The sequence below is a fragment of the Callorhinchus milii genome, unplaced genomic scaffold (assembly GCF_018977255.1).
Source record: "Callorhinchus milii isolate IMCB2004 unplaced genomic scaffold, IMCB_Cmil_1.0 Scaffold9, whole genome shotgun sequence".
Lineage (NCBI taxonomy): Eukaryota > Metazoa > Chordata > Chondrichthyes > Chimaeriformes > Callorhinchidae > Callorhinchus > Callorhinchus milii.
The window spans coordinates 13,565,772-13,695,985 of NW_024704750.1; the positions used below are offsets into that span (position 1 = coordinate 13,565,772).

The following is a 130,214-nucleotide window of genomic DNA, read 5'->3' on the forward strand; positions in this document are numbered from 1 at the left end:
TTCAATCCATGACTGTTTGTGGGACAGTGCTGTGCGCAATTGGCCGCCACGTTTCATCCACAAATATACAGTCAATTCACTTTACAGCATATTCTGTGAAGTGCTTTGAGATGTCTAGAAGACCTGAAAAACGCTATATCAAATGCAAGGATTATTATTATTACTTGTGCAACTCCTGGACAAATATAAGAGAACAGTACTAATTTCTATCTTTAAACTTGTTATACATTTTGTAGTTAAATATGGCTTGCTAAAGCATCAGCTGCATTGGATGATGAAAGCTTATTTTGGAGTAGCATGTAGCTGAAGCAAGCATAAGGATACATTTTATAATAATAATAACTTTATTCATATTCTAAAAGAAAAGAGAATTAATTGCTAATTACTGAATACTGCATCACATTTTCTTATGTCGTACTAGGTTTCAGTCAGATAGAATCTTTAATTCATACAGCCAATAGGTCAGATTTCTATAGCAAAATTATTAATATTATAGTTAAATGTGTAGGTTTAAAAAGCATAATGAACAAATCTCTTGTGTTCATGATGAACTGATACAAGATTTTTACTTGATATTAATCTCTCAGGAGAGCAATGCTTAATGCATATTAAAAGAAAACATTATGGCACTTAATGATCTTATGATGCCTTATAGACTGTTTTTCAATTTTCTCCTATCCTGTTCTGAAAGTGCTGGCTTGCTCTCTAGAAAAAGCATGCTCCAAACATCCATGAAGCACAAATGCTGGGCGTTTTTTTTCCCACTCTGAGCAAGTTGTTAAGCATCCCTCACATGTCCCCTCCCTCTGTCGGGTCTCTAATTAGTTCAGGGAGTGTGTGTGCGCAGGCCGTCTGCTGTCGTACAAACAAGAAAGTTGTTCAGTGTGATTGTCCCTAGATTCCTGCCTAATAGTCAAAGCCTTATCAAGACTTAAGTATGGACTACAAAGCACAGGAACTCAGGGGAACATTCCTAAATTCCAAAGGGCTGCAAAGCTTGAATCTGCAATGTATTAAGTTGCATTTGTTTATTACAGTGAATTCTTTCAAGTGTTCAATTTATTTGCTTGCAGTAGTAAACACTTGCCTTAAACGTATGATTATTGCAATCACAATAACTCAAGGGCAGATTCTATGTTTGTAAAAGCTGTTTATTCTTCTTTAAAAAATTGTAATAATTGCCCGAGGTACTTCAGCCCTTCATTTTATAAACACATAAAAATGTTAAACAATCATAGACATTAGATGCTAGTAATAATCAGAGGAAAGGTGTTCATTATTGATGATGATAATGCATTACAGGGTAGAGATTATTCATAAATAATTTATGTTTCTAATAGCATAGGTTGTACACGGCAACTTGCTAAAGAAGTAAGACAAAGTTAACTAGGAACTCCTAGTTCTTGGAAGATATCTGAATAATTATATACAAACGTACGGTCTACGCTTTACACTGAAAAGTTTACAGTATGTCCTGTGAAGCACTTTGAGACATCCTCTAGACATGAAAGGCACTGTATCACATATGAGGATTACTTATTTATTATTTTACAGTTCCCAAGTATGACATTTTGAGAATCTCCAGAGTGTTATGTATATGCAATCGATCCTTATTAAGCTTGTTGGAAGATATATTTTCAACTGATGAATATTCGGTTAATGGAGATTTAACAACAACTTGCATTTATATAGCGCCCTTCATGTAGGGCAGCGTCTTGGAGCTCATTTACATTGAAACGCAGGTACATTTACTGGGAATATTTATAGTTTATTGCAAACTGCAATGGGAATATTAACTAGTTTACTTTTATTCTAAGCAGATGCATTCATGGGATTATTATAAAATGCTAATGTCGGCAGTCATCCAGGATGTACCCCTGAAATTGACTTGAGTGTGATGTGAATTGTAATCACAATATAACTGGATGAAGTAGGAACACATCCTCCAACCCTCTAAGGCCTCTTTATATGTGCTGAAGCTCCATCTACTCTGTTTTTCCCAATCTGTCAACATGTTCCTCCATGCTGCCCGATAGACTTTGTGCCAGGACACACCACCTCTCCCATGTTGCCTTTTCTTAACAACAAGGGCTCAAAGTGATAAAATTATCATTCATTATTACAGAATTATGGTTGCAAGGTTGATATTGGAGATGTGACCTCAGTGAATTAGACGGCTGACAGGCTGCAATTGTCTTGCTTCTTAGGGATCTCAGTTTCTATGGCTACTAAAAATGTTTATGAGGAGCAGTAAACTAATTTGTGCCATTAATTGATCTCGATAACAAACATCACTTGTTAAATACTTTCCACAGGGATGCAGGAATTCGAATTTGACATTCCCTCTAAGAAGTTTTTTGGGGGCCAAATCCTAGGCACATAAATAGTGGATTTTTTTTTGCATTTTTAGCAGAGTTTTGTGCAGCTACTTCTGCTTGCCAGTCACTTCTGAGCATTTTCTGTGTAGACTAGAAAAGTAAGGTCAGTTGTTCAATTGGAGGTCTCTCTTCAGTTCCCACTGCAATGAACGCACATGCCTATCATTCCTGTTTGATCATATTTCACAGATCATGTTCAGCGCTGCCTCTTTTAGTACTATTGTTAGCAGGAAGTTGAAGAATACTGCAGGCAAGAAAGAGTTTCCAGTCTTTGTCATATATTACTGGAAGCTATACTATATATATAGTACTATATTTGCTAAAATTGTACTGCAAAAATTACAAGGAATAAAGCCTTTTCTTTTGGAATACATTTTTAAAAAAGGTATTGCTGTCAAATCGATCACTTCAATGTATTTGGGACGCAGCGCTCTGGGGCGCTGCCCGGCATGGAGGGCGCTATATAAAGTTTTTGTTGTTATTTTCTTTTTGATAGTTATAATCATATCATTAAAAACCTCAGTGTTTCCCATGAACTTTGATTTATTCCCTTCCCCTTTGGTTACTGAAATTGGAATAACTAGTATATTATTATCATCATCATTATTATATCATAGGAAAGTTTTCAGGTAGATGTAGAGCTTTGTCCATCCAATCTCTCCATCCAACTGCCCAGAAAATTCCTTCAACACACCTTTCTCATCATCCAATAACCCTAAATCCTTTAACTTTCAGGAACTTGTCTAGTTCCTTTCAGAAAAACATTATAGTTTCATGTTCAACTACCTATACTAATGTTTTGTTCCATATCTCTATCACCACTCTCACACTTCCTATTTGGTTTTGTGGTCTTTATTTTGAAGCTATTTTCCAAACCTTTAATAATTTTAAACACCTCCAAGTTCCTCCACTCTGTCTTCTCCTTTCAAGAGACAGCAAACCAGCACACATAATGTCAGATTTGCTCACACAAGGCCAGGCACAATTTTAAAATAATCTAGTTCAACTTTTGCCTTTTTCCCCTTAAGCTATAAACACTAATATTTTGCTTCCCTTTAACTACCTGCAAAAACTGTACTGATGATTTTGGTGACCTTTCTACCAAAATTCCAAGCTCCCTCCTGTTTTGACATTTTAAGTACAGTTCCATTCAACACCATATATTTTATCTTTTCCTCAAATGTTACAACTTTGCATGTCTTGGCATTATTTTTAACATTTCTCTGCCTTTCATAGTGAAAAGATCTCACAAGGCTGTGGTCTAACATTTATTGTTGTAAACTATTGCTGTTTTTAGCATGACCAAATCATCTTTATATTATTTCCTCGATTTTGCAAACACAGATTTTAATGATTACAATTCTTTAGTAAAATGCAAAAAAGGGTATTTTTATTGGAACTGAAAGTTTGATTAATTTGATTCTCTTTCTTAAACCCTGAGATCTCTATTTACTTACACAATTCCCATCATGGTGTTTGATTGCCATGGCAACATTGTACACGTATTATAGGATGCAAACCTTTCGGCCTCAACACAAGTGGGCACTTAAAAAGTTTTGGGAACATTTATTTCTGGCTAAACGGAAATACAATTCCCAATAGACATTAGAATATGACACACAACCTGCAGACACAGAACCTGCTGTAATACATTTTTTTCAAATTGTATATTATCTCAATGCAGCACAATTTGCATCCTGTAAGAGTGCCTTGATATAAACAATATGGATCATAGGAATTGGAAATCAATAATTGTTGTGTAGATTCTTTTCATAGCAAATAGAAGGAATATGTCAATCATTGAACAGCTAATAACCGTCTAATACACATATCTCAGCTAAAGACCCAAAATATAGGTCTTTATTATGAATTAGAATGAAAGCATTCCATAATTTAAGGAGATGACAAATGGGAATATACTGAAATATTAATCATGCCAAACTGAGACTTAATTAACAGTATATATAAAGTAGTAAGCACTAATGAGCTACTTTAACTGTAACTAAATATATCAGTGTATTTTCATGATGTTCAGTAAAGGTGTTAGAGTAGTCCAGCCGAGAGGTGACAGACACGGACCAGGGTTTCAGCGGCTTTTGGGGAGAGGTATTGGTGAAGATGGGCGATGCGTCGGAGATGGAAGAAAGCGGTGCTGGTAAGGGACCGGATGAGGGGGAAGAAGGATAATTGGAGGTCAAACCTGACGCCTAGGTTGCGTACGGGTTATGAGAGTTTTAGGGGGAGGTCGGGTAGGTGGGGGAGGTGAGAGCTGTGAGATTTTAGACGTTGATGAGAGCCAAAGAGTATGGCTTCCGTCTTGCTGAAGGAAACTTGTGCTCATCCAGCCCCTGAGATCTGACAGGCAGGCTGACAGAACATCAGGGAACTGGGGGTTGCAAAGAGAGGTGGAAAAATAGAGTTGGATGTCGTCTGCATACATGTGGAAATGTATCCCATGTCTGCGGATGACATCCCCAAGAGAGAGCATGCAGATCAGATAGAGGAGGGGGCCAAGGATGGATCCTTGGGGTACCCTGCATGTTCATAACCCTTTCACATTTTGAAACAAATGTTAGAATAATTCGTAACTTATTAAAAAAAGCACCACAGCTCTGCACTTAAAGCAGTTTCTAGCTATTGTATTTAGGGATTATTACTGAGTTCTCACCTACAACATAAACATTTTAGTAATTTCAAATGTACAGCTTTGATACAACTGATGAAAATGAATCACTTACAGATATTAATTTTTCTGGAACTGCAGAGCCTGTAAATTGGGGTGTATTACCTCAGGACTGAGGTACTGCAATAGGAAAACTATACTGCACTTACACGGCTGGCTTACCTGGGCAATATTGCTCCATCACAGGTACTCCAAGATAGGAATCTTATTTCAATGTAACTTTCTGCAGATTTAGATGGGAAGAATGACTGTGATTGTTTATCACAAACTTTGTGCGAATCGTAAAACATGTAAAATAAACTGATCTTAAATGGACTTTCAAGATATTTCTAAATCTGAATTGTGTAGGCCATCAACCATTTTAACTTACAGTCGCATGTAAATTGCTTCCAAGCCTTGATATTGAGAATGCAACCCAATACATTTGTACTCAAAGAATACAGTACTGGATAGCTTCATGATTTAGACTGATCTGTACCAGACTAATATTTCTTGTCAGAGAATCAGGTTCTCAATGGGTACCACTGTAAATTCATGTTTGGATGTAATGTATTTGAATAGGTGACTCTGCCATGTTGCTTGGAGGTCTTTGGTCTAATGTATCACATTGCCATTTGGCTTCTGTCAGCAGTTTGCTATTCACTCTGTCAGTTGGGCTGATGATATACAGGCCTCAATCAAACCATTTCCATCTGCCTCAAGCCTTTTTGTCCAACCCATATGACTCTCATCGCTGGAGCATCAAGAAACTGTCCATTTTGGTTCTGAATGCTCTTGAGTGCCTACAGGAACTCTAGTGTAAGTTTGAAATTCGTCAGATTGTTCCCCACAAGGACCTTTGTTCATCTGCCTGAAGTTAATGAATCCCATTAAAATTGAAAAGGCTCAGCAAAAAAAGTTGAGCAGAGATGACAATCACAGTCTACCCATCTTGGGTGACTACCTTTACTTTAGTGTGGGAAAGCTTGCTCGACAGCAATATCAATGGCAACCGCATACTCTGGGGTCCCCGAGCCTTGATTCTTGCCAACCTGTGCCAAATACTTTCTGGAATTAGGTAAGCAGGATGCGACTTTTCAGGGAGAGAATGTGCATTCCATTTCCACAATCTATATCTGGGATTTCCACGTGTAGGTGGGTTGCATGGAAATCTCAGCTTGGTTTGGATATTCTCAGGCACGGTGATTGGTTTCTGCATGTGTCAGACAGCTGGCTGACCCCCTCAAAAATTGACCCTAATAGAATTTCTCTCACAGTCAAAAGTCTCATCTACTGCAACATCAGTCTATCCGCTTACGTGTACAGAGGAAGGTGACATCAAAATGTAACACACTGAACAGACCCAGCTCAGATCAGATCAACACTACCACTTCTCTTGATATAGAAACTTGCATCGCAAATGCCTCTAAAACTCTAGTTTTGCAATTGTTTCTTGTGGCAAATTTACACTAACCTAAGTTAAGTTTTGTATAGATCCATGCTAGGTTTTCTTACAGTGAGATTTTATTAACAAAACTGCAATTTGATTCTGCAACGTTGGTACTTTAAAGACTGAACGTGGTGCTCTTTTATTAAAATTAAGCTTGCATTTGGGGTGCATAAGTTTCACAAACAGCTTTAACTCTAATAGGCTAGTGTCCACTTTGTACAGATTTGACCTATATGTTACTACTAGAATCTCTTTGTTTCGTTTTTCTTTGGTCACTGAGTTCATGTACCGCAATCATTCTAGCTCGGCAGTCCATTAACGAGTGCTCTCAGCCAGACAAAAGGCCACCCAGGAACCCCTGTGTATGGTCACAGTGAAAGGCTTCCGCGGTGGCCTATTTAAATGCTTTAACAAGGTTAGCACAGCACAGTGAATGGAGGTCCCGATGTACACCATTGCTGGAGAAAAATAACTGCAGCCTTTAACAAAAACTCCCCTGGGGTGATGTTAAGCTGAAATTGTGTCCAAGGCAGACAGGAAATAATACTCTGATCATGTCATCAACAGGTGGCCCAGATGCTCCCCTGTAGATAAAAATCACAATGTGAAAGTTTACTGTTAATTCTTCTTTCTACAACTGGATAGAGCTGCAGAAGCCATTGGTTTCTCCCTTGTATTGGGTTAGACCCTTAATTACTTAATCAGTCTCTCTTGTTCATTAACCATTATCCCAGCAATATAGGATCCAATTTATAGCCATTATTAAGCGCTGAATAATTCTGATAGACTTTTTTTATTGAGAAATCCAAAAGGAAGGAACAAGGCCCATATCACAGAACGGTTCAGAGGTTGAAAACTATGTGAGAGAAAATGAAACAAATCGAGGAGGAGTACAATATTATGCAAGGACCTGGATTTCTGTAAAATTCGATTATAATCATCCACTTATGTTGTAACAGAATGGAATTCAAAGCATTATTTTACAAAATGCTATCTCGGAAAATTATCTATTTGCTAAATGTGATCTGAAGACTGGACTTTTAGTATTCTAAGCAATGAGACAAATGATTTTAGGTACCTTTTATTTTTCAATTAGGATTATATATTTAAATGTATATCTGGATTAGGATTTTTAGACAAGAGTACTTAGAATTAATTTGGTAAAGTGGAATGTTATGGTTGGTTTGGAATTAATCTTAGATTTTATGTGTTTGTAGATATTTGTCTAGTACTTGAAACTGATTGATATGCATGTTTGCCAGATATGTAGGCATTCACTTACAAAAAAAGTCATAACACTTTACAGTAAATCCTATGAAGCATTTTGAGACTTCTTCCCCACGTGAAAGGCACTTTATCAGTTGCAAAGATCATTATTATAATAATAATACCAGGCAACAGTATTATATTCAAAAAGTTAATGTACCCAGCCAAAATATTGAACTGCGTTTTGATTTTATTAAAAGGGAAGCAAATCTAATTTCCTTACCCTAAGGAAGATAATTTGAGGGAAATAATGCACGTTTTAATATTTTATCTTAAAAGTAATGTTGCTCTGCTATATTCTCTAATATATTCTCGTCCTGTGGTTCTAAGGAAGGTTCCTACTATTTGATTGATGGCTTGTTCTGTGGTGCACTCCTATCCACAGCTGGAGGTCAGGTCCTGGGATCCTCCTTCTGTCTGTGCTCAGCTATGCTACAGATTTCTTCAACCTCATGGTAAAGAGTAATATTCCATTCCAAGGATAAGTAAGAATATTCATTGGGTCAATAGTGTCATGATGTCTTTAGAGTGAGATAGTGGGAATGGATAAATATTATGGAATTTTTACTCGATTTACATTTAGGATTCAGTGAGTGTTTTCCATGAATTTCAGGGATACAATTAAGGTTTTGCACATTTAACAGAATGAAAATGCTTGATGGGCTGAATTGTCCTTCGTTATGTTCTTACTCCTGTTCCTCACATCCGCACCACAACTGGCACCGCCTTCCATCACCTCCGGAATATCGCCAGATTACGGCACTACCTCACCCCTCACACTGCTGAAACCCTGGTTCACGCCTTTGTCACCTCAAGGCTGGACTATGGGAACTCTCTCCTCGCCGGCCTTCCCGCCACCTCCCTCCACAAGCTGCAGGTCATTCAGAACTCTGCAGCTCGTGTACTGTCCCGCACCAGGCTTCGGGACCACATCACTCCCACCCTCGCTCGCCTCCACTGGCTCCCCATCCCCCAGAGGATTGATTTCAAGATCCTCATCCTCACCTACAAGGCCATTCACGGCCTTGCTCCCTCCTACCTCTCCAACCTACTATCCCCCTACCTACCTGCCCGTACCCTCCGTTCCTCTGGCTCCGGTCTGCTCCACGTCCCCCGCCCCAACCGCCCTACTATCGGTGGTCGGGCCTTCAGCCTCTCAGCCCCGAGGCTCTGGAACTCCATCCCCCAGTGCCTTCGCCTTGCTTCCTCCCTTTCCTCCTTCAAGGCCGGTCTCAAAACCTTTCTCTTTGACCGTGCCTTCAGCTCCCCTCTCGACTCTCTTCCTCCTCCTCGCTCCCTCCCTTCCCTCCCCTCACCCTGACCATTTCCCCCTCCTCTCTCCCTCCCTTCCCTCCCCTCACCCTGACCATTTCCCCCCTGCTCGGGTCATGACCCAACTGTGCAGCGCCTTGGGACGTCCTCCTGACGTGAAAGGCGCTCTATAAATGGAATCTTGTTGTTGTTGTTGTTGTTCTTGTTTCTATTTGGCATTGCAGTACAGCACTGGTATATAATGTAGTAAATTATTAGAGGACTTGCAGACAATTTATTGAAGGCTACCTTAAATCAAAAAATAGTGCGCTGTGTAATACATTGCAACATACAATTACAGATTGCTCATTCATTACTTCTTCAGAGTCCCTCTGACTTGCTCGCTCCCCTCTTTGACAGCATGTCTCAAACCTGCCTCTTTGATTGCGCTTTTGGTCATCTTTTCCCTTTCCACCCCGTTGATTTCCATCCCCAGGTTGGATGCCATTCCAGCATTGTGAAAGCATTTCGGGATATTCCTAATGTGAAAACCATTATATATGTGGAATGTATTATGCAAGTAACGAGAATAAAGTCACCAGATTTTCCAGTTCCTTCCCCTAAATAATTTTTGATTGGTGCTTCCTCTAAAACAACAACAAAAAGATTACATTTGTATAGCGCCTTTCACGTCGGGAGGACGTCCCAAGGAGGACGTCTACACCTTTGAACACATAAAGCTTGAATTTGTGTGATCAGATTCCTTTCCAAATTAGTTTTACAAGTTGTACCCACAATATAAATCATCCATTTTGCTACTGAGTGGAAACATTTCATAGACAAACCTACACAGATGTGACATGAGAAAGAAAAAAAGGTCACTTCAAATGGTCTGATTTTTGACTGCTCTGAGAGAAGTTGATTAACCTAAATAACCTAGAAAATACAATAATATCTCATCAGAAATCAGAATTGGATTAACTTTGAAATTACTTGCGAAGTATAATTCTCCTGTGGCAAAGAAAGGCTATCAGCAAAAAGAAAAATTGTAATCAAGATAAAATCAACTGTTTCTCTCACCTTCCTGTTAGAGGTGGCAGTGAGTTAAATTGAAGACTCTTCCTTCAAGTATTGATGATTATAGAACTGTTTGCTTCCCATGATGGTTGTTTCCTTAATTGAATTTTAAGGCATGTGAAGGCTTCTGCAGTGCTATTGTGTAATAGCTAAATCATAGAAAGTTTGCAGTGCTGGATGCTGGTAATCTGATGGTTGGGATGAAGGGTTAGGCCAAAAAATTCAAACTAAGCTTTCTACTTTAGATCCTCTATCCCTCTCTGATCCTAACCCCCAGCTCAGGTACAAACACCCTCATTGTCCAGTCCCTTGGGACGTCCTCCCAACATGAAAGTAGCTATATAAATACAATTCGTTGTTGTATGATGCTCCTGGTCATTTCCCGGATCTTCGATATTGTTTTTTGGGGGTTACAAGTTAGAAACACATGGTATATTTTTTCATCAAAATAATAATCCTTGCCTTTGATATAGCGCTTTTCACGTCTTCTAGACGTCTCAAAGCGCTTCACAGAATATGTTATAAAGTGAATTGACTATATATTTGTGGGCGAAACGTGGCAGCCAATTGTCCCACAAGCAGTCGTGGATTTATTATTGTTTTGCTTTTTGGAGGGATTATTATTAGGCGTGTGGAGTAAGGAAACTTGCCCAAGGATTCGCTCTGCCTGGAATTGAACCCAGGTGTCTCGCTTGCAAGGCGAGTGCTCTAACCCCTGAGCTACAGGACTTCACAATGTTTTACTTATAAGTTACTGCCAAAGAATATTTGTGTAAATGTGTGGGACATTAGTCACAAAACCTCACTAATAAAAAAACATCCTAAATGTTTTTTAGGATCATTTTTCAATCAATAACCTAGAAAATGATTGAAAAAGTTCAGTTAACAAAGATGACATTTAGTTATAGCTATCAGTGCCTCATGAGATTTACTTTGAAGTATAGTAACTGTGTATTTGTAGGCGAACACGGCAGCCAATTTGCTCAAAGCATGTCCCACAAACAGCCATGAAGTGAATGGGAGATTGTTGGCCAAGACACTGAGAGAAACTCCCTTCTCTTTTTCTAGTAGTGCCATGAGACCTTTAACACCTACCTAAACAAGCAAACATCCATGAAAAAAGTTGGATTTGGAAACTATAGCATTTCCATCTTTGAATAAAACCATACTATATATTCTGATGAAAGATGGCCAGAAAAACCAAAATAATCACAGAAACATTTACCCCTTAACAGATCTTTTGACACCATGATTTACTCCTTGTTTCTTGCCCTATATGATGGTACCCCCAAGTGGCTGTCTTCAGCTCTTTTTGACCAATGAAATGATAAGCATCAAGTCAGCAAATGGTCTCAAACTCTTGAGCTGAAAGAGAGAGTAATCAAATGTATATAACCATTCTTTTGCTGTACGTATAAACCTATGATAATGCCTACAAAGACAGATGTATTCATGAAGAATATTGAGCAGTGACACTACATAAGCTATATCCAAAGGGTGAATTGGTAAAGTAGGCTCAGTGTTATGAATAGATTGTTAGCCACATGTTAGGATTTTGAGCTCATAGTTTAGGTTGCCAGTTCAATGCAAAGCTTGGAGCACTGCAATGTCAGAGATGCCATCTTTTGGATGATGTATTTAAATCGAGGTTCGATTTGCCTGGTTAGGTGGACGTTAAGAAGCCCATTGGTACCATTCAAAAAGAGAAAGGAGTTTATCCTATTGTCATGTCCATCAATTCCCCGAGATAAAATTGGTCATTCACTTCATGGCTGTTTGTGGGACGTTGCTGCCGGCAAATTGGCTGCTGCATTCGCCTACAAATACGCAATCACTACACTATGCAGTAACTCCTGTGAAATGAGACATTGAGAGGGTTGAGACATTTCAACAATGTAATGAGATAGTATATCAAATGTGAGCACTATTATTATTTTTCTCAACTGATCCACTATTTATGCATATATCACAGCAATATCCATTGTAGCTGGTGGAAGAAAGAAGCCAATACAACTTATGTTACAACCACAGGAAGTAAAAGCTGCTGAATAATAAATATTCTTCATTACATTGTACATTATAGTGGCTTCCCTACATCAAAGAAAATCTGATATTTTTTGCATTATCTCTTTGGAATTCAATTTTTAAAATGGATCAAATAATCTTTTGAATGTATACATTGATAACTTAACCTGGTTTATTATAATTAAACATAATAGGAAAATGTGTGAGCCTGAGTTATACCGCAGACATTGAAAAACAACTCGTCTCGCTGCTTGTGGGTGTGAGCATCTGTCATATGTGCAATAGACAGGCCAATTCTATCTTCATTCCATTCTTTGCGGTAAGAAAGGCTTTCATAACGCAATCTTTCTGTGTAACTCGCGAATACTGAGTCTTTCAGACTCATGAAACAAGTGTTGCTGATATATCACTGATGAAATATTGTACACATATTTAACTCTGACAAATTTAGATATAAAACGTTCCTAATGTGTTATTTTAAATTTGTAATATTAAAAATATTAGGTTTTGTTTGTCCTTCATTTTGATGTAACTTATAAAGGATATTTTAATATGTAAAGAAGTGTATGTGCTTGAACTAGCTGAGGCTGAATATTGTGTGATACCTTTGTGCAGAGGGTTAGACGTTATTAATATCTCCATATTCAGAGGAGAACAAAGAGTCCCATCGAGAGATGGTGAGAGAGCATTGAAAACAGAGCACACTTATTACTGCATTCAAATATGTTAATTGATACGCAGAATATAGCAACTAGCTTTTCCCATAGCAACCTTTGCTTTGGAAGGGCAGCAGAATTGAATAGAGAACCTCGCTTAAAATATTTAAACATGAAATGCTATCTAAAGTGATTTTTTTTCCATCTCCATTACACGCAGAGGGGACAACTAACTGCATTATCCAGCACTATTTTGACAATTAATGATCTTGTGTGTGGGCTGAGAGAACTGTCCAATTTTGTTATGCTTTTGGAAGGAAAATTTGTCGCAGAAATGAATAAAATTAGATTATGTTAATGTTTCTATGTTTCGTTTAAAATTCTTTTTGATAACATAAATTATATTTACGGATTGCTTTTGATGTTCTTTTTCGATTCTATGCATTAATGTTTCAAAATGAATTGAATTGGTTTGCCTCTGAGTAGCAAAGAGCAATTCAAAGTGGTTCCAAAGGATAAACAAAATTCCAAAAAATTTTAAAAAAAGTTTCCAGTCAAGCAACAAAAAAGAATAAACATTACAAAATCATTGTATCCACTTTTAAAAAGAAAATTCTCAGTTTGATAATTATATCAGAGTGAAACTGAACGGAAACAGGCCTTTCAGCCCAACTAGTCTCTGTGAGTGTTTACACTCCACACAAATTCTCTTCCCTCCTATTCCCCTCACTTTTTACCCCTATATTCCCTTCTTTCTCATGTATGCATTAAACTACCTCTTGAATAAGCTTATTTCTCGTGAATAAGGTTAGTCATCTTGGGCATCAAATGCAAGGATTGATTTATTATCAGCTGAATAGAACATTAAATTAAGAGCTGATTCCAGTCACCACATTCCATTCTCCAAGAGACAACTTATCACAGTATCTCATCAGTGATACATCAGTAGCACTTGTTTCATGAGTCTGAAAAAACTCAATATTCACGAGTTACAGAGAAAGATTGCGTTATGAAAGTCAATTCTATCTTCATTCCATTCTTTGCGGATAAGAAAGCAGTTTAAAAATCACTGCTGCAGATAATTATTTTCTTTCAGAGTTTACTGCCACCAAATGGTTTACTGGGGTATTACGTCCTCTTAAAATTATACCGTTTTTCTCTCTGAGTTGTAAGTTCTTTTGTCCTCCTTTGCTGAAGGTGCTGACCTTCGCCGGGGCTCAGGTTAGCTGCGGTCCAATCCCTCAGCCAGGTAAAGCCAAACTTGAATTTGTCCTCACCCAATCCTAACATTGACACGTGCACTTTATGGCACAAATGCTAGGATTATAACAGTATTGATAACAATCTTTGCATTTAGTATAGAGCCTTACCACGTCAGAAGGATGTCTCCAAGCACTTCACAGAAACTAGTGTGAAATTAAGTGACTGTGTATATATCACCAAATGTGGCAGCACACTTGTGAGCAGCAGTGTCCCACAAATAGGCATGAAACAATTGACCAATTTTATTTGGGGTATTGTATTATTATTACAACAATAAACAACAAATTGCGTTTATATAGGCCTTTCGTGTCTGGAGGAGGTTATAATGCACTGTACAGTCAAGGGTCTCCATTATTGTTCATAATAAAAATAAAATATCATTGTATAGAGATTAGGACCCTAATAGGTTTCGCCCTCCTCGTCCTTAATAGCTGAGTAACATGATAACCCATGTCAGTGACCTAACTGCTGTTCCAGCTGTGATTAACTAACTCAGCACAGACCAGCAATCAAGTCTTCTGGACTATGTGGCTTGTTGTTTCAACAGGTGCATTATCCACTTGACCATTGCCAGAGCCTATGCACAGAATCTATATATTATCAGTCAGCTGTCATGTTTAAAGTTGCTATCATTGTGTCTCCCAAGTGAAATTACCTCAGTTCCTACAATATGCCACACTTGGTTTGGGTGAATGACAAATTGAGACTGACAGTTTAATAAGGTTGTCTGCTTCTGTTAACACAAAGGTTTGCGAATGAAAAAAAATCTTGTAAAGTCGCTGCTAGAAAAGTAACTGCTTTCAGAATAGGAACTATGAATTTCATGGACCATTTGATGTTTTGATTTGAGGCTGAAATCTGATGGGTTTTCAATGGTGAAATTTTCATAGCCGATCCACAACTGTTTGTGGGTCACTGTTATGTACAATTGAGAGCTGCATTTCATCCATAAAATATACAGTCAATTCACTTTACAGTATATTCTGTGAAGCGTTTTGAGATGTCTCTAAAACGTGATAAGGTGCTATATCAAATTGAAGAATTATTATTATTATAGGACTGAGTTGTGATGAGCTAGAGGGAAAATTCTGAAAATAAACCAAGATTTGTATTGCACACGATCATTAAAATGTTCCACAGGTGTTTTGCAAAATGTTTCATGTTGAACCACTTAAATCTGATTTCTCTCTAAAAAATCATTGGTTAATTCTTACTTATGAACAGCAGATCAGTTATCTATCTGTGATTTGTGAAGCAGCCTCGTAAAATGCTTCTCACATCCCAATGTGGGTAGTTTAAAGTGAATGAGTATAGTCCTCCAGTGGCAATTACTTCTGAAGTGTGTAGTATCACACTTATTGGTAATCCCACACCAACAGCCTGCACCATTTTTACCCAAAAAATAAAGTCCAATATTATATAAACGGATTCATGCAAATTAAGAATACTAGTGTATATGGATTCATGTTGTATCCAAAATCCTGAGATCACATTGTCGGTATTGTGTTTAATAGAACTTGCTCTTTAATTGCATGTTATGTCAAAGTCTCAAAGTGCTTCACTGTTAATTACTGTCCAGTGTAGTCACAGTAGATCCTATGACATTGTTCTAAAGAAGTAGATTTCTCCATGTCTTGGCTAACAATCCTCCAGATAAATGTAGAGTCCTGTAGCTCAGTAGTTAAAAAACACTACTTGCAAGCGAGACCTGGGTTAAATTCCCAGCAGGGCGAAATGTTGGGCAAGTTTCCTTACTCCACACGCCTGATACCTAGCAGAAAGTAGGAACCCAGTTGTTGGTCGATTGGCAGATCACTTTTTCAGGGATAATAATCGCTAAAAAAAAATTATTTGGTCACTCAATCCACCACTGTTTGTGGAACACTTCTGTGTGCAATTGGCTGCCACGTTTTGCCCACAAATATAGTCAATTCACTTTACAGTTTATTCTGTGAAGCGCTCGGAGACGTCTAGAAGACGTGAAAAGCACTATATCAAACGCAAGGAATATTATTATAAATTGGTTGTTCACCTCACAACTATTTGTAGTACCTTTCTGATCCAACAGCAAATACATGATCATTACAGTTGACAGAAAATACCTGTGAAGCATTCAAGACATCTTGCTGTTATAGATGCTATATCAATTAATGTCAGTAAGTCTCACACATGAGGTCAGTGACCAATTGGGAGGATTGATGGACAGAACTAGACAATTCCCTTTTCTTTTCTAAATGTCAGGGAAACTTTATCATCCACCTGAAGCAGTAGCCAGGGCTTGTATTTAACTTTTCACCTGAAGGTCAACACTGCTGACAAAACAGCACTCCCTGGTACTCCATCCACTGGAGTGTCAGCCTAGATGATGAGTTGAAGTCCCAATTTGGAGTTTGAACCCAGGGGCAAGAGTACTACTGTATCAACTGATCCAAGCTGATAACATTACTGCAAAGGCGGTGATCAAAAAAAGAGAGCAGACATAAATACATGGTAAAATGCCTGCATTCTGAGAATAGGCTCAACTGCTGGAGTACAATAGTTTCATAGCAATTTAATTTCATCTACCTACTAATAGTCATAATGAATGTTCTAGCATTTTGATGCTAGAATTGGGGACTTGAGCAGATTAAAGTACTTGGCTGTGCCCCATGGCTTAATCAGCTCTGTCCCCTATTCTAACACTTGAACATTCATTATTATTATATCAGCGATCAAATCACCTATTACAAGAGGGAAATTGTCCTGTCAGGGCCAAAAAGTTAAAGCACTGATTGCTGTCAACAACTGGAGTGAATAATTAGGATGAAAACCTGATCACAGGTGCTTTTGAGAAGCTAGTCCTCAGCACTGAGTGCTGTCTGAAATGCTGCCAAAGGCAAGGATTGAAAGAAAAACTCAGACTCGCGAGCTGCAGCAAAATCTCAGATGCTTAGTATTTCATATGATAGTGTTTGGCACTGACTGTGATTACTAACTCATGACTGTTGTAGAAAAAATATGCTGCTACTGGGGCAGTTAGTTATGTATAATACATTGCACTCATTGAGTTGAGCAGAACAAGGTCTTCTGTACAGAAAACCATCATAACATTATTTATAATTATCATCTTGGAAAGGAAGCCTCATTTTAATGTCTCTGTTTGGATGTTGCAAAAGGAGTAAACAAGACAGGTTTCAAAAATGTTTTTATAATGGTTCACATGTTTTCAAAAGAGCTTTTATATACAGTCCACATAATTTATGTAACAATGTTTGTTCAGGATTATAATCAGGTAACAAAAACAGAAAGTCTCCAGTTCAACATTTTCATGCAAAATATTGTCCATTTTTGTTCACATGATGTACATTTGAGGGAAAACAAGCGAGTTAATCAAGAACAGACTGCATATTTCTGAAATGAAGATGGCTTTTCAGGAGATAATCTCTTACATTGCAAAACACACTTCTTTATCCACAGTCACAACCCACACCTGAAAAAAAAATGGGAAGTGACCATTTGCAGCTCACATGATTAAACTGATTCTCAGTATTTGGCTGATAACATATGTGCTAGTTTTAGTCGCACAGAACCCTATAAAAATATAAAATTCAGCAATGAATAAAAAATTAATCAATTAACTGTGCTTGGGCCTATTTTGGCACAGTCTAGCCGAGGCTTGGTAGTAGGTTTGAATAGATCATACACAACACGCAAAGAAAAACACAAAACCAAAAAGGCCTCACACTAATTACTTTCTAAATTCACTTGCTGTATCTGAACAAGACTAGTCCATTTTATCAACAAAATTTGTTTCCTTGGTGTTTCACTTAACCAGGCAAACATCTGGTTATCAGCTTGGGCAAAACAAAGTTGCAGCTAAAAGCACAGATTTAATTTCACCATCTTTTAGATAAAGCAAAAACCAGATACGCACAGCAAATTCAGTCTACTTGGGCTGTTCAACTCTATTCCACATACATTATCACATTAACTGCTAAAACACAATGTGACTAGCCAAGCAGCAAATCATTTGTCCATTTAAAGGTAAAATAACTTTCTTAAGTCTTAATGTCTTGAAATGCTCTAGCTTCTTCCAGTTATTTCTACTTACAAAATTTGAAGCTCAGAGTTGAAAGAAAATGACATTAGAATCTATCTACACTAAGTCTATGCTTCTGAAGTACATCTCTCACGGTACAGTATTTTAACCACCTCTGCAACAAGCTAGATCATAGAATGAGAATAAATTGATTTTACAGTACTGGACATTGACGATGCCCACATGATAGTGGCTTGGGCGCACTGTAAGAGTGGTACAGAATACTGCATTGGTTGCTTCACAGTATAATCCTGCACTACATTAGCCTACATTTCATATGTCTGAATTAGGCAGCTTGAATCAGAGGTCACAATACTGAGACATTCTAAATCAATTGGGACAAAGATAAAACTGTTGGTAATCAGAGAGAGAAAAAAATGTTTTGGACAGCTGTACAATAATAAACAATAAAATTCAAATTTATGTAATCATTACTTTTTTACCCTTAAATCCATTATTTGATCCTTGCTAATTAAGACGAGGAATGGACAGGAAAATTAAAAGGCAACAAACTTAACATTCTATTTTTCAAAAGATTTCACTTTCAAGCACTTTGTTCTCACCAGGTAAGACTGAAGACTCAGTTAAATTACAGTGTCTGGAATTGATTGCATTTCATTAAATAGGAATTCAGATGCCATGACATCTTCAGCATTGTCCAGAAACAATACAAAGTTCATACAGAAAAAGAACTGGTGAGTAGCATGGAGAGCTATATATGTTTGATGGTGTATTTTCCTTTCTGTAGCTGGGAAATGTAAAGTTTGGATTTGCTGCCATCCATCCTCTTGAACCAAACTTCATCATTGTTGATGGTTGTTATTGCAGCACTAAAAAGTAAACAGACATCCATCTCAGGTTAACCAACCTTAGCTGTGGGAAAAAAANTCTTTACAAGTATAATGCAATCCCAAATGACAATGTGTTTACAGTTGATAACCCCAGAATATAGATTTTCTACCCAGACTGCACAGAACTTTGGAGATAGTAGCACCAATTGCAAAGACTAGGATGCTAATATAAAACTGTTCCAGCAGAGAAAGAACTATAAATATGCACACAGAACAGATATTTACCTGGTACTTTGTAAAATCCTTTGCATGCAAGAAATGCCTTTAAGTATTTGCAATCATATCTATTGTGAATATTGTTACTGAATTTGAATTTAATCTTTGCTTGTTTTGAATAGGCACAACAGCATTAAATGCTTCATAGTAATGGAAAGAAAAAGCTATTTTCACAGCTCCAAATGTGCAAAATAGCCAGTGAATGTAGCATTAACAGCCTTTAAATTTCCTGTTTTGCTCTTAAGTGCTCCGAGACACTATCCCAATTGAAGAGAGCTTTATAAATACAAGCAGTTGTTCTTATTGCCTGGAGAATGGTGGGGAGAAAACTGAAAAGAAACTTTTCTTCTTGGATCTTTCAAGTGATCAGCATAAAAATGCTACCAAGTAATACCAACATTGAACCAAGATGCTCAGTTTAAAATAAATTCAATGCACACATTACGTATGCACTGTGGAATTTTGTCTCCCTACTGTAATTTTTTTCCAGGTTGAATGCTGCTGGGTCCCACGATATTAACCAACAAACAACTTTATATTTACATATAGCGCCTTTCACTTCGGGAGGACGAGATAACCCAAACATTAAAATAAATTGAAAAGTTCCCTACACGTGTCTCTTATAAATCACAAAGCGGTCAATATATTAACACTTCAATATGGAAAAGTGAAAAAGATATAACTACCTTATAGGATATTCATCTTTCTTGTCAATACATATAGTTTGGCCACGGCTGTACCACTCTCCATCATACAATAATCTTCCATCTTCTGAGCTGGCACTGTGCAGCTGTTTTTCTGTCTTGGTGGATGCTAACGTTTAAAGGCAAAAACAGTAAATACAATCTGCTGGTCATAACAAAATGATATACAAATGTACATTAATGTTTGAAATTTATACCTACCATCTGGTTTTACTCTGTGTGGTCCAAGTGTAGCCATTGCCTGATGAAACAAAGATATTAATACCTTTATATGTTGCAAAGTATCAGTAGAAATAAAGCAGCTCATCAAATAGGAACCTGTACAAACTGTGCTGATGCAATGGTATATTCTTTCAAAAGAAACTGGAGTAACACTGGGGTGTGAGAACACCAGATAAATGTTGGGACACATGTATCCAATTAAATAAACTAGTTTCAAATCAAGTTGTTATGCCAATTCAGCAATTGTACTGAAGTCAGCTACTCCAGCAAGATGTTACGATTGTGCAATTCATCAATTTAAAAAAATAAGCAATTTAATTATTGGGTACAGCTTTTAGATACAATGCACCTTTCTCACAATGGATCATAATTTATCTCCAACAGAAACTTTGTGAGATTAGCATATTGGTGGGATATAAACGGTATCCCAGAATGTCATCACAAATCCCCTAATTATATAGAAAATTGTACGTATGAAAGGCGGTAACCTCAGTTAGAAAAGTATCAATGAGCCAAGATTTCCTTTTGGCGGAAGTTATTTGGATGTTGCAGTACAAAGCTATCTTGTAATGTATTGCACATTAACATTTTCAACCAGACAAAATTGAATTTCAATGAGTATTTTTATGGTCCAAGTAAAATAACTTGGATACTAAGATTATGATGGCATACCTATGGAAATATTATTATTATTCTATTTCAATTTCTCCACACAAGTGTTCTAAATATGTACTTAACACATTGTCTTTGAAATATGTTGTGATGAACAATACTACAGTATCGACAGCCTCTACTTTTAGAAAGCCATGCAGCAATCAATAGCTGCAATACAACTCCTAGAATTAGAATGAAGAGATCTGTTGTTTAAGGTATGGTTGGTTATCTTTCCTAAGGGTGAAGGATGAGTAAACATTAATTCTTACTACAAAAAAATGCTTATTAAGACACTACCTAAAGAAACTTACTTTTCTAATTGTTGTCCAGTCTTCAAGTATATCGAGGTCTTGTAACATGTAAACTACATAAGGACGTTTGCTTGTTAAGGAAGTCTTCACAATAAAAAAAAGATTACAAAGCTTTCAGTAGATTCTAACCATTTTTTCCCCCTAAAAGCTAAAGCTTCAACCTATCTCTTACAAACGGGTTGTCTTTTCGTTTCTGAAGGATACCACATAAAATGGCATTTGTTTAAAAACATTCAAAATAGAACACACTAATTTAGAATGTAGTGTGTTCAATGGCAAATCATGTAAATTCTCAATGACATGCACCAATTTCAACAGGACCATCTACAAAATCATCAATTTCTTGAGTAATTGAGAAAGTATATCTTTCTTCATCCATTTACTGCTTAGTTCATTGTGATATTGATGATCTAGAAACAAAAAGGATATCAGACACAACCACTGGCTTTTTCTTTTTGTCCGGACTAAATGGATCTTTCCTCTTGTTTTTTCTTGACTGCAATTCATCATTCCATAGCTCTGAAAAATACAGATGCATAAGTCAAAATATGTATTTACTTAATCATATCAAATACAGAATGTAATGATAATAATCCTTGGATTTGTTATCGGACCTTTCATACCAAGAGGATATCCCACAGCGCTTCACAGAATATACTGTAAAGTGCAGGTACTGTATATTTTGTGGGAGAACATGCCAATCAGGTTACTTAGAGCAACGTCCCACAGATAGCATTAACCGATTTTATCTGGGAGATTATTGGCCAGGACACTGGGAGAAACTATTTTTTCAAATAATGCAATCTAACGCCCACCTGAAAGCCAACAAACCTGATGTGATGTCAATACTGTGTCGGTCCTCTTCAAGTCGTCGGATTCTCTCCTCCAGTTCACTTTGTACCGTATCATACAGGAGCAACTTCTCACTCTAGTAATGAAAGGAAGAGTTATTTTCAGCAGTTATATGTTGAATATAAATGAAAAGCAACCAGTTAAATGTAACTCACCTCCCAGTGCTGGAATGCAGCCTGCACCTCACACTCATATTGGTTCTTCACAGTTTTCAAGCAGAGCTCTCTATAGATACCTGTAATCACAAAATCACCTGTTCAGATGAAGAATTAATGAGCTTCTAAAGTAACATTTATGATTTGATTCTAGTTAGAAAGTGCAACTCTTTAGTTATATTTTAGGATGTTAAAGGTGAGAGCATTATGCAGATTTATAAAACAAGAAAAATGGTAGATGTCCTGCCCTCCCCCACCCAAAAAAATACAAGCAAGAATTGTTAGGGATTATTAATGTTAAAAAGATGTCTAGTTTTGTGGAACTCAAGAAATTACTATTTCTTGCAGTTATCTTAGAAGTGATACTGTAAACGGATGATATTCTTAATTTTAGTAACCTATACAGTTATGTCTTAACAACTGACATATAACAGCATGCAGCTTACAGGTTTTCATCAATAGTTATTGAAGCTATGGAAAATACACATTGTTATAACAAGCTACCTGTATAGTTTCTGAAGACATAATTTAAAGGGTTATTTGTATTGAAAATTTAAAGTAAAGCTGACACATCTGAGCAGAATTGGAAAAAATACATTGCACAACTTTTAGAAAAACTCTACACAGAATTCTATTTTTCCCCAATGTTCACGTCTAAAGCTACCACACTGGGTGTGTGCTCATATGTGCCAACAGCCTTCTTTTTTGGAGTATACACTCAAATTCAAGGCCATCGTAGGACATAGAAGTGTCAGCAGTCTGATAGATGTAAGGAGTTTGCACTTATAACAGTCCAGCATGTCTGTAGTCGTAGATTTTCAATTTCTATATCAAAGCAGCAAAATAGACCATGAATTATACCAAAAACAAATAAGTAACTTTGACCTGGCATCAGATCATAAAGTAACATGTTTTTTAAAGCCCGCTTACAAAGCCTACATTTGTAGACTTAAGTCTTATTTTTACCTGCAACTTTTGTTCGGATTTGCATATTCTCCTGTAGTGCTGCTAAAGGCTCCAAATATTCAGGCGCTTTTCCTGCAATAACCTCCTCGAGTTTTGCTTCCACTTGACTTAGTCTTTCTCTGTATAGCCTATAAATATCATGGTCATTGCTTAAAGTCCATCAACAGATAGCCTTTCTAGTCAGTACAGAACATGTGTAAGAACAGACAGCAAAAGTGCCTCACATCAGATTGTACTAAAAGGTTTTGAAAGGAATAAAAAGCATAATTTAAAATTTAATTTTCTTCACAATGTACTTAACTATCCAAATTTTAATATCCTGCTGCAAAAGGCTCAATTAGCAAACTCATTTTATTATTCTTATTGCAGTTTTCTATATTATATTGAAAACTTTTGTGTAAATTTTAGATAAAATTGATTTACAGCACATGGAAATGAGTTAAGTGATTTTTTTTCCTGAAGCCTAATGCTTCAAACCTTTGCTGCAGCTTCCTTTTCAGGGAAATTACAGGAATGGAAGCCTACTTTGGCACATTACATTGTGCAGAATCTAACTTCCAATCAGTAATTAAAGCACCAATGCATAGCTTTCTTCAGACAGCATGCCACCATAAAAGGTGAACAATTAAGCGAATAAGTGGGGAATTTCACTGGCTTGTACCTAACACACGCACAAGCCTAATATGGTCACATTTAGAGAAGGGAGTCCCTCTCAGGGTTTGGCCCCAGATAAAATTGGTCACACACTTAATGGCCGTTTGTAGGCCATTGCTGTGCACAAAATTGATTGCTTTGTTTGCCCACAAAGAGAGTCAATGTGCTTTACACATCCTGTGAAGCATTTCGAGAATGTGATAATATGCTATATGAAATGCAAGGATCATTACTTATTAAATTAATAAAACCGTATAGCTCACTAAAGGTTACCAGCATAAAAACAGACTTACTGTTCTTTTAGATCTGTGAATTGTTTCTCCAGATTAGACATCTCATCTAGACATTCTGTTCTTCTTCTTTCACAGTCCTCATCATCCATCTCTGTAAAATAATCATGTTGCTTAATTAGAACCGGCTTTAGAAATATGTTCCACATGTTAGAATACACTAGAATACAGCACAGAACAGGCCATTTGGCCCAACTGGTCTATGCCGGTGTTTATGCTCCACACGAGTCTTCTCCTGCTCTTCCTCAACTAAGCCTTCAAAGCAACCTTCTATTCCTTTCTCCCTCAAGTACCTATATAGCTTTCCCTTAAATACATCTCTGCTATTTGCCTCAACAACTCCTTGTGGTAGCATGTTCCAATTCCCACTACTCTCTGTGTGAAGAAATTTCTTCTAACTTCCCCATTTGATCTAATTGTGACTTTTATATTGATGGCCCCCTATTTTGGTCTCCCCAAGTGGAAACATCTTCCCTATGTCTACCCTATCAAAACCTTTCACCTTTTAAAGACCAGGTCACCCCCTTACCCTCCTCTTTTCAAGAGTCCAAGTATGTTCAGCCTTTCCTGATATGATAGGTATAAACTCTCAGTTCTAGGATCATCCTTGTGATTTTCAGGAATTTTGTGACTTTTTCAGGGATAATAATCGCTAAAAAACAAAATTGATCACTCAGTCCACGACTGTTTGTGAAACACTGCTGTGTGCAATTTGGCTGCCACATTTCGCCCACAAATATACAGTCAATTCACTTTACAGTATATTCTGTGAAGCGCTTTGAGACATCTAGAAGAAGTAAAAAGCATTATGTCAAATGCAAGGATTATTATTATTATTTTCCAGGATGTATGTGATTTCCTTATTCCTTCTACCAAAATGTACCACCTCCCACTTTCCTACATTGAAATGCATTTGCCATTTAAATGCCCATTCAGCAAGTTTATTAATTTCTTGCTGTAATTTGTTGCAGTCCTCCTCTGTATTAACTACTCCCCCCAATTTGTTGTCGTCCGCAAATTTTGAAATTGTACTGCTGATTCCTGAGTCCAAATCATTAATGTATATTGCGAACAACAGTAGTCCCAATATTGATCCTTGTGGAACACCACTGCCCACCCTCTGCCAGTCTGAGCTTACTCTCTGTTTTCTGTTTTGTAGTCAGCTTGCTATCCATTCTGCCATTTTTCCCCCGACTCCACATGCTCTGACCTTATTCCTTACTACAAGCTTTCTTTTTAAAACAAAGACAAATTGCTTTAGCTGGTAAACCTACCCATGCCAATCATTAGAAAAAATTATATAAAATAAATTCACCGTTTATTTCATGTTCTAACTTTAATTTATCCAGACACAGAAATTTCCATGTGTAGGTGTCATGCATGAAAGTGTTTGGTCTGGCTACAGGATAGTGACGGGTTTCTACATTGTCAGACCCCTGGCTGGCCCAAAAAATTATCCACAATAGCTTTGCAATTTTACACGATATTCCAAAACAAGTCCACAAACTTGTGGAGAAAAAAAAGAAAACCATAAATATGTTCCAGATTCTTAGCTTACAATTTTTTAAAATGTCTTTTACCTGAAAGTACAATTAATATTTAGACTCTGGGATTGAGCAAGTACTGCGGTTATTAATTGAGCACAAATAATTGCTTTTGGCCAATAATTAATATAAACACAAACCATTGCAATAAAAGATTAAGCATTCAGTTTCATAAGACTGGTATCAATTGGGAGGAGTCGTCGAAAGAAAATGTATCCAAGCCAACAAGCAGCTTATTTAAGCAACTCAAATTGATTCACCATGACTATCAACAGTGATGGGTCTGAACTTCAACTAGTTCACCTATTGTACAGCTCAAAATTCTCTCTCTAGGTGCAAGTTTGGAAGCACAAATATCTACTAATTATACTATGTCACACTTCAAAAAGGTGTACAATACTACGAGAATCTCACAAGTCCGTCATTACTTTACTAAACTCCCAGTGATAATAATGCAAAAAACAGTCTGTCTTGTTACCAGGAATGGCACATTGGTACTGTAGTTCTTCATCCACTCATCGGTGGAAGAGGATGGACCACTCCATCCTCTTCCACCCCTCTCCTCTCACCTCAACCTTCAAGGTTCTCTCCTTGAAAGGTTCAGCCCCCGCACAGTCTTGTGCAGTGTTCCCCTCAGGGCTCTGTCCTCAGTCCCCTCCTCTTCAACCTCTACATGCTTGGTGACATCATCCACAGACATGGAGTCAACTTACCATGATGACACCCACCTCTATCTCTCTGCCTCCACCCTCTGTCAGAACATAAAGTCCTGGATAAGAGCCATCTGTTTACAGCTGAATATTAGCAAGACCAAGGCCCTTCTGATTGGCTCGCGCCAGCACCTTCACACCAGGTACTAGCAGCATCAGCATCCATGGATGCACACTCCACCTCACCAAGCCAGTCAGGAACCTGGATGTCTTGGTCGACCCTCAACTATCCTTTCTCCCCCATATCTGTGCCATGACCCGGTCTGCCTTCCCCCACCTCCACAACATTGCCCAACTCCGCCACTACCTCACCCCTCAGGTCGCTGAAACCCTCATTCATGCATTCATCACCTTAAGGCTTGACTACGGAAACTTCCTCATCGGCCTTCCGAACTCTTCCTTCAACAAGCTGCAGATCAACCAGAACTCTGCGACTCGTGTCCTCCCCCGTATCAGGCTCTGTGACCCCATCACCCTCACCCTCGCCCGGCTCCACTGGCTCTTATTCCCTCAGAGGACAGAATTCAAATTCCTCGTCTTCAATTTCAAGGCCCTCCACGTCTTTCCCTTCTACCTTTCTGACATGTTGACCCCCTAGCAATCTGTTTGCTCCCCTGTTCAGCAGGCTCTGGCCTACTCCATGTCTCCCGCCCAACCAACGGCGTCCGGGCTTTCAGCCTCTCTGCTCCCCCCTTTGGAACTTCATCCCACAGTCCCTGCGCCTCGCTCCCTCCCTTGCCTCCATCAAGCCACGTCTCAAGACCCTCCTTTTCGACCATACCTTCAGCCGCCCTCCTATCTCTTTGCCCTTCCTCATCCCAACCCTGCCCCCCAACCCCCCCCCCCTACGCTCGGATCCTGATCCCCGACTTTTCAGCGCCTTGAGACTCCTCCCGACGTGAAAGGCGCTTTACAAATGTAATTCTGATGATTGTGGCGAGACGGTTGCATCCTTGGGATTCTCATCGCAGGCCAGGATATTGTGTTTAAAAAAAGGCCACCTATCAGTAAGCTATTTATTGTATTGCTCGTTATTTTACAAACGCTTGTCACATCCATTCGTCGATGATTTTGTTATGTCAAACCAGTACTGTATCATCCGGTGCTATCAGCTTGCAAGGAGCCCAAAGCCTAAATGACAATAACATGAAACAAGTGAGCTTCAAAACACAAATCCTCGACAAACTAGATCTTGTGGGAATGGGAATTGAAGTTGGCGATTAAAGATGGAATGGGGGAGGGGGGTGGGGTGGGGAGGGGGGGAGGGGGGTGGGGAGGGGGGGATGGGAGGCTTTGATCTCGGATCACAAGTAGACGTGAATCAGTGGTCGGCTTCACGTTGCACTGCTGGACGCCCACCCCCTCCCCTCCCCTCCCCCGGCCCAGGCATTGCGTGGGCCCTGCCGAAACGTGTCCCTTATAGGTACAGGTGGCTCCGGCCGACCCGGGTCCTTGACCATTACGGTCGGGGTGGGTGGGTGGGTGGGGGCGACTGGGTGGGTGGTTGGGTGGGGGCGGGAGCTGCTGGGTGGGGGGGGGGGCAATGGAAGAGGGGCCTGTCCTGTAACCCGACCTGAACTGTCGCCATCCTCCGAGACCGAGGAGCTCTCCGTGTCCTCATCGTCCGAGCTGCTGCCGCCTTCATTTTCCGGGTAATCGACGTCCATGTCTTCGTGATGGTTGTTTTCTTTCTTTTCTCTGGAATGAACCGGCATCGTGATGCGGTTTTTTTTTATTAAAAAAATTTTAAAAAATAAATGCAAGGCCGGAGCTGGCGGCCGCCGCCGGGCCGGTTGACTTTTTCTTAAAGACACGGAGCCGCTGAACGTTTCAGAAACACCCGCGACACTCGCCGCCGACGAGCCCAACGGCGCAACAGCGGCCGGGGATTGGTCCGGAGGGTGATTGGCAGCTCGGCGGGCCTATGCCAGGCCGGGTGGGGCGGGGCTTGCCCTCCCAGCTCGCCGGGAAGGAGCGAAGGCGCTGGCGCGCCGGGCACTCTGGGAGCCGTAGTTCGGGCGCGATTCGAGACCGACGCTCTCGGCGGCGCGGAGCGAGGTTGAAAACTGCTGCTCCCGAGAGGCTGTGCGGCCGCCGTACATAAACAACAGGGGGCGGCGGCGGCAGGAAGGGGGGGGGGGAGGAACGGCAGCCTACTCAACTGACGGCCGAGCAATCGATGCAGCGCTGGGTTCACTGTCCTGTTTGCCACTTTGTCATTTGGCGGTTGATGGTAAGCCGTGAGCCGGCGATGTATCGGCGTGTCGCGGGCTGATCGCGCTGCTCGCTCGCTCGCTCGCTGTTGTGTAAATGCGCGCTTGGTTTATGATGGGCGGGCGGGCTGGAACGGCTCTGGTTTCCATTGGTCGCGCCGGTTGTTTGTCCTGCCGGAGTCCGCCATGTTGTCGGTTGACGGTTGATCGCCGGGCAGCGCTCGCTTCGGGGCTCTGCCTGGTTTTGAACGTTTCCTTCGCGACCCTTCCCCCCCCCCGAGCTTCCCGTTGTTATGAAGAGCACCGCCCTGCGCCGCCTCGTATTTATTTCTCGCTGATTGTGTTTTTTTTCCAGGAGGGAGGGAGGAAAGCAATCTTTATCTCTCTTATTTTGGCTTATTTTTTTTTGGGGGGAGAGGGTGGAGGGAGCGATCGAGCGGTCGGTCGGTCGCCTGAACCGGAGGAGCAGCGATGTTTTCCAAAAAACCTCACGGAGATGTGAAGAAGTCCACGCAGAAAGTCGTGGATCCCAAGAAGGATGTGCTGACGAGGTTAAAGCACCTGAGAGTTGTCATAGGTTAGTGCCCAGGACCGTGTGGGCTGCTCTGCTCCGCTCCGCTCGCCGGGAAGTCGGAGCCGCTGGTCCCACGAGTCGTTATCGCTGGTCTCCGGGAGCAGCGGCACCGAAAGACGGGGGCAGGATGTGGGCTCTTGGTGGTGTCGGCTGCTTGTTCTGCGGGTTAATGCATTTTTTAAAAAAAAACACACAGGGTGTCGACTGGTTTGCTGTTGCATCCGCTTGTGATCGTGGACCTCTTTGGCTGTGTGGCTGCTTATTACCGTTAGCGGAATGCTGTGAGTGTTGTGGGTGTGTGTGTGTGTGTGTGTGTGTCGGTGCAAACGGGGTACTCTGTTAGGGCCTGAGCTGATTGACGAGACACCTTTTCTCCTACGAATGATTTACTGTCGGACTTCTGGAAGAAATTGGACTTTTTTTTTGCTGATATGTGTGGGGGAGAGAGGGGCAGTGTGGGGGGGGGGGGGACGCGGAGCTTACCCCCGACTACATTGTTGAAGTGGCACGACATGATCTGTAACTTTGTGGCACCGCAACAGTCTCCTTGTCTCGAACGCAATATTTCCAAACGGAGCTGCGACCATGTTTTCGTTTTCAACTCTCTCGTTTAGATCCAAATCTGTTTTCCCGAAACAAGTTTGTCAAACCTGAGTCTGTGTTGTCAACTGTGCTGAGCTTCGATGTGAACCCGATAGGTTTGGAATGTACTATCCTGTCAACAATATTTTTCTAACTGCTCTGCAAGTTAGTATCAAATCTGTAATCCTGGTAATGTAGCGCATATTCCACTCAGCTTCCACCTTCTTAAAAATAGTAAATTGTTGAAGGTTTTGCTTCCTAATTGTTTCGCCATTATTAGTCTCGTTATTCTTTAGCAGCATTTCTGTTCATTCATAAAACCACACGAATATAAATATTCATCAGAGAACAGTTTCAATATTCAACAGTTTGCTTGTTTTCATGAGTTTGTTTATTTTCGGTATGATATTGACCGTGTTATATTTTGGATTGAACTTTGTTTTAAATACATGGCTTTGTTGATTTCCAATAAAGCTTCAGTCAAGAAATCAAATCCTGTGAATTAGATATAAGAAGACTGTTTTGGTTTGTGTTGCACAAACACCACTTCCCTCATAACTTCATGCAATGTTGCAGAAAATAGTGTGTTGGACAATATATATATATATAGATAGATGTCTTTGGAAAAGTGTACAATGTGATGTCTATGTACAATTGCAGAATTATTGGAGGAATACATGAGGAGAAATTCCCCGAGTCTAGAATTACTCTATTAATGTAGCATTCCCTCCATAGGCTGCAGATCATCCAGATCTCTGCAGTCCGTGTCTTCTCCCACACCAGGCACTGCGGCCCTATCACCCCATCCTCACCTGACTCCACTGGCTTCCCATCACACAGAGGAAACAGTTCAAGATCCTGGTCTTCACTTTCAAAGCCCTCCATGGCCTTGCTTCCCCCCTACCTCTGCAACCTTGTAGCTCCCTACCGACCTGCTCAGCAGGCTTCGAGCTGCTTCACGTCCCCTACCTTGCCCGACACACCATTGGCAGGCGGGCCTTCAACCACTTTGCCCCCATTCTCTGGAACTCAATCTCGCAGTCACTCGGCCTTGCCCCCTTCCTTGCCTCCTTCAAGTCCCGTCTCAAGACCCTCTTCGACCATGCCTTCGGACACCCTCCTCCCTCTCCGATCCTCACCCCCAGCTTGGGTCCAAAACAATGATTGTTCAGCACCTTGGGGTGTCCTCCCGACGCGAAAGGTGGAATACAAATGTACTTTTGTTATTGTTTTAGAGTCTAGAATTAGGCAAAAGCTTTAATTTTGAAGCATAGTGAACTTTTTTAAGAACTACCGGGGGTAAGGGGAAATATTTTCTGCTTACTGTTTCTAAAAATAACCTTGAACTTTTTTTAAAAAAAGGAGCTTATAGTGGATTTTGATGATTTGTTGCAATCTTTGAAAATACTGTAAGTCAAGCCATTGCCTCTGGTCTTTCCCACAGTCATTGATTTCCCACTCGGTCTTTTGCCATGAATGAATGTTGAGCTTTCATTCAATAACATGTTGTGAATGTTGAATATCATTCAGCTTTAATGTTATAATGAACATTTTGGATCTAGTTTGATAGAATAAACAATGGGATGCAACATTTTCTTTGTTTAAAATTGATTTGTATGAAAATATGAAGTTTTTCCACAATTTCCTGATTTTTATTTCAGGAATATGTGCTCTGAGCTCATACCATTTTTTAAAAATAAAAACATTTTTTAAAAAAATGCATTGCCATAAGCAAGAAAATTGTAACTTTTATGGTGTGCAAATAGGCGGAGTCTAATTGAAGAGATCAAGCATTTTGTTATTGTTGAATGGCTGTCTTAAAATCGAAGCACTTCCTGCCCCAAATTTTATTTTAATCTTGTTACAGTTTATACAAACACTTCCTGTCCGTACTAATGTGGAAAATTATATCTTTTCACTGGCATAAAGAATTCTTTGCAATCGTGCAGAGGTCGTATCCTGAAGCTCACTTTTTTTTAAATTAACATGCTATGGATTTTATGTTGCATATTAATCCTGTTTCCCCTCATTTAATTTTATTCTTATTCAGAGTATAATCTAGATATTTATCATCCCTTTATATTTTCTCCTCCTAAGTACTTTTATTGCTCCTGTTCAGATTTTTATGAAAAGCTAATCAAAATTTTCAAACCTGTTTACAGATATTGAATTAATAATTTTAAATTGTGCTTTATTCTAATAAACCTATGTCTACTGTCCATCCACGATGAAGCTCGAGAGGCATAACTTAAGGCTGTTTAGGTGGATAAAATATTTTTAAATGGTGTAAGCACAAGTTCAAACTGCTTGTTTGCTAACATTGTGTGCTGCATGATGTAGAAAATGCATTGATGCTAAAGGTGGCAAGAGTTCCGATTCTGGTTGCAGGCAGGAGTGTTGATCAGTGTCAAGGATAGTTCCTTTGGCACTAAGCTCTAGATGAGAGCAAGGAAGCTGGTGCTCATTGTTAAAGGGATGAGCTATGAAGAGCGTCAAGACCACCAGAGACATAAAGCCTTGAAAAGGTGTTTGAGATGATGAATACAATAAAGTAAACCTGGGAAAAAACCTTTTTGGGTTGTGAAGGGAAATTTAGGATAAAGTTTTAGGATACAGTATTTCTTTACAGAGGTAACTGACAGTAGGAATGAGTTTCCAGGAATTGTGGTTGAGAACAGTGAACTAATTTGATTCAAACGTATTTTTTTTGGAGGGAAATCATTTGGCTGTGATTTGATGTTGAATAATTAGTTTTAGGTTATTGCTTCATATCTATGTGGTAAAAATATAAATCACTGTAAATTAAGTTAGTTGTTCTTATAAATGTATTGTGATTTTAGTTTTACAGAAGCGTTTGCTACACTACTGGATGTTATTCCAGAAACCATCTGTATCTAATTTTCACTAAAGGAATTCTTCCAACAAGAGGACCTGGTTATTTAAATTCTGGCATAGCCAAATTTTTTAAAATCCTGCTGTTGATTACAGTAGCTTTTCTGCACCACAGATCACCAGATTATAATGTTCAGATTTACTTAAAAGAATCCAGTGAATATTAATTATTTATAATTCTGTAAATTGATATTCAATAAGAATTGATAGATTCATGTCTAAGCAAATCCTTTGTAGATGTTTGTTAATAAAAATAATATTTTTTTCAAATGAATACAGATTCAAAGGTTTAAATTATATTGGCCACTTTATCCTGAGAGGTTTGTGTTTTTTTCACTGGGAAATCAAGATGATCTAACATTTCTAATGGAAAAAGCTAAATGTGGCTCCTCCTCTAATTGACCCTTAATTCCAACATGATGTGCATCTCCAACAACTCTGTAAACAGTCTTGTACTAAGGCATCTCAGCCTTTTAGTGTTGTGTCTATTCCCAGACAAGCCCTGAAAATTAAACTGAGATACTGCTTAAAGTGCAGTCTGGTCCTGATACTGTAGATCTATCCAGAATTTCTTCCACATTTTGCCACTGGATCAAGTTTGTGGAATAGACATCCAGTGCAGAGGCAATTTTTGGCCCTGACATTTTATTTTAAAAAAACCTTTGGGGAGAAGGAAAATTGCCGCCATAACTGTGTCCTATTTTTGCTGTGGGATTTTAGTATAATTCTCATCTATATTTGGATGCAGACATTTTAATCGGATCAAGCTCCTAGTACTTTTAAAATGCATTAATTTTTCTGTTTTATAGTTTTGAGGGGTGAGGAAGAAAGTGCCTGGAAGTAACTTTCAATCTAGCCAGCAGTTTCAAGTAATTGGAAAATTTGTGAATGACTTGTGCAGTTTCTTAATTGGAGGGTGACGTTCATAGCATCTGTTTATTTGCTGTAACTAAACAAATGAAGAAAACTGAAATGGCTGTATTACCATTAGAATTATTCAAGCTTGGAAATCAGTAGAAGTAACTAGTATTTTTATTTTTAAAAAAAGTCAAACATGTTTTTCTGAAATTCAGATATTTAATAATAATGCTCTTTGGCAATTGTTCTCACAAATGAGACTTTAAGCTGCCACTGCCCAAATCTAGCTTGAAAACTGAATCGTAATCCTAATTTTTAAAAAAAATGTAGACATTCAGTATATCAGTGGGGTTTATCATCTGACCACTTTTTATTAAATTACAGGCTTGTAATTCACACCTTTTATCAATGGGAATAGAAACATACATTTATGTTCTTCCCCCAGCTGTATTGATCATCTCCATGAATCATTGCTTCATTTTGGAGGCAAGGATGTCAAAAAGCAGTAGATTTTCAAATAACTGCTGTTCTTCTTGGCTGATTATCAGCAGCCCATGCTTGAGCTTAATGTTTGGGTTTCTACTCTGAGATAAGTAAATAAAACGCATCACTTCTGTGCAGTGCTCCCATCTGGAAGCTTCAGAACTGACAAAAGCTCTCCCAACTGAGGAGGCCTTAACGGGGGGGCGTTGTTAGAAATGACAGTTATTCTTTAAATACAGCGTGACCAAAAAGTCATGAAGCTACCCTATTATCTAAAAAATATATATCATCATTTTTTTAAGACTTATTAGACATTGTAATAGTTTCATGACTTTTTGGTCACCCTGCAGATTCACAATTCATGTTTCTGTAATTTTTTTTTTCCATGTCCATCTTCATCTGTCAGCAGCAATTTTCCCTTCTGTGCCAAAGGTTTTTGCGCTATCCAGTTGCACTGCATATTTGGCTTTGGTGCAGGGCGATCTTTTAAACTGTGCCAATGTCAAACATGAAGTTTGATGTTACTGATTTCTCAGAAATTAGCAGTGGTAGAGAGACATCTGAAGAAGGTGTTCATTCTGCTAATCAATCACAGTATAAGAACTGGAGGCTTGTCCATTCTTAAGTATCGATTCATCGATCTCTGATAATGATGCAAGTATAACCATAGTTGCTGGTTGCATTGATTCAAAATACTTCAAAACACTGTAGCATGTTGTGCAATACAATTAAATTCAGGATTCAAATGTCTACTGCCTAGCCAACTTTGAAACACTAGTATTCAGCATGTTTTACCTTGTGACATTCTTTGGACACTGTCTGAAAATCTGCCAATTTGGGCTAAGCGTACAACAACATCAAATTACATTTGTATAATGCCTTTCACATTGGGAAGGTGTCCCAAGGTGCTGGACAGTCAAGGATTTGGACACATATATAAAGAAAATGTAATTAATCAAGTTACTGATCACCATTGGGATTAGTATGGTATTAATAATAGTAATAATTACATTTGATCTAATGCCTTTCATGTTGGGAGAACATCTCAAAGCATTTTACAGGATTAGCTGGTGTAGTAACTAGATTTTGTAGACGAATGCAATGGCCAATTCTTGCACAGTAATGTTCCACAAACCATTATGAAGTGAATGGCAAATTTATTCTGGGGGATTGTTGGTCAAGACAAGTAACACTTCTCTCTTTAAATAGTAATGGAATCTTTAACATTCACCTGAACAGGCAGACAAGACGCTGCTTTAACATCTCAGCTAAAGGACGGCACCTCCAACAATGCAGCACACCCCCAGCATTGCATTGGAGTGTCAGTCCAGACTAATTGAATTTAAAGACCCGACCCGACCTCGATCTTGAGGCTGAACCCACAAACTCTGACTCAGACTCAAGATTTCTACTAACCTTTCCACATAACATCCGTTAATCTAGTGCTGACATGTCTTAAGTGTTTTGGGAAGGGCGGAGGATAGATGGGAAAAGCAATGTGTTGCAACCCCTTGTAGAATTTCAAATGAACATACTTGGACTTGTTCTGTTTTCTTGTAGTGGACTTTTTATCTGTAAAATAGATTTAAACTTTGCTGATAAGGTAAAGTGGTATTTTAGTATGCTTGGTCATTTCCAATTGAAATAACTGAGAAGCAGATACTTTAAACTGTTCTAGCGTTATTGTGTGACCTCCAGGGATATATTGTAGTTCATTGAAGGAGGTGCCAGTTGCTGTCTGTTCTCATAACAGGATTAATAATAGAACTTCATGGACCCATAGGAAGCCAGATATGTTGGAACTTATGAATGATGGGCCTGGTACAGTACAACTCCCATAAGTCTTATCTTTACAATTGTATTATCGCCAAAGTTGTACATGCACCAGAGTCCCATTCAGTTTCCTAACAAAAAACAGATTTCTTTGCACTAGTTGTATTTTATAAATATGATAAACGGCTAAATCTTAACAGATTCTTGATTCTGAATACATTGCAAATCATCTCCTAACTCATAACATTGCTACAGCACTTTACAGCTACATGGAATCACAGGAAACAAAGTCGTGACCCGCATGGGCACTTACCGGCTGAAATTATTTATTTAATCCAAAAAAGGTATTTTTCAATACTGGTGACTGAGGTAAAAGTTGTGGTTAAACCTTCAGCAGTATTTAAAATGTATGACAGTGTTAATTAAAAGTACCCAATAAAGAGAATTTGGCATAGTTAGCCAGAGCCACGCCACGCTGAGCAACAATGTACTGCATTTGTGGGCAATTTTATATAATGTGCATCTCTCCTGGGAGGAACATTTCTCGAGTTCTTGTTTCAGTGCTGATGAGGACTGATTGTGCGCTCAGAGCTGATTGCTCCTTGCAGCACAGGATGTAAAAGTTTTTTTTAGTGTGTGTCCCTCCAAGGGATTTTTAAAATTTGTCTTAATTTTAATAAAATAATTATGCTCTCAGTTATGCATTTATACTTTCCAACCAATTATGCACATGTCTGAATGTGGTATTTGACTATTTACAACAAAGATCACTTTTTTTAACTAATATGGGAATACAAAATGTGTTCCCATTTTAGTTTTGTTTATTCAGCGGGCGATTGACGTAGTTACTGAAAAATGTAATCGCACGGCTGAGTCCAGCTTAGTTTACTTTAAAGTAAATTATTTGTATCTTTAGATTTTTTGATCTTGTAACAGTCTGTCCTTCTGTGTTTAACTTTTTTTCCTTGGCAGTTGTTGAAATTTTTTAAGAAAAACTTCTCCAAAAATGGCTCTCTTATTAAAATCAGCATTTTAAGCCGGCACATTATGCTTCTTTGGAGCCTAGATTTTAACTAAAAAGATTTATGGTACGGATAACTCACACCTTTCTTTCTTGGCACAGTGGACTTCTGTTTTTATTACTGTAAATGTGGGCTTTTACAGGATTGTGCCAACAGTTCGGGATAATTATTTTGCTGTGATGTCCATTCCCAAATCTTTCTTGGGACAGTGGTCTGGATACCAAATACAGCCCATTATATCTGAACTCATATCGTTGGGTGCACGTGTCTCCTGTTCTCTCTCCCCCCCCATTGGATACTATTTCACAATTGGATTGGATTGAACTTTATATGGGTTTGCTTAATTGGAAAAAGAGGACTGGAATACTATTTGTTCCTCTTATCTCTGGTCTACATATTTGCCTTCTTTTGAGACGATAGCTCACCCCTACATGGGTCACAATCCCACCCCAGATTAGATTGCCGATCTGCATCATACACTTGATGCTCTTGTTCTGCCTCCTATTTTTATGATTTTTGTTGTTGTTCCACATTAAGATATTTCAAAATAAATAATAGAGTAAAAAAAATCCTGTTTGAGAAACGTTTGATTTGAGCATGAAGAAAAGAAGAAAAATCTTTGTAGTACTGTGATTCTTTGATAGCCCAGAAGTTTTGGTCTTCCATATTATTTGATTGAAGTAACTTTATAAGGGTATTTTTTAAGATCTAACACTATGGCAGCATTTACTGTGTTGCAGTTAGAGGCATTTGAATGTTTTCTCCCCTTCCGAATGAGCAAGTTAAACAGAATCTGCACTACTGCTTTCTGTCAAATAACACTACACCACTTTGTTCGACATAAATTTAAAATGATGCCATCACAGATAACATGAAATCGAGAAAGTGTTTCAAGGACTGTGGGGTTTGGTGGGGTGGGGGTGTGTGCACCTATGTCACATTGTTGCACAAAGCTACTGTAAATGTCTAAAAGGTAAAATCCTGCAGATGCTGGAAATCTGAAATAAACACCAAAGTCATTGGGAACACTCAGAAGGTTTGACGAAAGGTCATCGACCTGAAATGTTAACACACTTTCCTCTTCCATAGATGCTGCCTGACCTGCTGAGTGTTCCCAGCGACTTCTGTCTTTATTGCTGTAAATGTGGGCTTTTACAGGATTATGCCAACAGTTTGGGATAATTATTTTGCTGTAATGTCCATTCTCATGTATTTCTTTATGAAAGTGCAAATTTTAGTACTAAAATTATTGATTTTAAAATTACATTCCCAAACAGCATCCATGGCAAAATCTTAATACTCATTTTTCTTTTTTATTTGTAGAAAATTCTGAAGCAAATGATTTGAAGCCATTCTTTGATCAAACATATTCGCACATATACTATGTTTTCTTTGAAAATTTTGTGGCAATTGAAGCCAGCCTAAAGCAAAAAGGTAAGCAAAATGTGTTTCAAAACTATGGAAATCTACGACTTGCCAAAAAAAGACCTTTTTTTTTAGGAGTACAAACTAGTTTCTCAGTTACTACTATTAAAGTCAGTATATATATTTTTAACAAATGAACTACCAGTCTTGATTTCAAAATCTATATTAACAATAAAAGCTTTGTGTGTATTTGCCTGGTTATTTTCTTACACAAGTTTTCAGTTTTTATATTTGCCTATCTTTTAGATTTAGTTATTCTCTTATTGTTACAGTAGTTCTTCTTTCCATTTTATGTTTATTTTGGCCACAACTTAATTTTTATTGAAAAGAACAGATTCATTTCTTTCTACCTTCCTCCTCTTCCTCTATCCTCCCAATTCTGCATTCTACCCGGGCCTTCATTGATCAGACGTACTAATAAAAATGATGTGAGCCTTCACCAATATGTCTGATTGAGGGAAAAGCTTTGGTTTAGCATTAAGGTGTTGAAATGCAATTTTACACTGGGCCAGATATATGGGTCTGTGAAAGTGCTTTCCAAGGAACATACAATTACTGATGTTTGAACTAGTGTTGTGCATGATAATCTACATGTACCATTTTGGTTAACCACATACAATGTTTGTGAGGTCAGAACATGGTGCCATAAGGAGAATGTTTTACATTGCATAGCTGACAGTACTAAAAATGTGTATTTGCTGGTGTGCTCATTTTAAAAAAAAAATAACATACTGGTATGTGCTGTTGCTGCAGGTCATAAGTCACAGAGGGAAGAATTGGATTCTATCCTTTTTATTTTTGAGGTAAGAAAGATGAAATGGAAAGTGAACTGTTAAGAAAAACATTTACTACAGGGCTGATGTTTTTTCTGCAACTGTTTTAATTGTAAAGTTTTATAATGTGCACCAACAATAAAGAAGTTCAATGAGTAACATAGAGATTCCAGCTCATATTTGACCTTTACAGTTGGAACATGTACTAAAATGTTAGCAATTAAGGTGACATTGCGTCATGTGGAGAAAGAAATTGGCATATTAATTTACTTAGTGATGCATAATGATGATCACTTCTTGAAGCAGTTTCAATATTTTTGTTCCTTATCTATCAATGTGCACATTGATTGAAAATGTACTCTATCATGGTAAAGGTATTGGTTTTGTTTGGAGATAAAAGACCTAATCTAGCTTAGATTTATACATTTAAGAAACAGCATATACTGTAATGGGAAGACAGTAGAGTGAGTTTTCTGGAGGGATCAGATCATATATTTCATTCAAACTTCTTTGTAGTCATTTGCTTCAATGCAGGGGTACAATTGAATTTAAGGTTTTCAGTATTTATGCTTTCCTGTCATTTTAGTTCAGTCCTAAATTTGAGCTATTTTCAAAAGCAACTTCTTTAATAAAACCTAATTAACCACACTTTCTTTTTAGAAATTATGGGCCAATGTTTTCACCTATTTTAGCCTGCATAACCATTTTGACTTGAACTTAATATGGCACAGAATTGTAAAATACTTGGTCTAAAATTGATTTTCCACATTTCCAGACAATCTTAAACTAAGAGAAAATAGTTTCAGACTTTTTTGAAGCCTGTTTCTCCTCTGTTGTTCATGCTCTCAAGAGGCACATCTTTCAAATAGAAATTCCTATATTTTACAGAAAATTCTGCAACACCTTCCGGAAAGAATTCAAAACAGGTGGCAGTTCCACAGCATAGGTAAGTTGAGTTTTTAAAAAAAAAAACATTTTTATCATTTTTGTTGGCTTACTGTTAAGATTTTGATATATACCAAAAAATGTCCTGAATTATGGAACTACAAATTCAAAAAATACTGAAGTGATTGCCTTTGTTTTTATGTATATTGTGGGACAACCGTTAGTTTCCTTGAGTAAACTTATTTCTAAAAGGCTATAACCTGTCTGTACACAATGGTTCAGTACTATGTTTCGATCTGAGGGTAATATTATCTATAAGTACTATATTACACATTATTAATTGTCAACATTGGTGTTCTTTGTCATTCTTGCTTGGGCAAAGCAGCTGTTGTAGTCTTTGCAGATAAGACTTTTCTGACGAAAGGAAGAGGAAAAGAAAATCACTCTGTCTAACATTACTAATGTTCATTATTGTGATTTTAACGATTTGTCCCTGTATAGATAATTTTCAACATTATCTGTTACTTCAGGAGTCTTAAGAGCTTGATTCGAAAATGTAAAATAGACACTGGCCAAATGAAAAATTCTGCGAGGTAACTGAGACAGATATTTACAAATGGTGGTCTCTCCTTTTCCTTTGGCTGTAAAATTATGCCATAGGATACAAAGACCACCCAAAGTAAAATGGAGTATGCCAAGGACTTGGTTACAGGTGTTTACCTAGTCCGACCGAGAACTCTGACATTTTACCCTTTTACTCTTTTGAATGTTGGTATTTTCGGTGCAAGAATATTGCTCTTAGCATGACTGGCTTTCTTTTGTTTTACAGGCTTGGTTTTAAAGAAACTGCTTCATATTGGAAACTCCTTAAAGGTTTTTGCATTTTATCAAACCTTTTATTAAAAATTGAATTAGAAACTCCTAAATCAAAGTGTGGCTTGGTTTGGTGTATTAATATTTTTATGCTAAATTCTGATACTAGCTTTTCCGATGCAGTAGTTATGATGGGCAAGTTCACTCTCTTTAAAGAAACAAACTCTCTTTAGGCAGTATGTTTTTTTTCAATGCATTACCTGTGATATTATCAGAGGAAGTTAATTGTTGTAAAAGCTGAAAACCTCAGTGACTTATCACGTTTTTTTTGCAATATTAAATTGTGATTCAACAGTTTTTCAAAAAAATTGAAATAACTTGAAATATTAGAAAAAGCAACACTTCAGATTCCAGCTGTTAATGAAATTGTACTTTTTACTTGATTTGAAATTGTAATTTCTGCTGTTCCAGATTCGACGTGAAGGTGTACGACTTTTTCTGCTGTGGATGCAAGCACTCCAACACAATTGTACTGAGGAACAGCTGCATATTTTCGCCTGTCTCATTCCTGGATTCCCACCATTGCAATCAGATCATGGACCTCGAACATTGGACAATTTGATTAACTCTCCGCTCTATCTTCAAGAAAGTAAGAATTTGCTGCTGTGGTTTTTCAATAAAATCTAACTTGTTTTTCCTCCTCTCTCTACAGTACTGACACAGTTGTAAGTATTCACTGGGTATAGAATGAATGTTTCCAAGTCTTAGTATGTAGCTGCTGAAATTACCTGATTAGAAACATAATAATAATAAAACTACTCATAACAGATAATATTTCTTGTATAAGTTTTAAAATTCCATGGGAAACGTCAGGTTTTTGTATAGCCAAAGTCTTGTATTGTGACTATGAAGCTAATATTTTTATATATTTAGACTGAAGGAACTAAGTATTATTGAAAAATAGGAATTGCTAATCTGGTGCCAGAAATATCCATTGTGCACTCATGGTCAAAATGTTTTTGTCGAAATGTTGCTATTACTGCCTTTCTGTTACTTTCAAATAATTGTTTGACCTTGTTTGTAACCGTTTAGTTAGAGAATTGTCTTTTTCACCATGTGCGCCATGATACAGGCAAGTGACCATTTAGTACAATCCATATATTATTGCCTTTTAACTTGGAGTCCTCTAGCTCAGTGATTACAGCACTCGTCTCGCAAACAAGAGGACCTGGGTTTGATTGCAGGGCAGGGCAAAACGTTGGGCAAGTTTCCTTACTCCACCCGCCTCTGTTTATCTAGCAATGAGTAGGAACCCGATTGGTAGATCGCTTTTCCAGGAGTAATAATCCCTTCAAAAAAAGTATTAATAATAATAAAATAAATAAATAATATTAATTTGGTCACTGATTCCACGAATGTTTGTGGGTCACTGCTGCGCGCAATTGGCTGCTGCGTTTCACCCACAATTCACTTTACAATATATTCTGTGAAGTGCTTTGAGATGTCCCAAAGACGTGATAATAATAATAATCCTTGCATTTGATATAGCGCTTCTTCACATCTTCAAGACATCTCAAAGCGTTTCACAGTGTATACTGTAAAGTGAGTTGACTGTATATTTGTGGGCGAAACACGGCAGCCAATTGCATACAGCAGTGTCCCACAAACAGTCGTGGATTGAAGTGACCAATTTTATTGCTTATTTTTCTTGAGAGATTATCATTAGGCGCGTGGAGTAAGAAAACTTGCCCAAGGTTTCGCCCTGCCGGGAATCGAACCCAGGTCTCTCGCTTGCAATGCGAGTGCTCTAACCACTGAGCTACAGGACTCCTACTAAGGTGCCATATCAAATGCAAGAATTATAAGAATTATTAAAATATGAGTTGATATGACAATGGCATTAACATTACTTCATTCTTCTTGTCCAGTGCTAAGAGATCTTATTATTATTATTATCTTTTACTGTAGCCCAGTGGGATGGGGGAGAATTCTTGCTCTAATATTTAAATGTTACTTTGAGTGAGGATGAAGAGTAATGTGTTTATGATTTCCCAATAAACTTAGTGGAATTAATCTTTGGAATTTGGCAACTTCTGCCTTGGTAGGGCATTCGTATTTGCGAACTGTGTTCTTTCACTTTCTCCTCTTGCTAATGAAGATACGTTGTGTAAATATCAGTCTTTAAAATAGATATTGTATCTTTAATGGCTTGGACAATGAGGTGAAATTGCGCAGTATTCCACTCCACAGGAGTCGACCTGATTTTTTAAAAGTATTTTTAAAGAGTTACTAAGTGAGCATCCCAGTGACCAAAAGCTTGCCAAAACCTTAACTCTCATGTGAGTGGAGATAGAGAAATAGCACGTGTTCATTAAATGAATAACTGAATAGCATCAGTGGAGAATACATTAAATTTATAGTTTGATGAACTTGCTGCTGCGAGGACAGTGGGCAGTAGGCTAACACTGTAAATGGGACTATTTAAGTTTATTTGGGTGAGAAATTGAGAGCATGATATGAATCCTTTTCCATGAACAGAATGTGTTCTATTCAAGTGTGTGTAATACTTATTTGACAAATGTTCAGTCTTGTACTTTTTTAAAATGAATATTTAAACTGACAGCTCAAGTCACTCCAGAAGAAATCACTCCCCTTGTACCTCCACAATCCGGAGACAAAGGACAAGATGATCTTACAAGCTACTTTCTTGATGCACTGCTAAAATACATGGTAATCCAGGTAGTCACTTTAGTGTACTAACCCTACTAAACATTGTTAATGGACCTAAAGTTGGTAATTATTCTAACTGTACTTAAATTTTACAAACCTGATGTAAGATTTATTTGAAAGTATTTCTGCTTCCAACCTTTTTATGCCCCAAACTATTGCTAATTGAAGGAGACAGGATCGGCAAATTATTCTGCCACTCTTTAACTGCCCACTAGAAACGCTATGAGAGTTGCCTAGTTTGTTTAGTTATTACCTTCATGTTTTTGTTCTTTCTGCTTGCTCCTTTCTCTTGCGTGCTCTTTATCTCTGCGCGCACCAGCTCTCCATTCTCTTGCTTTTCCTTCCCCGACTCAGTTTGTCCAACCAATTTTTGGAATCTCCACTTCTTTAGCAGATGGGGGAGTTTGACATATTCAATTGGAACCCTGTGGAGGGGAAAATAATGCATCTTTGCTTTGCGCTATTCATACATTCTTTAGCCAGTTGACCTGAACCCAGTAGCATTTGTGCGATTGACTGTTTAATACTCCAGATGGGAGAAGATTATATGAGCTTTGTTAAACCAAGTTCTATGTGTTTTTTTTATCCCGATGGCATAGTTACAGTGATTAATGAGATCAGCTTTTACTGTGGGTTGAGATGTTTCAAGGCTTTGATGCTGTATAATTACAAGGCTACTTAAGGACAGATATTTTAAAATTAAGATATATATTTCAGAGCTTTGATACTGTATAATTCAGACTGAATTTGTCCTTGCTATTTGAGGGCAGATATTTTCTGTGTAGTGTGCGTTTATAATTGCTATGAAAATCTGAAATTAAACAACTGCTGTATTTTATTACAGGCAAAGGGATTAGAATGGAAAGACAAAGAAAATCAGGAAAAGGGGTTTGCATTTTTGTTTGCAAACTTCAAGAAGTACTATCTGCCTCACATATTTCCAAATTTTTCAAACGAGACCAGCTTGTTTAACCCAATACTTGGTAAAGATGATATTTTTATTGCATATGCCTGAAAATCTGATTTTTTTAAAAAACAGAAAATTGTGTCTAATTGTTCAAATTGTCTTCCTCTGTTATAAGCCTCTCTGGTCCTGATCTGGCCTCCCCTTCCTGGGGTGTAGTTGGTTGTCCTCTGTTACCCTGCCCAAGTGGCCATGGTTTATCTGTTAGCCTAGGTAGTGAGTGTGGACAGGCCACTCGACTATACAGGGCAATGTAGCTAAGCCTGACCTACCCCCACCCAGCTGCCACATGTGTACACACAACCAGCAGATAAGAGTTTTATAGAGGGAGCTGTTTTTCCTCCCCAACTCTGAATAGGCTGGGGTCAATTTGGGCACCTCATGAAACGCTGTCCGGCGTGGAGGGCGCTATATAAATCCAAGTTATTGTTGTTGAAACCCCACTGAATCCAGTAAATTCAGCAAGAGCCACAGATCAAACCAGCCATCTCCCGGTCTGCAAAATGAAGCTCTGTTCACTACATTAATGGGGCTGCCCCTACCCATGATTCCTGTGCTTTTATATGGAATAGGAATACTGTGATCTGATTTTATTTGTATCAATGTTTGAAGTCTTTTTGTCTGATCATTTTTTTTTAAATCCCTGTTTCCCAAGATAGTGAAGCTTAATTCTGGTTTCCCGACTCCATTTTCTTCCATTTTCTGCTTGCATATTATGCTTGTGGTCACTGTCTCATTCGTTGAAGGAATTGAGCTTGTGGCAATTATGGGAGTCTCTGCAATCGAGATATTGTAATGCTGCTCATTTATTGGAACTTTTTTTTAAAATTGAATTTTAACTGTTTATTTCGGTTTGTAATTGAGATATTTAATATAAATATAAAGTGATATTTAATGCTTCATATTAAAATTTTTAGCTATCTAGGAACATCTGAACCCAGCACTGGAGAATCTGCCTCTTTAGATTTAAAACGTCTAATTTTTTTTTTAGCTCTTAAGCATGTGTTTTTCATTTTCAAATCCAATTAACATCAGCGTATTTTTGCGTACCTATTGAAGGCTAAATTTACAATGTAAGAACTGTTTGATACCTAATCATCTATTAAAGAGATACAGCAGAAGAGTTACAAGGAGTTCAATAGTATGTTACCCATAATTCTTTGGATTTTGTCCGTAAAGCATGGATGCAGTGGGGATATCTGGTCACACATCTCTTAAGTTTTGAAGTTCACATGTATGGCCTCTTGACCCACAATTGCTTAATAGTTTATTTGGGAGTCCACTGGAGGATCTGTGACCTCTGTCAATTCGTGGAATGTTTCTTATTTATTCCTTCCGGGTATTGAAAATAAAGTGCAAACTTTCTAAACTGATTTACTACAACAACAATAACAACAACTTGGATTTATATAGCGCCCTCCACGCCAGACGGCGTCTCAGAGTGCTTTACAGTTTAGGTTCCCGGGACCGAGCAGGGGGTGGGGTGGGAATGACCAAAGGCACGGTTGAAAAGAAAGGTCTTCAGCAGAGACCTGAAAATGGGAAGGGAGGGAGCGAGACGAAGGGAGTGAGGAAGGCAGTTCCAGAGCCTCAGAGCATAGTGGCTGAAGGCACGGCCACCGAGGGTGGAGCAGAGGACGGGGGACAAGGAGGAGGCCAGACCCGGAGGAACGAAGCCAATGGGTACTGTGCTGAGGAGGTCAGAGAGGTAGGGGGTGCAGAGGAGTGCAGAGACTTGAATACGAGGGTGAGAATCTTGAAATCGATTTATTACGGTGCGCTTTATATTTACAAATTCCTTGTTCACAGAGGTCCCACAGTTGAGACCAAAGCCATATTATATTATGACCAAGAAAGATCCAGAGACAAATGAAGCAACATATTGCACTAAGGATACATTTTTGTCTGCTCGTGTCTCTGTCATCCGATGGTTGGTGTCTTTCTGGTTTGAACTGAAATCTACCACAACACTTCAGATTCCTGGAGTTGAAGGTGAAAACATACCAAAGAACATTCAGGTAAAACGAAAAGTGGCATAATTTCATTACCAAACTAGTTTATAAAATAATTACTGCAGAGTTTATTTTAATAGTTAATTTTTAATGCAGCAGATTTTTTTCTTTTTTTTTCTCTCATCAGAGAGCAGCTGCTGGCTTGGCTGCCAGGGAAGAGAGTTCCCTCCGGGGAGACTCAGGGGATGGTGCTGTAGAACTGGAGCAATCTCATTCAAACACTAGCACCTTAACTGAACGAGAGCCTAGTTCATCCAGTCTATGTAGTGTTGATGAAGAACATCTAACTGATATGGAAATAGTGCGCAAAGTGTTGTATTCTTCAAGGGAGAATGTAAATTTTATTATTGAGGTTTTTCGACAGGTAATTCTAGTTCATTTTATTTTTAGTTTATGTAAGAATTTAATAAAATGCTGATTCCCAAATCTCTGTAGTTCAGGATAAGGCTTTCTGATATGGCAGCACCTGATTTAGCTCAACCTCGTTTTGTTTACGAACAGACTACATGAAAAATTTATAATATGTAAAACGGTCCTCTCTTGAGAACTAAGTTCTGATGAGAATGTAGGGTGGAGATTAAAGCCCATTAAAGTATTTAGAAAGTGAATATAGTTTCTCCTGGTATTTTAGCCAATAATCTCCAGGTTAATCAGTCAATGAACTCCGGCTGCTTGAAGGACTTGCTATGCACAAAATGGCACTGCTCTTGCCAGTTGCTCAAAGGTGCCTTGAGACATTTTCACCTATAAAGACTATAAAAATACATGTTCCTCCCAGTCTGTACTCGTTCTCCTTCCAGTTGTAACATCAATTTTATAGTATAAACTGATTAAATAGTTGTTAGCATTTTAAGTGAATCAAGTTTGGGTAATCTTCAGAACATGCCCACAAAAGCTGGAGTTGAGGAGATCTTGAGTGGAAGTCATCAGGAAAGGATACACTGTTTAGGATTCTGATTTTTCAAAATTACATTTATTTAGTGCCTTTCATATCGGTAGGATGTCCCAGCACCTTGGGACATCCTCCCGTTATGAAAGGCACTAAATAAATGTAATTTTGTTGTCGTTGATATGTCTGGGTGGGACAATTGGAACCATGTGTCAGCTTGGCTCAGTGGTATCACTTTCACCTCTGAGTCAGAAGGTAGTGCGTTCAATCCCCATGTGGGGATTTGGAATTGCATAGCCTAAGCTGACACTCCAATGCCGCGCTGTTAAGTTGGACATTAAAGATCCCATGGTACTATTAGAAAAGAAGATGGAGTTTTCTTCCACTGTCCTCCAAATAAAATTGGTTAATCACTCCATACCTGTTTGTGAGGCATTACTGTGTACAAAACTGCTGTGTTTTGCCCACAAAATAGTCAATCCACTTTACAGTATATCCTATGAAGCACTTTGAGACATTTCAACGATGTGGTAAGGTGCTATATCAAATGCAAGGATTATTATTAACTGTACCTTTCTGTTGCACAGGCTTTTCTGTTGCCCATCTGTGAAGCTGCAGCCATGAGAAAAGTTGTTAAAGTTTACCAGGAGTGGATTCAACAAGAGGACAAACCTGTATTTATGAAGGAACCTGAAGAAATGGGCTATTCTCCATCAACAAGTGTCATTCAGTTAAACAGTTCAGGGGAACATGGAATTTCTTACTCGGTTGATAAAAAAGAACAAGAGCAGGTATTGCTGATGTGTATAAATTCAGCAGCGCAAAAAAGCAACGATAAATGTCTCTTGTGCTTTGCTTTGTTTAATGACTAATCCTTGATTTATATTGAAGGGAGAAAATAAATTTCAATTCCCTTTTAACTGCCAATCCATTGTTTATCTGTTTTCAAAATAAGACAAAACTTTGGGGAATTAAAATTAGTTAAACAAAAAAAACTTTGGATTTGTTGTCAAAATCTATTAAAATAAATGTTTCTATTCCTGAAATCCATGTAAGCATTTCCGTTACATGTTCCGTGATTTTTATTTTTTCCCCTTACTCGATAGAAGCTACAAATTCTCTGTTGACCATAAGTAGAATTAAATGGACTTGTAGAGTTTCTGTTCAATATTCTTATACTGTAAAATAAAAGATGGATCAATATATTTTTGAACTACTGTAAGTGGAGAAATAATGTTGCAACCCACAAGGCTAAAAACTCCCTTGGGAGCCTTAAAAAGAGCAAACTGTCATTTAAGATGTTAATAATAATTATAAGAAAGATTAATTATTATAGAGTTTTACTTAATATCCCAGTGGCCAAGAGAAAAAATATCTTCTCAATAAATATTCCAGTCTTGTTTTCAGATATGTTTTGCACCAGTTAACCAGTTCAATAGACTGCAATGCCCTTTTCTCTGAATATTTCCAGTGTAATTGTACAGGACTCGGAATAGTAAAGGATGAAACAATACAGTACATCCATCTTTCATTACAGACTATAATACAGACAGCAGCATTAAATACAAATTAATATTTTGGAAGGAGTCACAATAATTCATGCTAGTAGAATGTTGTTGCAGAGCTCTGAAACTCATAGCCCATTCTAGCCCATTGTGAAAGATCAACATGCAGTAATTCATTGCTAGCATAAATCAATAATGAGCTTTTTTAACAGTCTATAAAACTAACTATTGTAATTCTTGTCCGTCATATTATAATTGTTGATTTACTACAGGTATTTGATATAAAGAATCCTGTAGCTAGGTTAGAGCACTCTCCTTGCAAGCGAGAGTCCTGGGTTTGATTCCCGGCAGGGCGAAACCTTGGGCAAGTTTCCTTACTCCACATGCCTGATAATAATCCCTCAAGAAAAAAAAACAATAAAACAATAAAAATTGGTCACTTCAATCCATGACGATTTGTGGGACACTGCGGTGCGCAATTGAATGCCGGTTTCGCTCACAAATATACAGTCAATTCACTTTACAGTATATTCTGTGAAGCGCTTTGCGACGTCTAGAGGACGTAAAAAGTGCTATATCAAATGCAAGGATTATTATTATTTGGTAACCAAAGAAAATGTTATCTGTGCAGTTAGCACTGATTGACGATTGAGAAATGGCTGTTTAAAATTGGGCATATGGTTTTGTTTTTCTAAAGAAAACACGTAACTTTAGTACTTTAAATTCATTTTTGGAAATGAGACCAGAGGAAAAACTATACCTTTGTATTTGATTAAATCACCAAAGTTGCTTTTCAAAATGTGCTGTAGATTTCTTTTCATAGAAATATAAAAGTGGACTTTTAAGACTTTTTTATTTTTAGGAGAAAGTGACAAAGTCACTAGGTCACGTGAGAAATCCCAGCTGGACGAGAAATTCTTCTTACCAGAATGCAATTAATAAAGCATCTGAAATGGAGGAAGAAGAGGGGAATGTTTTCGCAGGTACTCAGGCATCACTGCAGGTATGTTTTGAAAGTTTTTCAATCAGTTACACCTGAAGTTTTCTCTTTTGAAATTCTTTTAATTCTCATGATATATTTTGGCATATTTAATAGAAGCCAGATGGGTAATGCATCTGTGATTTTTATATTTCATGTTTCCTGTCATCTTTACAGGTTTTTATAACCAATTCGGCAAATATATTGCTGTTAGAGCCTGCCAATGAGATTATGCATCTTTTAGATGAACATGTGGATATGTGCAAGCGTGTTCTCAACATCTATCGATACATGGTTGTGCACACAACAATGAACAAGAAGACCTGGTATAGTGCATAGTTTAATGTACATTATCAACATGTGCAACAGTGTAGTTTAAATGTTTTTAAATGGTATGGCTGATTCCTACTGATAAAATCGATTGATGGAATGAAAATCTAATTTTTATTCACGGTTGAAAGGGACCTCAGTGAAATTAGATTCAGTTTTGTTGTTGTTTCCTTGCAATATATTTAGCTATCATCCCAAAGGGGTCAGACTTGTATCGGTAAATAGTTACGATGTTAATCTAATTGGTATTGCCAATATTATGATGTACTTGGGTTCTGGACACCATTGTCCGATCCAGCTGTTGAATTAGAGCCAGCACAGTTCTTCTCCCTTAAGACAACCAACTTGAGTGCCCCTTGAAAGAACTGATGCAGCTGAAGAGAGTGACATTTAGAAAATCAACAATTTGTGCCAAATTGTACACCTAATATTTAGAGAATTGAGAATATTTAAATAAGCCTGAAGTGTGAAATGTAGTAATCCAACCGATTTGCTATTTTTTCCTTGAAGGGAGCAGTTGTTATTGGTTTTGCTTCGAATCACCGAATCTGTTATGAAGAGACCTCCACAAGCAGCACCGTTGTCTCAAGCAAGAAAACTTGCTATGTTAGCAGGACGACTTGCTACGCCACTCTTTCGGGTAAAGGTTGTAGGAAGCCAGGAGAAAGTTTGGTGTTTGACCTTTGTCTGGGCTGAGATAAATGGTGGGAAATCAGTGGGAAATGTCATTAAGAAATGCAGAGTTTAGCTTTTCAATGTGAATCATTATCTGTTACTTCTGTAACACAGAGAAAATATACTTGCATAAAAGTATACATAATAAAATGTGTGCAAGAGAAATATTTAAGACATTTATTTCATAAACAGAGGCAAACAAAATGAATTATAATGACCCACATCTCAGAAATTGAAAATATAATTGTGCTAAATATTGTAGCCTAGAGTCGTCTGGATATTTTGGGTTTAATGTTATGTTCATGGCCTCACCCCACCCTATCCCTGCGACCTCCTAACCCCCTGCCAACCCGCTCGTTCCCTCCGCTCAGCCGGCTCTGGCCTGCTCCACATCACCCGATCCACCCGCCCCACCATTGGCCAGAGAGCCTTCAGCCACTCTGCCTCCAACCTCTGGAATTCCATCCGCCAGTCACTCCGCCTCGCCCCCTCCTTAGCCTCCTTCAAGTCACCTCAAGACCCTCTTCTTCGACCATGCCATTGGACACCCTCGTTTCTCCCACCCCCCCCCAACCCCAGCTTGGGTCTGAAATGCTGTACTCTGTCCAGCGCCTTGGGTTAATTTGCAGTTCTGTAGTTGTGTGTAATATACTTGCTCTGTTATGTGCTTTGTTTAGACTCTAATAGTAGCCTGGATAAAAGCAAACTTGGATGTGTACGTGTCTCGGGAGCTATGGGATGAGTTGCTGGCTGTGCTTTCATCACTGACGTGTTGGGAGGAGCTCATTAATGAATGGGCAATGACCATGGAGACCTTGACCAAAGTGCTGGCCAGAAATCTATATAATCTTGATTTACATGATCTTCCACTAGATAAACTGAGTGAACAAAAACAGAAGAAGCACAAAGGAAAAGGTACTGTTGAATTTAATTAGTGAATAATTATTTTTAATAAATTCTTGTTTTGCATTTGATCATTTTGTAATGCAACTATATTATTTATGTGACTTTTTTCATGTGGCAATTTGTGCAGCCTTCATCTTGTTCATTGGATGGTTATTTTTTTGCAAACTACTGCTCAACACTTTCTCATTTAACTACCATTTGGAGTCCAAGGGATAGTGAATACCCTTCAAGGAGATAAATCAATTGCAAGTAATAGAAAACAACTTCTGGAGGGTAAACTCTGGGGGGAAAAAATCCACAGTAATTGTGCTATTTAAAGAGATTAAATGTAACAAATGTGATTTGAATATATGAGTGATAGTTTGAGATCCTTTTTGATTTAATTAGCTAAGGTAGGGAATGAAGAAGACTGACCGTAACTTTAAAACTGTTCTATCATGTGATCGCTTAGCTATTTTGAAACCTTAACCCTTTTGGAAAATAAATGTTTGTCATTGACCGTCTTAAAAGCTTGATGCATAGATTGCATTTGTTTGAAATTTAGGTGGTATACATGGGTGTCAGAAATTAACCGTTGATAAATCGTTTTCACGTGGGTGGAGTCGTGATCAACCAGGACAAGCGCCAATGAGGCAGCGAAGCGCAACTACTGCAGGTTCTCCAGGAACAGAAAAGGCAAGAACCATTGTACGGCAGAAAACTGTAGGTAGGTAGAACAGAAATACTTAATCACAGGAATTCATCCAGATTTCTTTCATAAAGAGAAAGGAAGGCTAATCCTCCAATGAAATACAGTACTTCAAATAGCTCAACCTTGGCTTAAATCACCAATTCACTTAAATAGCCATGACATCAATATTCCGACTGTTTCTCATATTCATCACTCCACTTAACTAGTCACATTCGAGAAATTCTTGCAAGCACTTACAATGTAAAATTGATCGGATAACTCATCCTTTAAGATGGCATCTTGCATCGCAGAGGCCTCCCGCCTTATCCTGTGACTGGTGCAGGCATTCGATGCATCTGGTCATGCATGCCAACCTCCATCACAGAGGCCTCTGGTGTAATTGTAGGTCACTTTGGATAAATTGTCACTGGATCCCTTTCCCTTGGAGTGACAAGTTATGCATACTGTAAATATGCTTACATTTACTTTTTGCGTTACTACATGTGTATTTAATTTTTGAAATTCATCTGGCAGAGGACAGAACTTTCATTTGTCACGGTATCTTATCTCTGGGTGAGAATTACACGCTCCTTCCAGGTGGACTCTGAAAGAAATGATCCTCTTCTCAAATTACTATTAGGGTACATGCCTGGTCAGAGCGGTCTCACAAAATACACCCAACACTTGCATTAAACGCAAAAATAACCAACAATTTTTATATAATACTTAGATAATACTATATTAATATAACTTTAACAAGGGATAATATCTTATACTTTATAAGATATGTAATCACTGAGCCTCAACACTTGGACCACCAGGAGTAAACAAATAGAAGAGGTGTAAACTTGGGGTAATGTTACACTGAGATCCTGAGATTCAGAATTTTTATAATTAGTGATATTAAAGTCAAATGTTAGTTAAAACTCCAAAAACTCAACAGCTGTCATAACTCCACTCCCTCTCTTTTATACCTCAAATGTACCCATGTGACTTTTTACCCAATCAGTTCTCAGTACTTTGACAAACAACTCCTAATTGACTAAGAATTATCTCCTTCAATCAGTGAACCTTTGACAGTTCTGAAACATAAACTCCTTAACTCAACTATGTTCAGACTAAAAGACAGGACCATAAAACCTATTAACTCACAAAATCTAACAAAAAAGCCATAAACCGAAAGTACTTAACATTTTTACATTTTAAGAGAGATAAACAGGTTGACATCTCAGTCTTAACAAATTCAACAGGCTATCTGGCTCTGAACACCTGTGACCCCTCTCTATGAATCTAAATATTCACCCTATTTTGATTAACCCTTAACTACCTCACACATTGTTTCATATAGTTTTAAGCACTTATGGAAAATCATCTTTTAAGGTGTAGGTTTTTGCTGGTAGGCAGCGGGTAGATTTCTCTCCACAGCGGACCACATGACGTGGGTGCAGAGCGTGTATTTAAGATATTTTCTAAACACATTTGATTTACTTTATAGAATTATAGTAGTGTCTATAGTAGACATTTTTTACTGTGGGACAATTTTCACTTTAATTAGCAGTTATAAAACTTTTGAACTGCTGTGTGATTGTGTGTTTTTATATTTTATATTGCCATATATTGTGTTATTCACATATGTGTATATATGTTTGATGTAGAACTCCCTGACTCTTGTGATGTACCACTTGAAAAGATCACATTCCCTGATTGTCCCTCTGGCAATGAGAGAATTGGGAATATTACTGGATGCGGCGTGATGCCAGCGATCCCTGGTTTGTGAAACTCGTGTATTCTCAAAAATTCAGTCTCCCTATTATATATCGCCTTCTCAGAGCACCCATTGTTTCTCTTTCTAACCTGGTGTGGTTTCAAGTTTTTATCTGTTACTGCAGATATTGCACTCTCTGTTTTACTTTTGGTCTCTTAGCTGTCTTCTCCAGTTAAAAGAACTGAAACCTTTTTAATGAAAGTACACCATTCAAACAATGTTAACTAGAGTATATTCATATCAAAGTAATTATATTAGCTACAATCTAGGAATCATTGATATTTTGTTTGGTAGCATTCATGATCCTGACTATATAGGTGTGGTAATAAAGTGTAACCAAGTACAGTAGATTCTTTTGATGGATGCCAGAATACCAGAATCCAGTGTTTAATGCCACCCTGAGCAAATTTATTTTCTCTAATTTTAATATCTGTCATTTACTTGGTGCCTAAGTTTTTCCTATATTTTTGTAACCTCACTTTTTCATAAATGTAGCTCTTACTTTACTTCATTTCCCTCCCAATCCTTTTTGCTTTGTTTTATTTTTTTTGAAGCCATCAGACGCCGATCCATTGTTGAAAGTATTCGCCCATCGGCCTTTCTGTGCAATGTTAAAAGTGCACCTGTTCTACTCCATGCTTCCAATTCTTTCCTGCCTGATCTAGTCCTCGCTCTATTTTCTGATGATCTGCCAGGTAGTGCCAGCTCTGCTTACTTGCTGTGCTTATTTAGCATTTTTCTTGCTGCTTTCTTATCTATTCTAATTTATAACTTTGGGCAATAAATTTAAAACTTAAGTGTTCTGAAAATGCTTATGTCTTGTTTATGTTTGCGCAAATTTGCTAACCAATTTCTAAAATTAATGATAAAGGATAAAGGTGAAATCTGTATTCTGTAGGTTTCTCTGTAATTTAATAACTTGCAGGCAAACTCAGCAATTACCAGCAATATACAGCAAAATGAATTATTAAATGTAATCCTTTTTTNCTTTCTTTGGGGAATTTGGATGAGGGAGGAATGTTGACCAGGATACTGAAAAATGTCCTGCTCTTCAAAATAGAGTCTTGGGATCTTTAACCATCCTGAATCAACAGAACAGGCAAACAAGGCCCCTTGTTTTAACTTGTTGTATCCACCTGCTTTGTACCAAATGCTGAAATAGCTGCTTGGATAATTATTACATAGGAATAGTGTAATTGTCTTTAATTAGGTGAAAGAATCATACATTTTGGGGATCAAAAATAGAATACAGAGAAACACCCATGGTCCTTGTATAAATGGGAATTTAATTTGATCCCATTATTTATTCTGATATTAGCCACTTGACTAAAGAAGTGGCCTTGGGCTATTTATCAAAAGCAATTGATGCAAGTCTTTACTTGAATAGTAATGTAGTGCTCTCCCAATTATGCAAACCACTGTGGAGACATCAAGTTGAAAATAATGCCTGTAAACCCATAATAATTTTGGGGTTTGATAAATAAGGTTGAACTGGCTTGTTCAGAGGCAAATAATGGTAATGTTTATTCTGTTGGAAACCGTGTCTCCATAATACAACCATTAATTGTGGTTTATTTTCAAGATCTAGATGATGCCCAAATGTTGCCTCGGCCTACTCGAATAAGACATTATTCGCAGAGTGAAGAAAATGCATCTGAAATATTTAACTCTGTACGTGAAGAGCAACCAATGCCACGAAGCAGCAGCACATCAGATATAATGGAACCGATCATAGCTGAAAGAGCTAAAGGTGCAGTTCCTGTCATTGACGGTTCACCAAGTTTGCAAAGATCTACTGAGGTGTTCTCATTACCTAGGTCCACTGAAAGCCACTTTACAGATACACATAGAACAGAATCTTCTCTGGAAGTTGGAGATAGTATTTATGATCATCTGTGTCATCTTGTAGGTAATGTAGATCAGTTAGTATCCTATTATGAATACTCTGATGGCATAGTTGATGGCGATGAGGCAGACCTGTTGTCCTCTATACGGAAGTATTTTAATGAAACTGATCAAGGAAAGGACGTAAATCTTCCTTTCAATGAAAGTGTTGGTGAGTTAATAAGTGAGGTGGGTCGGGTTAGTACATATGATACTAGCAATCAGGAAATTAATTTGGAGGCAGGAACTAAGACACAAGTAAATGTACAGGAAACGTTGAGTGGTGTCCTAAATGCATCAAACTCTCTTCCGTGTCTACAAGAGGATCTGAGCGTTGGTGCAATTTCTGATGGAGAGAAACATTTACCAGAGACTGATGCACTACAGGATAAGTGCAAACAGCTTGAAAGTTCTGACCGAAAAAGTTCATCAGAGGGTCCAGGTAACAAATGGAGGGGAAAACGTCTTGCTCGCCATGTGCCAATCGAGGTAGACCGTGAAAAGTGGTAGCGTCAACAGGTCAGCACAGGGCAATGCAGACTTTCAACAAAGTAATAGTTAAAAGTCAAAAGAAACCAACAGCTAATGCCTCTTTAAGACAAACTACTTTGCTTACAGAACCCAGCAATAAGATAACTGACACTCATGGCATGCACTCAAATACGTTTTCTATCAGTGCCACAAATACTGACCCACTTAAAGCTTCAAGTGCACTGAAACTTTCAGCTAACCGCAAAATCACTGAGCGAGCAACGCAAGAGAGTCAGACTTTTAGCATAACGAATAGGAAAAAGAATAGCGGTATGCATGTTAGTTTTAGGCCATCTACTGAATCTGTACAGTTTCACAGCCCTTTGGACAGCAAGGAAGCTCATTGGAAGTTGAGACTTCGAAGACTTAGTGGTTTCAACAGTAATTCATCTCCACCAACAGACTCTGTGAAACCTGGTGTCTATAGGCCTCTGGATACCAGAGTTTCTCACAATGAAAGTAAAGACCGGAGGTCAACCCTAACTACTGCTGCAAGTGCCCCGATACTGAAGGGAAATGCAGATGGTAGTCAGGTGACTTGTCATGAGACACTAAGGTCCTGTAGCTCACAGGAGTCAGTGCAGCAACAGAACTCCCTAGGTGGTGTTTACAAGACTGTTGTACACGCTTTTTCAAAGTCGAAGCCAAATGTTTCCCCACAGAGACAAAGCAGAGTACCAGCAGAGGCTCCACTGAGGGATCTGTACAGTCATGTTTTGGGATATTTTGGAAGGAAAGTTGCAGGTGAGCACTAACAGTGTGCAGTGCACAAAGGAGCACCTGTTTGGCTTGATGCAACTGAAAAGCTTTAAGCAATCAAATAGCTTGGGGATGATCACTGCTTTTCCTCTATGGTTATGCATGCGCTTTGAACAGCTGATGTGTTTCCCTCCCTCCCAAGCAAACATTTTTTTCCCACAAAAATACTAATTTCTCCCCTTTTACATGCAGGTTTTCAGTTGTTAATCTTTGACAGTAAAATTATTACTTTGTGGTTGGTTATGATGGCATGATGCATTGAATCTGAGTTCATGCATTTTGTATTTTTTGAGTTGTGTTCAGCACTGGGGAGGACTTTCCAAGTATAGAACATGTGGAATAGGTAGAGAAGCTTAGACTGAGAAATTGCTTACTTTTGTCGAGTTGTACATCCTGTTTTGATTTCTAGGCAAGGGAAATAAACCTATAAAGCAAAAATATTTTCATTTAGTAGATTCTTAGCATGTTTTTAGAAAATAGAACATTAGTGAGACTTAAGTTCCCTTTTATTATATCCTACAAAGGAAAGTATGTTGAAACTATATTATGTTACTGTAACACAAATGTCTGCCATCAAAGATTAAAAATTGTTAACCGCTACTAATATCTGATTGATGTAAAATAGATGAATACTAACTCGTGATTACTTCTACTTCTAATTGCACAAAGTAAGGATAGGAAAATGTACCTTGGGGGAACTGCATGTTTTGGCAAGTAACCCCTGCGATCCTAAATTCTTTATTGCTTTTTTAATTAGCAAATAGTTTCAACTCATTCTTAGTTAGGAACTTACATTATTGTGTTTTTTAAATGCTTTTATCTGCTTTCAGTCAATAAGGAGGACCCTAGTCAAAAACCTCGACCATTCAGTGGTGATATTGGAAATAGCAATCCCAACATCAGTGATCTCATGGATGAGTTTATAGCAGAAAGGCTGCGAACTGGTACTTCAGTTGTAAGTTGGTTTGCTTATTTTAAAGAAGTGTGTTCATTCATGATTTTAAAGGTCATTATGGTTAGATTACTGCGGGTAATAATTCTTTCAAAATAAATTTTAAAAATAATTTGGTCACTCAGTCCATGACTGTTTGTGGGACGCTGCTGTGTGCAATTGGCTGCGCTTTTCACCTACAAAATATACAGTCAATTCACTTTACAGTATATTCTTTGAAGCGTTTTGAGAAGTCTCGAAGACATGATAAGGCGCTATATCAAATGCAATTATTATTATTATTAGATTGCATTGTTCCATGTACAATATGCTTTTTCACCTGAAATTTTTGCGCCAAAACATAGGAGGTGCTGGCTTCCTGCTTCCACTCCAACTTGATTCCACCAAAAACACTGAACAACTACTTTGTTGAATTTAGCACTTTACAGAATTGTTGGGTGTATAAATAGCATTATGTAATCTGAGTTGATTTGTTTGAGCCCACACAAGCAAGCACTACTTCAGCTTCAGGGCATATTTGTTACATTCGTTAAAATATTCAGATGGTTATTTACATTCACGTTTAAAAAAAAACTTATGATAAGCTTCTCTCAAACAGTGTATTCTTTCAATATTTTATTTTATGGGTGTGCTTGCAGGGCTCTTTGGTTTTTCAACCCCTCACTATTTGCCTGAATTGAAGAGGGCATGTGTTTGTGCACATGTAACCAGTCACTGGAAGGGAGCCAGAGACTGCCCAGACACAACAGTTTCCCCTGTTTGTTTTTTACAAAATTGTATCCTACTTTCCCCTCACCTGGAGCCTTACGCACTTCACTCAACAACAGGTTACTCAAACCAGGCTTCGATCAGGATCTCAATAGAGGAAGGTTCCAATTTTAATCCATGTAATGCTTGGGACAAACTTATTCTAGCATGTAGAAATATTTTCTTCTAGATGCGCAAATGAGGCAGTATACTCACACAAGATTATCTGAAGGTAGAATGTAGTTTGCATGTAACTAATTTAATTAGATTCACTTTCACAAGATATCTGCACAAGAATTTTCAGGTGATGTGTTTTATGAGACAGTTTAATTTAGTTTTTAACTTGTGTCGATTCTAGAATGTGTTGAGGAGGGGCAGCAGCCCCGGCAGCTTGGAAGTGCCAAAAGATCTTCCTGACTTATTAACTAGGCAGAATCCGATGCGACCTGTAGATGACCCAGGTGTCCCATCCGAATGGACATCTCCAGCCAGTGCAGGAAGCAGTGATCTGATTAGTTCCGACAGCCATTCAGACTCTTTCAATGCTTTTCAGTGTGATGGGCGTAAATTTGAAAGTAAGTGTGTTCTCATTCCAGTCGTTCTTTTATATGTTAAAAAAAACCTTTGTTCACAAGTTTTGATCTGCTTTCATCGATTTATCTGATTGCTGACTGCTGGATTCATAAGGATGCATGGCCATTTGTTAGGGATAATATATATGCTTTATAAAAATGTATAACTGCAACACTTGGAATTAATTTAGTTTTTCAGATGTTGAAAATCGGTAATGAGGGGAGGCAGATGAGTTAGCTCACTGTCCTTTCAGCGATCTGGTTTTATATCTACGTAGAACTCCCTCTGCCAACTATTTTTCTTGTCCACTTAGATTTCTTTAGCAAGCCACGTAATGAAGAACATTTTTAAGCGGAACTAATGGAGTGGTTATATTTCAGGTGTTGAACTCAACCACCAATTTCCTCTGAGACCGCAGGAATTACTATTATGAGAAATGGAAGCATTAACACTGATGCACCAGGGAATACTTTTCAGAGGTTGCTTTAAAGTAAATTATTGGGGCAGAGTAGCAGAAGATCTGCAACAAGTCCAGAGCTCAACTGACCTCTTAATGCTCGATGTTGACACTTTTGCCAAAGAAACATGTCTTACTTTAAGGTTGTAAAAACTAGTTGTATTAATAATCTATATAAATATAATGTTTTATTAGACTTTTTCTAGCTATTATTTAAAACATTCCATCAGGAATATTGAAGCATTTTTACCACAAGTCTAGCTATTTTAAATTTTTTTTGTATGCTATAAGCTCTGAAAACATTATTTTATAGTTAATAATATTTCTGATCCATTTTCTCATGTTTTATGCAGATTCACCCTTCCCCCCTCCCCACAATATTCAGTGAAATTAGACTAAACAAAATTAAAGAATTGGGGAATGGGGAAGAGGAGAAATTATAATAAAAACTTTGTCAAACATGTTTGCTTATTTTAAACAAATACAGTTTTAAGCTTCACTTACTGTTGCATCTTTGACTAAAATGGACAGCTTTGGGCTGCTTTTTTAGTAGTTGCCACAACCTTCACTTTTTTCCTTGGTACATAACCTGCAGACTTCCCTGGGTCAATTTTGAATACTGGGAGAGTAAAGTGTATTGAATGAGTTTTGGTTTGTTTCTGGTGTAGGCTTCTCCTTTGGCAGTGAAACCTTGCCTGCAGGATGCACTGAAGCAGATTCAGGACCACCTCGACTGACTGCTGAGGAACAGGAATTGGCCACCTTAACTGCTATGCACATTGATTCAGAAACTAGCAGCCTCAACCTGCAGGCCATCTCTGGTGACACTGTTACAATCACAGGTGTGTACGTCTACTGTACTTGCCAGTACAATCTTATGTGCTCTAGATATGTTCTTGAACATGATTTGCTAAGCTTACTGTACTGCTCTCTGCTCTCAATTTTTCTGTTCTAGCAATTGCAGCAGCTACTCTTGCCAGAAGAAGTTTTGTTGCGATGAATTGTTTAAATTGCTGGTTTGCTAAATATTATCCTGTAACAGTCGGGTATATCTGTAGCTTTCTTATAAGGATGATCTCATGCTCAAAACCTAATCTCACTTGCCATTAATCTTATTCCTATTAATGGACTACAAGCAGTTTTGAGAGAAACCACTAGATGGGGCAATATGTCTGAAGATGGAGGTATGCTGGGCAGTGGGAATGTAGCTGTCTGGAGAATGGCATGTACGTTCCCTTTCAAAATGAATGTTCCTCGAATTGTAGAATCACCTTGCTATGTTTGACTCTTTTTCTGTTTTTAAGGTTCTGAAAGTGCTTCTCCTGCCCATTCCAATGCCTGTTCAAGATCTCAGACTCCTTCTCCATCCACGTTGAATGCTGATCACACAGAGCATAAGGATTTGCAATTAGATGAAAAGCTTCACCATTCAGTCTTGCAAACCCCTGATGATTTAGGTATTGTGTTGCCTTTAATATACAGTAAACTACTTTGGATGCTGGTATCTTAACTAAACTTTTCCAAATATTGATGTTTGATTGGAAATATATTTTAAAACACTTAAGTCTTTTAGCTGTACCAGTACTTTGTGAGTGATGCAATTTTTTGAGTGCTGATGATTGCAAAATAAGTTTTGTATTGGAAGTTTACCTTCTAAATGCAGGTATTCTACTGAAATTTAAAAAAAATTTGTGGACCATATACAATACATAAGTTTCTCAAGGTTCAGTTTCCACACCTTTCAAAGTGTATTTTAATCTTGTATAGATGCAAAATACATAACGTGCATCATTTCCTACAGAAAATAGTGAGTTTCCAAATGAGGATTGCAGTGTGATGGCAGGAGGGACCCTCAAAGGCTGGCAAGAAGATGTTGCTACAGTTATGTGGAGACGAATGCTTGGTATTTTAGGAGATGTCAATTGCATTAGAGATCCTGAAATTCATGCACAAGTCTTTGATTATTTGTGTGAGCTCTGGCAGAATTTGGCCAAGGTAAGAAATTTTGGTTTTGCTTTTGACAATTTGCTTCATCGATGACCCTACTCCTGACAGCTTGGTTTTTCATTCACACGGTTCTTGGCATTTGTGTGTATCCAGTGTTAATATTGCACTGATGTTTAGTTTTGAAAAAGTCAAATCATAATTGAACTACACAATCCCACACAACCAAAAAACAAATGAGTTACGCAGACATGGTTTCAAGGCCTAAATCAAATTACCTGCTTACTTACATGTTTATGCCTTTCATTGTTTTGAAATATCTGTATCATGGCTCCCTCAATCCTCTCTTCCCTGAAGAAATCCTTTCCTCATAACTTTGTTGCTTTTCATGCTGGAATTTCATAGCATTTTAGATGCAATTTTAGTTCTTTGGAGATTTTTGTTCTTGTGGTTTTTATTCTGTTTAAAGGTAAGAGATAATCTCGGAATCACAACGGATAACCAGACATCACCACCTCCTCCAGTACTAATACCACCCCTCAGGATTTTAACTCCATGGCTTTTTAAGGTAAGTTTTGATGTTTCTAAAGATGAGTAATACATTTTCCTATTTTGGAATTCTCTATCAAACACATTACATATGTGAGTGCATCTTTAATCAACAGGTTTCAGGCTGTGCGTTTGCTGTGCATTGTCTATGAGAAGTAGCAATTTTCAAAATAACATTCATTTATTTTTAGTACTATGGGTCAATGATTTTAATACTTATTTGCAACATATTTGTCAGATTTAATTACAGATTTGATGGCAATGATGATCTTGACTTTTTTAAAAATGTGTTTTTAGATTTCTAGCAATAACGCATTCTTCTAAGGTTGTAGATGTTCGCAACCTACTCCTGAAGTACACAACAACAAAATTACATTTGTAAATGTATATGAACTTCACAACTTGTATACAATGATTCAAAGCACAGATTCACCTTTTGACGATACAAAATCCATTTTAGAAAGGAATCGTATAATTCTTCAAGTTTTGGATTTTTGCAGTTGTGCAACACTTGCTTCATTCTCTGTAGAATATTTAAAGTTACAGCAGATGCATCGCCCAAATAAAATTCAGGGATAACAGTGCCACACGTTCATGTTAATAAAGAATGTAGTTGCTCAATATTAGACAGAAAATCACAAGAATACTTGATGGAAGAACTTGGAAAAATTCTATACTCTTTTGGGGGTTTTGATTATGATAAAAAATTAAGAGGACCTTTTGTTTACATTTGCATTTGTACACAGTAGTTAACAATATTATTTGTGAAGTGCTAACACTCTAATTTGTGCCAGGGTTTTGGCCTTCCACCTTGTTTATCCTAGGAAAATGTGAAAGGAGAGTAAAGAGCACACGCGCAGTTTTAACGAATAATGTTTTCAGTTTATAAATTGGAAAAATGTTTGTGGTTATTTGTTATCTATTGCTTTGAAGCTAAATTTTGATTTTCATTTAGGCAACAACATTACCAGAAAAATATAAACAAGGAAAGCTGCATGCTTACAAGCTTATCTGTAAAATCATGAAAAGACGTCAAGATGTTTCACCTAATTCTGATTTCTTGGTTCACTTCTACAATATAATGCACACTGGACTTTTAAATTCTGATCAGGTGTGTTTTTCCCTCATCAAAAACGTTAATTGTTGTTAATCTGTTTGAAGTGGTGGTGTCCTCAGTAACCTGACATGAATAAAATGTGCAGGAGATGTAAGATTATAGTAGAATCAGACCACAGTTTTATGATAACGGTCTCAATTATTTTGAAGAGTTATTTTGAAAAGTGGAAGTGTACTAGAAAGTCAACCTAGCACAATGGTATTGGAAAAGTCTTTAGTGGAAGCAATAGAAATAACTCTGGTTGACGGGTGCCTGGCAGTTGAGAAAGAAAAATGTAGTTTAAAATAAGTGGAAGCAGGGAGATAGAACAAGCCAATTTCTTGTGTTTGCATGTAAAAGTAATAAATATCTTGTTTAGTGATTTGTGCAGTATCTACTGCATGTCACTGAATGCTTCTGTAGAACTGAAACTTAGTGAAAAGGAAAAAAAATGTGATAAGTGCTATTCCAATTTAAGGATTATTATTAAAATTCAACTTCTATCCTTCAATGCAGTGTAAAAGTTAGCTTTAATGTTCTTTTCTGTTGCAAATGAAATTCATAGAGACAATTTTAGAATGCTCATTTATTGTAAAATGCTGCCTACCAGCAAAACAAATCCTTTAAATATTCAACTCCATAACATAGTACTCTATTTGATTTTTGCTGTTTAATAATGTGCATATCAGGCAAAATTGTGTCCAATCTACATTTTGATTTCTATTATTTTAATACTTTCTTTGATTTTTTTTTAAATATAGGATATAGTAAATACAATCATCAAGCACTGTTCTCCAAGGTTCTTTTCTGTTGGGTTGCCTGGTGCTACCATGCTAATTTGGGACTTTATAGTTGCTGCTAGCAAAGTGACATCCTCCGCTTCACTCAATGTAGGTCAACAGATATTTTACTGTATGTAATGGTGAATATATGACATTTCTAAAAGAGGGGCTTTTGAAATGAAGATGTTACAATGAATAGCAGCGTGATTGATAGATAGTATCAGTAATTTTTCTGCTTGGACCATTTTGTCTTGTACATATTATATTTTGTTAATTTAATATTGATATTTTGCCCACAAAATACACAGTCGATCTACTTTACTGTATATCCTGTGAAGCTCTTTGAGACATAAGATGCTTTTAACCAAATGCAAGGATTATTATTTTCATTATTATTACTTCTAAAGACTGGCTTCTCTTGGCAAGAAAAAAATGAATTTGAACTTTATTCTGTAAGATGTTGAGATTATCTGGTTCATTTCAGGCTCCAAGAGTCGAGGCTCAGATTCTGCTTGGTTCTTTAGTCTGTTTTCCAAATTTGTACAATGATTTCCCAACGCTGCTGCCTTCTATTGCTGAGATTTCATCCACAAAGTGTGAAGATGTTAAGGTAAAATATTCAATACAAATGTTAGTGAAGTTTACACTTGTGTTTTTTTTCGCTCCCCACAAACACCTATAAAGTGCAGCAATCAACATAAATTGATGGATAATATCCTAGAAGAAAGAGACCTGCAGTAAATATTTAAGTGAACAATTTTATTGGAGCTCCTACAGGCTCTCAGTACAAACAAATGCACATCAGTGCTTCTTCTTCAGCAGAAATGGGCCATAATTGATCTAAAGCTGCACTCAATAAAAAAAGAAAATTCAGGTGCCCAGTGATCCCAAAACAAAATAAGAAACTGCCGGCTGTCTTGCACAAGCAGAATAAAAATCCCAATCTAGGATGCAAGAGTAACAATTTCCAGACAATCCATAATATAAGTCGAACGTATGTATGCTGAACATTTTTTGTTCATATTATTGCAGAATATACTTTCAGATTGTTTTTTTTTTTCAAATGAACATATGTATATGATCTGAAATGCTGTACACTGTCCAGCACCTTGGGACACCCATGCCGACGTGAAAGGCGCTATACAAATGTAATCTTGTTGTTGAACAATGCTAACATAGCTATGAGAATACTTCCTCTTTTTTATTTAAAAAAACAGCCAGAAATGCGCAAGAAGTACAGTGGTTTCTGATGGCTTATTGCAATTGTAAATGCATTGAAATAAATTTGTATATTGATAATTATAATGCACAATTAATAATCTCCATATAATCTCTCTGTTTGTTATCATAGGAACTTGTAGTGAAGAGCATTCTAAAATCAGCAAGAGAAGAGCCTTCAGGTCCAGCTCGGTAGGTTCAGTGTTTTTTCAGTCATATTGGCAATTACTTTACCCACTTTATTTTTTTGTTCTCTCTTGGGTAGTTGGGGGAATAATGTTTCCCTTTTCAGGCACCAGAGTTGTTTGAATTATGTGTATTGTGGTGTGCATCATGTTTAAGAATCCAATGTTTACTTGACTCATTACTAGTGCTCTCTTTCAGATGCGTTGCACTTTGCAGCCTTGGCATTTGGCTTTGTGAAGAACTCGTACATGATACTCAGCATCCTCATATCAAAGAAGCTTTGAATGTGATCTGTGTAACCTTAAAGGTAAGAGTTTTTTTTGTTGTTGCAGTCCAGCTTTCAAAGAAGATTTACAGAATATTTAAATAGGAAAAAACAATATGAATTTTGTTTTTAAATGTATTTGCAGTTCCCAAATAAAGCAGTTGCACAAGTAGCTTGCGATATTTTGCATCTATTGATCAATTATGTGGACAAGCTTCAGAATTATCCACCAGATTCTCCCAAAAAGCTTATTGAGGTAAGATGCATTTATTTCTTCTTGTTTCATTTAAGAAGTGTTAACTTGTAATGGTACACTAAGCTCCAGGGCACAGCTGAATGATTTTATTTGAATTGTATGAATTACATTTTACTTCAATCCTGAAAAATTGCTTAGTGATGTGAGATATTGGGAGAAAATTGCATAGGCGAGTAATGGATACTGCTGTGTTTGCTTGGATAGATATCTTTTATGAACCTTACTCATATCTTTTGTTTAGATATTGATGGCAACAATTACTTATTTGCTGCCTGGGACAGAAATATCACCACATGAGCAAGATAAGAGGGTAAGCATGAGGCTAAAATATCATTTTAATAAATATATAGGTGAGAGAAAGAAATTTTATAAATAAATATACTCACAGGCTTGATATTTTGTCAACTACTTTTTTTGCTTTTCTATTTCACAGCTAGTAGTATCCCTGCTACTCTGCCTTTTGGACTGGTGTATGGTGCTGCCTTTAAGTACACTACTTCAACCTGTACACACTGCAGGACAGGATAAAGATAAAGCTGATAAATCAGTTCTCAGTTGTATTTACAAGGTGTACAAATATCTCTTACGTTACAGCAAATAGTGCTGTTTTTATAATTCATATTAATAAAGCAAGTTAACTTTAATGCAGTTATCCTCATTGTAAAACTGTCTTTGTTTGTCAACAGGTGCTGCATGGCTGTGTCTATGGAGCTCAGTGCTTAACTAATCCCAGATACTTTCCCCTGACCTTATCTGATCTAGCATCTGTTGACTATGATCCATTCTTGCACTTGGAAAGCTTGAAAGAACCAGAACCTTTGCACTCCCCCGACTCCGAGCGCTCGTCAAAACTCCAAACTGTCACAGAGGGTATGTAGCAAGATCTGTCATCCAGTTCTCTCTCTTTTCCTTCAAAGATCCAGAATAGCTTATAATAGCTTTATAATGAACTTTTCCAACGGTAGGTTGCTCAACCTTTAATATACTGTTCGTATGGGATGCACTTTCTCTTCATATCTTCGCATGCATTACAATATTTTCTCAATGCAGAACCACAACTGATGTGAAACTTTGTTCTGAAAACAAATTAATATAGATCTGTGGAGTACCTAACACAAGGAATTTAGAGTTTGTTGTATACAAATATCCTTTTTACTTAAAAAAAAGCCATATTGCTTGCTGGGTTGTATATACAACACAGTATTTCACCATGTTTTTCAGGAGCCAACCATTTAAGCAAAAATCAAAATTTTATATAATAATGCAACACAACTTGCATTTATATAGCGCTACTATAATATCTCAGTGCTTTACAAAACCATTGTTCCCATCTCAAGTCTTAATCCTTTCCTTTCTGTCTCTCAGTTTTACAAGATAAAATAATGAAATGTTTCTTTCTGGGGTGAAGGAACACTTTTTTATTAGTAATAATAAATCCTTGCATTTGTTGTAGTACTTTTCACATTGGGAGGATACCGCAAAGTGTTTAGCAGGATTTACTGTAAAGTGTAGTGACTGTGTATCATGCAGGTGAATGCAGCAGTAAATTTATGCTCATCAGTGTCCCACAAAATGCCTTTGGAATGAACACTGCGTAAATTCAGGGAAATCCTTCAGTCAACCAAGTGGAATATCTGTTACCTGTCAGTAGAGGGCATCCTACACCATTTTTTAAAAATTGAAATAATTTCCTTGCATGCCGGTTCATTCCTGAGATCTGATTCTTCTTTGGCTATGCCCCATACCTCTGGAACTCTCTCCTTCAATCCCTCCGCCTCGCCCCCTCCTTCCCCACCTTCAAATCCCATCTAAAAACCTGCTTTTTTGATCGTGATTACGGTCACTTACCCCCTCCCTCTCCCCCAGCTCGGTGTCAGACTCTGCTACTGCGAAGCTCTCTGGGACGCTACCCTGCATGAAGGGTGTTACATAAATGAAAGTTGTTCTTTGCATGTATTCGTGCACATTGGTTTTGAACTAAAGTTAAAAGCAAAGGAGAGGCATCTTTTTTTTTAAAAAAAAAGTCTTTTGTTACTGGTTTACATTTATATCAGACAACTTTGCAGCCCAGAAGAAGGCCATTCGGTTTGTTGTGTCTGTAATGGCTCTTTGAAAGAAAAATAACTTTCATAATTGTAAATTCTCAATTTCATAAATAATGTGTAAATGTCTATGCAACTTAATTTTTGATCTGCTAATCCTGTTTCAACAAAAATCCATGGAGAATGTGTACCTCCTAGTTTTGTTTCCAATATACAATGCCTTGGATTTATCTATTGAACTGCCCGTGATCAGCCCAGGTGGATACCATGTTGAGCTTCTGTTGTAAAATTTTGACTGTGGCTCTTAAGTCTGAGGTTCCTCTAACATAGTGTCTAGAAATGTAACCCCCTTACACTGATCCTGAAAAATCTACACAAACAGGAGATGTTCCAACATGGCCCCTGAGACAATATCTTTTGTCTATCCCTCTTCTCCTCCCCCCTCCCCCCACACACACACGCTTTTCACCCTTTATAATTGTCCTCTGCTTCCATCCCTTTAGACAGATCATAACCTACAACCATGTCGTACTTTTGACACTCAATCGTACATACCAATTTATAACAAAGGTTTTCGTCTTTTAAAAGCCTAGGTACACAACTTCATGTGACCGCTCAAAGTCAAATTGGATATTATGTCTTCTATGTTACAAAAATCCTTACATTTAAAATGAGTATTCAGAAGTGCAATGTAGTCTTAAATTAATGTTTAAAAATTGTGATGAAAGACCCATGTAAAATATAAATAATATTGCCTCTTTCAGTGCTTAATCAAACATTTGATTCTTTTTATTAACTACAATTAACTTTTTAGACATGGTTTTTTTAAAAGTATGTAGAATTGACTTGGATTTATTGATTGGTGTGCTTTAAATATACATATTTTTGTGGCACATGAACTAATTTTGGGAACTGCTGAGAAAAGAACCCATTGTCAGGAAGCAAACACAAAACATTGAAACTGATGAGCTCAATATCTGTACAGCAGCCTTTATTTAGTGCTATTCACTATTAATGTTGAGTTTCCTTCAGGGGACTGTAATAGTATTACAGATTAGATAAATGCTGAACCTTTTGCAGTGGCTATGTGCTAACAGCAGGTGATTTTTCTTGCCTATAATATCTACGTGCTGCTTTTCACGGGAAGAAAATTACTAATCATCACAGCTTTGTCTAAGGCATGTTTCGTTCTCATCGAGCAGTTTTGAGCCATTGGTGAGTTGCCAAACCACTCTAAGCATAGCTGTCTCTAATAAGCTCAGCATTCGATTCAACAAGCATGATTGGTCGTTGTCAGTAGGATAAGAGATTATTACTAAATGCAACAGTGCTACAGCAAGAGGTTGGCCATTTGTCAAATGGCAGTGTCCTATTAGTAAAAATAAAGATGATTAGCTTCAGGCTTAGCTTTACATACGATCAAAAGAGGATTTCAAGATTGTTTTGTCATTCTTATATTTAAACAATCTGTAAGGAATTCAACAAATGTAAGAGATTACTTTCCAAAACATGAAATCCTTCAATAACTTATTTCTGGCTAATTATCCACTGGTTCCTGCAAAGGCAGACTCTCCCATTTCCAACATGGTTAACAATGGCTGTGCCCAGAAGGTGGTTTTTGGTTGCAATCATCAGCCAAAACTGCCTTCCTTGCTCCAGTGAAAGTAAGAATTGCTTCATGGAAAACCTTCAATCGATTTGGCCTATAATGGCAACTGAAAACATTTTGCACTCTTGTTCATTCACAAAAAAATTCTGATGTTGTGTGAGACACACTACCTTGATATTCGCCAACTTCTGCTTGACTCGTTCGTAAACTAAATTCTGTCTGCGGATAATCTTGAAATAGTATAGTCATGTTGGACTGCATCTGGGGTGGAATCCCAGGCAGGAATGTTCATATTTTTATCAAATACAGTAGAGCAGTTCACAGGAAGTGATGTAGGCCAGTAGACCTGATGAACCAGAAGTTGTCTTTTTTTAGCATGGGAAGCTGGCTGGCTTTCTATGCTTGTGCAATGCCACTGGTCGTGTGATCGGGGACAACATAATGCAGACATACTGATGAATGATAACACCCCATTATTTGGCTGCATTTTATGGACCTCCAAAGTTATAACTGGGCTGTACTATATTAAATCTCATAAAAAGATTGCCCGCTGTTTGGTTAATAGTAATCCTTGAGTTTGATATTGTGCTTATAATGTTGAATCATCTCAAAGCATTTCATAGATAACTGCTGTCAAGTATAATAACTCTTTGTAGGCAAACTCTACAACCAATTTGCATACAGCATACAACAATAGCACAATTAATGTTCAAAACTACCTCGAGGTATACTCTTCTATGATTATATTGTACCAAACTAAAATATTGTTCAATAAAATTTTGTGACAGACCAGATGATATTAAATTATTTATTATTGCAACTGTTGGTGTTTGTAACTTTATATGACGAGTTACATTTTCTGCCATTAAATAATGAATGTTTCTTTTACAGTGAGGAGCCGTATACAGCAGGGTTTGATCTCAGTTGCTGCCCGGACTGTGGTAATTCATTTGGTGAATCATGTTGGCCACTACCCATTGGGTGGAGGCCCAGCAATGCTCACCAGCCTGATAAGTGAAAACCATGACAATCCTTTCACAGACTGCATTGAGCTTTCTCCTGAGCTCTTTGAGAATCCAAATCTCCAATTTTTTGTACTGAACGGTACTACCCTTATCTCATACCTGGAAATCCCTGTTGAGGACAATATCCCAGGAGGAGGGATGTCGGCTGGACTCACAACAGCTACCTCAAATGTTAGAGTTATAGTACGGGATATATCAGGTAAATACTCCTGGGATTCTGCAATCCTATATGGACCACCTCAGTACTGTCAACCAAGACATGTTGCTCACAAGTTCACCAATGTCAATAAACAGGAACAGTTGGCCGAACCTATCTTTAATGAAACTGAAATTGACGATGCTGCTTTAAGGGAGTATTTGATACCTCAAGCTAAAAGAAGATGTAGAGAAGTAGTGCCATCTTGGGACGTGATTCGTGATGATGAGGATGCCCTGGATGAGATGCTCCAATACCTGGGTTCCACCAGCCCAGAGTGTCTCCAGAGAGCTGGTGTGCAGCTGAATGTCCCAGCTCCACCTCCTGTCTGCATTTCAGAGAAGCAGGAAAATGATGTTATGAATGCAATTCTGAAACAATACACTGAAGAGAAGGAGTTTGTGGAGAAGCTTAGCAATGACCTGAATATGAAAGCAATGGAACAGGAGGAACTTGGTCCACAGGAACCTCAGTCTGTATTTTACTATTGCAGAATGCTGCTGAATATTCTTGGCATGAACTCTTGGGATAAAAGGTAAGGTTCAAAATGTGAGATATAGTGTATTTAATTATGAATGTGGCTAAACTGGCTTGTCAACAGATAATTCTCTACATCACAGTGCCTCTTAAGCGGTTGTCTGAAAGTATGTTTTGATAAATGTCCTCATTGGGTTTTAAATTCTGAACATTCTATCATTGGACTTTTAGAAACAAAAAGTTAAATTGCTTTTATTGACTTCCAACAACCCTCCAGATTTGAAGGGAGCAAATTAATTTCACTTAAATCGTTCAATCTCTTGTGCAAACTGAAAGTTCAGTATTGAAGTGTGATGTATGCTGTTCTTTAAATCTTAATTCAAGAGTCAAAGGACAGCTCATTGACACTTTGTGTGGTGACTGATCAAACTATACTGTAAAGGAACATGAGAAATCCTGGTTAGGGAATGACCAATAAGGATGCAAAATGTTGTAGACTCCTAATGTGCCTAATTTATAACCTTTGTTGTCAATTTATTAGCAAAGTCAGAGGAAAGAGTCAAATTCTGGAAGTTATTTTACCATCATACTATTTGCAATTTATGTTAAGACGTTGAATCCCTTAACGCAAGTTCTACAAGTGTTAATATTGCTGAAAGTTTTTATTTTTGTTGAGAGTGACAACGCCTAACTAATATTCAAGTTAAATTAAATAATTGATTGGCAGCATTTACTGTGATTTTTTTTTAAAACCGCAGAAAAATTTAAATTAGAGGAAAAATAATGTAATGACAAACATTGAAAAAAATTATTGGAATGGAGTAAATATAAAATAACTAGCTGCATAGTGCAACTTTTTTCTGATATTTTTCTATCTAAAGTAAATCTTCATTTTCTGGTGATTTTATATTACCTTTATTCTTACAATCTAGTTTCTCTCGCCAATATAGGTGTTTTATTAACTGCTGTTCCCATCATTACTGTACGGTACTAAAGATTTGCACAGAAGTTAAACCTTTTGCTCATTATTTTATGTGTGATCTTCTTTTGTTGAGAAAAAAATCGTCCACAAGCTATTTGAAATTACCTACATTAGAATTTTCTTTGCCCAATTCTTTACGTACTCGCATGCTATTTGAAACCATCAGTCACAATACACGATGAATGCCCATACTTAGCAATAGACAGGGATGGCTCAGTAGGAATCCTTTTCAGTTCTCACAATAAAGAGAACTAATTAAAAGAGCCACTATAAAAATAGAAGTTTTTTTGTCACTCTTTCAATTATATGATTTACAGGAAGCCCACCTAAAATAGAGAATGAGAATTAGATGAACAAAAAGTACAAAAGTAGGTATAATAAATTTACCTTTACTAATGAACTGCAAGATTTCCTCTTGATCAGTTCGCCCCCCCCACCCGTTCTCTGCTACCCACCAATGAATTCAAAATGCTTGTACCCTCAATACTGGTGCAAGTCCATTAGCAAAACCACAACCTTTATTTTTCAAGTGTTCAACCCCTCCCCCATATTTCTTGGCTCAGAATGTAGCACCCATCTGCAGAGAGCCTCTGAGATTAAGGAGTCTCCCTTACACTGAGCATATTTCAAACATGTGGGTAGCCGATGTTCAACAAAATGTCCATAGGCCGGTGAGAATCTTGACTGGTACACAGCATGATCAAGCAAATGGACTAATATGGAAACACCACATCCATTAATTTTGTAGTAAACAATTCTGAAAGTACAGTTTCCGTTTACCTCTTCAGTCGTTTCTATTTGTGTAGTGTTTGTTACAAGGGTTCACATATTTGTAGACTAATGCAGTATTCAGTACCAATCATTTAAACTAGATGGTAGAATAAAAACACTAGCAAAATACTACAACAACTTATTTAAGAACTGTACATTTTTAGTGTTCTGTTACAAAGTGGAACAGTTTAAAGCAAGTTCATGAGTGTATAAATTGTAACGTGTCCTCAGTCTCTTGAACCTTTGTTTGTCAAAAACATTTTGATATTAGGATTTATTACAGTATGTGGGCCTAAACATTCTAGCTTCCTGCAATCTGCAGTATTCACTTATTGCCAAATAATGATGAGTTTAAAAAAAAAANGCTCTGTGAATCGAGTAAATGAAGCAATTTCAACAGGATGGCCTTTGACACTTTCTTAATTGAAGCAGCAGTATGTAGCAAAGCCATCGGTAGAATTATCTTCACTTGTCCAATGAGAAGAATTATATAACAGCCTCCTGTTGTGCTGTTCAAAGATTGAAAATGGAAGCTGTGCAATCAATAATGAAAACTTTCTGTTGTGTTTGCCGTGAATTGGTTTGTTTCACTTGATAGTTTGTGTTTTTACACTGAGGATGACTTTTGATTTGTGTTGTTGCCCATTCAGAATCCTATATGTGGATAGCCTTTGTGAAATCTGTGACTTTAATGATAACGCAAACAGAATTCAGTGGTATGGTTGATGATTATACTCATCTTAGACAGTCTACAGAGCCAATCCAGTTCAAGGGCAACATATAAATATCTGCTTTCATGTAGAGTTGTGAGAGAGAACTCATCCAATTAAAATCAAAGAGGAAGACACTCCCGAGTCGATTTTGATTTGGCTGTTTTCCCAATCCTAATGTCGTAATTCTGCACCATTAGGGTAGCTCTGTGTAGTACAGCTTTATTATTCCAGCATTTATTGATACACATTTGTTATAACATACTTTTTNCTCCCTCTGGTACTGGCAGTAGCTTTTTTCCAGTCTCTAACTGAGATCAATTTTTGATAACAACAACAACTTGGATTTATATAGCGCCCTCCATGCCGGACAGCGTCTCAGAGCGCTTCACAGTAACGGATCCCGGGGCCGAGCCAGGGGGAGGGGAAGGAAGGTGACCAAAGGTGCGGACGAAAAGAAAGGTTTTCAACTGAGACCTGAAAATAGGAAGAAAGGGGGCAAGGCGAAGGGACATAAATCTACAATAAGAACTGCATCTTCATTTCCTAAAAGTGTTGAAATAAGTAGACTTACTGTTAATTAGAAATAATTATGTTACCAACAACTCTCATTTCTGGTAAGCCCATCTATTTACTGGGAATAGTAAATTATTATGCATAGTATAAACAGGATACATATGAGCATGAAGCTCAGGGTGAAGAAAGACTTGCATTCTAATAAAAATTTACATTCTACATTAAGTTGACAAAGTCCTGTGCTACTGTATGTATAATTGATATAAAGGTTGAACACCAATTGGGATGTGAAACTATATGTGAATATTCTGCCTAGTATGCCATTTAAGGAATGGAAAGTGTTCAATATTGATAGGATTGCAGGCAGTCATTCCAGACTCAAAGTAGAGAAGTAGAGGTGGCGGTGACTTGTCCCTGTAATTCAACCTGCCTGATTCTGTAACTGTGCATCATTGAACTTTATTCTAATGGTCAAGTGATATCATTAGAACAGCTTTATTATTCATTTAGTGCTTTATAAATCATTGGTAATTTTCTGTTATGCATGCCTAAATAGAAAATTTTAATTTTGTTGTCTAATTCTCAGCATTTTATCTTACCGCAGGACTAGTTTCCATCTCCTGAAGAAAAATGAAAAGCTACTTAGAGAATTAAAAAACCTAGACTCAAGACAATGGTAAATATTACTTTAAAGATGCCAACGTATGAGGCAGTGTTAAAAGTGCCACCAATCTATCCTCTGCTCTGAATGTAGTCCATTAATGTAGAAAATGTCTCCTGCAGGTTTTCATTGAGTGTTCCCATTAGTCTAAATATGAATACTGTATTAGTTTTTTCACTGAGCATAATGTGGGAAAGGCTGTGTTTCCTTATTTTACTGTATAGAATTTGGCATTTTAGTTTGCTGCGATACTTTGAATATCCACTTTTTTAGTGAACATCGAATCAAAAAAAATTTACTTGAAAACCAGAATATTTCATAAATTTTTTATGTAAATGTAAACATTGTTGTTGATGGTGACGCTGAAGTGTCTGAGTAGGGAAAAGTTAGTATTGACTGGATATTGTGCAGCAACTATAAGGTTACAATTTGCATAGATCAAGGCAACTGTTAGCCTCTCCTTATGTAAGAATCTTATGTACACCCATTTCTAAATGGGTCATGTCTATACTCTTAGCAGTTTGTGAGTCAAAAGCCTGCAGGTTAAGCAAGGGTCTGTTGCACCTGAATTGAAGTCAAGAATCACCTTAGATTCAGTTTGTAAGGCATCAAGCCAAGACACCTTAATTAGACAATATTGTTTAGATTTATCTTCCAAGGAAGATGCTTTTTTTGGCACATTTGTCCTGAACACGGCTTGAAAAATCAAATCGTAAGAAGCCCACCCCATTTTGTTTGGCACTAATGTGGCATTATCTTGATGTATGTGGAGAATAAATGAATGAGGAAGAAAGTTGGATTAACTACCCTCATTCTTTCATTGCATTTAATCCTTCACATCCCTAACCCTGTCTCCTTGCCCCACTGTTTCTCAATTTCTGATTTGAAATGTAGATTTTTTTACATTAATGGACTACGCTTTCAGAGCTGCAAATCAAAAATTGTGTTATTTGTTACTGCTTAGTTGTGTGAGATATATTCAAAGAATGTGAAAGACAGTACAGAAACATAACATTTTCTTTTTGAACTAAATATATGGTTTATCATCTTAGTCTGTAATTTTGTTGTTTGCATCAGATAACTATGTATTGTTTTATCATACAGTCGAGAAACACATAAGATAGCAGTATTTTATGTTGCTGGAGGGCAAGAAGACAAGCACTCCATCCTTACAAATACTGGAGGAAGCCAAGCTTATGAGGATTTTGTAGCAGGGCTTGGTTGGGAGGTATTTTATGTTCTTTCTAATAATGCATATCAAAATTCAAAATATTTTTTCACAAAAATAATGCTGTTTGCACTTCATTTTTCTTATTTCCATTTTTTTTATGGTTCAGGTCAATCTTACAAATCATTGTGGCTTTATGGGTGGATTACAACGAAATAAAAGCACTGGGCTTTCAACTCCTTACTTTGCTACGTCTACAGTAGAAGTAATGTTTCATGTATCGACAAGGATGCCTTCAGATTCGGATGATTCCTTGACAAAAAAGGTAAATTTTGTTCTATACAAGTTTATTACTCGCATGTTTCGGCAGCAGTGTAGTGTTCTGCTAGGGTACAGATGATCATAAACTGAATTTGTTGCTTTAATTGAGACTGCTACTTTGCAAATATTGGATTATGATATTAGCGATTCACAAACCTGAATTTTGCAAGCCAGAAATTGCGATTAACACAATTCCAGCAGTTGTGCTTTTCTGCAGATAGATGTCACTAGTGTGCTTGATACAGTGCAGCTATATAATCTGATGGAAAAACATCAGAACTGCAACTGTGTTGCTCTATCTACAGATGGTAACTGATCGCATGTTTAACCACATGTTAAGAATGTAGCATGACTTGCGTTATGGCCCTCAGGAATACAAAATTTTAATGGCATTCAAGAAGGAGAAAAGACTGCCACACAACATAACTGCACATTCACATTATTGTTTCACTGCCTATAAGATACTTTAGCTCAGATTTACTTATTTATTTGCTGAATAGAAAAAGTGCAACATTGTGTACGACCTCCTATCACAATACTCGCAAAACTGACAATATCACAATGAAATGATGAATCATTTGTTATTTGGTATAATTAACAGTTTAAAATATCTGAATCAAACTAGGTGACGATGTACCAAGTGCCTCCTATGATTGACAAAGAATAAGTCTTTCATTAACCAAATGCACCATTCTTAAAGAAAAACCCGAAGGAAGTATGATGCTGATGGGAGACAGGTCATTTCTTCGCTAAATTAATGCGGAGATAATAGTGTGTCAGTTATGTGAAATCACAGTTAGCAATACAAAATACAATCCTTCTCTCAAGGTTCTTCTCTCCATGTGGCTGGCATTTTATTTACTTTTGTGCTTTGTTTTGTAGCACATTTACTGACTGACTCCATCCGCTTGAGGCTTTGAAACATCTGACTGTCAATGACTTGATTAATCTTTTTGTCATTTTGGCAGGATTTGGAAAAAATTAGGTTAAGCTGGGTATTTCTTGGTAATACCTTCATTACTGCAATTTACTGTTATATAGGAATTGAGCAGTAATCGGATGGATTGCCTAATCTTACGAGCAGCCTTAATGTACATTTACGGTAATTTAATATATTGGAAGAGCAAGTACAGGCCATAGATGTGCTGTGGGAACATTGCATGTGCATTTTACTGTGACAAATGACCATCTGTATTGGTATTTGTCTGCAGAATCTATTAGATTCTACAATAATGACTTTAAACTGTTGCTGGAACTTAGATTTTAAAACTGGTGCGGTCTTGCAAATAAACAATAGAGCATTATTAGGCTGTCACCCCTTTTATCTGCGCATACATCTTTCGAGGCAATAATCTATTCACTGACACCTTAACGAGCAGGAGTTAAAGTGTTTTATTGGAGTATAGTTGTTTCACCTTAACAACAAGACGATTAATGCATCTAATTGGATTAGTTGGGCCTAAAATCGGGAAAGAATTTTGTTTGCCAAAAGCAAAGATCCCAATCTATAACCAAAGAATGCACTAAGAATTGAATCAAAAAAGAAAAAAGTTTTACTGAAAATTAGAATCTTAGCAAATCATTTATACATTTGAGATTTGAATCAAATATTCCAGGGAGGTGAAGTTTTTTTTCAAAAGAAAAGTGAACTAAAAAACAATTTTATTTCTACAAAATCTTTCTTTCAAAGATGAAAGCCATGCCCAGTTTTTGTGAGAATTTTTAACAGAAATAAAGCAATGGAAGCAAACGTAAATGCAGCAATTTTCATAAACTAGTGGCATTCTTTAAATTACGGTACTTTAAAATTGATGAAACTCATGAGGAATGTAAGCACTGTGATGAATTATAAAAATGTCATAAATTTAAAGTGCTGCATTTGGCAAGGTTGAATCAATTTATTGACTATTTTTGTAATTATGTCAATTACTATTGATTGTAGCAGCAACTTCAATAAATTGTCCATTTCAAGTGGTCTTTTTCCATAACTGAAACATTCCAGTCATACTCCAGGATTTAAGCTCTCTTTTCTTTTCCCTTTTTTAAAATTTGTTCTGTTTTTGGGTAGCTGCGACACCTGGGGAATGATGAAGTGCATATCATCTGGTCAGAGCATACAAGAGACTACAGAAGAGGAATCATTCCTACAGAATTTGGTGATGTGCTACTTGTTATTTATCCAATGAAAAATCACATGTTTAGTATCCAGATAATGAAGAAGCCTGAGGTAAATAATCCTTAAATTGTATATCTGTTATTTCATCTCTGAAAAGCTTTAGAATTTTAATTTTACTAAAGCAATCATATTTGTGTAGTCTGTACTGTAGATTTCTTTGGGACCTGTTTTTAAACTGTTTCTCCTTTTGTTGCTCTATCTAGTTCTATGGAGGGGAGGGAAGCATTTCAATAAAATTGAACCAAAAATTTTTCTTTTTTTTATACAGGTTCCATTTTTTGGGCCACTCTTCGATGGTGCAATTGTGGATGAAAAGGTTCTTCCGTGCTTGGTCCAAGCTACAGCAATAAATGCAAGTCGAGCATTAAAATCGCTCATTCCACTGTATCAGAATTTGTATCCTTTCTTAAATTATTCTTTCACAATATCAGGATAATATAGCTTCCTAACTCTACAATGCACAATTGATTTGTTTCAATGTGCTAAATAATACTACCGTTTTCTTTTATTTTGTTTTATCTGGATGAGGTTGTTTTTGGCTGTCAAGTCATTATCAGTGGACCCCACAGAGGCACATGAACACTCCTATTTATGCAGCCACTACAAGTGAACCTTGGAATTGGGACCCTGGTTTTTCTCTCCCATGTTATCCTAACAATACATTCCTATACGAATGAGAAATCATTATTGTGGGTGTAGCATAGGTTATTGATGGGTCCTCCCGACAAGCTCAAGAGCAGTCTGGCTCTCCCTGAATCATTTCAACAATTCAGCACATATCAGTGGAAGGAGTAAAGGAAAATCAACCTGTCTGTGATCAATGGACAGATCTGACTGACAGGGCTTCTTTTGCTTTAAATTCCTATCATTGGTTAGTTTACACTCGAGACATCAGTCGCATTCATCTTGAAAACTTTCAAGAGACACCTTTTTTGTACTTAGAACCACTAGTTAAACAGTCTTGTATGTCTAGTAATCCTTTGATTCGCCCACAAATCATACAGTCAATTCACTTTACAGTAAATTCTGTGAAGCGCTTTGAGACATCTAAAAGGTGCTATATCAAATGCAGGGATTATTATTCCTTCAAATCCTGCTGGAATTGAACATGGGCACTTGTCTAGTTCACTAAATCTGCATTTGGTTATGAATGGTATGAACAGTGCTTGGAAAGTGTGATTCTTTGTTGCAGTTTATCCACACCTGACCAAGAAGATTTTACCTCCTGTAGGTAAGCCACCATTCTGTCAAATTTACTTCAATATTACAATTTCTAAATTTCATACTTCCACCTCGTAATTTGTTCCTGTAACCTGTGCAGTTTAATCTAAAAGAATTGTTCACCATAAAGGCATCTGCTAGGCATCGTTCTGTTTCATGACCTTGAAACAATTGAATTGAACACATTTTGCATCAAAGTCTTTTAGAAAGACTTTCTGCACCTTCATCTAATTGTCCGTGTGTAATTTAAGTTTTGGTTGTCACAGATGGGTGCTGGCATGCTGCATTGATCAGCGTTAATGCCATTACAAATGTCTCTTGTTGTGCCAGACTGAAGCACAGATTGCATCTTACTTTCATTGAAAAGCATTGCAGTAGCATACAGGACAACAAGCTGAAATCAGTCATTTTAATGGAATCAATGAATATTGATGCCTTTTCCATCCTTCATATTTCTAATGCAATACAAAGTGCACTTGAAACACCAAATGTGTTTTTCACAAAAACATTGATTTTTATTATGTCTAAATAATCCTTCATAGCCCTGTATTAATTTAAAAATCCCAAAGTTCTTTTTTTTCTATCCCTGCTGTATGGCATTTTATTCTCTCCTATGCTTAAAAAAATCATTAAAGTTAGATTCCATTGATGCACCACAATTATGCCTGAAGCTGGATTCAGTTAAACTTGACTTGAAGCTTAGCTGAGCCATCTTCATCCATCTCTGTATCTGATATTGCTCAGCAAATGAGGCACATATTGATTGGCATGTGTTACACGGATCAGTCTTCGTGACAGCTAGAATTACAGTAATCTGCTACTATTGATGTTTGTCTAGCTCTGATATTTTTACAGCTTCTCATATTGTGTCTTAAGTCGTTCATAATTTGAAGATCATTGAAATGTTTTGATTGCTTTGTCTTAGAGAAAATACTTTTAATGGAGCACATTCTCCCTTGTGTACAATTTAAGGCTTGATCATGCAATTGCAGTTGTAATGCATCGCTAGGGATCGGGAGAAAGTAAACTACCTGCTGTAGAAATTGAACCTTTGGGACGAAATTTGGATAAACTTTGCCATCTTATTTTACTTTCTGATGTATTTGAAAGAAATTAGATTTATCTTAATGCAGATCATAAAATCAAGAGCCATCGATATGAATCACTCGGGGAGTTTTGTGAATTACAGGAACAGCTGGCAGTAAGTTTGCATTCTCGTGGTAGAATATTCATAATAACAGTTGGCCGATTTTTGCACTTGCAAAAGATGACATTTGGATAAACAATGTTTTTTTTAATGCCTGACTTTTGAAGCTCAAATATCACTGTAATGCTTTAATGGAAGGCTTTTAACTTTTTGCTAGGGTAATTAATAATATAACTGCATTATTATTAATAATATAACTTGATAAATTAACTAACCTATTTCAGTTTACATTTTAGTTGTGTTAATTTTCACACCCTGGATTATCTGTAAATGTGGAACTGTACATTTTCACAATAGTTAAACTCAGTACCATAGCTTTATAATAAATTACAGTTGGCAATGATGAAGGAGGGGCAAGTCAGTCCTCCTGATTTTTGACCTTTTAGTTTGAACTGGAATAGCTAGTTCATAACAGTACTAATACAGATTTTGTACAAAATTTTGTGACACCTGACTGAACAATTTACTGTTTTGCTCAATACTGTAGTATTGCTATATGTTACAAGGACTTTCATTAATCTGCTCCCTTTTCAGCCGGAGAGACTTATGTTATGTTATTTTCCCTCCCAATCATTTACAGATTGTAGAGGAGAGCTTGTACCACATGTCTCCGTCCTTTCCTTTGATTTTTTCAATCACTTGTTTTTAATATGTAGGCTATTAAAATTTAATAACCTTTGGTTGCCAAGCCACATTTGTTGCCATCCATCTGTTCATGCTGATTGTGAAAAGGCAACATTGTTGAGCACATCCCCTGACTAGAAGCACAGTGCACAGAGGGTATGTGAAGTCGGATTTTCACAGGGAAGCCACAGCTCCTGATTTCTTGTGATAAAGTGTCAATGGTAGAAGGTTTGGCATATGGTTTAGCGTGATAGGGAGCTTGGGTCAGTGCCTTACTCAGCTTTAACTCATTTCTATTCAGACTATGAAACCTGGCTGCTTTGCATTGTTTTGCTGAACTCTAATCAAGTGGCATTGATGGTCCACTTAACTCTGTGTGGGAATACAGTCCAGCAAGTATTCACAATAGCAACGTTGAGGCATCACAACCCACACAGCAGCTTGGTGGGTTCTCATGTGACTAACTTTCTTAATTATATGTTCACAATGATCAATCTAAGGAGCAGAATCTAATGACTATTACTGTAAATGCATTCAAATTCTCCCCTAAATGCAATTTTAATGACAGAATAGAAAACAGTAATTAGAGCCATGCTGTCTCTTTTCATTTCAGTGTTGACTTTTTCAAATGTCCTTTTTATGGCACTTTGGGGTATTTTAATTTATTTGTGTTTTGGGTTATTAAATGCTGTTTTTTATTTTTATTTGACATTATTTGTTTATATGTTTATTTGTTTATCTTATGTTTATATGCAACGTTTTGCATGATTCAAGTATATTTTTATTTAATTCATATTTTACTCCCATCAATTTTGTGATTGTTTTGGGGGGAGCCTTAAAAAGATCTCTGCTGAACTTTTCTTTTACATTTGTGGCTTTTTATTTTCCCAAGCTAAAGTTGTGTAGCCTCTTTATTTAATGATCATTGTCTCCTTTTTTTCTTTAAAGTCATAATTTTCCAACAATTTAAGGAAGGCATGACATTAAAAGAAAACAGACTTCATATCTCCTTTTAGTTTCTTCAAACATAACTTGATTTACCTGAAGCAAAACTGTAGTAAATCGGCAACCTCACTCAGGAAACACAAGATAGTAGCAGTGTGAGAAATAGAACTTCACTGCTGTGATTAGGGTGGGTGTTGATTCTTCTGAGTTAGATGTTAAAATTGAATATTACATTGGGGGGGAGTGAAGTATTTCTTCTATTTCTCCACCTTCCGATAAACTGAATTAACAAAAGTAAAACATAATTTCCATACCTTTTAGGAGCTCAAGATCATTAGCAAGCAGCATTCAGGGAGCATTGATCAGCATTTATTCTATCCTGTTGCTCCAAAGTATTTTAAAATTCCACCTCGGTACAGGTGTTGCAAGGCAAAAAAAAAAAAAGTTTTTTTTTACTTTGTTTGTAGGGCAAAGAGAGGAGATGGAACAAGACAAAATATTTCTCCGTAATACTACTGATGATTAATTGATGATGAGAAGAATAAACTAGTTGATCAAACTGATGAAATGCACCACAGGAGTGACTGCTAAAAGTATAGACTACAACCTATTGAGGGGGGAGGGAACTATGCTGGCTATTTGTGTGTTTCAGTTTTACACTCTTTAACATATTTAAGTCATGACAAATAGCAGGAACTTGGAGGTTGAAATCCAGTTATTGGCTTTGTACTTTGCCTTGGGGAGACTGACTTTGTATATGGCAATGTGCTGAGACTAAAATGATGTGACATTGTTTTTAATGGCAGTGTACTGCAGCTTGTTATGTCTCATTATAGTAATTATATAATTTGTATGGCCATTGTAGCTGCAAATTTAAACAGGAGATGGGGAAACTAATTTGGGGTGAGAGTTGACCTTTGTAAACTGCAGAAGGCACCTGGCATTAAAGGCAAAATCAGAATACTTTGTACTGGGATATTATAATATCTAAAACGTATCCTAATCTTGCATTGATCATTTGCAAATAACTGCAGGTCAGAGAAATTAAAACCAAGAGATTCTGAAAGTAACTGCTGCATGATGCATAACTGCTATTATGATGGATTATATGATGCACTGACTTTGAAATTTGTCCCAGTTTAAGCCAAATTAAGGATGGATTGCAAATAAAGCACTTAAAGAAATGTAATTTTTCCTGTTTAATACTTAACATTGGATATATTGTGTTCAGATGGCAAGGTTTTAACTAATATGTGGCTTTACAGTGGTCTAGCACTCAGCAAATTGTTAGATCTCTGGGGATATTAAGTTTTGATTGCAACACTTTGCAAAATTTGAGACATTGTTGTAAAATGACTACCTTTTTAAAATTCCATTTTAGTATGCACCTTTAAAGAAAATGATTTGAAGAATTCTAACATGTTAAATCGTAAAGTGGAAGAAGATGTTGTAAATAAAAAGAATGTTCAATGCACATTTGTTTTAAATGTGTGGCCATAAGCCTAGTAAATGAAGTGGTGCCAGCAGCCTGTGTTTGTGTTTGTATTTTATCTGGTGCTTGGAAAAGCATCTTTTGAGTAATTAGTGTCCCACAACAGTTTTGCTTTGCATTTTTCATATAATGCTTTACCACTGTTAAATAATGTATTAGTGTGATTATTGTGTTATAAGACTGTTTTCTACTTAGTAAAATAAGCATAGTTAAATTACCAGAAGGGAGGGTACTAGATGCTGAAGTAGTGTTTGTACCGAAGGAGGGTGTAGAGAGGAAAAGAGAAGCACAAAAGAATGAGTGGTGAATGCCTTTTTTCCTTAATTTGATATGGGGTTGTAAATCATAAGTAATGTTTCAGTGGGACGGACCGTTATACAGTGTTGAACTGTGATGGGAAGCGCGTGATGCAATTTACTAAGACAAATTTCTCATCGAGTAATTGGTAGATTTGGAAGAGGTCATGCAAGGTCCACATCTGAGCTGACTCTATGCAGTATTAACAGCCTGTGGTTGCCGTGCTTGAGCACCTGTCATGGATTTCCAGTCAGCCTGCAGCCCAAGGACCCAAATAAAGAAGTGCCAGGTGTCCTGCCAGGCTCTTAATTGAGCCACATTATAAATGTTACACAAATTGCAGCATAGTTAAAGGCTTGGATTAGCACACATTTTGTTGTCTTTCATGCTGTAAAATAATGTAAACTCAAGATTTGCTTGTTAAAATAGCTTGTTTTATTGTCCTAAAGTAAAACTTCAGGAAGAACAATGAGTTGCAAACAATTAATGCATCCGATATATTCAGATGCACGAATGTGTTACAAAGTGAAGCCTTGAGCTATTTTACTGGTAATGAAAAAACATACTTCTTAGTCAGTATGAAGTAGAGTGGCCTGGTCCTGCAGAATGTAAGTGTAATCTGGTTTGTGTACCAACAGTGATCAGTCAGTAACATGCGATGAAGTATTTGTTATATTTGAGGCTTTCGTTTCCCCACTTGCCTTGATATGCTTACTTTATATAGTCTATTTATCTACCGATATGTGTTAGTAAGCTTAACCTGATAAATGCTGCCAGGTTTTGATACAGGATTATATAAATTTACTGAAGGATTTAGAAATGGGGGGGGGGGAGCTGTTGGCATCATTTAGATATAGAAATGCAATTGCTATTTTTATAAGGTTGCAAGGTTTAAATGTTAAATGTTCATTAACTTATTTCAGGAGAGGCAAACATCAGAGAATGATGACCTTCCTGGTTCCAATCTATTAAAAATTATTCCTTTTAAAGATCGATAACATCTGTCCCTAACACACCATGTTTAGAATGAATGCGTCACTAGATAGCCCCTGTTTTGCCTCTTGGTAGGCAAGATAGTCTATTGCCATTATAATTTTTTTTCTGGATTGAAGTAAATTGTATTCTAATTGCATTTACCGTTTGAATGCAGCAGCTGTCTGCATTTTTTTTCCATTTCATTGATAACTTATTACCAGATGACAATTTACAGCAAGGATGTGCAATTTAAACCCACGTCGTGACTCAGACCCTATTACTTGTCACTTGTATAGGAGGAGTAGGGATGGTTATATGTATGAATTTCCACCTAGTTTATGACATTGTGAACCTCCTTTTCAAATAGGTTTTCAGAACTGCTTGTTTTGGTAACGGGTATTTCTCCAGTGGCCCTCCTTATCTTTTCTTCCTAGCAGCATCTCCTGTGTGAAGAGTGATCAATTGGAAGCTATCTATAACTGCATGTATGGAGAGAGAAATTAACACACTATTGGGAACTTTCAGGGCTCCTAAGATTCAACTCTTCTAATGTGCTAAGAAGCTCATTTTATACCTTCACTACTTCAATCCTATTTTTTTTTCGAGAGACACTTCTTAGTAGAGTGCATCTCGCAGAATGAAAAGCACAGCAGGTGGGAGCTGCAATAACTGCGTTTTTCTTTCTTTTTGGAAAAATAGAAAATTAGTTTCTGGTAATATAAAAGTCTGGTGGTTTCTATCCAGGAGCCAATGAAAGGGCACCATTAGTAACAGTAATTCTGCAGCTGTGAAGCTACTGAGAGAGGAAAATAATCTTTTTTGACCAAAGCTGTAAAAATGCAGGTCCAGACATGGATTTGCAGACTTGCAATTCAGTTTACTTCTTGCATATCTTCCATCATTATACAGCTCCTTTCAGAACAACATGCCCAAAAACATTAGCAAACCATGTGTTTATAAAGATTGTAAATAGGATATAAATGATGGATATCGGTGTGAAGTCCTATTATTGCACTAACCAATTTGCTGCACAAATTTGGTCATTAAACTACGTAAATAAATGTGGTAGAAACCACAAAAACATAATTAAAATGAAAAGCAGTCAAAGAAAATGAGGAGAGGATGGAGTTGTGTAAGGATACAAGTGAAAAGTAGAAGGTTATGGAAATGTTAAACACAAAATGATTAATTAAAAGATTAACACAAGGTACATCTCTTCATATTCCTATATATGTTCTGAGTAACCTATCAGCTAATTGTGGAAGGTTTTGAAATGTTCGTACGTAATTCTGGACAACAAATGTGGAGCACCTCTGATTTTTGTCCATCATCCATCATTTATATCCTATTTACAATCTTTATAAGCACATGGTTTGCTAATGTTTGGGACAAAAATCGTTTCGCCCACAAATATACGGTCAATTCACTTTACAGTCTATTCTGTGAAGTGCTTTGAGACGTCGAGAAGAAGTGAAAAGCGCTTTTTTAAATGCAAGGATTATTATTATTAAATGTGCAACTCTTTCAGAACTGCAGCGAGCCAAATAAAATGAGTTCCTGGTTCCTGTCTGAGTTGGTCCAAAGATGCATTGGAGAATATTTGCAGAAGTGTTCAAATATGAATTGTGCAATGGAATCTGAATGATGCATGCACATGTGTGAACAGTGAATCTTTTTCATAAGTTGAGGTGTACATGGACAGTAGTATAACTGCTGTCTCTGTCTTGGTAGTCCAATATCTGAGCCAGGATCCTGTTGAGGATGCAACAGCCAGTTTGGCAGGACTTGGAGGAGCAGGCCAATCACTGGGGACTAGGATTCTTCTGACTTGGCTCCTGGTTATCATGCAAACCAAAGCTCTAACGGGTGGATCTTAGCAGATCAAAAAGAATACAAATGCTCTTCATTAATAAAACATTTTTTGATACATAGTTACATGAATCGATAAAGGAACAGAAACTCATAAACCAAAGTAAGGTTATGTGATGAGCAAAGAAAATTTTTCCAGCTCTCAGGAAGTCAAACACTGAATAATAATAATAATAATAATAATTCTTGCATTTGAATGTTTTCGAACTGTGTTTTAAGTCTGTAGCTGGTGACAGAATAAAAGGTGAACCATTAATGATTGGTGGCAAAGTCCAAAAGAGCAAGGAATAGAACTATATATTTCAATGAAAATTTAAAAATTATTTGTTCTGTGCTGACCCTCAGCAGTTAGCCCAATGTAAACATAGGAGTGCTACATTTTGTGCATACTTGCTAATACTTTAAGCTCATCAGAAAGCATTTACTTTTTAACAATGATGCTTTTTCTTGCCCCTTTTCAAAAACCTAACATTAACTGGTCTTTACTACGTCAATAAAGGTGACGAGCATATTTCTACTAATAGCTGACTTTTATCCTAAAATGGAGAATGGAGTTTATATTTACACTATGTTTCAGCCGATATTCTTCATTATTTTACACAAAGTGGATTTTTTTGTGGGGAGTTTGCCCACAAAATATACAGTCAATTCACTTTACAGTATATTCTGTGAAGGACTTTGAGACATCTCGAAGACACGATAAGGTGCTATATCAATTGCAAGGATTATTATTATTTTACATTAAGTCGTTTTCTGGGGGTAGGAGACGTGAGAAACACGAGGTATGAGTAGGAGTACTGCTGATTCTTTAATAATATCTTGTATTATATAGTGCCTTTCAAGTAAAACGTTCTCAAAGTGCTTTACAAAATATGACTACAAATAGTGTGTGTGTATATAATATATATATTTTGGAAGGCAAATATGAATATTCAAGGAGAATCGTAGAATTCTCACAGACCTTTGTTGATGGTTATAATTCCAAATTTTAGTTTTCAGTCTGAATATCATCTTCACTTTGGAATTGCTGTGTTCTTGTTTGTTCAGCAAATATGGTTATGTTACTTAACTCAAATGTCAGCTATGAAGAGAGAGCTCGATACCTGGAAACAATTGTGGAACACCACCAGGAACCAACAACATTTGAAGATTTTGCTGCTCAGGTCTTTTGTCCAGCTCCTTGTCACTACTTGCCATCTGATTCAGGTATGAATAAAGAGTTCACCTCAAAATTTAAGGTTTATCAAAAGACAATCCCTTAACAGTCCTGTTTTCATTACAAGCATAGTGTTGATTTGTAGCCCTTGACTGATTTTAAACATTACAACATTAAGTATTCTAGTACCATGATAATTGTTTTTTTAATAAATTACCTGATACAGGGGAACATTATGAAAGCAACCTTTGATGTTACACTTCCTCACTTATAGGATGTGTTACTGTGGATCTAGACTAATTATATAATCAGCTAAAAAAACAGACTTTCGGGTTTTTGGTTTCCCTGACTTCTTGCCTGTTATGTCTTATACACAAGAAGCGCTGCTAACATCGCTTTGCAAAGGAAGTGACATTAACCAGTTAACAGTGCTTCCTGTGCAGAGCCGAGCACACAAACAGTGGTGATCTAGCGAACCTGGTCAACCAATTATTTAGTACCTCACTTATAACATGGCCACTGTGAGTTAGACCCAGCTGATCACAGCTATAATTAAATTTCCCTGCAGTAGGTATCCAGGATATCTGTATTAAATAAATGGTTAATTTTATAAATTAGTTTGGACTTGACGGAGAAAATTTGCAAGATATTAAATGTAAAATTGAACAACTATTTACAAAGTTCATCAAAAATAAGCAACTGTTAAAATCATTTCTATAGAATTTTTATAAATGTCATTGATTTTTTTTTCCCTGAGAGGAAGAGTCATGCATTCTTTTTTAAGATTTGTTACTTCACCTGAGCACCTGTACGTTATTATATGGGTACATGAGTTGCTTCTTAAAATGTATTAAACGCTTTGTTTTTTTGCCTTAATGTCTATATTGTTTAAAAATTGTTGTTTAAAATTTGTCAATATGATCATGCTATCCTAACTTTGTTGTATTGTCTTCGAATCCTGCAGTATATACTGCATAGTGCCATTAACCCACTTTGATACGTATAAAGGTGGTAATTCGAGGTGTTCCTATCCTGTGCATATCTACCTTATATCAAAGTGATTATTTTCATTGTTTTATTTTCCCCTTTAGATCATTAAATGTCAGTTCTGTATATCAAAAGGTAAGATTCAGTGAGAAAGCCTATGTTCAGGTGACTGTCCTACCAGAGCACTAAACTCATAACAGTTTAAACTAGCCTTTCTGATGCTCTGTTCGTACTAAAAAGGAATTTTCCCAAATGCTTTATTGAAGTATTGTCTTTGTCTAAAGAGTTTACTAACCCCAGGCCTGCACGTGTTACTAACCATTCAGCTGGAATGTGTTTTAACAGCAGTTGAAACTGATTTCAACAAATAACCTCTCCATGCGGTGTTATTTTTTTCCTCTCGCATGAATCGGAAGTAATGGCACTGATGTATCTGTTGAACTGTATATTCTGTATTGTTTGGCACTGATGTCAGCAGCAAAAATGCTCCACTCAATAATAATAATGAGGTAAAAGAAAATTTTCAGATGCAATAAAATCCAAATTAATCAGGAAGATCACACTACAGTGTTAAAATTTGATAAGAGCATTACACTTCAGTCAGCTATTATAAGAATTGTTAACTGTTTGTGCAATTTGTATGTAAGTCTCACTTTATTATACTTTGCATTTGAAAAATTTCATCAACACGTCTCAAAGTGCTTCTGAGTTTTTCTGTAAAGTGTAATGAGTGTGCATTTCTGGGCAAACTCGGCAGCGTAATGGTCCACAAGCAGCATTGAAATGAATGACTAATTTCATTGTGAGATTATCACCTAGAGAAACTCTTCTGTTTTTGAACAATATTATGGGATATTTTAACGTGCACCTGTACAGGCTGGTGGGACCTCGGTTTAATGCCTCATGCAAAAGATGAGACTTCCAACAATGCAGCGCTCCCCTGGCAATGCATTGGAGCAGCCTAGACAATGAGCTCAAAATCCAACATGGAGGCTTCAATCCACAACCTTCTGACTCAGGCAGTGAGTGCTACCAATTGAGCCATGTTGTCAGGGCCTAGCTTGGAGGAATTTCTTGGAGAGAAATGTGTCAGAAATACTCAGTTGTAATAACTTTGCAACTTTGTACCTTAAATTTTTATTTCACTTTTAATTTTGAAATTAACCAACATGAGTTTATTATAAAAAAAACATAAGAACTAAACTCTGTTATTAAAGACATTGATGAGGATTTTCCTTTGATAATTAGGCAGCAGAAATATTATCAAACTACAGAATGATTGATGTTTTCACAAAGCCATCATGTAACTTTTTTTTCAAACTTCTAAGCAAGCAGGTTGTCGCTTGACTGCTGTGGTGTCTTTATTTCGCTACCTCTCTTCCCCAATTTAAGACTGTCATCTTTTACAGAAGGTAGTTTTCTATACTGGAAGTATAATCAAGTTTATTCAGTACCACATAGTCTCTTCATAAAATCTGCTGTGGAAATCATTTCCACAATTTCCCATTAGTTTTAGTGACATGATCTATGTATTTATTAGATGTATTTGCATGTCATAGGGATAGAGACATAGGGCATGCAGTCTGTTTTATTTGCACCTTTTCTATGGTAATTCTTTAGTTTCCATGTTCCTGTCTTTAATCGATATTTGAATTTGGGAGGTTCATTGGTTATGAACTGAGCAGTTTAAAAAAGGTATTGTCCTATTGTGTAAAATGGGAACATGATTGATTATGAATAGTCTTAAAACAGCATGAATGATTGTCTTCTGCCTAATATCTGAAATGGCAGTTGTCAGGCCAGTGGGAGTTTTTCACTGCTTTTTTAAAGTAAATTGGCCTAGAAACCATTTAACTTTTCCCTGATGCTCCTGAAGGGTTCACGGTTTAACCAATTCACCATTAGATTCTTAAAGTCATCAAGACTAACAACAGCTATCTAACATTCTCTTCCAAAAATGAAATATAGTTCTAGAGGGATTTGGCAACACTCATGTGTGTGTGTGTGTGTGTGTGTAAAATAGCTCAACATTTTGATCAACTAGCTGTGTATTTTCACAAAACTAAATATTCTCTCGGGTTAAGACATGACTAAAACACATACAGAAAGACACGCACAAAATCAGCCCAATTTACTTTAATTGCAGTAAAATTGCAATTGAAAGAAACTTGATGAGAAAAACTTCACATAAAAGCTTGCAGTAAAACATTCTGTGTATAAGCGGTGAGGTCAGATGGAGCCGTTTTAGGGACTGTAACAGTTCTGCTCTATCTGACTGCTTGCTTCTATTTATTGATAGTCCAGTCTGTGGAAGTTTCTCGTCCTGATACTTTACACAACAGGTATTTTCTCATAGTCCAACCAAACAAGAATCAGGAAAGTTATTAAAGTCAATTCAGTGTGCATTGTGCAAATTAAACTTTAAAGAGTGGTTCCATCTACAGTTTTGATGGAATGCTGAAACATTTTACTGTAAGTATACCCATTATCAGAAGTAGAACAAAGTGTATAGACTTGCTCCCAGGATGCGAAGAGGTGGGAGAAATTGTCTGGCTTCTTCTGAACAACCTTCTATGGCTATGTGGTTGAAATCCAATTGCTCGCTATGTGGGAATCACAAGTATAGACTGCATCCCATTGCATTGATCGGTATGTTAAGATATTTTGAGCAAAGGTCTCGAGCAATAAACTGCTTGAGATTATGGTCCTCAGTAAAAGAATAAACAAGTCATATTACTCTAGACTCAGAGAAAACAAAAAACTGTTAAGCATTTGTCATCTGCCGAAGTGACGAGTGAACATAGTTGCAGGAAAGTTTAGTAGAATTACAATCAATGTCTAGAATTAACTGTCCTTGGAAAATTATCACTATATTACAGGAATAGACTAGCTCGGCATGCTGCTTATGAAGAAACTCAATTGAAAATCTCTAGTGGTAGAAATCATTACTTTGTCACTTTGGACATTCCGTAATCTAATAAATCTGATCCTGTTGTGCTTTCTCTTTTCCATCGATCCATGGTGTGATCACAAAACACAGACTACCAGTATGATTCTAATTGGTCTTCCATATTCCCTTTTGGAGATTCATCTCATAGTTGTACCATACAGGGAGGATTTACTTTTCCAATCTGGTAACATTGCCTGGCCAACTTTCAGCTAATGGCCTAGTTATGGAAAAGAACAGATGGAGTGCCCAGAGGCTATCACTGCAACTAATTGATGTATTACAGTTTTAAGCTTGCTTCTCAGAAGGTTTATAAGAACAAGTGGAAAATCTTTGCATGGACAGAAAAGGAGGGGTTTTAATGTGGCATCTTCAGGATCCCAGCCTGTTTGATCTAAAGAGGTCCATCAAACTTCATGTAGTCATATATAAGTTACATTGTTTGTATGTGGCAAAAAAAAACTTGGATCAAAGTATCTCCAAAACAAAGATTTGTCATTATAAACTCTACTCTCCATTGCAATTAGCTTAGAAGGAGAGATCTCACTGGTGAAATGAAAAATCATTTGTTTTTCAGTTGTCAATCTTCACATAAAATTGGATATTCCACCATCTGCACAGTGAAAAGGAACCTAAAGACTCTGTCCTTTTAAGTTTTCATACCAAAGCTTCTTTACCACTCAAACATTTGTCTAGCTTCACTCTTAAGCACCTTCTCAGATTTCTCATGTCAAGTACATATTCAAGCCTGGTTAACAAACCACCTTCTTTATCAAAAATAATTGGGAATGGAATCTTGATTAATAACTACTCATAGAGGAGGTTCAGATGGCATTTCTAACACTGATTATCCTCCAGCAATCACAAGAGTAGGTTACTGTTCAAGAACCAGTTGAATAGGAAACTGCTGAAAGAAGAGAGTCCCTTGGGCTTGTGATGGGAGCCATCACTATCCTCCTAGCAGATGGCTGATTTTATCCCTGCAGTTATAATATCAGGAACCCATATCCAGTGAAGGTCTTACCAAGTTTGGTCATCTGACGTCCATCTGCAGTTTCTCTTGATTGTGTTGGCATTTCTTTGTGGAGGTTAAGGATTGATTTAATAATGAAGTCTTCCTCAGTCTTTAAATGCTGTACAGTATCCATCTGCAAAGTTTCCTGCTTTGCACCTCAATCCTCTGTTCTATGTGATGAAACTTCTAGGATTTAAATTGTAAACCATGTCATGTAACCTACTTGTACGTGAAGAACGTGTTATATTTGAAGAATGAGAAAGATTTCTTTTTTGCCCAATGGAACAGCTGCCACTTTCAGGGCTAGTTTTAACCTTGACCTTGACAAAGCACTCACAGGTCCTGTGGTTCTTTCCCATTGATGGACATGATAGAAATTTACATGTTGCACAATGCCGTACAACTTCCAAACGTATTAAATTTTTACTATCATTCTTTTTTTGGCTGTAGCAAGAGGCAACTGGACTAGAACACACAAAGCCAAACGTGCTGTTAACTAACAATTGTTAAATTACTGCTCAGTAAATTATTTGTACTTCCTACCTGCTTTTACGTGTACAAAATGTAAGTGGATTCCAAGGTTGATCTCTTCATTATTTCTCTATTTCAGTCATTCTAATCAAAAAGATCTAAGAGGGTTCTGATATATAGAGTGGGAAAGGACAGGCTTTAATCTGGCTTGAAAGTAATTAGATGGGCTTTGTCTCTATTGATGTTATGTGGGGTGCCCCATTGTATGTGGAAGATAAATTAATTTGAACCATAAGACCTGTTGCACCTAAAGGTGAGTAATTTTCAAGGAAGGAGGTGGTGGGTGGGAGGGTACATTCCTAAGCATTAGCAATATAGTCTATAATAAGCCAAGAAAGTTGCCTTAGGATTTCCCACGAATGTTTAAAACCAAAGTATCTGCACTGTCCCACAGCACTGGATTGTAAAACTGCACATAGAACTTTACATTTACTACTGATCAGCTCCTGAATGGAGTCGAGGAGTATGAATATCACCTGTAAGAAAGACAAAATGAATGCTAGTCATTTTTTATAAATGTTAGCATTGCAAATGTCTTTGGTCTCTAATGCCTGCAATCCATTGAGAAAGCTCCCTTGTTGCCACAGATGTCCACATTGGAACTGCTGGATTGCATTTATGGTCTAGTGGGTTGACGGAGGAGCAATTGACCAAAGCTTTGTGTTTGGGAGCTCTGCAGTTCATGTAGCCATTGTTTTGTATCACATTCAGAGATTAACAGTTTTTACATATAAAGCAATATAGTTTTCCTAATGATTTCTATTTAACATTTTGTTAGTAAATGCCATTGAACGCACAAATCTCAATCTGTAGTTTTAATGAATCTTCTGTGTAGCATTGAGGATAAATGAAATATCCCGTTTGGTGCTGCAGCCATTAGTAGTGTTCTAATTCTGAATCTTCCATGAAAGAATACTCGTTGCTCTGAATCTAAGAATTGAAATAGCACATTTTTTCATAGAATATTTAGCATTATTCAAGGTAAGCATATGTCCCTAAATATCCATGCATCTCATACTGTACATCTCCAGTAATGGGCTGTGTATTTAAGAAATGTACAAGTGCCAAGCCAGTGTGAAGTGGCATGAGGTATCTGGTCATTATCTCTGTTCTGTACATTTAATAATAATACCCTTCAAACTCAGTATTTGTGTGTCATATCTTTCTCACTTTTCTGCTCTTTCTGTCCTATTCACTTTTTTGCTTCATTTTCTTCATTTTAAAGAAAGAAATGCTGTGATATTTCTTCTTCTTCCCAAACCTCCACTAGAAAACATTGGCCTCATCAAGGTAAAGGGCAAAGGCTTGAAACGGAAGGTCTTTCACGCTAGCTATGAATGGTATGCTGTGCAAAATTTAAAAAAAAACACTTCCTTCGGCCTTTCATTTCTAGATCCTAAATTTGCTTGCAGTAACTAAGACTTTTTTTGTTTTACTTCCTTTGTAAAAGAGGAACAAGTTGATATTTCTAAAATTCCAATTATGCTTTTTAAACTATTACTAAGTCCAAATAAAAAATAGTTCTTTAATTTGGATTGCAGAGGACCCTGAGCAGTGTTGGACAGTGTAAAATATTGAATTATGTCAAGTTAAACTATTCCCTTGCTTGGGTGGTTGAATCGACACTACATTCTGCTTGTGTAAATCAATTGAAAATTAAATTCTGTTACTTGGACGTATGTCTTATATGGCCTATGTAACTGTATTTATAGTTGTGAAGTATTCCAAGTTGAACTTGATTCCATACAAACTGTAGTTAACATACCAAATTCTTGTAATTGACAGCCAATTTATTAGATTTTTAAAGTTGAAACTCCTAATTCTAAGTTAACTTCACCACTTAATTTAATTTAGGTATTAAATAAAATCATGCTGCAGATTCAGTCAAGCTTCTACATTGCTTTGAACATATTTTAAATATGCAGTAGTAAGTGAAAAGTCCAGTGTTGTGTGTACTAGAATGGTCGTGCTTCAGCTGGTTTAGTTTTTTTATTTTATACATTTTAAAAGCATGGTTTTATAATGTCGGCATGTTCCATTGTTAGATGTTTTTTGGATTCTTTTGTCTTTTGTCTTCTGTATTTCCACCCTTTTCCAATTTTGAGGGGAGGGAAGAGAAAAGGGTAGGAAAACCTGTCCAACTTAATCACAATGATGCAGTATGTAAAGTGCTGTCTGATTTTTATTTATTAATCATTTCTGCTGACATACAGAGCACTGCAAAGCAAAAGAGCTGTTTCTTCTTTTATGTTTTCACTGAACCAGGACTGGTCCACTTGACACTGCATAGTTATTGGCTAATACCAAATGAGTGAATGCCTTGCTTTTTTTTCACTTTTCTGGGTGTGGACTGAAAGCAATTGGATTGTTCACCTAATATAATGTATACTTTGCCAGTTTGCTTTTGGAGTGCATTACCTTGTTCCTTTTACAATGGAATTTTGAAAATAAAGTACAAGTAAGACATTTTTTATGTAATTTCACCAAATGCTTCATTCAGCTGTTTTTTAAAAAAAACACTACTTAAAAAAAAAACTTGTAAAATATTTAAAGTGAAAACCTGACAATCGGGACTTTTTTTATTGGGAGAAATCATAAGGCCATATTGTGTATAATTAATGGTGCATCCAATTTCCCTGTCTTGCAGGCTTATGCCCAGAGAGTCAGCGGGCCGAAAGTCCTGCAGCACAGGGAGCGGACGGGATCGACTTAGCCTCTCCAATGTCACCTCGTGCTAGCAAAAGTCGTATGTCCATGAAACTGCGTCGTTCTTCTGGTTCAGCTAATAAATCTTAGTGACCACGTTACCAACAAAGAATTGCGCTTTTATTCATCAAAACTTGCCATAAGTCCATGCTGATTTTTTTGGTTACTTTGCTCCTTAATCCAAATGTTTTGTATCCTGCTAATGTATGTCCGCCACTCCGCCATGTAGTTCAAATTTGTTCCCCCTGAGCTATTTTTTTATTAAGAACACTGGAGTTCTATTTTTAGCTTACAAAAATATGTATTTTAACAATCTGCTTAGTTGCGCACTGTGACTGCTCTGCACCCACTTGATTACGTATCTCTATTTACTGCACTTTTAACCATAATTGCTATTATCTAAAGCATTCTCTTGTCCAGTTGCATTTGGCCAGTTAAACTGAATGGCTCGTTAGTTATTGGGCATAATCCCTAGGAAATTATGATGGCAGTCTTGCTTTGCTGTACATTGTGTAGTTTGTACATACTTTTGATTTTCACTAGGAACGTTTCAGATTATTTGTGCACCAATTCAGGAATGTATAGTACTTTTTTCAGTTTATATGTAGATGTAAAGTTGTGTTAAGAATATATTCACCAAATCAATCTTATGGCACAAAACATGTACAGAATATTTTCATTTTAAATTATAAGGTATGAACTTTCCAAGGAATGTAAATGGTCTCTTAACATTTCAGCCATAAGAACGTCATCTTATGAGGAACATTAATGTTTCTCCTGATGAAAGCGTATGAACTTACATTTATTTGAAACACTGACATATATGGATAATCGACAAATATAAGACACTGACAATGCAGCTACATTACACTATTTACCTTGTGCATGGCTTGCAACCAAGAAACTGTACAAAAGAAACCTGATCTGATGAGAGGCAAGGTGAAAGTCATTGTTCGAACAATTAAAAACTCTAGATCTATGTAGATATGGGCTCTTACAGGGCTTGCACTCCCAACATGTTTTTCAATTTTCCATGATCTGTTCAATAAAGGGAAAAGGGATCATTAAAAGTGTATGACCAGTTGAATTTGAGTCAACTTTAAATTGCTGAGTTGCAAAATAATGCACAAACCAGCTATTCAGATGTATTTTCCTACAAGGAAACATTATTCATATTTTGTAGGTGAATTGCAATGTTACTACTAACTGTATGTAGCATGATGTCAGTACTAACTGCATGTGTAAATATCATAGGAAGGTAAAATATATTATGTATTGTCATTCATGTAGTTGTCTATAAGATTTGTAATGGCTGGAAAAGATGGCTGTTTAATAATACAATAAAAAATATTCTTACCATGTCTAATTATGGAGATTTTTCTATATTAGCAAAATTCAAATTTTAAAAAGTTGTCTTATAGTATTAAAAGGGTTCACTGAATCTTAAAAACACAGGCAACCATGGACAAGTGTATAATACTAAAAGATCTGAGTTATTCATTCCACTAAACTATAAATTTGGTTCTATTTATAAACCGTATTTTAAAATAATTAAAATTTGCATCATCTCGTAACTAGATTCCTAAATAAAGAATACCATTAGAATTTCTTTTGACTGCAGGAACTGGGTTTCGATTGATCATGTGGAAACTGAAACTTTTTTTTACAATTTGTTTTATTTCTTTGTTCTTCCCCTTATTTTTCTCCTCCTGCCACTCCAAATTTGTATATTTCTGGCTGAGGGAGGAGTCCGGTCTCCTGGACCTAGGAATCTGGTGGTTGTGGTTTGTAATTGACCACGAGAACATAATTGCAGGCTTAAAGTAGACTTGTTATTTTTGTGTATGTGGGCATACGCGCACATGTGCGTGAGAGAGAGAGACTGTTGCTCCTTTTTGAAGGTATCAAACCTGCATTCTGTCCCATTCCATAATGTTCCAGTTAAGATCGAGAGATTCCAGGAAGGAAATAGCTAATATTAACCTGCATTGCATTCATCAATATTTTCTGTCCAAACTTGTAGTTTAGATTTAAAATGAGGGATTATTAATCCTGTACAACTTGCGATCCAGGACCTCAATCAATGGAGTCTTATCAATTGAATGAAATCTAGGAAGAGGCCAATCTTGTGAATGCTATTTCCTTATGTAATTCAATAAATACCTCAAATAATTTGCTGAAAAGCAAAATTCTTCAATTCATCATGTAAAAAAAATTATGCACATATTTTTATGTAACTAAATTCAAATGATTCCCAACAACAGCATTAGTAGAATATTACGATTACTTCTATTTGCTTTTCAGACACTCAGATAAAAAAAATTTAGACGGTCTGTAAAATTCGACCTCTGAATTTCAGTTGCTGCTGTATTTAGTTAGAATTGTTTTCAAAGCCTTTTTATATACCCTCTGGAAAGTCTTTTTCGTATTCTTGATTTTTGTTTTCTTGCCTCTCCATGATAAATGAGCACCAGCAGCCAGTTGGAAGAGATGATTTCACAATGAGATGGTTAAGGAGTGTTTGACATCAAAGATCCATCATAACAATGAATAATTAATGTGGAAGATGCAACTCTACATTATCTTGCCAAATGTACATGCAGAATATACAATATATCTGCTAGTCTTCCACAGGTGACAAAACCAGGCAGACTATCAGCAGGGTTCCCAACCCAGTGCATGTTCTTTAATGTGTGTTGGTATTCCCACTTAGAACAATAAACTGATTAGTTAAAATATTGTGATCACTATTTTGATGCACCTTTGCGATATAGTGTGTGGATGTGGTCCCAAGTCAATTAAGAAATAATGCTTCGCTTTGCCTTCCATTTGGACTTCAGTTATTCTTTTTCATCCTTTGGATTCCATACTGTCGGATTGCTTGTCAAATATATTGGGTTATTCGCCCTTCTGTATTAATATCACTGATGCATTCAATAGTTCAAGCAATTTTGTTTAATAAAATGTATGAAAATAGCTCAAACATGACATAAGCAGTATCAGAAAATACATAGAGTAAAAACTATTTTCACAAATATGAATTACCTAGCACACAAAATAAATATCTAGAAGTATAGAAATATATCACTTACATTAAAAGCTATTTTGGTACTTTCTCACTATGTTCGGCACAAAACAAGTAATGTTGCAATACTGCAATCTTTACATACTAATATAGTACAAGGCAAATACATAATAATTTAAACTTACGTCAACATAAATATATTTAGTTTTTGTTTTAAAATACAGATTTCAATACAGGTATGTGTATTATTTTCAACATTATGCAGGTTATACCAAAATGACAATGAGTGGAGGAATTCTACTTATAATGTGGACAACAGTCGATAGGTATTCGGTTAATACACCTTTATTTAAAGGGAGCATTTTGCCCAAGCTTAGAACAAACATTGTACAATAGTTACATAACAGGAACATTTGGGTTAAGGAAACATCTTGTTCCATACATGGATTATTGACAGTACAAGGCTTCTCGATATACCTTCAACATTTTTAAGTTAACTTTTCTACAGCACACCCCAATCAATCAACAGGGCAAACAAGCAAAGGTTTGTGTCAATGCTGCCATGCACAAGTCAATACAAAGGTTAAGAGAACCCTGGTTAATCCACCCTTTATTTGCCTCTCTTCAGCAGAGCTTCCTCTAATAGACCAGTTTAGAGCAGGAGTTCAACATACAAGAATTGAATATAACTTATCCTACAGGGGTGCAAGGCATCAGCTCATCCGTATTCTCCACTACCATTAATGCACTTGGTTTAAACTATTTTCATTCATGCTATACATCACCTATACACGTGTATTTGGTGAGGAAACAATTACTATACTGTATAGTTCAGATTTGATGTGGAACAAACATTCGCCACATTATCTGATGGGTGGCTAAAGCCAGCACTGATCCTAATAAACAATGGTAATAATGTTTGGTGCAACTGTTGAATCGTAATGCAAAGAATGTTTTAGTAAAAGATGAATTGGCAGAAAAAACAAGTCTGGATGATGAATGGAAATCAGATAATCTAACAAACAACGTTGAAGTTCAGTCTTTTGCTTGGGGGAAATACATAATTGTCGTTTTTCATACTAATACGTTTTTTATTTTAAAAATAAATCGCATGTCGGGGAGGTAGGTCTAAAGAGGCGAGTGATGCTGAACAAACAATGTGTAGTAAGTAACATAAGGTATGAAACCTATTGTGGGTGCTGAGGCAGCCAGAACAGTGAGATTTTGATGGTACCGGAGTGGTATGTTTGATATAATTCTCGGTGTTTTATGTTCTTAATGGAACGATTTCCCAAAGAAGGGAAATGATACGCAGCTGTTTGGTCAAATTTCCAGAAGACCCACATTGACGTTGTGGAGGCGTCAGTATTCACATCATTCAATGTTAGATTGGGTTACTTGCGTAGATTTTGAATGCAACTACCTTGGCAACATCTTAAATTAAATGAAACGTGGTAAATACCTTTCGGGCTGGAATGTGTGGGAATTAAGATCAGGATTGGTAAATTGTTGAAGCCGAAGGCCAAGAACCGGATAATAAGAGGAACAAAAACAAAATGATTGGGGAATGAATGGGCCAGTTCTGTTACTGAGGTACCGATCCAGCTATTGGAAAATTACATGGTTGGTTGGTGACGGGGATAAATTTAAAGTTAACTTTTTTTTTAAGGTGCGGTAGTTGATATTACAATCAATAACAGCCCATGTGCACAAAAAAATTGGGACATAGATTACATCATGAAGACCTATGTTAGATCGAATCCCTTTTTTAAAAAAAAATAGACCAAACGTGTAACTATTTGAAATCCAAATCCTCAGTCTTGTTTCCATCTCACGAATGATCTTAAGACCTCGCAGTATTTTTAAAAAGTGCAACCTTGCAGCCAACTAACCCACTGAACACAGCGTGTTAGCTTTTGCTTCGGTGACATGCAATCGTAATTGTTAAATCTTAATGGATATCCTGTGCATAAATTCGGAAAATTCATGGTAACGTTTGCAAATGCAACGGCTCCCGCATCGACAAACTGCCGCTGGGTAGGAGGGGTGGATTTGGGGTAAACTTGGCCAAAAATTATTTTAGGGGTGCATTTGGGGTCTAAATAACAAAAAGGAGAAAGGGCGAGTGGCAGTTTTGCAAACATCCATCCTCTCGTTTCATTTTACTGTGATGGGAATCGAGGGGAGAGATTCCAAGATCCAATTCCATACATTTTTTTTAAAAAAAAAAGAAAAAGCAGATGAGGAAATTGATTTTCACAAGTTTACGGAAGCTCCCGTTGTTTTTTTTTTAAAATTGAAATTATTATTATTTTTTTAAAATGTTGTTTTTTTTTTAAAAAAAAAGAGAGAGAAGCGGACTCTGCCAACAGCGAATAATAGCAATACCGCACAGTGTACCCACTGTGCAAAGTGTCTCAACAGCCTGGTCTGAGGGGGATCTGGAGCAGCAGGACCTGCCTGTTCTCTGACGGGTGGCACTTGTTGATGTGCCGGGTCAGACCGGGCGAGCTCACGAAGGTGGACGGGCAGTGTTTGCACGGGTAGATCTGCGCCGCCTGCTCTCCCCCACTCGGGTCCCCCTCGGCACACCTGTCCCCGGCTCCCGGGCCGAGGAGAGCCGCTTCCCCGCGGCCCACGGCGTGCCACACCAGGTGCTTGTCCCGGACCTCCGCCGAGGGCAGGGGCGCCCCGCAGAGCTGGCAGGGGAAGGGCAGGCAGGGGCTGACCGTGCGGCGCGCTGCCTGGTGCGCGGTCAGGTGCCTCTTCAGGTACGCCTGGCGGCGGAACCTCTTGCTGCAGTAACAGCACTGGAACAGCTCCCCCCCGTCCGCCGCCGACAGCCCCGGCGACACCGGGCTCTCCCCGGAGCTGTCCAAGTGCTGAACGGCGCCGGGCGGCGACTCCCCGCCGCCTCCGCCTCCGCCCCGCTTGCTGCCCGTGTTCTCCTCGCTCTCCCAGTCCGCCTCGCCCGGCTTCTTGCCGGCCTGAGCCTGGCCGCTCGGCCCCCCCGGGCGCGGCTTGTGCCAGCGGCGGTGGGACGCCAGGTTGGCGGGGCAGCTGAACACCTTCTCGCACTCGGGGCAGCGGTATTCCACGCGGACGATCCTGGAGCACTTGTGCTGAGCCAGAGAGAAGGGGTCCGGGTAGCGCTCTTTGCACAGTTGGCAGATGAACGCCCCCAGAGCGCCGCCGCGCCTCGAGGGGCGCAGTTTGGCGTCGCCGGCGTCCACTTTGATCCTCAGACCCAGGACCGGAGAGGTGGTCATCTCGTCTTGGAAGCTGAGTTTCCTGATGACTTTGGGCTTCTTCGGGGGGTTGATGGTGGCGGTGATGGTGGCGGCGGTGGCGGGGGACTTGCTCTTGCGTTGGCTTTGCTCGGCGGCGGCTCCTCGCTGACTGCTGCTGCTGCTGCTGCTCGTCGGCAGACGCACAGGTGAGAACAGGTGAGCGGCGGCCCCGTCCGCCGGGGCGCGCACGGCCGAGAAGGGCGGGTGCAGCAGAAGCCGCTCTCTCGGGTTCAGGGAGGCGCCGACCGGGAAGGACTCCCCCGAGGCCGGCGAGTCCAGGCACCGGTCCGAGAAGGGGTGTACCGGCTGTTCCGCCCCCCCGGGCGGGGCCGGGCTGTGGGGCGCGCTGGCCCGGCGAGAGATGTCGCCGTCTGCAAGAGGCGGCTCGGCGTGGAAAGCGCCGCGTCCCGGTCCCGGTCCCGGACCCGGGTTGGCGTCCCGGACTTTATCCCGCGCCAACCCATCATTGCGCGGCTCGGGGCCGCCTCTCCGGGGAGCCGCCGCCTGCACCCGCGGGTCCCCCTGTCCTGCCGCGGGAACCGCGGGGCTCGGAGGGTGAACGTCCCGCAAGTGCCGGTAGTCCGCTTTCTCCTCGGTGCGAACCCTGTAGGAAACTGGAGACGACTTCTTGTTTCTTTTCACCAAAAATCCTCTTGGCATGTTTTTTCTCCCCCACACACCCACCCACCCACCCCAAAACAAAACTCGCGATCGACACAGTGGAGGAAGAGGAGGAGGGGGAGTGGGGGGGCAAAATGAGATGGGGGGTGGGTGGGTGGGGGGGTGGGGGTTGGGGGGGTCAGATGTCTTTCCAAGGAACTTGATGGCGGTGCGTGTGGTCAAAGGCAGTCGGGAAGCGGCACTCCTGACCCCTCGACATGACTGCTTGGCTTTTTATTGATGGCAATGGCTTTTGTTTGGAGCGGGGTTTGTCCAATGGGAGAATAGAGAGGATGGAGGACGGATGGGGAGGAGGAGAGACGAGAAGGGAAGGTCCGATGCATTGTGAGAGTCAGGTAACCAACGGCTACTATCAACCCCAACTCATCAATCCTCTATGTAAATAAGCCACAGAGCAAATGAGAGCCGATATACAATCCTCCCTCCAACACATGAGGGCGGTTCACTCACAATCACTTTTTTTTGTGTGGACACGTTCGTGTTTTGCCGATCCAGTGGTTGTACATATTCAGAATTCGCCATCTTCGGCAAAATGTTTTGCAAAGTTTTTTTATATATATATATGGAGAGGCAACAACTGCGGCTTTGTTTGCTCAACTAACCTTTCTTGGCTCTGCTCACAGCAATGCCTATGGGCTAATGTGCGGAGCGTTGCCATTGTACCAATTGACAAGTTATTGCAATGTTTGGGAAGTGAGTGCAGGTTAAATCTAATTACAAATGCAGCTGTTTGAAAGCTAAGACCCATTTAAATCCCGTGTGCTTTATTTTTTTACTGGCAGAACATTGTCCTCGGTAGGATCTTCGTGACACACACACACTGCCTTGACCGGTTTGACCGATATATTATGATTGCTACTTTTTTTTAAAAAAAAGATGAGAATTCACGATTTGATCTTTAGTATTTGGAGCCCGATCCTTCTTGGTGTAAACACACGTGCACTTGAATCAGTACCGGAAAATCGAAACCAGATTAATTGCTGATGTAATTCGGTTAAGCATCGTGGCATTGAAGCATTCTGTGCGTAAGAAACAACGTAAATCTTTGCACAGATCGAGGGTGGTTTAAAAATGTAATCATTTTCGGAAGGGTTCCTGAGCAACGGTTACCCAGCAGCAAACCTTTGATTCAAGATCCATTAAAATCATTACCTCGTTTGGAGCAACTCGAGACCGATTGTTGCATTTTATTTCCTTGGCTGTGGTTTCTTCTCTACGTGGCGCAGCGTTAAACTGTGCGAACTGAAGGAAGTTTAATGAAAGAGATAGAGCGTGGCTTTGTTACAGGTGTGGGATCCGGTATCCAGTGGCTAATCTGGTGAGCTGTATTCATGCGTAAAAAGAGAGAGGATGGGGCGGTGGGTGGGAGGTGGAGAACAACAGGTTTGTTTCAGTCTGTAGCAGGTGCGGACGAAATATACAGTCAATTCACTTTACAGTATATTCTGTGAAGCGCTTTGAGACGTCTCACCAACGCGATAAGGCGCTATATCAAATGCCAGGGTTATTATGATTATTAGAACTGTAAATGGCACAAATTGAGGGAACAGATGAAATCGTCGAGTACCTTTATTTGAAGTGGTCTGACTTCTAACCGCAACATTTTGTAAAGATGGGATGACACTCAAAAAGCAATGCTGGTTGGATTCTATCAAACGTTGACGGTACCGTATAACAAATGCGCTGCCCACATCAACTGCCCTGTATAAAACCGGCCATGTCACCGCTGAGGTTCACTTCTGGTCTGGTCTGACTGTTTAAACAAAGTATGGTTTAATTTTAAAATTGTAATAAGGAGTTTTCATTCAGCGTCAGAAATCTGAATTGCTCCACGCCTCACAACACTGTATAATGTTTACTTGTCAAGTGTTTAAATCAAACCTTCCAGACTGGTGTGTTTAGTTTAGTAAAAACAATAAGTAAATATGCAGTCATCCTATTTGCGTAGGTTTTTGCGAGCTGGAAGTGGGTTCCAGCTTGTAACTTCTTCCTAAAGTTATTAGCCCAAATAATTATTTTTTCCCCCCAGAACAGCGAGCAGTTTTCTGTGGTTCAAAATGTGTAGCCTCGGGGCAGCGGGACACGTGCCGTTGTTTATTCAGCCCTTCTCTGTGTCTCTTTGATGTTATCTTTTTCTGAAAGGAGCGGATCACACGCGCATGTTGCGGGTATTGTTTCCGCAACATTGCGGGGATGGGTGGGTGGGTGGGTGGGTGGGTGGGTGGCGAATGTGTACACTTTGAAACTGTAAAATGTTTTGAGTTGAGTTGAGACTGAAGAAAAGTCGAAGTTTCACGCTTGGAGAAATATTTGCGGGAATTAATAAGAGTATTTACTTGGGGGGGAGGAGGGAGGGCAGTTTGCCCTATTGTCTGTCTGTGTGTTCAGTAATCTGCCATCTCCGCCCAACCACCAGAGCTCATTTCCATACAGCTGTAAGGGTTTGCCTGCAGCCGACACCAGACACACCAGGGCTATCTGTCTAAAACTCTCTCTCTCTCTCTCTCTCTCTCTTTCTCCTTCTTTCAGAAGTAAGAAATCTTTTAAAGAGTACTTTTCAGACGAAATCAGATTACAGGCTTATATTTTATTGCGGGAAAAATGCTAAAAACAATATAGTAGGATTATGATTTGGCTAATCCTACAGTTTTAATCTAATGCCGTGGGGTTAGGGGTGGGGGGTGGTTGGGGGGATACGCTGGGTTTGATTCTTTGGACTGAGTGGTGGAGGATCTTGAGATATCTCACCCACATCTGCATCAAAACAGCAAGGAGCCGATGCTGTGAAGATGAACAAGTACACTTCGGTAAAGTGGTTGAGTCTGACCATATTTAAAGGGTGATTTTTTTTTGCAAATGATTTAAAACAGTGGGCGATGCGACAAGTGCTGGCGTATCTTTATTTTTATATGCAATAGTTTATTGTATTTGTTGATGATTGATTTGGGATTCATTTGGAATGAATTTGGAATTTCTTGAAACCTCCCAGTTTAACCCAAGGGAAATTATTCAGTAGCTGCAGACTTCCAGTGTGCGCACTCGAGATAGGGAGGCACACTGGTAAGTGCAAGAGGTGTGACGCTTAAGGTCGTAAAATTCAGCTCCTTGTTTTTGTTCTGGAAGTAAGGCAACGCTCTTTACTGACCAGTAAATAATGAGGATTCATCAGACCCAATGCTCCGTCTGTACTATTAATGTCCAGAATGATCAGAGGTATCATAGAGTCCAATGTGACATACGTCAATGTACGTTATTTCACTGCTAAGACACTCTACGAACTCAACGTAGATAAAAGTAGGTCGTATTTATTAAACAGTAGTTATATGATGAGTAAAAAAGATATGTTAGGTTTACTGGATGGGATGCAATTATAAAGGACAGCATATGCAATTATTCATAATATAATGGAAAGTGCTGCTTTTCCCCACAGCTTCTGAATAAACAGTCGGGGGGAGATTAGGTGAAATTGTTTGGCATTACGAATCATTCTCTCCTTAGTCTGTTTTTGCACCGACGCCATACAGAAAATAAGCACTGGCTTTCTTAGAGTAATTATCTGAACTTCACCAACGCTTTCAAGGGTTTCAAGCAGGGCGGATTAGCACAATATAGGTTACCATGTGTTATTTCAGTCAGTTCCGTCAGATTGGATTGCAACGAATAGCAAGTACTGTAAATGAATGCAAAACAACTGCCTGAGCAGTGAGATGCACAGTACCGTTCTTTTTTTAAAAAAAAGGTATTCTAAACAGCATCACATTCAATGTGGCAAATATGGCAGATGTCTTTCCTTGTTTATTATTGACATTTTGTTTACTCGCAGTTTTTGTGTAACCCGAAGCTCGCTCACTGGCTGGCAGACTGGAGTAATTCGACACCAGCTGGTAACAAGACATGTTTATGCTGTGATGTCCCTGACGCTCCAATAATGACAAGGCAATCCGCATGTGCCTATACAATCCCCCCCCCCCCACCCCCCCCAAACACATACATACACCCCCAGAAACTACTCGAATATCGATTGTCTGGTGCCGAGAAACACATTAGGAGTTTAACTTCAAATGTCTTCTCGCACCTTTGGAATATTACTAATGTATATTGTAGGGTTTAATTAACCCACTGCATTAGAACTTAATGCTTATGCTGATTTCTTTCTGTCTGTCATTCGTAATGTTTAAGCATAGTCATTTATAATAATGAATGCATGGTACAGTATTTGCTGGAGAGTGCAGCACAGCCCTATTAGACAATAGTTGGTCAAAAATGTTGCATCTTACATAGATTGATTACTTACATTGCTGACCATGCAAGAGGCAACATCCAGGTAAAAAAATATCATTCACTTCATGGCCTTAATAATTTATATATATCATCAAGTAGTTTGTTGATAATAGGATTGTATATATCAGAAGGTTGTATATCTATTTCTATACTAGTGTGCAGGACAAATAATTATTATAATCCTTGCATTTGATATAGTGCCTTATCACAGTGTACATGTGTCACAAAGTGCTTCACAGGGTTTTATTATAAAGTGTAGTGACTGTATATTTTGTTGGTTGAATGTGGCAGCCAATTTGCACACAGCAATATCCCACAAACAGCAAAGAAGTGAATGATAATTTTTTAGCTAGATGATGTTGGCCAGGACGCTCGGAGAAACTTACTTCTCTTTTTGAATAGTGTCATGGGATCTTTACCATCCATCTGAACAGGCAGAATTGGTTTTCGGGTCTCATCTGAAAGATAAAACACCTGACAATGAGGTGCTCTCACAGCACTGCACTAGAGTGCCTTCCTAGAACTTGAGCTCAAAGCCCTGAATTGAGGCCAGAACCCCCAACCTTGCCTCCTAGGCAAGAGTGCTACCAAATGAGCTAGGTTAGCACAAATTCCCATTAGAACGGTAACTGGTGGGCATATACATATATATCTATATATCATCTCAGAACATGCAGATCACTCACTCATGTGTTGTTAAACACTTGACCCAGTTTAACAACAATTTATTCCCATATATTGGCACATTTAAGAAATTGTCTTCAATAGTGCAGATATTTGTTAACTATCTAGAGACCATCATCCAGATCAAAGACCTCTATCCTTAGATGACAAGAGGTTTGAAAGAAGACACTTCAGCCCATTTAATCTCATTCTTTCAAATTACTTGTCCATCTGTCTTCCATTTACAACACTAAGAATTTTTTTAAACTGATTTAAGTATTTGGCCTCTTTACCCTTCCTGGTAATCTGTCCATCTGTTAATTGTCTTTCGTGTAAGGTAAGAATGCTTGTGAGATGCCGAGATGCCTCACAAGCATTATTACCTCTGAGCTCCGAGACTCCATACAGCATGAAGGGATTTTATAAATGCAAGTTGTTGTTGTGATGTAAATTCAAGAACCGTTATGTAAATTGGTAGTTAAATTGTTTCTGAACATCCCTCACACTTAGGGTTAGGAGCAGCATAAAAGCAGTTAAAGCACTGCATTTGCTCTCTGGGACAGTGTAAGTGAAGGTACTTTGCTGATGAGCATTTAAGTTTATTCATGGGGGGGTGGGGAGTCCTGACAGTCCATGTCAACAGGCGGTTCCACCACAGGGTTTCACTGCTTGCTTCCCACATGTGCACTGCACAAGAGGGCTTACTTGAATAGCAGTTGGAATGGGAAGAGTGGTATCTGAGTGGGAACATCAAATCAAATATGTTACCAAAGAAAATATTGAGTGACGGTCCCATTCCCCTGCTCCTATTAATGTGCCTCAGAATCCTGTTGGTGCACCAGTAGGATCTTTTTTGTGTTCCCACACAAGATGTGGCATGGATTCTCTGAGTAAGATTTTCTACTTAGTACCTATTTATGCAAAAAGCAGGCATAATTAGTTGTTACAATCCATCCCACTCTGTATAGATCTGTGCGAATATGTTATTGTTGAACTGAGTCAAGTGTTTAACAGCACGAGTGAATAACCTACATTTTCCATCCACACTTCCTGTTGCTTGTTCAGCTCTGAGCACCATTATAATAATAACCCTTGCATTTGATATAGTGCTTTTTCACATCTTCTGGACGTCTCAAAGCGCTTCACAGAATATACTGTACAGTGAATTGACTGTATATTTGTAGGCGAAACGGTGCAACCAGTTCTGTACAGCAGTGTCCCACAAGCAGTCGTGGATTGAAGTGAACAATTTTATTATTGTTTTCTTTTCCTGAGGGATTATTATCAGGCGCGTGGAGTAAGGAAACTGGCCTAAGGTTTCACCCTGCTGGGAATCAAACTCAGGTCTCTCGCTAGCGAGGCGACTGCTCTAACCACTGAGCTACAGGACTTCCACATTCAGAACATGCAGGGCACTCACTCAAGTGTTCAGTTTAACAACAACTTATTCCCACAGACCCAACAGAATGGAACAGGTAACCTTCCACTCTACTCCTGCTAACCTTGCAAGGTCTGATATATCCCAATCCCCGGTCTGTCCCCCCATGCCCTGCTGATGAGCCACCCTGTCTGTCATTAGCAGTGCCATCCATGGTATACTCTAAACCCCCCCAGGCTCAGGAACGGGACTACCGAGACTGTCACAGAGGGTTGATCCAATTCCGACGTTCAGGAATTTGGCAAATTTTTAAAATAATTAATTTTGAAGCCTATTTTCTGTAAGTGTTTTTTTTTGTTAAGAACTATAGCAAACCAACTTCAAAGTTAAGACTCGTCATGTTCTGGACTCTCTGACATAGCAGATAAACAAAGTAAATCTAGACCGGAGTGGGATTTCTCCCCATTGACCTCTTCATTTTAGATTCCACTGCCGAAAAACACTTTGTCCAGTGGTTTGAGAAGCGCGATGTGTATTTTTTTTTACACACTCCAATAATTCATAGTGAAACATGAACTCAGCTCTCAGGGAATTAGACTATCGGTTTCCACCTTATCAGCTCACCGAATGTAAATAATTTTGAGCAGGGGAGACACTGATCTCTGAAGTTTATATTACAAAGCCCATTTGAAAGAAGGTCTCTTGGTTCATTTCACATTGGAGTACTGTTTTCATTGCGTCGTTGATTTCTTTACTTTGGAGTGTTGTGGCTGTTGATTTTGCAAGCAACGTCCATGGAGCTTACCATAGCTGGCACAAGTTTTTCATTGAAATTCAAAGTAAATCAAAAATTTGAAAGCACCCAGGCTGCCATTTTTATCTTTTTTGGCCGTTACTCTTTGGCTGCTTCCAGTGATATTATTCAAAACAGAGTCTGGGTTCCTCTTTGTGAATCTAATACATGTAATTAAACGCTTTTATTCGTATTACAAATTGATTTAATTTAATCACTTTTTCCAAATCACCGTTCCTACAGCTTGTACATGAACCAGATAATGGTTGGATTCTCACAGATCCTGCTGAATTGTTGGGTTTTTTTTTAAAAAAAGGTCGATATTGAGATAAAAAGGTTCCACTATCAGCCTGACACAGACAGACATTCATTACAGCCGATTATAACTCACGCCTGCCTAGTTTCAACTTTCAGCGATAAAGCATCTGTATCCATACACCATCATGTCCCAAATTTACACAAGTGCATTCAAAGAATATCCCACAGAGACGACACGTAAAGTGTTTTTGTTCAGATTCGGGATGTTGAAATGACGCTGCAGCTTGAATGTGAAGCTTGACAGCGTCGCCTCACCAAAATCGTGGGAATGTTTCCCTGCCATTTCCCAAGTGTAGAGCCCAGGGGCTGTTTTATTATGTGAGGAGCGGACTGTGTAAGGTTTCACAGTAGCGGCAGCAGTAGGAATGGGAGGCTGGTGAGCAGTTGGTGCTGGTAACTAGTGAGAAAAGCCGACCAGCTGGGCTCTACCTCGCCAAGGGAAACTGCAATCAAAGAGATAAGAGTTACCACGCAATTCCATCTGGATTCTTACCTCGTCCTCCTTACCTCCTAAAGAAAAGAAATCATGTTAAAATGTCAAAGGTTATCCTCAAAATAAATCTAATACGACAACATCTTTACTGGAATTATTTGCACTCATGTGAAAGGCCATCAGAATTTACACATTTCATTTCCTTGCTGCGACTCTTAGTTCCGCCAATAAGAATCGCAAAGGAAACCTTATTGAGTTTTCGAGAGACGAACAAAACAAAAAAACATTTTATCCAATTTATTTGGCATTTTGCAATATTATATTGCTGAAAATCCTATTATTGTGGATGATGTTCAGGCGGTGATAATGTGAGATGTTGACTTTCTTGAGCACATGGTTTGAGGGGTCGAGATTCTTGTAACAAATTGTAGAATTCAATACTGGGTTGAACAGCCACTCTGCACACACACACTCTCTGTCGCTCCCACTTCCTCGCTTCCATATTACCATCTGCTGCGTTTGTGAAGCGCTCCGTTAGATTGTTGTCTTAATTACATTTCAGTTACTATTTATCCCGCAGTCGTGTTCACAATAACTTTCCATCTGCTTGTCGGAACATAACGAAGTCTGGGCTTTCGTGGAGAGGCAAAGAAACACGAGGATACCGAAAATTCTTGTGGCGATTTCAATTCGTGTCATTCCAATTCCCCAACTCAATTTTTTTTTTCTCGTCTGATACACTTAACGGTTCCTTGAATTTAACACTTTTATCATGTTCATTAAAAAAAAACCCGAGATGGCCAGGCGCCTGAGGAGGTGATGCGCGTTTACAACTGTGTCAGGGTGATCAATAATGGATGGAGGCTGAGGTCAGTTTCAGACTGCACACATGCTGTGAACCTCCGCTGTTTGCTTTAAACTGTAAATATGCTCCACATAGTCACATTACGCTGATGCCAGTGCATTATGCATCGCTGAGATCTGACGGCCTGGATCATGTGTCAGCTCTCCCAAGTCTTGCTTTGAAATGAGGTGATAGATACCTCGCTTCCGACCCATCTCCTAAACAACCTGTTCCAGCCTTTCTTTAACGCGAAGGCAGCAGCTGCAGTGCAATGTAATATACGGGAGGACTATGGTTGTTTTGCTTTTATATATGGAATTTCTTCACCCGAATCTATCGGTTTTCCTTTTACATCAACCTTTCTTTTGGAAAATTTGGGCTGCGACCATCCGTCTAACTAAATTTACCGAAGGCCTTCAGTTTTAAACCTGTTCATTCTACAGTATTACAGTAATTCTGTAGATTTCCACCTCTTGTCTTTGAAATACAGGCACAGTTTAGAGATCCCACATTTAGAGATCAGAGTTTATTAGATGAGATTAGATGTCTCCTAAAATCTATGTTTCAATTGCTCTATCCAATTTCAATGCAGCTTCTAATAACAGTGATAAGGTGATATCCCTGTTAGCAAACGGTTGGTGCTCCTATGGGAGAAACTATTTCCCTGTATTTTATATGCATGCCTGCATGTATATTTATAATGATTTCTATCATATCATTTCGCCCACAAAATATCAAGGTCAATCAACTTTACAATATGTTCTGTGAAGCGCTTTGAGACGTCTCAACGACTCGATAAGGCGCAATATCAAATGCAAGGATTGCTTTTTATTATATTATTATTATCATCTGTACATATCCGGTTACATATGGTTCTCAATTCCAATGTGCAATATTCCCATTGAAAGATTGGATGTGTGTGTGTGTGGGGAGGGGGCGGGGGGTGTGTGTGTGTGGGTGGGTGGGGGTGGGTGGGGGAGGGAAGGGTGTCCGATACATTTATTCATCAGATATTGCTATGCAAGCATGTAAGGTGTGATCTTGTGTAAGTACAGCATGCGGATAGATTTTCACACAGGCAGCTGCTCCTCAGTGCTGGAAGCTCCCGCTCACTGTTCATTCCCCCGCTGTGGAGCCATGACAAACTCCCCTCATCTCTGACCACATGATGCACTTGTCTGGCGGACAACCCGCTGTTCTGAATGAGCACTTTCACGTTTGTTTTCTGCCAATTACGCTTCCTGAAATAAAAACAAAAGGGCAAAATGAAATGGCTTACTTGGGGAACGCCTCGACTGATATCTTGTTTAATTGCTTTCTTGTAGTCGGTGTGGTTTGGTCGGTGCGGTTTGATATCTATGTTGTTGTGTGTGTGTGTGTGTGTGTGTGTCACAAGAATGAAACCGAGCTGTGCTCTGCTGTACAAGCGTTGTGCAAGCACTTTGGGGATTAAAACCTCATTCTCCGCTTTGTGTGCAGTGACAGGCCTTTCTCCATAGGTGCCAATTATAAGATTATTATCAGCTCTTCAATGTTAGCAGAGTCACGCAGAAGGCTGAGCTGACAAATTACTCCTCAGATAGCGCCGTACAAAGACAAGACAGACAATACATCATCATTTACCGTACCTCAGGCTTATTAATTACGTATTAATGGGAGCAGCGCCGTGTGCATTGGAATTGCCAGCAACAAGGGTGTGCCTTTCCTTATCAAAACCCGACGTCTGTGCGGTGCTGCTGTTTCAGTAATCTATTTGAGTCGCCCAATAAGAAATATTGACGATTAAACGTCTCACAGTAAACACACGGGGGATGGGAGGAAACGTGCCTTTTGTTAAAAACCAAACGTTCAAAATATTCCCTCTCTTCCCTGATAGCAACACCGAGTAATAATCAGGACGCCTCTTGTATTTCGGCAAGTGTCCAGCTGTTTATTATGGGCGACTTGTCAAAAAAAATGTTTAAAGGATAATATTGTGAATCAGAAACTGTGTACAAATACAGTAAAAATGTCGTGAACCCAATTCAAGAATACCGTCCCTGAATACCTCACCGGTAATTTATATATCTCTTTGAGGTGATGGGGTAGGGTTTAGCTGTTAAGCGTTATTAAACACTCCATAATATTAATGAACCTAATAGTGAAAGCACGAAAGGCACAAAATAGCCAATTTTGAGCTTTGTTGTTCACAGTGAAAGGGCATGAAACTGAGCCCGTGGATAAAATGGCTCTCCGCCCCCCCCCCACCCCAAGACTGTCCGCGTAGTTATGTCATTATTAATTTGATGGGGATTAAATTATCCTGAACTGTTTAATGTAACGCTCTTGTGACTTCTAGCAGTCATACGTTTTCCTGAAGATCGACGCTTCTGATGGCGCTTCTTTTATTTATGTGCACCCCCTCTCTTCAATATTACTGTGGCCCCGAGTGTCTTAGAGCCACTCTTTATCTCAGTTAGAATCTGCCTGTGCAGAACTGCTGATGTGGAATGACTCTCATTATTGTGGTGGTGTGTTTTTTTTCCCCCAGCCTTGCTCCCCCACCCCCACCACCTCATATTCACCAATGCAAACGCTTGTCCTTCCCTTTCAGTGTGAGCAACTGCTGCTTGCCTTGATACAAATGGTTTCTGTGGCTCTGACAGCCTGTGTCTGTCTGTCTGTCTGTCTGTCTTGACTCTCATGTTAAACGCGAGATGAACGCGTCCACGTCCTTTGTTCTGCGGTGTTAAACCCGCATGTGTCAATGAAACAGCCAACTCTTTCCACAGCCACCTATCCGGACAGCCAAAGCTTGCCTTCAACTCCCATGTGCTGCTGTTAGCTCGGAACGTAGGCTATGCAAACCCCATATTTCATCAAATATTTTCTTCATTACAATTAAGATCTTTATTTTATTTATTTTTTTGGGGGGGAACCTCCTTTGCGCTGCTTCGAGTCTTTTCTGGGTCAGTTTTACATGAGATCTGAGCTGGTGTAATTAATTCGCGCAGAGAGAGAGGGGGGGGGGTTGGGGGATGCTGGAAACCTTTTTATCACAAATGCAATTTAATTGAATTTGCAAGATAATATAACCACAAACCTCTATAAAATAAATGCGTGTATATATTTATCTTCTGAGAGAGAGCGAGAGAGAGAGAGAGAGAGAGAGAGACGTGTGACTTTTAGATTTTTTTTTCAGAAACTCTGATTGTTAAACATCCATGTGTTGAGTGTTTCAGGCAGATATTCCTCTGTTGGAAGCCGGGTGTCGCCTAAGCCTCAGACAGACACTGAGGGATTAGGGCCGATCGAAGGGATCATCAGCCGATGATTCAGCACCATGGGGTTTGGACAGCTCCAGTAACTGCAGGCACCAACAGGCAAAGGGATTAGAGATGGCGTCTTAATTAAATTTTAATTATTGCTAATTAGAGTCACTGTTCCTCTGGCCTTGCCAACACGACAAGTCAAGTTATGATAGTGCTTCTTGGAGTCGAAACAAAAAAAAAACATGTTCATAATGTAATCTCAAATGGTAAATGAAGCCATCCTACCGTAACACGTTCATGGGAATCCAGCCCTACAAATGCAGACACTGCACTTCATTGTGAATCATGTGAAGTGCTTTTGAGATATCTTTCGGACGTGAGATGTGCTGTATCAAATCAATGATTATTATTAGTATCCACAACAGGTTAGTCGGTGTCTGTAAAAGAGACAGATTAGCATTTCTTTTTTCCATTCAGTCATATCCCAAACATTAAACTCTACCCCCACCCCCTTTCAGATTCACTTTGATTCATAGTTTGACCACTGGCAGCATTAAGTAAATAATCCTTGCATTTAATATAATGCCTTTCATGTCAAGAGGATGTCTCAAGGTCCTTTACAGTGTAGTGACTGTATTTTGCAGGCAATCACGGCAACCAATTTGTGCACAGCAATGACCCCCAAACAGCCATAAAATGAATGACCAATTTTATCTTGAGAATTGCTGACAGGGACACCAGGAGAAACTCCCTTCACTTATTGAATAGTGCAGTGGGATTTCTAATTTCCACCTGAATTGGTTAAACAGGTGCTCATTTTAACGTCCCTTCTGAAGGAAGGCACCTCTGATAATGAAACACTCCCACAGCGAAAAACACAAAACTGAAAGTAACTCATGAACAATAGGAGATACCAGAAAACAAATATGCCCATGTCACTCCTAGATGCAAGACCTTTCCATTGAGATATAAACCATGTTTCCACTTCAATTAGTTATTGAGATCCTTCTTGAAGTGCAGACAGGCAACGTCACTTTATTAGTATAATAATACTTATAAAGAAGATATCTTCACAGATGTTATTTGTCTGGATTAAACTATTGATTCTGTAGTATAGCATACACTGAGAAGTGATTGAGGTTCTGAAATGTGAAATATGGAGCTTATTGCAAAGAAAAAAGAAACGAGGGATTATGTTAAAGCATTATTCAAAACATTTCAGCAGATTTTAGTAACTGAATGCAAAATCTAATCTGTGGTTTCTATTTTGGCCAAATGATATGGACATTTTTCAATGGGCATGAGTATCACTTCCACATTTTCGTATGGTGTTTCTTAACCCAACAGTAAAAACAAAAGCATCTAATTAGCCAAACTAAATTTGAATGATGTATATTGTTTAAAGAAAAAAAATGAATGTTAAAATGCCATAGATTATCCTTAAAATAAATCTAATGCCACAGCATATTTACTAGAATTATTTGCACTCATGTGAAACGCTATCAGAATCTATCTGCAATGCTTATGAAGAATGGGCCATTCATGCCTGTGAAATAAACTTGATGATACACTCTTACGTGAGTGGTGACCTGACTATATGCATCCGCTGTGCTCAATCATAAATCAAGTTCCGTTTTGAAAGGCACTATGTAGATACACATTGCTGTCATTGCTTTAACCAAAAAAAAGTTGCAAAATAATGTTTGCAGGGCAATTCCCGTAAATTAACTTAGAGACAGCTTGTTGAGCTATATGGCATTAAAGAACACTGTTTAGATTTACTGCAGTGGATTTGGTGCTTTGCAGGATCATTAGACTTGAGCCTCCCTTATCTGCCAATAGGTGAATGTGTGAATGCAGCACCAAAATAGGACAGTGAGCTTCCACTGGCCTTCTTTGCAGGGTATTCTGTATTTTTCAAAATTTTCCATTTAAAAGATGCTTCTTTTGTTATATTTCATTTTTGGTTTCATATTGTGCTCAGTTATATAGAACATTGTCATGTGATATTTGGAATGATCTCAAAATGATGGCGTAAGTTTTTTTCTAAAGGGATTTGTCTGCGTTCTTGTGTTTAATCTCTTCGGACAACACGAGAAACATCTGCTCAGATAAGCAATTGACAAGTTAATGTTTAACTGAAATCATTCTGAAAAGCTGTCAAGTTCAACACAGCATGTACTTACATATGTCAGTTGTCAGACAACCTCATTCTACTAAAAATTTCAAATAACAATTCAGCCAGAAAATTATCATGTAATAGTTACCAAAAATAGTAATTTCAAAATTGTTGGACTGATCTTTAATACCATAGTAAATACATCTCTGTGTTGGTTAATTTGACATATAAAGCCACAAAATAGAAAGAATTAGCATTTTCATGACACCTTATCGTAATGAAATGCTTCACAAGTAATTACGATCAAGTGTGCTGACTTCTTTTTTCTAAGCAAATATAACATGAAGTGGTTGACCAATTAATCTGGAGGATTGTTGGAATAAAGAAATTTTCTTTGCATTTCAAATAGTACCATGGAATCTTTAACATACATTTGAACATCTCTCTCATATATCAGCACCCACAAATAGGCAGCACTCCCACAGTACTGCATTGGATTGCCAGCCTGGGCCATGAGTTCAACTCTGATATGGCGCTTGAATCTTATGATCCAGAGACAAGAATGCAACTACCGTAGAATTGAGCCAAGCTAACACCCAAGAAAAAATACCTAATTACATAGAGTGATATGGCATGGAATCAGGCTAGATGTCCAAACTAGTCCATGCTGGAATACAATTCAATACAGCACTCAATATATTTTTACTTATCTTTAATATCACATCATATTGATTTTTTCTCAAACACTGAGATTGTTAAATACACAAACTGCAGTCTAAACTTGACTCTTGAATCTTGTTGTCTAAACATCTTTAATGCCACTTTGATTAATTTTAAATGCAAATCTAACAGTGAAACAGGAAATATCATTAGCGTGCTTGATATAATAATAATAATAATCCTTGCATTTGATATAGCGCTTTTCACGTCTTCTAGACGTCCCAAAGCGCTTCACAGAATACACTGTGAGGCTAGTTGGTGTTTACAAAGGTTGTCCATTACAGTGGGTGTAATATTCATTGCATTTGATAAAGTATCTTTAACACTGGGAGGGTGCCTCAAAACATTGTATACTTTGAAGCATATTTTTTGTAAGCATTCGCCTACAAAGTACACAGTCATAACATTCCACTGTAAATCCTGTGAAGTACTTCCAGATGTCCTCCTGATGTGAAAGGCGATTTGTCAAATGAATGGCAGATATCAAAAACGTGTTGTACACTATTCATAGCCCCATAAGTAATAATTATGATTATGACAGAAAGAAGAAAATCTCATTTTTATAAACCTTATAATAATAATAATAATAATAATAATAATCCTTGCATTTGATATAGCGCTTTTCACGTCGGGAGGACGTCCCAAAGCGCTTCACAGAACATACTGCAAAGTGAATTGACTGTATATTTGTGGGCGAACGCGGCAGCCAATTGCGCACAGCAATGTCCCACAAACAGTCGTAGATTGAAAATGACCAATTAATTATTGTTTTTGGTTTTTGAAGGGATTATTATTAGGCGTGTGGAGTAAGGAAACTTGCCCAAGGTTTCGCCCTGCCTGGAATTGAACTCAGGTCTCTCACTTGCAAAGCGAGTGCTCTAACCACTGAGCTACAGGACTCCATTTACTTTACTTTACTTATCCACAACTAAGGACTTTACTTATCCACAAATAAGTAGATTAATGTATGCTTTTCTGCTTACCTCCATCTTTTGATTTATTTTCCTATAACATCATAATCTTTGCAGCCTAGTCAGAACCTAAAACAAGTGAAAATCAAATTTGAATTGCAAAAAATATTCCATGTATTTCTATTAATTCAAGACACATCACAGTAATTGTACAATAATTTGACTTTGATAACTTAGAATAATATTTTTCTACCTAATTATTTCAAATGGTGTATTTCGTCATCCCTTTAAAACTAATTTGTCATTATTACCTTATTTAGCCATCTGCTGCCCTTTATACTATTCCTCAATAAATATCAAGTAGTCCTTTCTCCCTAGATGGAATAACAGAATAAATAAAAAAAGCCCTTGTATCATAACCCAGGAGCTTAGCCAGTAAATGCCATGCATACAACCCTTGGGTTCATGTCCAGAAGCTACTGAAACTCAGCTCTTGAGGGCCAGCATTTCAGAAGTAAAATCCTAATAATATTCAAAAAGAATAGGCAGTTTCTCCCGTATCCTGGTCAACAATCCCCCCAAAATAAAATAAATAATCACTCATTCCATGGCTGTTTGTGGGACACTGCTGTGTGCAACTGGCAGTCTACCAAATACACAATCAATCAACTTTATAGTGTATCCTGTGAATAATAATAAAAATCCTTGCATTTAATACAGCACCTTATCACGTCATTGAGATATTTCAAAGCGCTTCACCGAATAAATTGTAAAGTGAATTGACTGTATATTTTGTGGGCGAAACACGGAAGCCAGTTACACAGCAGTGTCCCACAAACAGTCGTGGATTGAGTGGACCATTTTTTAAAAAAAAGGGATTATTACCCCTGGAAAATCAACTAGTAACTGGGTTCCTACCTTACTGTTCGGTAAACAGAGGCATGTGGTGTAATGGAAATTTGCTTAAGGTTTTGCCCTGCTCGGGAACAAACCCGGGTCCTCTCACTTGCAAGATGAGCGCGCTAACCAATACATTATAGGACTCCACATTACACCCTGTACCAAGAAAATTAAGTGGTTTGAGACGTCTTAATGATATGATAAAGCACCATATCAAATGCAAGGATTATTGTAACAAAAAATTTTTTTTTCCCCCCTGTCCTTTCCAGGAAGATTGTGAATTAATAAAGATTCTGCAATCCTTTTTACGTCTCTTATTCCAGCTCGTGATAATGGCCTTGATTGGGAGGTCACAGAAAAAACACCTCCTCAGTCCCTGTCACAAAGTCGAGAAGCAAATATCTTTGAAGGCTCCAAAGTCTTTCAGTACTCGGGGAGTGGGGGGTGGCGGGTGAGGTGGTTAACATGTGAAATTTGTTTTCCTGTTACAGGGTGCAATGTGAATCAATTAGCAGCGCACACTCCAATGTGCCAGAACAATGGGAGGGGGAGAGTGGAATCTCTTCAGGACTTCACTGCAAGGCAGATAAGCACATAGGTGACATGTTTATTCACTCAATAGATGAGTATTTGACATGATTACTGTAATCACAGAGATTTGTATTAATCCCAATAAGTACGTAAAATCAAGCAGCTGCCAGCCCTGGTCTCTGCGGTAAATTTCACTCCATTTCGGAAATAAGTGAAGAAAATACATTTGAATTTCAGCCACCCTGTGAGAAATGAAAGCTGAGAGTAGAGGTGCTCCCTGATGTGCAGCAGTATGACTTGGCATCAATCTGCCTCATTTACCTGCTTTAGCAGTCTTCCTGATCCAGAAAGGACCACGTAAGTGTATGAAATAATGAAGACAATTTTTGCTCAGAAGCACTTTGTGCAACATTCAAAACCTTAGACAATAGGGGACAAATGAGAGTTTATGCTGCTTCAATTACATCTGCCCAGCTCTCTGATAATTTCAGTAATTTCATAATGAGTGCAGAGCTTGCGGTTCGATATCATTGTGCAGCATAAATGCGGCACAAATTCAAAGGAAAGACTGTGAATGTTACAGAGACAGGCAGGTGAGAAGCCACTTGCCAGCTGAACGTGTTGAAACAGTGGTTCTGTGTTGATTCTGTGAACTGCCCGGTCTATTGGGAGGATTTTACTGCTCCTGTGCTTTCTGGGTATCAGCACATCCCAGAGTCTCGACTGATCTAGAATCTGATCCATAGATTAGCTTTGTAATGGCCTCCCTCCCACCCGAAGAAAAAAGACAACAATCCTGCAGATAAATTGGTCATTCACTTCATGCCTGTTTGCGGGAGTTTTCTTTATGCAAAATGGCTTTACAGTTGCAAATACACAGCCACTGCAATTGGCGCCAATTACCTCTGATGCCCTTTCAAACATTTCAACATTATACAGTATGCACTATATCTAATTGCAAGAGGATTATAACAATTTACCTCTTAAATGACAGAGACACAAGCTGAGGGTAGTAGCTTATTACTCCTGTTTGTCAGATAATGGGGTGGGGGGGTCACACAGAATAAAATTGTTTATCACTGAGAACATTGGGACTGAACCAGAGGCAGGTTTGTATTCTGAAGGTCCTGTGCACAGTCCATTCACCCCGTGTCTTACTGGATGTAGCTTTGCAACCATCCAGTACAATACACTGTAGATTTATACAATGCCTTTCACATCGGGAGGAAGTCTCAAAGTACACAGATGGCTGTGACCTAAGTGGGGGAGGGATGGTAGAAGATGACCAAAAGAGCAGTCAAAGATGTAAAGCAGGCTTTGAAAGTTGGAGTCAGGAAGGATAGCAGAGGAAAGAGAATCTATGCGGTAGAGACACAACCTCAATAACAGGTGAGGTAAAAATAAGATTTATTTTTATTGCTTTTAACATGTCACCTATTCTTAATGCTGTAAATCTTAGTCACTGGAGTCCTGTAGCTCAGTGGTTAGAGCACTCGCTTTGCAAGTGAGAGACCTGAGTTCAATTCCAGGCAGGGCGAAACCTTGGGCAAGTTTCCTTAATCCACACGCCTAATAATAATCCCTCCAAAACAAAAAAATAATAAATTGGTCATTTTCAATCTACGACTGTTTGTGGGACACTGCTGTGCACAATTGGCTGCCGCGTTCATTCACAAATATACAGTCAATTCACTTTATAGTATATTCTGTGAAGCGCTTTGAGACGTCTAGAAGAATTGAAAAGCGCTATATCAAATGCAAGGATTATTATTTTTATTGTTATTGTTATAAGTGCAAAGTTACCAACAGAGGTTTACTTAATCTCCCTAGGCTCGGGAAACTTTGTTAATAAAGCATTCTGTTTGGTAGACACCCTGTCTTTCATGTACAACAAACGATAGACCCAGTAGTGACCTAGATGGTGGGGATGTAATACTTAATGCAAGTGCAAATTAAACACATAGATGAATTTTATCGCAGTGAGAATGTCTGCAGTAGCTGCTGATCATCCCTACTGTTAGTTCTCCATCAAAAATGTTCAGCTTCACTTCATCCAATCATTAACCTGCACTGTATCTTGCAATTAGAATAAGGATTATTATCCAGTTCTCAGATTAACCACATGATCTTTAGTTCCTGTTAATGGGTCACATTGTGTAAATATGCAACATGCAGTGCAATGTCAGACATACGGTTATGCTAATAGTTCTACTCACTTCTGTTCCAACAGATGTCTCACTCAAAGGCTTACATTTTATTAAGTTTGTTGGAGCTATTAGTTATAACCTGGGCCAACAGAAAATTGAGGAAATATTTGCCCCAAATTGGGGAGGGGTTGGTTGGAGCTGTTGAGGTACATTTTATTGCCAACCTACATTTTTTCACTTTATTAATAAAAACTAAATATGAGGAAATAACACATATTAGATTGTCGCCAAACACTTGTACTATTTTCTTCTTTAGCAAAAACTGGGTGGCCCATTTGGGGGGTGGGGGGAAACAGCACAGGCCCAAAGGGCCTGGAGATCCACCAACAAACAGACACTCAGGACCAGGGTCCTGACTGTGGGATTACAGGAGCTCACCACCTCCTGCCTCTCAGGGCCCAGCACCACACACAGACACAGAGAGAGACACACAGACAAAGTGAGAGACATAGACACTCAGAGATACATAGAGAGACACACTTACTCACAGACAAAGAGAGACATACACACTCACAGACACAGAAAGACACACATTCTTAGAGAGAGACACACACACACACTCAGACACAAAGAGGCACACACAGAGAAAGAAACGCACACACTCACATGGACACTCACAAATACATAGAGAGAGATACACTCACATAGAGACACACCACAGACATTCTCAAATATTGGCCCAGGTTATAACTGAACAGAACAATATATATATATATTACATAGTTAAAAGATATAAGATATGTTTCGAATTAATTGCTGAATATTTATTTTGGGCTCAAAAAGGAAACTGAACTGCTTTCTTTGAGGGAAATTCACAAACAAAAAAAATAGAAAATGTCAATTTGCCCAAAATGGGGCTGTTCTCACTCATGCTCACTAGGTGGCGTCACATAGCATCTCTGTACAGTGTAAACATTTTGTGCCTCATTGCATCTGCAGCTGTGGGTGTATGTTTTTTTCCCTTCTTTCTCTCCTGAGCATAGTCTCCAAAACACAACTATCACCCCAGTGACGTGAAACTGTACAAACTTTGTGGGGCAAAACACAATCACTTTCCACACGTGAGCAATAGTTCATAAGTGCAGGAGGACAGGGGAACTTTCCTTAGTCACTTTTTAGCGTGTTTCATTTCATGTAAAGTCTGCAGAAATAGTTTGTGTGCACTTAATACTGGAAGTTACTGAGATACTAAAAACAGAACTGTGAGAAAATCTCTAATACTGTGTACGTGATAACAAACTGCAAACTCCAGCCGTTTCTGATGATCAGATTTCCTGTAATGCTCCCCTTTCCTCTCAGAGCAATGTTTCCCAATGATTTGATCTGACTACCAAATGATAGTTCATCTAGACCAGTGAATGATAGTCCATGGCTAGTTCATCCCATAGATCTTTTGATATTGAGTGACCTCCACTGGCTTCCCAACACAGGTTCATAAAATAATAATAATCCTTGTAATTGATATAGCGCCTTATCGCGTCTTTCAGACGTCTCAAAGTGCTTCATTGGATATACTGTAAACAACAACAACAAAATTACATTTGTATAGTGCCTTTCACGTCGGAAAGACAGAGTTTCGGACCCGAGCTGGGGGTCGGGGAGGGTAGAGGGTGGGGGGAAGCAGGGAGATCGAAAGCACGATCAAAGAGGAGGGTCTTGAAATGGGTCTTGAAGGAGGCAAGGGAGGGGGCGAGGCAGAGGGACTACAAGATGGAGTTTCAGAGGGTGGGGGCAGAGTGGCAGAAGGCCCGAGCACCAATAGTGGGGTGAGCGAGGCGGGGGACGTGAAGCAGGCCAGAGCTCACTGAGCAGAGAGAGTAGGCAGGATGATAGGGGGTTAGAAGATCGCAGAGATAGAGGGGAGCAAGACCGTGGAGGGCTTTGAAGATGAGGACCAGGATCTTAAACTGTATCCTCTGTGTTGGGAAGCCAGTGGAGTCGGGCAAGGATGGGGGTGATAGGCTCACGGAGCCTATTGCAGGAGAGGGAGTGGACTGCAGAGTTCTGGATGGTCTGCAGCCTATGGAGAGAGGAGTTTGGGAGGCCAACAAGCAATGAGTTTGCATGGTGAAACCTCGATGTAATGAAAGCATGTATGAGGGTTTCGGTGGCCTGCGGTGTGAATCAGTGGCATAACCCGGCGATGTTGCGGAGGTGGGGGAAGGCAGAGCGGGTCATGGTGCAGATGTGAGGTATAGTGAATGATTATATATTTTATGGTAAAAGCTTGTGGTTTGTTACAATTTAGGGGAGAAAAAAANTTGTCCTGGTGTCCAAAACGTTGCGAAAACTGTAAGGGTTTGTTAAATTCTTGACCCTAAGGTGAAGTATAATAATAATAATAATCCTCGCATTTGATATAGCGCTTTTCACGTCGGGAGGACGTCCCAAAGCGCTTCACAGAACACACTGTAAAGTGAATTGACTGTATATTTGTGGGCGAACGCGGCAGCCAATTGCGCACAGCAATGTCCCACAAGCAGTCGTAGATTGAAAATGACCAATTTATTATTGTTTTTGGTTTTGGAGGGATTATTATTAGGCGTGTGGAGTAAGGAAACTTGCCCAAGGTTTCGCCCTGACCTGCCTGGAATTGAACTCAGGTCTCTCACTTGCAAAGCGAGTGCTCTAACCACTGAGTACAGGACTCCACAACTGACACAAAAGTTATACAATTAATCAAGGTTTATTAATTCAGATTAATAATGGTTATAAGTAATTATAGAATACATCACAATAATGCTTACGTATACACGTACAGTTCACAATGATTTAAGTTGATCAAACCAACTGCTGCGGAAGAGATAGAGGAGCAATGTCCAATTTAATGTCCATTTTAATGTGTCCTTTTTAATGTCCATCAAAAGGTGTCCAAGTATTTTTGTATGGTTCCCAGTTCGATCATCCAAAAGTATCCAGGTCTTATTGTAGGTTTTCCAGTTCGATCACCCCAAGGTATCCAGATATTATTTCATGTTGACTGTTGTTTAAATCATAGTCTTGATCTTCCTTTTTTAGAAGCTGGAATATGGTTCGCGACTCAAGTTCCAATTTATTTCTTATTCCCAATTCTTTCTTCTGTTACTCTTTTCGAATCGATCTCCGTTTATACAATTGGTTAGGTGACCTTTCACCTATTGTCTTTTGCAAGATGGTTCCTTTGTGAAAAAAAATGCAACACATCTCTCTCCCATGTTAAAACAGCTGCAGACTATTTCCTCCATGAGAAAATGACTGATAAGGAATGAAAACAGTTTGTTGTTTACAAACCATCTTTTGTTTCTCATCCTTGAGAAAGGATCTTCTGCGAAACTAGTCACAATCCACTCCCATCATATCTTATGACATTGACTATAAGTCTCAAAGATATACAAACATTGCAAATATAAGTTTGAGATATTATTTAACACATTAATTACAGAATCTTGCAAACCAATACTCTACAACTGATGACATGAAGATCTGACAATACTAAACACGATTTCTAACAGGCATTTTTAATGAGAAAACTGGGAGATGGTCACACTGACCCACAGGAACAATCTATGTTCCGAGAGAAGTTCCCGTGGATCAGCCTGTGGTCTCACTTAGGTTCCCTATTAATATCCCATCATAAATAGTCACATTATGAGATCCCATTGCTTTTTTGGTGGTCAGCCGGGTGTCTGACACACCAATCACCATGCTCAAGAGTATCCAAACCGAACTGAGAATCTATGCATTATTATTCATGATTGATGTTAGCGTCTTAAAATGTTCAGCCGCTAGGTGACACTGCAGCGCTAGTTTATTCAGTCAAACCCTCTCTGAATTCAAAAGGCAAAATAACTGCAGATGCTGGAAATCTGAAATTAAACCAGAAGTCCCTGGGAACACACACAGCATCTACGAAGAGAGGAAAATGAGTTAACATTTCAGGTCGATAGCCTTTCATCAGAACTGGGGGATATTGGAAGGGGGCAAATTATAAGTACAAGCAGAGAAGGGGGCGGGGAAAGAAAGTCCAAGGAAAATTTTAGGTGGGGGACAGAAGATGATGAGATCAGAGGTGTTGATGGTGCAAGACAAAAGAAGGCGATAGTGGGAGATTACAGAAAGAAAACATGCGTCTAAGACCCAGAGGATGTGTGACTGGTTATAGAAGATGGGGAGGGGAGGCTTGTAGCTCCAGAGGATTGGGGGCTGAAAGACTAAACCGGCAATGCTAACTCTAATTTAATACCAGTTTTGTGTTTGAAACGTAGAAACAGGAATAGGCTATTCAGCCCCTCAAGCCTGTTCTGCCATTTTATAAGATCATGGCTGATGGTTTGGTGTGGACCACAGCGTTTGTGTAAAAAAGGATAATGGATAAATGGCTGTTTACCACAAAGTGCTATCTGTTGCATTCAGTCAAGCATTGGAAAGAAGCACTCTGTGAGTACAAGTTAAATTCACTCCAAAGCATTGCATGGCATCTTGCAATGTTCCTATTACCTATCGTACAAAATCCTAGCTGAAATTCTGGGCTCCAAGCCTAGAAAAATATATTTTAAAAAATCAATCACCTTGATCAAGCTGTTTTTTCTATATGAACAAATTCTGCAGATAATGCTTGCTGCCTTTGTAATTACTGGAAAATACATTCAAGCAATGTTACGATGGAACTATCCTATTTATCCAAAGAGGCCTTTTTGCTTTCACGTTATACATTTTCAATTAATTTGCTTAGCTGAACATTTAACTCATACAACAACAACAACAAGAACAAGATTCCATTTATTGAGCGCCTTTCACGTCGGGAGGACGTCCCAAGGCACTGTACAGTTGGGTCAGGACACGAGCAAGGGGGAAATGGTCAGGGTGAGGGGAGGGAAGGGAGGGAGGGAGCGAGGAAGGGGTAGAGAGTCGAGAGGGGAGCTGAAGGCATGGTCAAAGAGAAAGGTCTTGAGACCGGCCTTGAAGGAGGAAAGGGAGGAGGCAAGGCGAAGGCACTGGGGGATGGAGTTCCAGAGCCTCGGGGCTGAGAGGCTGAAGGCCCGGCCACTGATGGTAGGGCGGTTGGGGCGGGGTATGTGGAGCAGACCGGAGCCAGAGGAACGGAGGGTACGGGCAGGTAGGTAGGGGGATAGGAGGTCGGAGAGGTAGGAGGGAGCAAGGCCGTGAATGGCCTTGTAGCTGAGGATGAGGATCTTGAATTTGATCCTCTGGGGGATGGGAAGCCAGTGGAGGCGAGCGAGGGTGGGAGTGATGTGGTCCCGAAGCCTGGTGCGGGACAGTACATGAGCTGCAGAGTTCTGAATGACCTGCAGCTTGTGGAGAGAGGTGCCGGGAAGGCCGGCGAGGAGAGAGTTCCCATAGTCCAGCCTTGAGGTGATAAAGGCGTGGACCAGAGTTTCAGCATCGTGAGGGGTGAGGTAGTGCCGTAGTCTGGCGACATTCCGGAGGTGATGGAAGGCGGTGCCAGTTGTGGCGCGGATAAGAGGGAGAAAGGACAGCTCAGGGTCGAACAGAACATACGGTTCGGTTTCAACACCGTTTAACATACGGTGTTAAAATATAATACATTTCCTTTTAAACTTGTCTCCCACTGTAGGTTGAGGAGGAATGGGCAGTTTAAGGCAGATTCACTGTTGCAATCATTTCATTGTCCACCAGAGGAAGCCTTTGTGCAACATTTTTCAAACATAAACAATCCTTTTATCCATTAACTGAAGCTCCTTTTTGACACAAGCACTCTAATTCACACCAAACATGAAAGTGGTATGAAGGGAGAGTTTGGTGCAAAGAATCCAAAAATCAGAATACAGTCACGTGGTCTCTGAATCAAAGGAAAATGAAAGCTCCCAGTTCTTACACACTTTAATATCATTTCAGTGTGTTTACTGTTTGTTCACTGAAGGTTTCGAAGCTACTGCCCACAAAGCTTGTCAAATGCTAACAAGGGAAAGCAGTTTGAGTTATTTCGCTGTGATAATGTGCTATAAAATGCAGGTTTGATCTTTCTCTTCACCAGCAAAACATTTCCACTTTGATTTATAAGGTGCAAAAATAAACATCTAAAAGGTTTGGCAGTTAGCATGTTTTGATAGCCACCGGTGCTCTTCGCAAACTGATACTGCTCTTGATTCAGCTTTTGAACTCCAAAAGGATAATACTAATAATAACCCTTGTTGCATTTGATATAGCACCTGATCACGTCTGAGTATACAGTATATTCTGCGAAGTGTTATGAGGCGTATGGAAGATATGATAAGGCGCTATATCAAATGCAATAAATTATTATTATTGAAACATCTCAAAGCACTTTAAGGAATATACTGTAAAGCGGATTGATTGCATTTTGTGGTCGAAACACGACAGCCAATTGAGCACAGCGGTGTCCCATAAACAGTCATTTTAATTTTTGCAGCATAGTAATAATTTTCCATATTAGAGGCACATCAAAAAGCGTTTCAAGGATTTACTTTAAAGTGCAGTCACTGTACAAAGGCAAACATTTGTTTTGATTTGAAGGCTCCAAAACTCCAGAGATTCCACTGGGAAATGGAAACTTGCCCGTGTGTGTAAAAAAACAGGGAGTCTCTTCACAGAAAGACTCTTCAAGTTTCTTATTTCACTGATACTGGGGAAAATTTGGGTAATATCTGTGCCAAGGGATTTTCTGCCATAATGCTAGATGAGGAACATAGTATCAAATGGTAATGTAATCTCCTATCCTGACTGTGCATAGCATCCAGGTACCCAAGTAATCACTGGACAAACCTATTACATTCCGTCGATCGGTTCTCTTAATAATAATAATCCTTGCATCATGTATTTGAGACTTTTCAAAGTGCTTCACAGAATATACTGCATAGCGAATTGACTGTATTTTTTGTGGGTGAAATGTGGCAGTCAATTGCGCACAGCAGTGTCCCACAAACAGTTGTGGATTAAGTGACCAAATTATTCTTTTTTCTAAGGAATTATTACTCCTGGAAAAGCGATCTGTCAATCGACTAACAACCAGATTGTTACTTACTGCTAGGAAAACAGAGGCGTGTTTACAGAATATCCTGTGAAGTGCTTTGAGACTTCTCAACAATGTGGTAAGGCGCTATATCAAATGC

General features: G+C 38.3%; 3 protein-coding genes across 10 annotated transcripts; 1 reads left to right on the top strand and 2 right to left on the bottom strand.

Moving 5' to 3' along the window:
• Positions 1–17,196: 17,196 nt before the first annotated feature.
• On the bottom strand, positions 17,197–28,109 carry brms1la (BRMS1 like transcriptional repressor a). Of its 2 annotated transcripts, none has more exons than XM_007893348.2 (10): positions 27,809–28,109; positions 23,985–24,075; positions 23,038–23,165; positions 22,072–22,151; positions 21,896–21,992; positions 21,494–21,583; positions 21,065–21,129; positions 20,079–20,118; positions 19,860–19,986; positions 17,197–18,936 (listed from the first exon to the last, which is right to left on the bottom strand). In XM_007893348.2, exons 1-10 carry the CDS (start codon positions 27,948–27,950, stop codon positions 18,819–18,821), a joined length of 978 nt encoding a protein of 325 aa, XP_007891539.1. In that variant the 5' UTR covers positions 27,951–28,109; the 3' UTR covers positions 17,197–18,818. The 2 variants fall into 2 exon arrangements, with proteins under 2 accessions (XP_007891539.1, XP_007891538.1); XM_007893347.2 differs by having other exon boundaries at positions 22,072–22,169.
• Positions 28,110–28,372: 263 nt separating this feature from the next.
• Positions 28,373–98,144, top strand: ralgapa1 (Ral GTPase activating protein catalytic subunit alpha 1). 7 transcript variants are annotated; one of them, XM_042338337.1, is made up of 43 exons: positions 28,373–28,468; positions 28,804–29,025; positions 37,956–38,066; positions 38,811–38,860; positions 39,719–39,776; positions 40,545–40,588; positions 41,000–41,177; positions 43,152–43,258; positions 44,103–44,241; positions 46,032–46,240; positions 46,362–46,598; positions 47,711–47,914; positions 49,491–49,631; positions 49,785–49,933; positions 50,448–50,577; positions 51,290–51,527; positions 52,063–52,224; positions 53,844–53,957; positions 55,536–55,703; positions 57,958–58,082; positions 59,185–59,401; positions 60,525–60,698; positions 61,161–61,313; positions 61,658–61,851; positions 62,270–62,368; positions 63,305–63,460; positions 64,207–64,335; positions 64,712–64,837; positions 65,579–65,637; positions 65,830–65,938; positions 66,042–66,152; positions 66,394–66,462; positions 66,586–66,720; positions 66,839–67,022; positions 70,695–71,559; positions 75,085–75,156; positions 76,246–76,369; positions 76,479–76,634; positions 78,699–78,857; positions 79,075–79,202; positions 88,518–88,642; positions 95,298–95,412; positions 96,720–96,879. In XM_042338337.1, the coding sequence occupies exons 2-43, from the start codon at positions 28,920–28,922 to the stop codon at positions 96,808–96,810; spliced, it is 6,420 nt and encodes a 2,139-aa protein (XP_042194271.1). In that variant the 5' UTR covers positions 28,373–28,468; positions 28,804–28,919; the 3' UTR covers positions 96,811–96,879. The 7 variants fall into 7 exon arrangements, with proteins under 7 accessions (XP_042194271.1, XP_042194272.1, XP_042194274.1 ...); XM_042338338.1 differs by lacking the exons at positions 28,373–28,468; positions 95,298–95,412 and adding an exon at positions 89,684–89,714 and having other exon boundaries at positions 28,613–29,025; positions 96,720–96,763; XM_042338340.1 differs by lacking the exons at positions 28,373–28,468; positions 96,720–96,879 and adding an exon at positions 89,684–89,714 and having other exon boundaries at positions 28,613–29,025; positions 95,343–95,379.
• A 4,076-nt stretch (positions 98,145–102,220) lies between these two features.
• On the bottom strand, positions 102,221–103,753 carry LOC103178596 (insulinoma-associated protein 1b). The gene is given in 3 exon segments (XM_042338120.1): positions 102,221–102,374; positions 102,455–102,550; positions 102,552–103,753. Coding segments are annotated over 3 exon segments (1,452 nt in total).
• Positions 103,754–130,214: the final 26,461 nt, after the last annotated feature.

Excerpts from the sequence above, each read along its gene's own strand:
- brms1la (XM_007893347.2), bottom strand. The coding sequence starts at position 27,950 with ATGCCGGTTCATTCCAGAGAAAAGAAAGAAAACAACCATCACGAAGAC. Across the intron at positions 22,170-23,037 it reads AATCCGAACAAAAGTTGCAG|GTGATTTTGTGATTACAGGT; the intron begins GTAAAAATAAGA and ends TCATCTGAACAG. Across the intron at positions 19,987-20,078 it reads ACACAGAGTAAAACCAGATG|CATCCACCAAGACAGAAAAA; the intron begins GTAGGTATAAAT and ends TTTAAACGTTAG.
- ralgapa1 (XM_042338337.1), top strand. The coding sequence starts at position 28,920 with ATGTTTTCCAAAAAACCTCACGGAGATGTGAAGAAGTCCACGCAGAAA. Across the intron at positions 59,402-60,524 it reads TGATGGGCGTAAATTTGAAA|GCTTCTCCTTTGGCAGTGAA; the intron begins GTAAGTGTGTTC and ends TTTCTGGTGTAG. Across the intron at positions 66,463-66,585 it reads CACATGAGCAAGATAAGAGG|CTAGTAGTATCCCTGCTACT; the intron begins GTAAGCATGAGG and ends TCTATTTCACAG.